Raw genomic sequence first — 136,522 nt, 5'->3', positions numbered from 1 at the left:
ATTTCAAGCCTTCCTGGGTGGTCTCTACTGATATGTTAGTGGGAGTAAGTGAGGAGGCTGGGAGGACCCTTGCCCACCGTCCCGCCTTCTGCTCCGTAAGGTTTTGCAGCAGGAATGCCAGGCCCTTTAGCTCTGGCAGTCTGTCACTGTCAGACAGGGGCTCTTTCTCGCCTTATGTCAGCCTCAATCCGTACCTCAGATGTACTATGTAGATGGATGTCCTTCGTCTCCGGTGGGCGCAACGCTTGGCAACGGCTAAACGGACAGAGGCCCTTCGCCCAGAAACCGTTTGCGTCATCCCCGGCACCTCACCTCGCCAGTCTCTCCCATCTCCGCAGCGAAACCCTTCCAGAAACATGCCAAACCAGGCCGTTTGAACACCGCCACCACCGCCTCTGAACCGACGACACCTCTCACACCATTAGTGTTTGTACTATCGTCCACCACCAACACGAACGACAGGAACACCGATCGCCCATCTTCCCTTGCGGCGGAAAGAAAAAAAAGCAGGGTCCTGCTTCCATAAATAAAACAAGCCCAGTCCAAGTTTCTCGTGATCAACCCGCTACGTACCTCCTGCTCAAGCCTCAAGCGCCCACCGGGGCCACACCATGCAGAAAGGCGTCCGTCTCCACATCGCCACACCGCGACGCCTCTCCCGGCCCACGTCCCGTAAAGGGCCCCCCCGCGGCGTGCCCACAAAGAACGCCCCCTTTAGGGAAATGACCGGCGCGCGATGAGATCAGATGGAGCCAGACGATTGCGGCTCATCGTCACAACCACCGCCCGTTCCCAGTATTCCCACCACCGGAAACTTGTTCATCGCAGAACCTGCCCGTTGCTTGGTCTTTGCTTGTTCACAGTTCTTCTTCCCACACGTAAGCTCACGATACACAGTGACATACAGAGGTATACTGCTGCTTGGCCTGGAACCAAGGTAACCCGGGCAAGACGGCACTTGGTCGCGTGCTTGGCTGGAGATCCCTCCATCACCTCTAGACTCTTGGGCGGCATGTGAATCGTGATGCGACGCCCCCCGGACGGACTTGACGTCTTCTTTGCCTTGCAAACGTAAACCTGTGGGCGGTGGGCGGCGACGCCCTGCTTGCCTTCCCATGATGCTTGGTGATGTCTTGTTGTGTTTTCGATGGAGTAGGATTTGACGTAGCTGAGGAAAACAGGTTGACGACAAGACTTGGGAAAGCTTGATCAAGTATATAACTCTGGACATTGAACCTCTCCAAGCATCCAATTCATCTCACTCATCAGAACAAACCAGCAATAACAACCACCCCATCACCATCACCGTAAACCTCAAACACCCAACCACTCTAAACCCCCATCTCTTATAAACAACACATCCAAAATGCACTCCGGCAGACACGAGAACTACGGCTCCTCCGGCAACTACGGCGGCGGCAACGACTACGACCGTCGTGGAGGCGGCTACGGAGGCGGCCACGAGAGCTACGGCGGCGGCATGGGCGGCCCTCCCCGCGACAGCTACGGCAGCGGCGGCATGGGCGGCGGCCGACGTGATGACTACGGCGGCGGTATGGGCGGCGGTATGGGCGGAGGCATGGGAGGCGGCATGGGCGGCGGCATGGGCGGCGGCCGTCGTGACGACTACGGCGGTGGCTACGGAGGCGGCTCTCGCCGCGACGACTATGGCGGCGGCCGTGACAGCTACGGCAGCGGCGGTGGACGCCGTGACGACTACGGTCCCTCAGACTCCTACGGCGGTGGCCACTCTTCCCACGGACGTGAGTTTTCCCCTTTTTCCAACACATGACACCCTCAGTATATACTGACGAGATAATACGCAGGCCGCAACAGCTACGACGACGACAAGAAGAGCTCCTCCGGCGGCGGCTTCCTCGGCGGCATGCTGGGAGGCGGCGGCAAGGACAAGAAGGACAAGAAGAAGGACGAAGGCTTCACCGACAAGATCATTGACGGTGCTGCCGAGTACGCCAAGAAGAAGTGGTAAACTCTCCGAGGGGTGTGCCTGATGATGTAATGAAAAACAACCTGTAATATTAGCCGGGCTATTGCCTGATATAATAATTTCATGTTCGACAAGAAAAATACGGTTACAAAGCAGTGCGGGTGCGTGAGAGACTGATTTCCAAGGTTATGGCCTAGGCTTGTAGTAAGTATATGAATCCAAGCAGGAATGGCACATCGGTCATGGCAACTTGCGACGTTGTCGCACTTCATTCAGATCGCCAAAAGTTTGGCCTTCAGGTTCTCGCCTGATAGTACTGTGTTACAAGTCCTCAACGCCAAATGCCTCGCCTCTTCACCATGGGTGTCGTAGGGATTTCTCCTTGAACCTCTCAATGCTGTAGTGGACCTAGAAATCCTGGCCGAGTTCTCAGGACTCTGCGGAAAGCCAGCTCTGCAAGCGCAACGAATCAAATGACAAGGCGTATCAACCAAGAACCCCAATCCCTTTCCTGTTCTAAGTCGAACCACCCTAATGCTAATGCAAGTTTTCCTTATCGACGTAGACAAAGGAAAAGAAATGGCACAGTCAGACAGTTCTCAAGCAGCGCAAGATCCGAATACCGAACCATCGCCAACATGGCCTGCCGAGTGAGTCGAGCTAAAAGGAGCAGTCTTCGCTCAGATGCTTTCGCGGTAATGTACAGGTTGAAGCTTGAAAACTTCGTGGCGAAAAATATCATATGTACTAGGCGTTAAGGCGTCGCATGTTGAATGTTCGTAAGCTGCATCGAGCAGGCTGTGCAAGTCGTCAACCATCCAAGTGGTCAACTTGGTGTGGCCGTCTATCCAGACTTCTTGATTTTCTCGGCATCCTCGTCTGCCTTCTTCTGCTCCTCGGCCTTGGCTTTCGCCTTGCCCTCGTTATACTTGGTCCACTTCTCAGACATGTAGCGGATGGAGCGGCCTACGCCTGCGGTGAAGAAGCCCTTGATGGACTGAGCAGTGGCGGGCCAGTTGACCGTCTGCTTGATAACCTTGCGGATGTACTTTTGCAGCTCCTCAGGATCGTCTTGCACGATGCGCTGTTCGAAGCCGCCGCCCTCGCGACGCTTGTAGCTAACGTCATCCTCATTCTTGGAAGCGTCCATCATGGCCTTGAAGTCGGCAGCCGGAACCATGAACTTCTTTTGGTATTGGAAGTATAGACGCGAGCGGAAGGCCTTGGGAAGACGGCGGACCATGTTACCCCGCTTGACGGGGTCCATATCCTGGTGCATGGCACCATCGTACTCAGGGTCCGAGATGTGCTTCGCCTGCTGGTCGGCCCCTTCGCTGTAGTCGATATTCGGCAAGGTGTTCAGGAGAGGGCCGTAGAGCTTGCGGAAGGAGACCATGTTGTTGTCAACAATGTTTGAAATCTTGCTCTTGTTTTCCGTGGGGAGAGCCATGCGCGGGTCGCCAAGGTAGGAGATGCGGGCGATGGTAGAGTAGAGCTCCTTTTCGGTGAACTTAGGGGGGAGAAGAAGGAGAGCAGTGCGTACGGCGGCGAGGAGGTTGGCCTGGTTCGCGAGACGAACTCGAGGATGATCGCGCAGGATTTTAACCGGCTTCTGGAGTCTTCCCGCGAGATACAAGTTGTTCCAGGTGGACAGATCGGTGCAGAGATTGTCGATAGAGGTCACACCGTACTTGATGAGCATGCCATTCTTAGTGACATACGGATTGAAGTAGACTCCAGCACCCCAGCGGTCCTGGAAGGTGGAGACAAGGCCCGAGCCGAAGCTGGCCAAGCCAGAGTAGTGGTTGCGATGCTGACGCATGTTGAGTGAGTGCCAGTGCTGAGTGTGGGTGACTCCGAAGATGAAGTCGATCATCTTAGGGCCGCCCTTCTGGACCTCCATCAAGGAAGACGTCGGCTTGGGGTGAACGGTGCGAAACTCCTCATCAGTGACACTTCTACTAGTCTTGGACTGGGGAAAGACACCAGAGCCGTAGGCCATGGCGTACATGACGGGAGCGCGGAACTCTCGAACAACGTTTGTCAAGACCTTTTTGAACTCGGCGTTGACCTCCATATGCTGGTTGATGCCGAAATCTTTGTAAGGGAGCTGATCAAATTCCTCGATCTTAGCGTCTCCGTGATCCTCCCAGTTGTCCTCGGAAATGGTCGGGCCCTCCTTCTTGCGCGCTTTTTCGGCCTCGCGTGCCCAGTTGAAGTTGATGGCTGACCCATGGTGAGTGTACGCGGGTGGGCTATCCTCCTTCTCCTCTTCTTTGAGTTTGTTCTCCTTCTTGTCGGCTTCCTTAGCGGGGTCCCCTTTCTTGGCGTCTTCGTTCGATGAGTACCAGCGAGCGGACCAGGCGGGTGTCACAGCGATGGTCGACGATGCGACCGACCGGAGAGAGTGATAGGGGACAGCCCGAAGAGGCTGAAGCTATCTCATGTATCAGCAGGCAGTTCCCACCTCTGGTCCATTCAGCTAGGGACAGAGAGAGGGCTTACCATAAGGCGGGACATCGTCATCGTGGCCGCTTAGATGTTGTAGACGTGGCTGTCGATGTGGGGTTGTAGGACGAGAGGACAGGAATAGATGCAGTATCAAAGTGACAGTGGGAGTTCGAGCTTATCCATCCAAAACACACAAGGCAGCCAGGTCACGGCGGGAAAGGCGGGCAGGCAGTGGCCGCAAGGAGAAAGGCAGCAGTCCGGACCGAGTTAACCCAAGCCGTGTCGCAAACAGGCTCAAACTTGCATCCAATATCCAATCGAAGCAGTAATAGCGTCCGTATCGCCGTGGAAGTCTCTCGCAAGTGCTTTGTGAATTCGCGATCGTTCCAAATCGGCTTGGGCGTAGTTCGCGTCGAGAGATCCGGTCCGGGTTCGAGCTCGGCTATTATGGACCAAATTGATGGCTACTGGCAGCTGCCCCTGTCTGTCTGCCCCAATTGGCCGAGCTTCACCTTCGCAAGCGGTGTTTCGCGGTATCGTATCGCTGGGTATCGATGGGCTTGGAAGGGGCTCGGCGTCGTTGTCGGGGTTGCGGAGGGGGAGTTCGGAGGGGGAATTCGGAGGAGCTGAAGCTATCGTTGAAATCTGCTTCTAGCAGTGAGCTCGGGCAAGCACGCACTAGGTAGGAGCAGCCGGGCACGGAACAGCCCGTGACCAATGCAGCAGCCAAGACAGGAACAAGCTTCCAGGCATGTGGGATGTGGGGATCACGTCATGGTGCTGCTGCCCCTGTCCGCCGTTCCGCCCTGCCCTCTCAGCCGGCGCAGTGACAGCCACAGGGTCCAGGGCCGTTGTCTGTCTAGCTGTGTCTTGTTCTTTGATGCTTGAGGCCGTGATAAGAATCTGACAGCTTTTCGAAGCAATTGAAACAGTGAAGGGGCTCAAACAATGCAAAAGAGAACGGAAAACTGGTAATAGCAGAACAGATAATGAGATGACATGACCAACAAGAGGCAAGTGCAGCTTGCTGATTCAAAATAGTCGAAGACTGTATGGGTTCATCCGACAAGGCAAGAGAAGCAGGAGAAACTTCGATTGCCATCAGCTGATTTGTAGTGCAGAAAGTCCATGTCTAGGAAGGTGCAAATAGCGAAGAGACTTTCCATCTCAAAGCTGCAAGTGTGACCCACGGCTTTGACAGGCAGCACCGCCCAGTTCCTACCTGCCGATACCGAGAACAGCTTAAGGTAGGAAATCGGACAGGAACAGTCGCAAACTTGCGTCAACACCTACCCAAGCACGCCAGGTCAGGAATGTCTTGACTTTCTGCATATCTCAGAGGGCGAAACTTTCTTTCCGCAACTTCAACCTTCAAACTCACAGCGCCAGCGGCTCTTCAAAATGGAAGACGATGATGACGAGCAGCTCACGCTTGAGATTGGTCGTTTTTTGACCACGAGAAAGACAACAATGCAACAAGACGCGACAAGCAAATCGGGCCCAGCTGCCTCAGCTGAGATGCAGGCGACACCGCGGGGAACCGACGGGGGCGACAGGGTTGAGCCGCCGGTCCTGGGAGATCGAGCCGGTGCAGAGATCCCTGCTAATGAGCACGTGACACGCTCACCGGCAACCCGGAGCTCCCAGAGCCAAAACACCAAGTCACTCCTCAGACGCGCCGTTAACAACCGGCACAGCATCCACGACATGCGCTCTCACACCCCATCAGGCGATCCTCCAGGCAGGAGAGGTTCTGTAACGAATCGCTTTCGCAATAGCACCGGCGGAAGCGCGTTGCCCCGGCCTCACACGTCCCTTCGAGAATCCAGGGTACGACCCCCCTAAAATAAACAAAAACAAAGACCCCGATCCCCGCAAACGCTGACCGAAAAACTTTCAGTTTCGCGCAACTCAACCGACATACAATCTCTTTACCGGCGGCGATGCGAATAGTCGTCCCGCTTCCCGCCAGAGCTCGGTACGCGCCGCTTCTCGGGAGAGTTCTAAAGAAAACATGGCGCCGCCAGACGCTGCCGAGTATGAATCGCAAAGACAGGTGATTGAGGAGCTCAAGGCGGAGCTGGGCACCCTCAGATACACAATCTCTACATTCGAGCAAGAGAAGGAAATGGCCGAAGCACGGCACAAAGTCGAGCTCGAGGAGGAACGCCGCCGAGCCCAACTCGATTTCACTGCCAAGCAGACTGCCGAGAGCGAGAAGTCGCAAGCACAGCGCCAGTTTGAAAATGTCCAGAAGGAACTCAGTGATTTGCGAGAGGGCGCGTCGGAAGAGAAGTCCAGCTTAGAAAAGCGCGCGCGAAGTGCAGAAGACGAGGCGCGATTGCTACAGGAACAGTTAGAAGACCTTTCAAGCGCGAAAGACGAGGCCGCGAGGATTAACGAGAAGAAAACGATCGACTTAGAGATGCAGCTGCAGGCTGCACAAAAGTCAGTCCAAGAATTGGAGCAGGAATCACAAGCTCGCGAGACTGCCCTCCAACAAGTCCAGTCCCAGCTTGTCGACAAGGACAACGCGATTGGGGACCTTGAAGCGGAGGTACTCAGGCTGAAGGCCCAGACTGGCGATGCTGATACTATGGCTATCATCAAGCGGGAGTTGTCCGAACAAGTAACACATATTCGCAACCTCGAAGCAACCAACCGCGAGCAGCTATCTGAGCTGAAGCACCTGCGCCAGATTCACAGGGCCGTCGAGGTCGTTGAGGAGGAGAAGCGATCCCTTCAACGTAAGCTCGAGGCTGCCCAGTCTCTCGAGACAGAACTGTCCGAAGCCCGCATGCAACGTCAACGTCTTGAGGATGAGCGCATGGCATGGACTGCGTACCTAGCTAGCACTGGCACTGAGGCCGAGTTTGAATCCCCCGAGGATGTTGCTCGCGCTCTGATCCAAGAAAGACTCACGTCAGCCTCCCACGTCGAGAGGATAGGAGCCCTTCAAGCCGAGCTGGCGGCGCAGGAGTCTGCACTCAACTCCCTTCAACAAGAGCACGCCACCCTCAAGTCACAACTCGCAGAGGCAAAGACTGCGGCCACCACCCAAAACGTTGACAAGGCCCGTCTGCGCACCGAGCGCCAGCGTGTCCTTGCTGTGAAGGAGGTTGAATATCTTCGCGCTCAGCTTAAGACCTTTGACGCGGAGGACGAGGCCTTCCAGCCGGAGTCTGTCGATGAAACCAAGTCCCGCCGCATTCAAGAGCTTGAGGACCTGGTCGACAAGTACCGCTCGGAAGTGCAAGCGTTGCACACCGAGATGTCTTCGATCGAGTCAGGCAAGCCTGCACCAACAGTTGCTGGCACGAAACGCCCACGCGACGAGAACGACGAGGCCGCACACGAACAAGTCGGCCTTCTCACTCGCAAGAACCGCAAGCTCCAAGATCAGCTGTCTTCAGTCCAGACGCAACACAGCGTCACTCAGAAGGAGCTGTCTGTCGTGCAGGAACAGCTCAAGACCCTCAAGGCCAGGTCCAAGACGCGCATCCTCTCTCTCCGCTCCAACCCCACCTCGGACTTTGAAGCCATCAAGATGTCCACCCTCACCGCCCTCAAGCAAGAAAACGCAGACCTTCTCGCCCAGCTGCGTTCAGATCCATCTGTCCGCCTCATTCCCATCACCCAGCTGGACGCCGCAAAACGTCTGGTCGAAGAGGCGCGCGCCGAGACGGCATCCGCACAAAAGTCCGCCAAGCGTCTCAAGGAGGTCTGGTCCAAGAAGTCGCTCGAGTTCAAAGAGGCCATCTTCTCGACCCTCGGTTGGACCGTCATGTTCATGCCCAACGGCAAGATGCGTGTCGAGTCCACCTTCTACCCGTCTCAGACAGACGAGTACGAAAACTCCATCGTTTTCGACGGCGAGAAGGGAACGATGAAGGTCGGCGGCGGGCCAAAGAGCGCCTTTGCCCGTCGCATCGGCGACCAGATCGGTTTCTGGGTGCGCGAGAAGGGGTGTATCCCCGGCTTCTTGGCCGCGCTCACGTTGGAGTTTTACGAAGAGCATTCAAGAAACCAGAATTCGGGCGAGTAAATGTATCGTCCGAACGGGGGTAGGAGCGGGATACGATGGGTTTTCTTAACAAAAAGCATGGCTCGTTTAATGTTTCAGGGCCGATGTACTTGTTTGTTTACACGAGATACCTCACCTCGAATCCTGGACTGGGACGAGGCTTACATGCTGCATGATTCTTTTGCTTAATGACAATATGTATTTTTTTCTGTTCAACTACCCTGGATGATTTTACAATGATTCGCCCCAAGACCAAGTGACTGTTCACCATTTCAACATAGATATCACCTTTTGCAATAGCATGTGCTTTGGAGGACTTTTTCTTCATCATATCGGTACAAAAGCTACCTACAATCCAAGCCCTTCTCCATCTTGTTGGGAAAACCAAGAAGACATGTGACAACATGTCCTCGGGGGAATCCAGAAATGAAAAGGAAAAACACAATTTGCCGTCACCAGGCGCAGAAAAAGCTGTCCGCGCGTGTCTTTTTCTTCCCTTTCTCCAGTTGTGCCGTCCACATACCGCATACGCTCGCTATGTAAATGTCCTTCAATCAAAATCTACCGCTTCCAACAAGGGTATGTACACCTCCTGAAACTCCTCCTCATTATAGCTTGGCGCCGATCACTTGGCCTCGTACTTGCCGCTCGTGATCTTCTTCACCAGCTTCACATCCACCCATTGTTGATCAGCTGGCAGGGCCGGCGATGCCGGGTTGTCGTCCGCGAAAGGGTCGGCTTCCTCTTCCTTGCCCTTGCCCTTGATCTCTTCCAGTCTCGAGATGGAGATGCCGCTGCTGAGGGACTCGGGAGTATATTCCCATCTGGCCTCGATGTGGCCCGGCTTGGGCTCGGCGTTTTCGGCGCCAATGATGCGGCACACAATCTTTTGCGTCTCGGCGGTGAGTGTGAGGTCTCCAAGGCGCCAGTACACCAAGTGCTTCTCCTTCAAGTGGGTTCCTGTCGGTTTCGTCTGGGCTCCTGAGGCCTTGGCGCCTTCGTATGTAGCCACGAACACGACGTTTTGCAGCGTGACGGGTGCTGTCAGGCCGCTAGCAGGGTTGAGCGAGTACTGCAGAAGGAGTCCAAGCTTGTCACCCTGAGGCTTCCAAGCTGGTCGAATGAACAAAGGAACATGGGCGGCCAGGCCAGCGTCGCCAGGGTGAACACGATATGTGAACGCTGTTGCAGTCTTGTTGATGTGCGATACATCGAGATTGAACTCATCCGGCTTGTCAGGACTGTTCTGAACAAAGATGCGATTCGGTCCAATGACTTCCAGGCTAGGGAAATTATTGATACGAATCGTCTCACGCTCTGCTGGACGTTAGCACATCAACTTGCGTAAGTATAGCTCAGAAGCTTACCTGGAGAAGCGTCGCCGGCGGGATGATAAGCAAAGGCAATCTCGCCATGAACCTTGGCATTCTTGACCTCCCCTTCTTCGAATGTGGCTGACACTGTCTCGATGATAGAAGCATTGAGACCAGGCTCGTGCATTTCAGGATGCTTAAGGTGAGCAAGGCTCATCAGGGAGTTGGCTGAACGGATCGACTGAGTATCTGATGTAGCAGCGATGCTTGCTTCGGAGGCGAGCGCAGCGACAGTAGTAGGCTTAGAAGACTGGCTAGGCAGTGACGGGGATGTCGGGAAGGGGTTCTCGTTGGTGAGCTCGGGCATGTTTGGCGGCGGCACATAGATGGTATTCCTGACGTCTCTCCGTCCACGCACTGTTCCAAGCTTTCGCGAAGGAGCAGCCATCTGTGTAAGAGTGTTGGCGACGCTGTTCAACGCAGCCTCCTTGGCATCGGCGTCCTCCTCCTGAATCGGCGAGCTCGCAATGTTGAGCTTGAACATTTGTTCATTCTCCTCGGCGGCCTCGCGCTGAGCCTGAGAGATCGGGTCGTCCGCAGGAGGGCGAATCGTAAAGCCCTCGGAGTCCTTCACTTCGGCCTCCTTAACCTGGGACGGTGGCGGTCCCGGGGGAGGGGCCACGTCCTGAACATCCGTATCGTGGGTGCCATTAACAGTACCAGCCGATGAACCAAGACGAGCAGCTTCCGACGATTCCTCACCAAAGCCATTGGTTCCCTCGTGGAACGGCCTGTCGGTTCCAGACGAATGGGGCGGCCTGGGCGAGTCGGGTGTCTCCGCAAGAGCGGACAGTCGGTTGTTGGTTTCGGCCAAGTTGTGGGAAGAGGCTCTTGGCGAGAGGCCACTGGGGCGGACGTGGGTACTGCTATGGCTGCTACTAAGGCCACGGCCGAATGAGGAACCGCCGGTCTTCTGTGGAGAAATCGGACCGAAGCCACCGTGGATGCTCTGTCGGCGCCGGCCGAGCATCGTGCCGATTCGACTCCGCAGCTTCGATTCTGCGATACATGTCAGCCATCTCTGTCAGTTTCGCCATGATCCTCGTGCTCAACATACCGGACTTGCCCTCCATAGCTCCCGAGTGATCGCTCGTATCGTCATCATGGTGGCCTAAGCTGGAAGAAGGTGGCGGGGGTGGAGCCAGAGTTTGGCTTGTAGGCACGTTCGAGGACTGTCGTGATGTCGTAACCCTCTTCTCCATGCGCGGCCTTCCGGAAACAATCTTCTCCTTAAAGCTCGCGATTTCCTGCTCGGTACTTATTTCAAGCATCAAGGCCAGCGTCTCAGCAGCCTTACTCTGGGATCGTTGGGCCTGGTCGCTTTCGTGGGTTTGGTATTGGGTGAGAAGGTCGCGCAGCTGGTTCACGCGCTGTTCGTCGAGAGCCTGGAGGGTTTCGAAGATGAAGGGGGCTTGGGAATCCCATTGCTGGGTGGCCTGCTCGAGCCTAGCGGTGGCATCTGCCATCTTCTGCGCATTCGTCTTGGGACCCTTCCTAGCCAGCGCGTCCATCTTTTTCTGGGCATCTTCGAGGTCTCGGGCCATAGCCGTCAGGTTGGCAGAGATGGTTTGCATGTTCTGCATCTCCTTTCGGGCCTGGAAGTTGCGCAGGGGCGCTTCGACATCTTTCTCGAGCAGGCTGGCGAATTGGTGATGAGAGTGGGCGGTCGCATCGACGGAGAGCACGATCTTGTCCCAGGGTCCAGAAAAGACGCTGGACAGACGATTAGCACGCAAGACGGTGGATAGGCTCCGGAGAGGAAAAGCGACCTACCCGAGCTCGGACTGGCCGTTGGGAACTTTGAAGTTCATAAGCTTCCGCAGACTCTGGACATACTGTTCCTCGACTCGACGGCGCTCCTGGAGATGCTGGTTCAGCTTCGGGTCTTCTCTCCCGAGAGTTGATTGGGTAATCAATTACCTGGAGCCAGTCTGCGACTTCGGTGTTGATCTTGGTTATTCTCTTCACGCGATCGGTCAGGACGTTGACAGCCTGCATGGGCTGGAGGTGTGCCTGGACAAAGGAGGGACCAAGGTTAGCAATCAGGTCGCAAACAATGCGCTTCTGCCATGGCACACGTAGGCAAGGGGAGAGGGGTCGGTGGCAGTGTTGGGCCGTCGGGCTCTGGAGTGGGAAACAGTGACGATGATGGGGAGAGCAAAACATACCAGCATGGCAGGGTATTCGGCCCTTGCAAGATCATCCATTGTGTCTAATTAGTGCGCGCAAAATCATATACGGTGAATGCAGTCAAGGAGAAAAACGGCGCGCATAGCGATGCTGTCTATAATGCTGTTGAGGGTGTCGCCAAGGTGAGGAGCATTCGCATCGTGGGAGGGCGACAGTTGGTGGTGGAGGAAGTTGTAGGAGTGGCAGCAGCAACAACAGCAGTGGTGGTAATGGTGGTGGTGGTGGTGGGTTGCGAAATGGATGGAGGAAATGGAGCGGATTGGATGGATGGAACAAGTTCGGCGCAGCGAAAGACGGACCTGGTGGAAGCAAGGCCAAGCCAGGACGAGGCAAGAGGTCAGAGGCAGGGAAGGCGTTGTTGCTGTCGCTAATACACTACGGTACGCACGCACACTCACACGAGGCAGAGGCAGAGACAGAGGCAGCACCTCACCAGTCACCACCACCGCAGCAAAATGGCAGAATCCCGGGTTGGCAGGAAAGGCCGGGAAAGGTCTCCTGGGCAGCTGGATCCAATGTGACCTGGACCGATGATGGAGAGTGTGGAGTGGACCGGACCGGGGGCAGCACTGGGTGAATGTGGAAGCAGGCGCAGGCAGTGCGAGGCCAGTCCCGTCAGCACCCAAGTTTACGAATGGAAGCCTGTCCGGAGCTGGACCGCGCAAGTGACCTGACGGAAATGGCTTTGGGTCGCCAGGTCCACAGCTGGAGGAGGTAAGGTATCCGAGGTACCTCGACAGGGTAATTGGCCACATTGGACTCTTCTCTCGCCTTGCCTTGCCTTGCCTTGCCTCGTTCGCAGTTGCGCTGCTGAGTGAGTCGGGTACGGAGGAGGTAGCCAGCCACTATTACCGGAATGAAGGCAGTCCTCCATTCTCCAGAGGCAGCTCCCAGCGTCGCGTCTCTGGCTGCTGCTGTTTGACTACTTCTCCACATGTACCTTTCTTACCTCATCCCAATTGTCTCACCATTCCCTCCTCCGACTTTTTTTTTTTCTTGCTAGATGCAATCAATTGGCCCAAGTGCTGCCGAAAAGTTCAGCGCATGTCCGCTGGCAAATTTGAATTCTTTAATTGGGACGGGAAGTTGGCCCGGGAGCGGCGGACACGGACGACCCTACGGAATAGAGGTACACGACGGACTCGATACACGTAGAGTGCAGTACGGATACACAAGAGTCGTCATCGCCAGTTGCTGCACAGCAATTCTGCTTGCTGCACAATGGGCCTCTCTTGAACTCAAGAACCACATGGCCCAGTCATCAACTTACCTCGCCTCGGTTCGACCCTTGTCCGAACATGCAGCCGTCCTGGTGGCCATGACCAGCCTCTCTGCATGTCCCCCGTCCTCGCCGCGGTGGTCTGAAAGTACTTTACTTTCGCCTGACAGGGCTCCTGTACTCGAAACGGGCTAGTTTGGAGGGGACTTCTGCAATACGTCACGCACCTGACGGTCCCGGTTTAGTTTGTTTTCACCTTGTGCCTCTGAGCTTCTTCGAATAACCCGAACCCGCTCCCGCTCCCGCTCCAACACCCAGTTCCAATTCTAACTGCACCGAATGCTAGCTAGCTGACGCCGTGTCCGACGAAGTCTTGTCTGGCTCCGAAATGCTGAACCCGACCGCCCGTGACGCTGATGCTGGAAACAACGGCGGCGCCGACCTGCATAACTAAGGAACGCGTCCCGTCAACTCTAAGAACCTGGCTTTTGCATACTTTACTTATTCAGGGCCTTGTCGCTCACAGGATGTCGCCTCCAGCAAGGTTCAGAAAACGGTGCCTGTATGAGATGACGGGAAGAGCCCTGGCGTCTCGCGCCCGCGCCATGAATCTGGCCCGAATTCAATTAGCACATGGCAAGCAAGCCAGCACACGAGGATTCGCCAGTTGAGCCGCATCATCCTTGCCGCCATTGCCAGCGATGCATGAATTACACTTTCAGCCCTTATTTCCATCGCAAGGATTCGGGTTTTGTGCACGATGCCAACTGCCATGCTCAGGAGAACCCGCTGCCGTGACTTGCAAGTTGCAGGCTTCCAACTGCATGGCAGACGGCGGCCATGCATCGGCATTAACATAAGGACACACAGCAGTCTTGGACATCGTAAGGTAAACAGTGTCAAACCTCTCTGAGCTAGCGGAAGCTAGGCAAAAATAGTGGAATAAGCAAGCCCAATTGACGCCAAAGGAGCGCCTTGGTCAGGTACCCGTGAAATTGCGATGCCCAGCTTTGCCTTATGTAAGCAGCGCCGAATACAGGGGCCCAATGCAAGTCGAATGCAGCCCAAGCCACACTGTACTACGGCGACGGGTCTGCGGGGTGACTGCCGGCTGCCCCGGCCCGGACAGTCATCGAATCTTCTCGCACGGTAAAATTCCGCATCGCTCCCGCGAGTGGAAGGTACACCGCACTGGATGCTTACTACAACAATCCTCGTCCCTTCCTAAGATATTTTGGTGCTCACTAACAACCATTGGAAGGCATTGCCGGACGGGTCACGAGTATTTGCTATCCCCACGTGCAGCTCCCTACGCTCGACTTCAAAGTTCAAAATCAATAGGTTCGCCTCAATGGCTGACGACAACCCGGATTGGAGGTCGCAGCTTCCGGCGTCCGAGCGCTATGAGAACATTCAGAAGATGTAAGTCGGTCTCCTTCACCCGCATCTCGGTCGCCGACTTACACCACCACGCAGCAAGGCAGTCCTAGAGGCTGCAAGCCCAGACGCAACCGCAACATCGCAGACCGAAGCGTTCTCGGTCGAAAACCAGGCTTACAAGGATTCCTCCTCGAGAGTAAGTTTTCGCCATGTTGTATCTAGCGTGAGCCTAACTTACACCCTTCTGAAGGCGCAATATGACGAAATATGTCAGCTAGTCGGGTCAGCAAACCTCGCTCCCCCGGAAAGCACAGCACCGACAAGCGACTCTGGTGACGGCGTTGGAGTCACTATTGGATCTTACAAGAGCTGTGTGCCAGTCGCAACTGGCTTGACATCAGAGGTCTACCGATGCAAGGACCGCGCCTTGAAGGTCATCGTCGAAACACACAACATTGAGCCTCACAATCCGCAACGAGAGGCCAAGATTCTTGCAACTCTGAAGCGTCCTTGCATCCCGCTGTTGGAGACTTTTCGAGACCAAGAACAAAGATTCGTCCTGGTCTTTCCCTACAAGCCGCTGACCCTTGCCGATGTCATCGACAAAGGAACCCTCCCGCTGCCTAGGGTTCGACGCCTTTTCAAGGAGATTCTAGCTGCTCTGAAAGACATACACAGCCAAGGCATCATCCACAGAGACGTCAAACCGGAGGCCATTCTGCTCGACGGCCCCGATGGACCGGCCTACCTTTCAGATTTTGGAACGGCCTGGCATCCGACCATGTCTGTTGTTTCCGAGCCACCCACGGCCAAAATTCTGGATATCGGAACTGGGGCATACCGAGCCCCTGAAGCACTATTCGGCGACAAGGCTTATGGATCCTCTGTCGACATGTGGGCTACCGGCACAATGCTGGCAGAATGTTGTCGCGATCCTCCCAAGCCCCTTTTTGAGTCCAGAGCAGCACACGAAGACGGGAATCAGCTGGGCTTGATCTTGAGCATCTTTAAGACTCTCGGCACGCCTACAAGGGAGACATGGCCCGAAGCTGCAAGCTTCAAGACGCCTCCTTTCGAGATGTACCGCATGTTTGAAGGCAAGTCCTGGGAGGAAATTTTGCCGGAGGTAGATGTGGATGTTCGTGATTTGGTCACGAAGCTGGTCCGCTTTGATTCAAAAAGGTGGACTGCCGAGCAAGTAAGTTTAATGGTTCATAATCACGAATATTTAATCTGACATAGTGCTAGGCTCTGCAGCACAGATGCTTGCAAGACCTCGACGAGACGCCGATTTGAAGGCCTGTAAATCACAATGACCTGTCGCAATGAATAATGACTTGTACTGACATCGTCAAATAATGTCAAAGCCGGTTGGACAATTGCTTTGAAACTTCTTTGACTGTAAATCTCCACAACAACGGAGAGTGCTGTCCTATCGCAAACCAACAAAACATCTACAACAAAGAGCTCAACGAGTCTGAACAAGTATTAAACCAGAAAGCCGGCACGATGTCTCTGAAATCCACAGACATCATTTAAAACACTATCCATCAGGCCCGCAGAACAATCGCAAACCGAACCGCAGCTCCAAGCAGTAGTCCTCGATACCACGTAAGCCAGCCGAACCAGCCCGCCGCCATGTTCAGCCCGTCATATTATCGCGCCGAAAGCTTCGATACCTCCTCGAGTGCATCCGACTTGGACCGTTTCTTTGACGAAAGACGTTGCCATCAAGAGGTTAATGTTGGTCTCGCGTGTAATGCAAACGAGCACCATTGCCACTGCGGCGCACCTGGCGGCGACTATCAGATATGCCTTAAAAAGGGATGCAAGACTATGTGCGGCGACTGCGGCGCCGTGCGGTCCGCCAAAAAAAGCTCCTTCTGTATGAATTGTCACCTTGCAAAGACGAAGGAAACCCGCGATGAGAAGAAGGCCCAGAAGCAGGAGGAAAAGGCTAGCAGGAAGCGGAAGGCGGGAAACGATAGTGGAGGGGAGCAAGCCAACAGTCGCAAGGCGCGCAAGCCCAAGCATACTGCTCAACAGAAAGAAATCCGCCAACAGGTCCAGGCCGCGGCGCACGACGCCAACCAGGTCCATCAGGGCGGCATCGTCAAGATGGCGAAGGTGAGGACGATCCCGACCATGTATGGCTCGACCGGAAAACCGTGTTCTTCTCACTTTATCGAGAAGTTTGATCGGTTCATACGCTCCATTGACCCTGACGCGGTCTTCGCCCGTGACTGGATGGACACGGACGGTGCCTACGATGAGGACGTGGAGATGGCTGACGAGGACGTCATTGAGGATGATGACGAGGATGATGGCATGCGCGATGGGCATCCGTGGAAGGACGACAACCAGTTCATGGAGGACGCGGCGGCGGGCCGCAGACTCCGTCACATTGACAACTTAATTGGCATGGTTGTCCGTCGTCGTTGTCGATACTGAGCCACAGCTCCGTATGCCTCTGCTGGGGATTTCATTTTCCTGTCAATTTGGGCGTCGGTCTTTTGTTTCCATCTGTCGTTGCTTTTCATAGAAATCATGGTTCTGGACTTTTCTTCGTATTCATCTATCCCCAGCTAAAACCCCCAATTGCTTTTTCCATGCCGTCTAGGTATGACCTACATAGAAAAACGAAAAAAACAAAAATACCACCTCTTTTCCTTGACTCATTTCGTCTCTCATTTCCATTCCATCGCTTCGACGTTCCCCACTACCACATAAAAGCCCAACTCAACTTAACCCCTGCGCGCCTTGGTATCGGCACCCAGGTAGTCAATCGGGTTACGGCACAGCGGGCAGGTGTTCTGATTACTGCTCTGGAACCACTTGTACAGACACGTGCGGTGGAAGAGGTTCTTGCACGTGCCGCAGCGCTTGTCGGGCATCTTTTTGTCGGTCGAGATGATGCTGTAGCAGATGGCGCACTCGCTCTGGCCCTTGAGGGCGCCGACGATGTTGCGCTTGAAGGCGGAGAGGCCGTCGATTATGCTGCCGTTCTGTATAGATGGTCAGTAATGTTGATAACGGCAAAGAAGTGCGCAAAAGGGGGGGTAAAGCTTACAGAGAAGGTAATGACGCCCTGCGTCGTCAGCAGCCAGCTCTGCCACTTCTTCTCGCTGACGGCGACGCGGTTCACGCCGACGACGCTGACGCCCTCGATGGGGTAGCTCGCGGGCACCTTGACGGCGATGCTGGCCATGCTCTCGTCAACCTCGTAGCCCGCGGTGATCTCCTTGCCCGTCTTGCTGACCTTGACGACGAGCTCCTTCTCGTCGTCTGCGGCGGACTCGCCCTCCTGCGACGCGGCCCAGGCGGCGACCTCGTCGAGGGCGTCGGAGACGATGATGGGGGAGAAGTAGCGCGTCATCCACCCCTCGACGGCGATGCGGGTCTGCTTGGAGCGGCAGTCGAGGTACCAGGTCTTGAAGAGGCCGGGGGTGTACTTGAGGGTGAGGTAGTAGAGGTGCACGAGCAGCCAGTGCAGGTTGCGCTCGTCGGGCTCGGCGTCGGCGACGGCGAGGTCGTAGGCGGTGATCTCCGCGATGCCGAGGCCCTCGCGCTCGAGGTTGAGCGGGTGCGCGGCGGAGTGGCCGAGCACGTCGAAGGTGAAGTTGAGCAGCGGGGCGATGTAGTTCTCCGTCTTGAGGTGCTCGGTGTAGTCGTTGCGGACCTTGAGGGAGGCGGTGCTGAAGGCGTCGAAGATGAGGTGCCACGAGAGCAGGTAGGAGCGGATGGCGAGGGGGAATTGGGCGAGGAGCTCGTCGGGGTAGCGGTCGAGGGTCGGGGCGTCGAGCAGGAGGGAGAGGAGCTCGTCAGGGAGGCGGGCGTCGGTCTTGTCGAGGAGGACGTTGACGGAGAGCTCTTCCTGCCGGGCGGGGAGCGCGCGGTGCAAGAGGTTGAAGGCGGCGGTTTGGATCGAGCGGGAGTCTGCGGCGATGAGGCCGTACAGGTCGGAGAGGTCGGAGATGTGCTTGAGGGGGATCTTGTCGACTTGTCTGCAGATGATAGCGTCCACGATCTCGAGAGGCTGGGTGCTCTTTGCGCGATCCAGTTTGAGGAGTTCAATCAGAGAGAGGGACTTTGTCTCTGCGAACTCTTTCAGCGCATCTTCGAGATCGTCATTGGGTTCGGAGAGGGTCTCGAGGGCTGACATGAGCTTGAGGGATGTGTGGATGTACGGTAGCGAAGCATCGAGACGATCATCAGAGGCCTTGGCCCAGAGAGCTGTGGAGAACTCAATTGTCTTCTCCCAGTGAGGGCCGTAAACCTCCTTGATGCTTGGGAGAAGTCTTTGCAAGGCGCGGCAAATCTCTGCTGATAGGGCCGGTGTGAGGTTGAGGGTATCCTCCAGCCAAGATGTAATTTGGCGGACGGCAAAGACGATGCGATTGTTTGCCACGGGAACTTCGCCCACCTCGTAGACCTGTAGACAGGCGTTCAGTAGGACGAGAATCATTAGTGCCTTGTCAGCCTTGTCCGGCTCGATGCTTGCGCCGGCAACGTCACTAACGAGGCGGTTGCATAGGTTGTTAATTGCTTTGGAAGACTCAAGGCTTTCGCCAAGACCGGTGAGCACCGCCGTGGCTGAGAGAATCGTAGGGGGCGTGGCTCTCAATGTGGCAAGCTGTGCAATCTTCTCGTCGCCTGCAGCGGGGAAGCCATGCTTCTCGGTGAGGGTTTGAAGGAGTTCGCTCAGGGCTCTGGCGCTGTACAGACCAAGAGCAGTGAGTTCCTTCGTCTCTTGCGTCATGATGGCGATGAGACCGTTGATGAGTTTCGTAGAGCCGGACTCAGAGCCATCTCGCCATCCCTTGGCCTCGTCAGCAATGCCGTTGATGGTTACCCTGGTGGACGACACAAAAGCCTCGGCAGCGTTGAGGGCATCGCCGGTCTCCAGGTTGAGGAACAACTTGTTCTCATCCATCAGCGTAATCTGGTCGGAAACTATCTGGACCGCAACGCACAGGAGGTACAGAATTTCTACCTGGAAGCTCTTGGGTAGGGTAGAAACGGAAATATCAGACGACAGCAGCTTGGAGGTGTACGCCGCCATTCTCGCAGGAACGGAGTAACCGTCGCGATCTCTCAGTACTCTGACGCGTTGCGCTGATTCTGCTGGTGGAACCAGGAAGTGAGCTCCGCCCAGACTGCTCGTGATGGACAGAGACGGGTTGAGAGATCCCTGTAGGAAGTTGGACAGCTGCTGCATCCAGACATTCGTGCTGGGGAATAGATCCTCAATTGCTGAACCAGTTTTGGATGCTTGCAATGCCTGCTGTACCAAGGTGTCGATTCCAAGGGACTGCGGTCCTGCATCCTCCAGGTTCCGCTGGATGATGGTGACCAAGGGCGACGTGCCGTCCACGGGTTGTTCCAAAAGAGCTCTCAAAGAAACAGCGCGGGACGAAACGGCTCTGTCGTTGAGCTCAGCCAGCCCCAGTAGCTCAGCAACGACCGCTGTATGAGTTGACTCGTCTTGTGAAAGAAGTCCCGGCTTGTTGTTGGCAATGATCTCCAGGGCCCTGAGCGCTTGGGCCGAGTGCTGTTTGTCCTGAGAAAGGGAGGAGATACTGCTGTCAACCAGCTTCTTTGCGGTTGATTCCGTGACAGCGTCGTTGCCGAGGCCTGCTTCGAATAGCGACCAAAATTCTGACTCGCCGCGGACGGTGCCGGTGCACTTCGTTTCGATGAAGCTTTGTAGCTGCTCGTGCGATTTAGACAGGTCGGATGCGTGCCGATTCGCGATTAGGCGCTCGATTCCTTTCGCAGCCAGCTTTTCGTCAGACAAACTAAGCAGGGAATCGATCCACGTCTTCCAGATAGATGCATAGGCTGTCTCCTGGCCCTGCAGAGAACCCAAGATAGACACACAGCTCAAGAGATCTGGTGCGGATCGAGAATTCATCAGAACATCCATCCGCTCCCGACCTTGGCTCGAGAGAAACTGCTCCAAGGCTTGAGCAGCTTCGGCATCTTCCCAAACCCGCGGGGCACTCTTGCCGACGTTGTACAAAACCCCAGCTGCACCAAACGGCTTCAAGTTTCGGGTCGCAAGAAGGTTTAGTGAGCAGGTAATGATAGCTTTGGAGGGGCCGATGAGCAGCTTTGTAGGACCTGTTGTGGAGGCTTTGGTTTTGGTTTGGACCTGGCCAACTAGATTGAACCACCGGTCGCCCTCGGCAGCGATGGACTCCTGAGACTTTTCATACCCTGATGATACTTCAGGCAGTGAGTTGGATATCCTAGTGCAGAACTCGGATGACAAATGTTCCATCATGTCGGCAGTTGCTTTTACCAGGTCCGCAGACGAGTCGTCGGCGGCAACCTGGTAGACTTCGCTGAGAACGCCCAACCGTCCGGCACCGCCAATCTCCCAAGCCGCATTTTCAGGGGTTGGGAAGAGGAAGTGCCCCAGCAGGGGAAAGAGGTTTTCCTGCACAAGCTTGGCATGGCCTTCTGAGGGAATCGTCTTCAAGAAATGCTTGGCAACGTGAACGTAACACGTCCATGCTGTGGGTGCGTTAAATCGCGGCTCTTCCCTGTTGGTGATGCCAGTTCGCAATGACTTCAAGGCTGCTGCAGATGCCTCAGCAGCAAAGTGCTTGGCTGGGATGACAACGATGAGTTGTTCGAGGTATTCCCAGTATTTCGCGGAGCTTCCCTGAGATCCCTTCTCTAAGAAGCCATTCAACCTAGTGATCGGAGTCTTCTTATCACTTGAGCTAGACCAGATCTCCGGGAACCTGCTCGTCAACTTGGTAAGAACCCTGACAAACTCTATAGCAGATCCAATTTGGCTGCTCTTCAGGCCCTCTGCAATAAAGATCTTCTTCAGGCGGGAAATCTGCGAGGACGTCGAGTCGGACCTCTTGTCCAAGCAGATCCAGAGCAGCTGGCAGGACGTTTTCCTGACAGAGTTGTCCGCCATAAGCGCGCTCTTCCAGACCTTCTCCTCGGCGAAAAAGGTATCGTATGCCTCCTGTTCTTTTTCAATGTCGACCGGCTCCAACTTTTGCAAGAGACCGAGAACCAAGGAAAGACTGGCCCCCACCACCCTCAAGTACTTAGCCTCGGCATCGTCTGGAGTCGTTGACCTCTCATCGCTCAATGTGTCCTTGGTTTCCTGGATGGCCTCGGTGGCGTAGGTCAAAATCTGGGACTGGCATCTCTTCCAGAACGAAACGACCTTCTCCGGGCTATTCAGGAATGACGATAGGCCGGCATCCGCTGCCCTGGATACCACACGATCCTTGTCATAGAGACCTGCGAGCCAGGTACCAACAATTTTGGGGATATGCTTCTCCATGCGCTTGCGAGCCGACTTCATCAACTCGAACTGCAGGGTATGGGAGAGCTCGCGGACGCGACGGGCGTTGTCTATGGAGATACGAGGATATATTTGTACCTGTTACATACATTACCACATGTTCGTCAAAGTAACTCTCCCGGGGAAAACGCACCCATGCTTCCAAGACTGCCTCCTCTGTTCCACCATCCTTTTCATGTGGGTGAGCCTGCACGTATGCCACGAGTTCCTCCAATGCCTTTGCTTTGGTCGTAGCATCTTTCTTCAGGGCGTTCTTGAAGGAAACGACGACGTTCGCATCGGAAAGGGAGGAAAGGTCTGGCGGCTCGGTAAGGTAAGACAGTCCGTTGTCGTTCGAGGAGGAGAAGCCGCCGAAGCCGCCCCGCGCCGGGGCACCAAAGCCCTTTGCGCCGCCCGAGCGGCCTGCTTTTCCAAAGGCACGCGACATGATCTGGTGGTTAGTGTAGTTTGCGCCTTGTGTGAAGGTGATGTCGTTAACGCTGCGAGCGCGAGGGACCTAGCGCGGCGAAGCGCGGGAGCTCAAAATGACGTTGGCGGGGTAGAGTGCACCGAAGAATCCAGAAGGGTGCTTAGGAATTGGAAATGTGAAAGACGGACGGAGGCGCTCCAAGTCAACAGACTTCCAAGGGCCTATTATTTCAAGGAAATGAGAGCAAAACGACAGTAGGCTGAGAAGAGCAGGATTGGCCTCGTCGCATCGCAGGCTTCAATCGACATGGAATACCAAAGAGAGTGCAGTGCTCTGTTGACTCAGGCCGAATGAGTTTTGGCCGAACCACATCCAGAACCGGCGAATGAAAATGGCCAAGCTGCCCCGCCAAAGCTCCTTCACAGTCTTCCTGTGGACGGAGATGATGCGGTCATAGGTGAGCCCCTCGCACGTGACTTTGGCTGATTGTGGCCTCATTCCGTCCGTGCGCTGTGATGTCCGTGCCTCCCGTCCTTCCATCCCTTGCTTTATCTTGATGCTCCTATTGGCCTTTTCTTATCACTTCTCCAATTCGTGTTACTCCACTCCCAGCTTGAGCATCAGGCGGCGCTTCACCAAACCCAGCAGCGGCATCGATGGAACAAGGGCACCTTGCTGGGCTTTGGGATTGTGTATTCAATACAGGCGTTGCATATCTATGAATAAATAGCCCAGGTGTCTGAATGTTTGCTTACCTGCTTGAATCCCATGGTAAGGCAGGCTATAGAGACAGAAGACGGCGGACGACAGCGGAAGACGGCGACGAGAAGACAGAGACGGCGCCAAGGACGAGGACGACGACGACGCCGATCACGAAAACAGCAGAGACTCGGAGTCGAAATACTTGGGAAAAGAGCATCGGCTCCTATGTAGCTTCCATACAGTCAACGTTCAAAAAGGCCCCCGTTGACCTGGGCGTCGCCGTTCGGGATCGTTCGGCGGTTTCGAAAGGCTACCCCGCAAACTGCACGCTGAAGGCCGCCTCCACGTCCACTGCGCCGAGCCCACTGCGGGAAAGGCGCTAAGGCACTGGGAGCGGAGACTGTGGGCCAGTGACCCCGGGCAGCTAAGTGTACCTACCTCCCCTGCAGTACCTCGCCAGCCTAAGACGGCTATCTGCCCATAACGGTACCAGGCCGTCTCCTCGATCCGTCGCTGAGCTACCTCCCAACCTTCTCGTCCTCATGAAGGTGGCGGTTTTCCACTTCCCTTTTCCTCCTATCGTTCAAAAGCATCGTGACCTTTCAGGCACTTGTTTCTGCAATTCTCTGTCATTGCTCCTCGGTGTAAGTGCCTCCTGTTCATTCACGACTATTCACGTGCGAATAACCAACCGCTGGACGTCACCAGCGACCGCAACCGACGACGGCCAGAGACAACAGCCAGAACGCAGCTACGTGTGCCCTATGCTAACCTACAGCCAGTGCAGGTAGCATGGTAATGGTACAAACATCGCCACCATGCTCTCCAACGTCCCTCGGTCGTCTCGTGCGGGTGGTCTCCAAGTGAGAGCCCTCACCAACCCTGCGAAGGCAAGCCACTACGGCCAGACTCGCGGCTTTCGCTTCCGCGCGTGGTCCACCTACCTAGACCCCGAGTTCCAACGACAACTGCGGCAGCACCAGCGCAAAGTTACCTACAAGTATATGGAGTCAATCAATCGAAAGATATCATGGGATCCAAGCTCGCGTGGCGAGGATTCAAGAATACTCATGAAGAAGATGATGGCGCAGTGCTGGATTAGGCACGGTCACACCCATTCGAAAGGAAGCCGCGACCCGAGTGACAAAGCGAGTGCCGAACCAAGCGTTCGCCCTGGTCAAAACATTGAAGACGTCGAGCGCGGCGCTATCAACGCCTTGTTCTCTTCTAAGCGAACGGGACCCTACGAATATGACTTGTGGCAGTCGCCTCTGCAGAACATTCGCAACTACCTCGGTAGCCAGACTCGCGGCAAGTCGACGACCTCGGCCAGCCGGGGTGCAGAGTCCGAGATCGATCCCATCACGAATCGAAGGGTGTCACCAGATGCGGCCGTTGAAAGTAGTTCCGCCGCGGCCAACGAGCCGTTCTACGAGGACGGCCCACCTCCGCCGGAAGAGCTTAAGCAGTACGGTCAGGTCCCGCTCGATGGTACCCCGTGGGCCGACAGTGGAGATGCGGGGGCCCCGCAGTACTCGGACCTGGACAAGTACAAGCCCGTGATGGACGAGAAGCTCGATGCGGGACAACAGAAACCAGCAGAGTCCGAATACGACGACCTGCATAAGTACACACCAGTAGGGCTGAAGGACTTTATCAAGGACGACGAAGCAGGACAGCCAAAATATGAGGACCTCCATAAGTATTCCAACCCATCCCTCGCTGACGGGCCCCCGGAGGAGCTCTCTCAGCCTGCCTACGAAGACCTCGATAAGTACCGCCCTGTGATGCACAATGAGGACGCAGAAGTCCCCGAAGCACAGGAGAAGTATTCGGATCTGAATAAGTACGGGCCAGTGATGCACAACGAGGACAAGGACGCCAAGGATACGTTGTCCTATGACGACCTACACAAGTATGGTCCAAGTGGTTACAACGAGTCTGAGGGCGGCGCTCGCCCATTGAGTGCTGAGGAGAGATCAAAAGACTACGATGATCTACATAAATACGGCCCTATGGGATACAACGAGTCCGAGGGCGGTGCCCGCCCTTTAAGTGCCGAGGAGAGGTCAAAGGAATACGACGACCTTCATAAATACGGCCCTATGGCTTACAATGAACCTTTCGGCCGGGCCCCCATACACCCTGAAGAAGCCTCCAAGGCTTATACGGACCTAGGAAAGTACGAGCCTGTGGGCTGGAACGAACCGCACGGTAAGCCGCCAGTGCATCCGGAAGAGGCCTCCAAGCAGTACACAGATTTGGGTACCTACGGCCCGGTTTCCTTTACCCGAGGCGGGCAGGCGCCGGAAGGCGTGACTGCCACAGTTGCTCCAGAAGACTTGGCTCGTCACAGGCCTGTTCAGTACGACGAGCCCGAGGGTCAACGTCCCAAGCCAGAGTGGGATCAGACTGCGTTCGATGAGGCGAAGAAGTATGAGTCGTATCGGCACAACGAGCCAGATGGACAGCCGATCGAGGTCATTGACCCTGTATCTAAAGGCCTAAGCGATTTTGACGCGGAAATTGCGGCAAAGGCGTCAAGGACGACGGCGGCGGCGACAGCGGCAGCAACAGCAACAGCAGCAGGGGCGACTACAGGAACGACAGGGGCGAGCAAGCGCCTCCTGACCACCTCCGCGACAGACCAAGAAAGAGCTGACGATTTGGACCTGCTGCGCGCAAGCGATATTCGCGCCAAGATCCCGACCTCTTCTGGCCAGTCTCGTAGGGGTTACAGCACTACTAACCGGCAAATGCTCGAGGCTGACCTACCACGGTACGAAGTGAATTGGGATATTTCAAGCAAGGCAGCTCGCGTGAGTCTGCGCAAGGCTAAAAGCAGGGCGTGGGAGAACATCCAACCCAAGGAAGACTTGACCGGCAACTATGTCAGGGATTTTCCAGAGGATTTCTCCAGATCATGGACCAATATTGTGGCGGAAAGCTCAAAGGCAGAGGACAGCAAGTATCAGAGCCCCCAGGGTGATGATGTCGAAGCTGCTTCCTTCGATGAGAGCTTTCCGAAATTGGAGCCTGCGTTGAACAGAGCCTCTGCTTTCAAGGGGCAACGTGTAGCAGGAAAGCAGGGTCTGCTTGACATGTACTCTACAGAGCCCCAGGGCCTTGAGCTGAGCTACTCTGAGGAGTGTGGTGGCAAGCAAACCTGGCCTTCCTATGTGCGATCATACGGCACAACATCAGACGCCGCCGCAGATGCTGCAGCTTCGGAGAGTGTGTCGACATCGGCCAAGGAGGAGCTCCGTGAGCCTGTTGTTTACAAGATTCTCGCCTACGACCCCACGATGCAAACCATCAACACAGCAGAGACTACTTCAGTAGTCCCTGACAGCGCGACGCCACTGACACCGGCCGAGGTTCTCCTCCGCTTGTCCAACCCGACAAAGTTCTTCCCCTACTTCAGCCCGCTCCAGAAGGAAGGCTACGAAATCGTCTCTGGAAGCGGAGACGTCCTGGTTTTCCGCAAGGTCCGCGAGGCAGAGGTCACCTCTTTCACTCCTACGATCGAAAAGCCGACGACCTACCAGGCTCCAAAGGTGAACCCCATCGACATGATGGGGAGCGACCCCGTGGTACCAAGCGCTTACTCCTCGAGTCCAACAGGCTATCTGAACTATGATTATCCGGGAGCGGAGGCGGAGGACAAACCCCCACCACCCTTTAGCGCAGTGAGAAGACGCAGCACGATTTCGTGTGACCGTCAGGATTTTGAGGCTCCTCGAAGGCCGAAGAAGCGCAGGGCCAGGAAGATTCTTCTTGGCGCTGCTTGGGTTGGCGGGATCTCATACGCTATTGGTGTGGTTGGGGAGTATTTCAAGACAGGAGGCGAGGACGGTCGTGGCCCCAAGGGGCTGTAGGCCTGATTCAGATTTCATCAAGAGAATGGTGGACTATATACTTTTGCGATGAGGGATTCATCACCAGTACTGTTACTCTTTACATGTACCAATAGTACTCTCCACGATGCGATTGGTTTTCATTCAATTCCACTCATCGGGTTTTGTTTTTGTTAGGAACTGGGACGGACGGATGACTAGGGTTATGGGATTCAATGGCGCACACACAATGAAGCTTCAAAACAATTCAATGATGCGCGTTTGGTAGAGTACAAATGCAAGCAGTGTCGTGATCATGCAATTTTGAACGCCTTATTCCCCTTTCCCAATGTTTCCAGCTTGATGCTCTGGGTAGTCAGACGATCTGTGTCGTAACACCCTTCCCCGCGCCCGTCCCTCATTTCTTCTGCACCAAATCATGCTATGACAACACAATCATGCCCTCTCGGTAAACCCAGGCCCGGTCTTGACATCCTCAATGTGGCTCATCTGCAGCTCGCGCTTCTGGTCCTCCTTGTTCCAGCTCTGGCGGCGCTCGAAGGAGGGCTTCCAGCTGTTGGTGCGCTCGATGACGCGGGCGGCCTCGGCGGCTGGGCTGGAGGGGTCGTGGGCGTCGGCGTGGGGGACGTCCTTTTGTGGGGCGACGTTGGCCATGGAGGGTTGGGAGGACATGTTGATGTGTGTTCTTGTTCGGTGGATGGGAGAAGGAGTGGTGGATGTGTGTTAGGTTTGGAGTCTGAAGGTGGTGAGTTGTTGTTTGGATTAGAGGACTGATGTTGATATTTGACTGGAGGTTTGTAGGGCGAGGTGGATGGATTGTTGTAGGGCGAGGTGGATGGATTGTTGTCGATGTTTTGGTTTAGAGGTATGGAATGTAAGTTAAAATTAGAGACAGATGCTGCAGGGAGTCCTGAGAGAAAGCCCCTTAGTCGAGGCGGGAGCTTCCCCCTTCTATATCAAGACGACCCCGGGTAACAGCTTCCCTTAGACGTTCCCCCAAAAATTCCAAGGGTCCAATGTCCTTCAAGCTCCAATCTAACTTTCAACGTGCCTGCTCACCCCCTCCTTCGTCTTCATGCAGCTCAAACCGTCCCCCGTTTCCGTCCCGGGGCTACCTTAGTTAGCAGGCAAGGCAAAGCAAGCTGAGAGTTTCTCATGCACGAGCGATGGGGGACCAGCCAGTAAGTGACTGACATCAGACGACGATCACACCAGCGGACAGAGCTTTTGTCGCCACTGGCGGATGGGGTACGGTTTCTGTTCAACCACACCACCACCACCACTACCACCACATCCAACGACGCACATGCTTTTCTTTGTCTAGCTCGACTCGATGCTGTGAGGTGAGGTAAGGGTATGGAACCATCTACGTAGCTAGCTACCTAGCAAAGCTGTGTGGTAGCCCATCATACGGTGTTGCACCTTTTGATCGACGCCTTCGTCGTTTTTGCTAGGGAGTTCCTTCTGGGCAAGGTGAGTTGCAACGAGAAGGGGGACCACCACCGCGTCATTGCGGGGTAAAGAGGTCGAGGCCCGGTCGCCGGCCTAGCTTTATCGGACGTTATCGGCGTGGGACAGGGGTGTGTTGGGACCCACAGGAGCTCCTTTCAGTGTCGCTGCCGGTGCAACCACATTCCATCCCTCTCGTGATGGCGGATGCGTGATGACATCTGTGGTTGGGTTGCGGATCGCGATCTCAGGTCGTTGTTCGAGGCGCGCGAGAAGATTACTCTCCATTTACCGAAGAATCTATCGTTGCTGGATCACCACGAACCAGCAAGCTTCAAGCCAGCAGGACACAACACAATTAACTTGGTAGGTCTACAACGGCCGGCCCATCGACGGGCCCGGTGGCCAGCCACGGAGACACCCGACCCGACCGTACTCGAGACCCAAACAGTAAAACGAAACAAATCTCTGAAGGAACAAGCATTGTATTTACCAGACCTGATTCAAGCGCAGTCATCGAATTTTACATTTCCACCATCACCTCGTCAATCCGTTTTTACCAATCGTTCGCCCTACCCCTTCCCCTTCCCGTCTCCGTCCCTCGCCAGAATCCGTCCCATCCCAAGTTTTCTTTTTCCTATATTCCTTCCAACGCAGAAAGATGAAACCCGCCGCCGACAATGAAAGAAAAACGGAGAATTTCAGCCTAATAATGCAGCTTTGCTCGCTCCAAATCGTTGAAACTGGACCGGCGTAATGCATGTATCTCATCTAGCGGGGGTTGTGTGTATGGGGAATCGTTGGGAATAAGAATAAGGGGGGAAACCCGAGGTATAGTAGTAGTAGTGTGAGTCGTACAGAGTTCAAGAAAAAAAGGGAACCAAAAACACAAGATAATAAAAACAGTGTAATCCATAAAACGCCTTGCGCTATGCAGCCAGAACACAAGTTTTGCCAAACGGGTGGGTTTAGAGCCAAGGTATGGACAGTTGAAGGGGTAGCCTGAGTGCTGATCATGCGGAGAGTGTGCATGGCATCAGCTCAGCTTTAGCAAGGTTGCTGGGTGCAAGCCAAAAAAGATTTGACATGGGATGAAAGCCAAAGTAGTGATCATTCAAGGGGTTCGCGGGCGCTTCCAGTAATATTGCTAACAAGCCAATCGTGTTAGTTGCCATATCTTTCGACTTCTTTTCGGCTGATCGTACCTTGTGCTGCTTTCTGCAGGCTCTCAGACTGGGCTTCCGAAGGCCGTCCGTGACAGCGAAGCGACGCTGCTCGTCGTCGTCGGCCTCGGGAACGTAGTAGTACTCGCTCTCGAGGGGCTTGCCGGCGGCATCCTTGCCCTGGCGGCGGATGATGCCGATGCACGCCGTGTTCTCCAGTAGGCTTCGCAATTGTTCCTTGAGCAGACCCTTCTTCTGCTCGGAGGGGAGGTTGTTCATGATGGTCGACAGAGGGTTGGACGACAGGCGGGAGAAGGCGAGCTGGTTGACGACGTGGTTGCGCACGGCAGGGTTCTCGTAGGGAGGCTCCTTGACTTCCTCCTCTTCCTCCTTGATGACCGGCGACTTGGGCGGTGCCGAGATGGGGCTGGAGGGGTTGGAGTCATCCCGGATAGGAGGCAGCTGTGAGTGTTTGGAAGACGGGTACTTGGGTGCAGTTGCCAAGACAGAGGCCAGGCGGTTGGAAATGTCAGCTCCAAAGGGACCAAAGGAGTGGACGATGGGGTCGTTTTCCTCATCCGGATCGTTCTCGTCTTCGGGCTCGCTGAGTTCGGACGAGAAAGAGTTGGTCACTTCGGTAGCAAAGCTCTGGCCGACATTGACACCCGAATCAGTAAGCTTGGGGAGCTCAGGCTCGTCCGCGCTGGAGTCCTCGTAGATGTGGACCTCTCCATCATCAGTGGGAAGAAGAGCTTGCAGGCGCTGGGAGCTGGTCATGTGCGCCGGCGTCGGAGAGTCCGGAGACTCGATGCGCGATGTACGGCGCAGGGGACTTGACTGGAGCAGGTTGGCGGCGGCGGCGGCGGCACGGGCATTGGGCCGGGGCGGGGAGTCGTCCCACTGGGACTCGGGGCTTCCCAGCCGGTCACGTTGGTCCCGCTTCGGCCATTGGATCATAACACGCGCATCCTGGACGTCAAGCATAATTTCGGTACCCTCCGTCTCGGACGTGAACGAGTCGCCCTTGAGCAGCTCCCACGTGCGGCCCTGGCAGTGCAGCTTCAGTCCGTTCCAGCCATTGCACAGAATCTCAATCTTATTCGGCTCCAGTGCCGAGGGAGCAGGCACGAACCGCGCCTTGACGTGCACACGGGACACGAGACGGTTGGCGGAGAGTTGGTAATGGGATGAGTTGCTAGAACGGCCCATGAGCAGGGTCTCGCCGTTGTCGTTCAATTCAATGGAGGCGACGGCACCGAGGGGCGTGCGTTCGGAGGCGGAGGAGAGGGCTCGCGAGAGTGCGCCGGGGCGCTGGTGGACGCGGGGTGGGGAAGACGAAAGGATGCCGGTGCTTGAAGTCGGAATTGGCGTGGGATACTTGAGGTAGGCGCTGTTTCCCCCGACGGAACCAGGACGAGCTTGACGCTTGGAAGGTCGAGGAAAGCCCGGAGAGGAAGACAGAGGTTCGAATGCCGGCAGAAGGCTCGGAGCAGGACGCTTGGTACCGGCCATGGGGAGGGTAGGCTCCGGGTTCTTGGATTGAGGCGACGAGTCCATCATTGTTGCGGCGACGACGGCATGCCCTGCCAAAAGTGTGACTGCCCCAAGTTATGTGTGGTCGTGTTTCTTGTTCCTGTGCCTCTTGATGATTTTTTTTTCTCTTCAGTATATTTCTTCCGCGTGGTGAGCAGTCGCGTTTTGGTGGGCGCGGTTTCGGTCCCCAATATCAGACGTGGATTTTGGCGTAGAGTGGAATCGCGTGTAAGTGGTTTCGTGGTGGGGGACAGGGCCGACGGGCTGGTAGGTAGGTTGTGAAGAGTGGAAGTGATAATGGATATACAGGACGAAGGTGAAAAGACGAGAGACGAGTTTTCCACACAAAATAATTCCCTGATGCAAAAACTGTCAAAGTGGTTGCAGGTCTGGTGGAAGGAGGCCCAGAGTGTGAGTGACCAGGAGCGTGGTGGTGTCTGGACGGGGACGGGACCTTTTTGATGGCCCCCTTCCGTTAGCATGGCAGGAGCGAAGCGTGTTCTTGCGCGTTGGCGTTGATCGCGTCCCCCGCGTCCAGACGTTGTGCTGTGCAAGGAATTGTGCTTGCCGGTGGAGCACGCACACCACTGTATCCGTCCCCGACCGCTGTACCGGGCACTCGCTGTCTCCTAGCGGTCCCGATCACTGACATGCCAACAGCTACAGCGCACTTAGCGCACCGGCGGAGCCTCGCAAGCGCTAAAGATGACGCTTGGGGTGTCTTCAGGCCACGACCCCGGCCGACGCGGGCCGCTATCTGAGCTTTAATGGGTGTTTCAATCTTTAATTGTCCCGTTGACGGCAGTCTGCATCTTCAACTCGGGTGCAAGCTGCCTGTTTGCTTGCTTCACTTGCATCTTCACTCTTCGATATTCTGAGTATTCTGGAATCTACTCTATAGACCGCCTTTTGCAAACCAGCCATCTTGTCTGCAAAATATCGCAGCCTCTGACCTCACAATGGACACAATTGCCCCTCATCCACGTCGAGTCTGCCCGTTCCAGCCTCCTCCCGAAGCCGAAGCGCGTCTCCACCAAAGAGGAAAAAAAAAAAAAAACTACGACTCACGTCCACTTCCGGTGCGCGTCTCTGGCCAAGCACCGGGCAGTGGTCAGCAGCACCTCATCCATCCATTCATTTAATCCTCTTACGGGGGCAGCCCAACGGCGCAGAACGCTGAAGAACGTACCTTTGGCACTTTAGCGCCGACAGACACCCACGGCCCCAGCCCACACGTCAACCGTCCCTCCAATGGCTGACACTATGCAACCCTGGCAATCCAAAGCCTGGCCGGACGAGTAAGTACTGCGTAGAGCGTGTCGACACTGATAGAGAGCGAGACTGCGAGAGACACAGGCTTGCAAATTACATGCTATGTAGTTCGTACATTAGCACTGCATAGCTCTGTATTAGAGCACCATGCATTCCCACCTGCCCTCTTCCTTGATATTTCACCATCCCTGTGGCTCCCTCGCTTCCAGCATTTGCGCCGATGCTCCTCCTGTTGGTCACATGGATCGTGGAAACCACGCCAACTCATTGGTTCTCTTTGGCAGCTTCACCTGCCTCCATTTCCCTTTTCTGCCACAAGCATGTGCTGCCCGTCCGTCTTTGTGAGACTTGGCCCGCTCAGAGACTGGGTTGCGCATACACGAGCCTCAAAGTGCCCTCATTCACGGCTCGCATACATAAAATACGCTGGAAGTGAAGGGGTTGAAACGAGGCATCGCGGACGTGTTGGCTCGCGTAAAAGTGGTCTCAACCCAGGTACCCTGTCTATCCAAGTCATGATATACATACCATACCCGTCGCCCGCTCTACTACCACAATGATCCCTTTTCCCCTTATCTCGAAGCCAGCTGTCGTATGCTTTAGCAATGTGTACTTATTTGTTTTAGCTCTGTGCGCGATGAGGGCTGACAGCTGGCTTCGGGAAATGAGCGTCAGGAGGCAGACAGCCGAGCCGTGCTGAGCCCGCCCCCCGAACCGTCAATCATCGCCGCGTCTCGGCGTCCACCCCGCATCGCTAACGCAAGTCGCGCTCCTGCTCACACGACCCGCTGAGGCTTTGACAGGTTTGAAATGATCCCGGCGTTCCCAATTGGACTGAGAAAGCAACCCCCGTTGGCCGCGCGTGTGCAAAGTTCTTGCGTGCCATTACTGCGTCGTAGTCCCACTGCTCTCGTACGCATGCTTCCAGGCAGGCTTTCCAAGGGCCCGTTTTCAGAGTGAGACAGAACCCGTGTATCAAGACCCATTGGCTCTGGACACCCTTCCGTGGACCACGGTAACGTTTAATCGGCAACCGGAGGGGCTTTTGCACGAATTACCAACGCTCTGGGTTATCCGTAGAGGGGCCCCGACTGAATGCGATGCTTGGCCGCTCAGCCCTAAAGTTGAATGGCTATATGCACTCAGGATTCAAGACGCGATGTCAAAAGCCAATAGACGCGTAAAGCTATGGTCAGCTTGCAGATGCACAACGCGGCGCAAAATTCCTCTTCCACAACCACGAATGTGTTCGTGAGGCGTCTTGAAAACTTTTCGATCTCTCTACCTTTGCAACGAAACAAGACATTAGTTGGCCGTCGCATGGAATGGTCGGGTTTCCCCCATTGAGATGTTCACCGGCCCTTCACCTCGGTAACTCGGTGAACGACAACTTTATCGGATCCACTCACTGATAAGCTCAAACTTATCGATAACTGGATCTGGCCCGTGCACATCGGCTCCGGCAGTCCGCATTCGCCGACAATTCATGATCCCTGTCAAAAAAATTTGGACGACCGCGAAAAAACTCCCCGCCAACTCTGCAGTGTAGGCGACGTTCTGCATCCCCATCCTCTCCAGCTAGAACAAACAGACGTTCCACCACAACATCTGTAGTCATGGCCCCCTCAAAGACCTCCAAGGCCGTCGCCGTCGCATCGAAAGATGTCGCGCCCGCAATTGACCCCGAGCAGGTGAGAACTTACACCCCAATGCGCCACTGACAAAGCCCGTTCCGTTCTCTAATCGCAGAAAACAAAACACAGACCCTGAAGGCATCCAAGGCGCTGCTCGCCCACATCAAGAAGGCCGCGGCCTCCAAGACCGAGGAGTCCGGCAAGAAGAACCTCCTCGCCGACCCCGAAGACGACCTCGCCAGCTCCCCCGTCTGGCTGACCCTCACCACGAAGCGCCACATCGCCGACACCAACCGCCTCAAGCCCGGCAAGATCGTCCTCCCGCACCCGCTCAACACGGACGAGGAGTCCACGATATGCCTCATCACCGCCGACCCCCAGCGCGCCTACAAGAACATCATCGCCTCCGACGACTTCCCCGAGGCGCTGCGCAAGCGCATCACCCGCGTCGTCGACGTCGGCAAGCTCAAGGCCAAGTGGAAGCAGTACGAGGCCCAGCGCAAGCTCTACGCCGAGCACGACATCTTCCTCGCCGACGACCGCATCATCAACCGCCTGCCCAAGGCCCTCGGCAAGACCTTCTACAAGAGCACCACTAAGCGCCCCATCCCCGTCGTGCTCTCCCCCAAGCCCACCCGCATCGACGGCAAGCGCCAGAAGCCCGCCGAGAAGACCCAGGGCTCCGTCCGCGCCGGCACGCCCCAGGACATTGCCGCCGAGATCGAGAAGGCCATCGGCTGCGCGCTCGTCAGCCTGACGCCCTCGACCAACACGGCCATCCGCGTGGGCTACGCCGGCTTCACTGCCGCGCAGATCGCCGAGAACGTCGAGGCCGTCGTCAAGGCGCTCGTCGAGAAGTGGGTGCCGCAGAAGTGGGCCAATGTCAAGAGCATTTACGTCAAGGGCCAGGAGACGGCCGCGCTGCCCATCTGGCTGACGGACGAGCTCTGGCTCGAGGAGAAGGACATCGTCGCCGACGGCAGCGAGGAGGCCAAGGCCATTGCGGAGAAGGCCAACATTGGCAAGAAGCGCAAGTCGATCGAGGCCGCCCCCGAGGGAGAGGAGGAGGAGGAGAAGGAGACCAAGCCGACGACCAAGAAGGCCAAGAAGGCCGCCGCGCCCAAGGCCCTGCCCGAGGGCGACGACGCGAAGCTCGACAAGAAGATTGCCGTGGCGCAGAAGGAGAAGTTGAGGAAGCAGAAGGCCAAGGCCAAGGCTGCTCTGGACAACTAAGGACGTGTCGCCATTTACATAAAAACGGAAAAGAGTCCACAAAAGGGGAGGGATTCCTGCGGGATTATACCATGCATGGTTCGAGGCGTACGGCGTTGGTTCAGACAAAATTAACCAGAGAGAACTTGTGTGTCAAGGGATTTATCAATCAGACCTAGTGTACAATTTGCCCCTTTTAACCAATACTCGCGCGCCATTAAACTATCCCATTAATCGTACTGTGTTACCAATTACAACTCCTCAGAGACGAAGCTAGCCTTCTCGGAGCTGAAGCTCTTCTTGAAGGGTCCGAAGAACTCGGAAATGGTCTTGTTCAGGTTCTTCTGCGTCAGCTGCATGTGATCACCGGGCACCTGGCGAAAGCGGAGGGCTCCCTTGCGGTCAAGCTCCCTCAGGCCGATCCAGTCCTCCTTGTAAATCTGGCGGGCGCGCAGCGGCAGGCTCTCCGTGCCGTTGACCTCCTCGAACCAGGCGGTCTCCTTGGGGATGACGGTGGTGTCCTCCTCGAACATGACCATGACGAAGTTGGACAGACCGGCGAGGTTCTTCTTGTACTGGACGTTCTTGAGCTCGCGCTCGTTGTTGATGTCGGCGAGGAAGTTGGACGACTCGAGGTACTTCTCGTACTGGTCGGGGGCCGGGTCACGGTAGTACTGGGCGGGGACGAGGCGGTTCTGCACGAAGCTCGACCAAGTGTTGAAGCGCAAGAGGGCCATAGCGCCCTTGCACAGGAAGTCCGAGTCGCCGCAGGCCTTGAACTCGACGATGCCGTTGTGCTGGCTGCCGTAGGTCACGAGACTGCGGACGGGGGGCTTGTTGCAGCGCTCAACGTAGCCGCGGAGGAACTGACCGCCCTGGCTGAAGCCGATGGCGTCGACGGCCGGGGCGGTGGAGAGGATCGGGTGCGCGGCGAGCTCCTCGCAGACCTGCTCCAGCTGGGTGGTGACGTTGCCGAAGAAGGTGGCGGACCGGTCGCTGCTGGCGTCGGTGCCGACCTTGATGTTGTAGACGAAGGTGCCCGGATTGATTGCCTCCGCGAGCTCGCCGACCTGCTTGATGCCGTCGCCGTCGTAGGAGTCGCCGAGACCGTGCCAGATGATGAGAGGAATGGGGTGGTCAGGGTCGTCGTTATTGTCGTCCGAGAGCGGTCTCTGGACGGCTGCGGAGTATGCGACAGCGGCAAGGGAGCCGGCCGTGAGAAGCCTGGTGATGGAAAGGGACTTCATTTTGATGGCTCTGCTATATGGGAATGTTTGTGATCAGTGCTAGGTTAAGAATCCAACAATCTGGTGTTGGTTGAAGCAATGGTGTTCCAGGTGCCTTTGCCAAAGGGAAGGTTGAACTGTGGCGAGGGAAGCTGACGACACGGCCAAGCAGGTTGCCTGTGACATTGGGGGAGCTCCCTCTGCTCCTCAGTTATCGCCCGGCCTAATCACTGGAGCTTCCCATTGGCCACGGACAGCGCCAAAGGTCTTGGAGATGATCCGAAAGGCCCGTCGCTCTTGGTCCTGCAGAATCTGGCCCGTGCACTGCCCAAGTCACGGGATTTTCTCGCTTAAAAGCGTTAGCGTCTCAGAGCTCCTACCCTAGTACTTCTGGAGCTTTCTTTAGCTGTGCTATCCTCTTCTCTCCTCGACCTCCAGTCAGACATCCGTCAAAGTCTTGGTTCGAATCCTCCGGCCGTGGCGGGATCTTCAAGCGCTGGCCTACTGCGAAGCTAGCCCAGCTCCCGGACGGGTGTTGACGACGAAGCTGACAATGACGGCGACGACTCGAGGGGACTCCATGTTCGACAAGCCCATGCTCCGGCGGGTAGATCCCACGTTGCAGAGGTTCCCTGCCGTCTGAAACGCTTCTCAGGGCACCTCCAAGATGGTCCCCTGTTTCAAACGGCGCTGACGACTGCTGGCACAGCTGGCACACGCCGAGGGTTGCATGACGAGGGAATGCGAGGCGGGCTGTGATGCGCACTCGTGGCTGGACAACTCTCTGACACTGATCGGCCGATCTTTGTGGGAAGGGCTTGGCTCGGACTGCGGACAGCGCATGTTCGGTCGGTTGTCACGGTGTCTTTTTATGGTTGTGGCAGTGGCAGCGGTTCGCCCATAAGTATGGACGAGGCGCCGCTGCCGTGGACGACATGAAACACCACCTCAGTTCGCCATCGAAGTTTTCCATCTCTCTGCAAAGTTGTTAGAAGAGTCTGATCTTCTTGTTTCCATCGTTCCTGCATTTGTTTGTTCTCTGCAGTCGTTTCCCCCCATCTCTCGCACGTTTTTCCTGCAGCCTTCCGACGACAGTCAAAATGCAGTTCTCCAAGGTTCTCTACGTCCTCTTCCCCGTGGCCGTCCTTGCGGCGCCGCTGCAGACGTTCAACATTCCGACCATGGACCCGAACACCGTTGCCCCCGAGGTCCCGGCCATCGGAAAACGCGTCCCTCAGGCGGAGGACACTTGCACCGATGAGTAGAAGGCTTTGGGAATGGGTGCCGGGCAGTGAGTGCGAGCAGTGTCGGAGAGTGATGTTGCCATATGATGGTCTCGAAGATGTTGCTGGTATTGCCTGGTGCTATGGACTTGATTGTCAACATTCAAAAGGTATGTTTGGTTCTTATTTATCTTCCCTTGCCCTCCCTGCCTCATCATGATGACTTGCATCCACTCAACAATGTTTCAAGACGGGATTGAGTATTCACCATGAAACTACGCAACACTCTGAGATGTCCTCTCAATACTTCATTGTCTTTGGACGCTTGTCTTAGCACAATGCTAACTCTACTTACAGATATCTGGTTGACATGACGACATGCCTCGGCCTATGAGAGCTACTGTCTGGACAGAGAGCTCACGTCCCAATCGAGTGAGGCTCAACAGTCTCCGCGTGAAGCCCTCGCCGAGCATTGTCTCATGAGGCAGCGAGGCACCTCTCCCTCTTTGTGGTCTTTAGCGAACAGTTGGATAAGGAAAGAGCAATGGCTGGAATGAAACCTTTGTACCTACTTTCGGAGCCCTCGTTGCTCCCAGGAAAAAAATAGACTCAGACACAAACATCTTCACCTCGATCTTGTTGTTGTTCTTTGCCCTCATCATACAAAACGACTTTCGACTGGTCTATTGTAGACTTGGTCTACTGTGTTCGAATCGTTGCAGTGTTCTCTTGCTTTCGCTTGCTCGACATTTCTTATTCGAATCGACGCGCAGCTCTATCGCGAACTCCTCAGCTGCTTCGCCGACTTGCGATTGCGCCCAGCTCGCCACGCCACGCCTTAGATGACTTGTCAAGATTGCTTCCTCGTCGAGGTGTAGCCAAGGTAAGCTGATCCGAAATGAGCGGGCGCCATTGGATTTTTCTCCTGCCTGTGTTTTACTCCTGATACTCGGTGTCGATGCTGCTGGCGAGAGGTTCTTCGGAGCTTCGCAGAACCCTCGTTTTGGACGCTCGCGATGGCTTCACTTTTTGAGCGGCGCGCAGTCAAGAACTCTCCTCCATTCCCGATCACTGTCCTGTGTTATCAGCGGCGTCCTTCGTTTTCTCTGCTTCGTTATGTGGGCGATTCATGTTACGCGTTCCCCATGTTTCTGCTTGTACTTTTATTCTCTATGATTTTTTTTTTCCTTCAGATCGCTGTCTCGCACGGCATCTACCATTGCCGATTTTCATATGTCGTGATTATCGGCTTTGGCTTTCATTTCCGCCGTTCTTGTATTCATGCTAATACCGACCTACAGATGCCCAGAGGCCTTCTTTCCGCCTGGTTTCAGAGATTCAACAACTATGAAGCACCTCTCGACCTCCTCGGTACTCACAATGCCACCGAGACCCTAGACGCCTGGACCGCATCTGGTGTGGTCAGGGTCTTGGTGGGCGAGGACCGAACGGTGTTCCCGCCCCGTCTCCGTCTCCGGATTGTGGAGCACGAGGACTGGCGCCTGTGGTCCGTGCAGACAAAACGGTTCAACTGGCACGTCGCTGACGCTGGCCCGCCGCCGCCGTTCATCAACCAGACCCTTGCCGCCGAGATTTACACGGGCGCGTTGGAGCACATTCATTACCGAGTCACGGACGCCACTCGGCAGCAGATCTCGCTTCTTCCCACTAACGAGATCCTCGACCTTCCTTTGGACGGTGACGCTGTTTTTCACTGCGACTACTCTTTTCTTGGAGATCCCTACGACGTCGCACCCGTGCGCAGCTTTGCCGAGCTCGAAGAGAGTGAGGAAGACGACGACGACGAGCCTGAGGCCGACGCCGACGCCGACGACTTCGAGAACGAGAGCTCTGACACGAAGAAGGACGACAGCTCCAGCACCAAGCAGGACGAGAGCCAGGCCCAGTTCAGCGAGGGAAAGGGCGGCTACGATAGCGACTACGACATTGGCGACGCTGACGAGAGCGACCTCGACGAGAGCGGCAGTGTCTACGGTGACGAGGGTAGCAGCATTGACGTTGACGAGGACGTCGACCAGGACGAGGCTTGCAAGGACAGCGCTGTCGATCACGAGAGCTACCACGGCGACCGCAACAACGCTTGCACCGACTTCTCCGAGGATCTCATCGAGTTCTCGAGCAGCAGCAACAGCTCCGACGACGACCCGTTCTACCTCGAGCGCCGCTACGCGACTGTCCTGATGGCTCCTTCCGGTCCCAAGGCCCAGCAGCAAGCTGCGGCATCGAACAATGCTTCCACAAACAGCTCGACCCCGGCGCCTGCCGCAGAGCCGCAGGTTCCCAAGGGACCTCACCCTGGCCACATCCAGGTGTCGTGCCAATACACCAGCGAGCAGCGCCTGCGCCGCATGCTGAGAGACAACAAGAGCGATCCGGCTAGGGAGGATAGCTACCGTCTTCAAGGAGTGCAGTTGATCGATAACGTCCGTAACGTGCTCCATGTGTACGTCGTCCTGTTTCTCCGTTTTGCTGGTTCAAGGCTAACCTTTCACAGCCCAGTCAAGACGTTCGATACCGCCTGTGTGTATTATCACTGGTTCCGCCTCTCTTTCCGCGACGCGGAGTACAATTACCAGGATGCCGCTATGGCTTCTCTGTTCCTCGCCTGTAAGGTTGAGGACACCATCAAGAAGTCCAAGGAGATTCTGTGCGCTGCGTACAACATTAAGAATCCGGATCATCCTACGACTCAAGATGACAAGGTACGTTGTGAGCTTTCTACGTTTTCGTAAGACCTGGACTGACACACGGCAGATGTTCGAGCAGCCTTCCAAGATCGTCATCGGCTTAGAGCGCCTGATTCTCGAGACTGTCGGATTCGACTTCCGTTGCCGCTACCCGCAAGCCTCTCTTCAGAAGGTCACCAAGCAGATCATGGGCGCCGACGCCAAGGAAATCTTTGCTATTGCTATGGAGATGAGCATCGACCTCTACAAGACCTTTGCTCCGATCAAGCAGCCTTCCTTCGCGATGGCCCTCGCCCTGCTGGAGCTCACCGCCCGCCTCCTTGGCACCGGCGTCGACAAAATCGAGAAGGTCGACCTCTCCGTCTACCACACTACCCGCCAGAACATCGTCGAGACAATGCTCGACCTCTTGGACCTGTACACGCAGCACTTGAAGTCCACCAAACTGGGCAACCGCTTCGACCTGAACAAGTTCATCGAGGTCAAGATCGTCATTAACAGTGAGGTCGACAACGATGACAAGCTCGTTCGGTACGCGCACTGGTGCAACAACTGCGACGGCGGCGAGGACGAGAACCTGTCCAACGGCGTCTCCGTCCTCAAGAACATCAGCTTCTTTGGTAGCAACTCCGCTAAGCGCAATGGTCGCAATCAGGACGGCACCATGCGCTTCGTCTTCGACCCCGAGCAGGCCCGTTGCGAGCGCCGCGAGGTCGAGCCCTACTTCAAGGACGAGTATGAGGACTACGAGGTCGAGGTCGAGGTGCCCATGGAGCCTGAGGGCAAGAACCATAATCATCGCGACATGAAGCGCGACGGTGGCTGGGGCGGCGGTCGTCGCAATCATCACCACGACCGTCGCAAGGGTCGTGGATACTACTGAGCTTCAATGTTTACATCCTCTCTCATGATTCTACATCAAGCATGACTGGCTTCCGATATTGGCTCAGCCGGCAAACTAGCTACAGCATTTGGTACCATTGTACCAGAAGGAAAAGGACCTGGGAAGGGATTTTTGTCTGAGTTTCTTGGCGTTTACGGAAGATACCCCGTGGGAAAAGATTCGGGAAGAAATTGCTTCATTCAGCGGCCGGGTTGGCCGCATGTACATCTGTTGGATTACAATCATCCACATCGCTTGTGTAAGTAAAAATCGTAAGTAGAAAAACTCATTCTCCCAACGTCATGCCAAAAAGTTACGCAAGTGTGCCCGCTGTCAACGCCTCATCTGAGGCTTTTCTTCCAATATTTCCGAAACTAGACGTGGATGAGTTGCGAAGCTGTCAATTCGCAAGCCGCCTCGTTGTCGTTCCGTCTACCCCCTGGATTGAGGCGCCGGAGCTGGCGGCAGATCGCAAGGCGTCCCGTCCCGCATGCGCTCCAAGTGTCCATTGAGGCGCCGGTGCAGCAGGTGTTTTCAGGGGTTTAACATGTCGTTGGTGGTAAATTTGACGACTGCGCCTGCCGAGGCGCCTATCGCTGTGCCATCGAGGAGGCGCTGCCTGCATTGCTGCGGGTCAGTAAACCAGTTGAGATGGGTCTGCGGTGCTCCATCGGGTGGCCTCAACTCCTGGCCAACTGGCTTTCGACCTGTCCATGTCACTTCAAGTTCCAACACGAATTGTTTTGTTCGATTTCTCAACGTGTCAGCTCATGATGGTTTGGTGGCTAGGCAGCCTCAGGAGGCAACTTCGTCCTCGTCCCAGGTTCTAGCGAACACCTGTCCACGTAGTGTTGCGTACGTAGATTGAACCCGTAGCGGTGTGGCCTCGTCAAAACGCCTGGGAGCCTGATACGCATCATGCGCCGCCTCATGTGGAAGGCCGTCTTAGATAATTCGCTTCGAACCCCCAGGGGAAAAATCATATATATATCCATGACTCCAGGCCATGTCTCCAGGCCTTGAATCTCAGACCTAAACACTCAGACCCAACCAGGAGCATGTCCATCACCCTTCATTCCTTTTAGCTACACAGGATTCGATCATTACAGCAACAAACAATCTCAACCAACACCCACCTCAAAGATCGTGGCTTGCGGTGTGAAGACATCTGCTTGGGTCTGTCTTCGTACAGCGATTCTTGCCAACTTTTGCAGCTATCTGCTAGCAGTCCTTGAACGTGAAAGCGAGGTCATCGTCGTTCCGTCCTACATTATTCAAGTTACGGCGCCGTCATTTTTTATTTTCTTTCAGCGAACGACAACACGGTTCTTTTTCTCGGCCCTCCAGTAACTTGACGGGAAAATATGTTGACGACGTTTCATAGCTTACTCGGTAGGAGCGTACACGGGAGGATCAACGCAGTAGGAGCACTTTCGACCTTACTTCGTTTCAGTGAGGGCATCTCAGTGTACGTAAACTTAATGAAAATATATAAGAACTGGACTCCCCCCCATCCAAAAAGTGTGTGATGCCTCATCTATTCTTCGTCAACTATTAGGTCTGTTACTTTGACACCAGAGGGGAAAGCCCTGTGACTGATTCCGACCACGTGAAGCCAGCACTACCCATGGCTTACCCTTCCTATGCCCAGTACGTCTCTCTCGCGATTCCACGCTTGGTATCTAGACTTTCAGTTTATACCCAGACTTCATATGACATTGTGATGTTTCCCTAACCCCTGCTCTTCTCTTGTTAGACCTCTCCACCCGAATCGGTGTCAGGCACCAGAGACTTCCTGGGTGCCTTTCCAGCTCCCCAATAACTACTACCTAATACAGTCGCACTTTTCTCATGATGCTTCCCATCGTTATGGCTTTGACGCCCTCCCATCCCAATGCCTTCCATCCCAGCCATGGTCTATGGACTCCTCAGACAACGCCGGCCTTGGATCATCACTGCTTCCAAATCATATCAACACACCTCATATGAACGAGGCTAGTCACCTTGCATGGGGAGGCCACTTCTTCAGATGCTGTTATGGCTGCAGCGTGCCCCAAGGAGACGCTTGTCTCACAAGCTCCCTCCTGCATAATTCCACGCACAACGGCGAGCATTTCAACAATGGCATCAACTCAACTCCCGGAGTCCGTCCTCTCGACATCAACCACAACGGCGTCAAAATGTACGGCTTTCCCAACTACAGACAAAGCGCCTCGAGCGCTTATGATCCGAGAGCCATCGATCTCAACAGTAGTATCGATGGCTCTTTGGCGTCTCAGCTTCCTCGTATCTCACAAGTCAACCATGCAGGCAGCGCATCAGGAGAGTACATGTCTAAATACTCCCAAACTGCGAGCTCTCTTCAAAGTGAAGGAGATCAGGCCTTCAATACTCAGCTTTGGGAGACAAAAATTCCCATTGACCCCGCGCTGCAGTATGGCGAAGAGAGTCTCACAACGTCTTCGCACTCCATCCCATCCCCCTTCACCATCGACATCCAAACAGCAACTTCGGCGTCTCGTTCGAACGACTCACTCTATTCGTTTGACACGTTTGAAGCTGGTTATCTCAAAGCTGTAAATCGGAACGGCATCGCAGATGGGTCATTTGAAGATGACAGCGACTCAAGCGTTGAGTCCGCACGACAACAGACGATGAACCGATCTACGTTATCGGTCCTAGGAGATCATACCTGTCCTGTATGCAAAGCCTTTACCGGAGGAGTGAAGCGTCTCAGGCACGTTCCCCCGACTGCTAGTTCAGATATGCTCAAGCGCTAATAGTTTTCAGGGAGCACCTGAGATGTCATGAGCGAGAGCATGCTTGCACCTCATCCGACTGCGAACTGCGTTTCAGCTCCCTGAGAGATCGTGATCGACACTACAAATCTGTTCACCAAAGGGCTGTCCTGAAATGCCCGCTCTGTTCGACAGTCATCAAGGGCGGCCGCGAAGATAATTTGCAAAGGCATGTGAGATCCTTTCACTCGACTCACGCACCTGTTGCCCAAGATCTTGGAGAATAGCATTGTATCGGAGCTGTTGCAGCTTGACGCCCAGAATAGTAACCTTGACATCAGAAGTCATTTCCGGGTGAAAGCAAGGTGGATAGCTGTGGCTTGATATTGAAAAGGTGTCAACGGGTATTGTATTATAGCGTTCTACACTATGTATTTGATTTCAAGTCATTTTAACAGATCCTGGAGCGACATGCAATACCAGTTCTTTGATCCAGGAGGCATACTGATCCGCTGGGCGATAAACCTTTCACACGCCTGAGCTCAATACTAGTTGTGTCTGGGATATCTGCCATATACGTCATTTCCTAGATAGACTAGACTATGAACTACAATCAATATGTGATACTCGCATGGTGACCATCGCGGACAGACAAATGTCTACTATCCAGTGCTGTCCTGAAATGCCCGGATGTGGTTACAGACGGCTACACACTCTATGTCGAGGCCCAAACCCCCCCCCCCGGTGTGTGCGTCGGGCTTCTTCCCAGACTGCCACCAGTCCACACGTTAACCGGTCAGAACTGCAAGCCACATTGCCTCAGTTTGACCCTGGATAGTGTGGTCACATGAGTTGAATTCAGTTTGTGCGACTATTTCGGAACGTCGCCGGGTCCTTCAAAACTCCAAGGAAATCTGTCCCTGAAAAGGTCTACCTAGCATCTGATTAGGTCTCTTTGCCGAAGGTGGTCAGATTATTTCATGGCACATAACGATGGGCGGAGTTTGCGATGCTGTATTCCTTGGCGGAGCCATGACATTCGTGGTCGCCGCACGGAGTTGCGTGTGAGTGTGGCCTCTAGAACGAAAACGTTACACATGCCGGGCACCCACGCCAGACATCGGACCCTTATTCGTCAAAGACCGCAGAATTTCAGCGAACCCCGCATCATAGTATCCATAACATAGTTGCCTTGTGCGGGCGGCATAGCAGTCGCCCCGGGACGCTTTTTTACGGTCATTATAAGAACTGCCATAGCCTGCAATTGCCTGGAATGAATGAGTTTGCCAGTTCGCCATTTTTGTCTGGCAAAAAAACACCGTGGGAAGTCTTGATACCTAGTACATTATAAGCGACTTGAGATGATGTGAAATGTAAGTGTATTGATGCACACCAAAGCTGAAACCTAGCAGCATGTCGAACAATCTAATCACCGTCGACACAGGATATGGTCATCTACCAGCCTTTCCGCAAACCTTTTTCTTTAGCAACGATCAGTACGTCGCCAATGTCTACTACTATTGATTTCCTCCTTATGCCAGGCCAACCTTTACACGCCTTACTAACCCCCATCACTTCAGTACGATCTTCAAGGAAACTCTGGAGGATTCCTCGATTGCTAGCGCGGAAGCTTCGCAAAATCACACCTCAATCGATCTTCGGACGCAACTTGGCAGCGATAAGAGCCCCCTTAAATGGGATAACACGAATTTCGATACTGCGTATGTCCCAATCTTGACCGCAGGGCCATTCGAGTACCACTGGCTTGATACTTGCACTCCCTCATCCAGCAAAAGCAATGATGCCAAGAATACACCTCTGGATCCATCCATTGATGTCCCCTTTAGCAGAGTTGACGTTTGCACGTGGGGGAAGAACTGGAACACCGCTTCCATGAGTTGTCAAGTTTCGGACTCCTCAAATATTGACGACGTACTTGAGAGCATTGGATCTTTCAAATTCGATGTGGATCCGAGCCATGGGACGCCACCTTTCAGAACGGATGAAAGGAGATCCAATTTCGAGCATTTTCTTCTCCCGGTCCAGCCAACCTCAAGGAGCCTCAATTCGGCCAGCCATACGCCTAGTTGCGCTACTCATATCAAGAGCGGACGACAACAACAACAACATTCGTATCCCAGTCTCCTGTCTGCTAATATGCCCAACTCACTGTCGGTCACCCCCAGCATGGATCATCCCACGCTAACCGCCGATGACTTCCTCGACTCGTACCGGCATCCGACTTTGACTTGGAATTTACGAGCCACCTCTCAACCTGCCGATCTCGATAGACCTATAACCCAAGCTCAACATTTGGACGAGTCTGACAGGAAGTCCAAACGGCGCAAGCCTACAGCCGAGTCCAAACAACCATCCGCAGCGGAGACTTTTTCGTGCTCGGTTTGCACTGTTTTCTCTGGTGATGTTCGGAGCTTGATGTTTGTCATCCCCCATGACATGCAGCACCACAGACAGTTAATCACTAGTAGCGAGCACATGCGATGCCATGACAAGTCTCACGCTTGTAAAGTTCTTGGCTGTTCCCAGCGCTTCAGTACGGCTCGAGACCTCACACGTCACGTCAAGTCAGCACACTCGAACACGGCATTGATCTGCTCTATATGTTCAGCGGTCATCAAAGGCAGTCGCCTTGACAATCTAAAAAGGCATATTAGAAACCGGCATGCTACTCAAGCTACAGCGCGGTATGCTTCTTCTGATAAGTCACTGCTGTTCAGTCCAACGGGGTTGGCTTTCGCATGAAAACGCTGGGTTAGTCGCGCCGAAATCTTCGTGAAGGGCAATATGTGAAGTAAGTTCCTCCATGCCTTGCACAATACAGGTTATTGATGTCTTTTCAGCTTCTCAGAGTGAATTAGAAAGTTTGATTTTGTAGTATGTTCTGTATCTAGACTGGTTGTGCCTATCTGATACTGGTGCACAGTCATATGGTTCGTGATGGAAAGCATACTTGGGTTGGGACTTATTTGTACGTTTTGAATAATGAAACGTGATAACCCCAAGGGGCTCTCCTGGTACAGCTTCTCAAAACTTAAACAATACAACTCTTATCAACTTTGCTTCTCAGTGAATCCGAGTCATTGTTGAGTCAGAAAACTTAGATATCACTGGCCTGCATACTGCGGCAAGTGATTCCTGTCGTAATCCTGGCTTTCTTCTTGCGAATACGGCCCTCTTCCTTCTGATATTGATACTGCCTGGCTGGTAGGATGGTTTCAAGTCCCCGTCAACTTTCTTTCGGTCACGAACGATCATCATGGTGCGATCTAACGTGTCGGCAATGGAGGCAAGCTGAAGCATTGCTATTGAGGCCCCGAACGGGCATCACCCCTTAGTGGCCTCAGTAAGTCAACCATGTCAGTCAACAGCTGAGGATCAGGTTGGGACTGATGACAGGGGTGCCAGTCACTAGCTCAATAGCAGTACCTTGCATGGAACGAGAGAGACTCCTATACGAAGACATACTCATCGAGTTTTGGGTGTTTCCTGAGTCGGCCTCTCTAGAACTCCATGCCCCTGGACGACCTTGGCGTGGCCTTGCCATTGCTTTTCGTTGAAGTTCTAGCGAATCCCTACATTTTGGCACGTTGCACGTAGCCGTGGTTGGTTTCATGGAGTCCAACATTCCATGGGTTTAGCCAGTCACGTCGTATGTGCAGATACACTGGTTGTATTAGTGTGTGTCCTTGCTCTCTTGAGTTAGGTAACCACCGCTGTCTTAATCTATAGCTGGGCTCCGACGGCGTGGCCTCAGCTAGTTTGTCTATTTTCTTCAGCCTATGATGAGAAAATGCAAAAGGTTTACAAGGAAAAAACCCGTAGAACTCGCGCTTCCGAGAGAGTCTTCTCACGTCATGTTCACGCTTGGGTATTTAGAACCCCTCGCCTCGAAACACCGTTTTCGCAACTAACATTATTGTTTGTGTGGACTTTGCGCTCTGGTGTTCACGATGAGTGGATTCGCCCGCAGCCTTTTACCTACCCAAGACAATCTCTTAGTTGTTACCAAAGACCAATCTCTCCACGGAGATTGCATAAGATCTTTCTCCAAGTCGCTTGAGAGGGGGGGGCTGGTTTCCATCAAGGTAGTATCGAAATTGATCAGTATTAACTTCGCGATCAACACCGAATGGGGTACATTTGCCCTGGAACTCTCTCTGTTCAAAGGATATTATGTTAACGTACTATCACGACAGTGTCGTTCAAAAATGGCCCACATGCTGCCCTCTGTCGGCATTCATTCCGGTGAGCCGCCAGGTATCGCGTCCGACTGAGATATCAAGCCATTCTTTGTACGTTTTTGGTGTTTGCACTTAGTATGGACAGTCATAATTTGACATCTGACAAATGGCTGGCCTTCTAGCATCGACTGGATTCCAAGTGAGGCATCGCTGCCCACAGCAGAGCTACCTATCTGTTCTTTCTTTGACCAAAACCTGAGGTCTTTCAATGATGTATCCTCCGTTGACTATGATTCAAATGAAGTTGTTGGATATTCCCACGACTCGTACCTTTGTGAAGGGCATGATGTCCACAGCAACCACGGCGGATAGGGGGCATGCGACCAGCTCATGTTATTGGACGAGGACATCTTTTCACGGGGGGATTGATCTACTACATCTTTTGTATGTCGCGTTTTATCCTGGCTCCAACTGCAAGCCAACTACTTTCGATCAAATGACGTTGAGTGCTAGCACAACATTGAGCTTCACATCGCAGACCCCGGTAGTCCATGAGCAGCTTCTCGGGCTAGTCTCCGACAAATTCGGATTATGGAATATGGAATCGGGGATACAAATGACAGAAGTCACTATTCTTGCTATGAACGCGGTAGAGGCACCGTTGCCCACGCCGGCACCCGAGTTTCATACTGGTGGTCTTCAACACCTCCAGCCTCCAATGTCGTGCCACTTGGTAGGGAAGCCTTCGACCAGCAACTTCAACGACTTTTATTTCACATCATATCGACTACAATCCGCTCAGAATAGTCTGGCGTCGAGCGGTTGTTTTGTGAACCAGATCGTCCAGCAATAAGCACTTGCTGCAGAGCATCCGAATTCGGCCGAGAACAAAGATTCCGATCCCTTGACAGTCGGCAAGAAGCACGTCTTCCCAGCATGCAACAAGTTCGAGGGCATAGTGAATAGCCTGAGGTTCGTCGAATCCATCGAATGGACGTAATTAGGCATATTGATCGTCGCTAGGGAACACATGAGATGCCACGAGAAACAATATGTTTGCCACTCCAGAGCTTGCACACATCGTTTCAGCACTCCGAGGGGCCGAGAGCGTTATTATAAGTCTTCCCACCAGAGGGCAGTGTTGATTTGTGGTATCTATTCTGTCCCAGTGAAAGGTAGGCGCCGCAACAACCTGAGAAGACACATCAGGAACTGCCACCCCTCCGACACAGCAAGTACAGTGAGCCTTTTGCCTGTCAGGCAGTAGTGAGATATCTTGCTCCCATTAGGGATGGTAATTTGTCTCTCCGTTGGATATGGCCTGCTCAAGGCGTCTAGAAAGGTATCCTTTGAGGGCGGGCAAGAAGACGAGGGCCGCTGATGTTTGGGTAAATCGTGTGCTGGATATTTGGTTTTGGTATTCTGGTCTTCACTGGGGATGGCCGTTTTGAGGTGATTTGGGTGGGAAAACATATGATAGATGCAAATGGAATCGCATGGTTTTGTCTGGACGTCGTTACGGCAGCCTTCGGATTGCAGCACGCTCGCTTGTCGTCGCCTGCTCCGTGAGGCAGACCTTCCACCCCCAATCCTTAGGCAACCCCGCAACCCCTAGTAGCATCGAAAGAATAGATCTGCCGTCACCGAGATCCGTGGTCTGGCTGGGTTACTATATACTTTCAAGTGCAATTCAAGGGAGGCTGAAGCTAAAATCAAGGTTTCTTTTCATAGATCGGTCACGAGAGAGGCTATGTGCTTTACGGTTGGCCTCGTGGACAAGCTCGATTAGCTTGTTACTCGGTCCCAGACTTAAAACTGTATGACAACATGACGGTTGGAGGAGAACAATGTCCTTGAATCTTTTTTTTAATTCATGACAGAATTCTTCTAGCAGTTCGCGTCAGCGCAGCATACCAATTAATCAAGTTAAAACTGAGGCTCAAGATTGGCTGATTGAATGACTTTTCGCGATACTTTTAATTATTTTAACTAATTTGATTTAATTTAATTTAAATTACTTAAATAGAAAGTTAGTAAAGTTCTTATAATATTCTCAGAGGGTCTAAACTTATATTATATAATAATCTAAGGTTATATAGCCCTCTATTAACCCTTCTATTTAAAATAATAGCTACTAATAGTAATATTACTACCTTAAATCTAATTCTAAAAGCATTAAGTCTTTTTAAATTATAAAAGCTTTATTAATAGCTTCTATAATATTAGAACTAACTTAATAAAACTAAATACCCTCTTATAGTCTATTACTATTACTAAAATAGCAAAAATATTAAAAGTAAGTTTACTAAATATTAGGAAGGTCTATTAATATAAAATCTACTACTAGATAGGGTTATTAATAAGCCTAGTAATTAAGAAGTTAAAATATCGCTCTAGTTTATTAGTTTTATTAATAATAGTATTATAAGCCTTATTATTTAACTATTAATAATATTTAAAGTCTTTAGCCCTTAAAGTAATAATAAGTAATAAAAAAGCAGCTTACTAAAGCCTTAGATAAGGTTAATAATTAACAGAGTTAGATCCCTTAGTATACTATTATTCTTAATACTCTTAAAATCCTTCTTAAGTATTATAAAACTATCTATAAGTCTCTAGTATATTTTAGCGTTTTTTAAGCTATTATAAACCTTAGCTAGAATATAAAATCACTATAGTAGTATAGAGGGGAGACTCTATAAGCTTAATATAATATTTATTAAATACTTATTAGCTATTAATAATTAATAAGTATAAATAGCTATAAGAATTAAAAATACTACACTAAGGGTATTATAAAGGCATATAATCAGACTAAGTATAAGTTAAGATACTATTAATTAATAAGGCTTATAAAGCTACTACTAAGGCTCTTAAAGAGTATTATAATACTTTTATAAGTTAAGATAGTTATTATAACTAACTCTAAGTAAGTTAAGTAGCTATAAGGTTAATTTCCTTATTAATAAAGGTATTATAAAGCTTATACTAATCCTTAAATTAATCTAAGAAGTACTTTATACTTATTAAAACCTCTTAGAGTTAACTATACTTATTACCTTTACTTTAGCTTTTATATCTCTTAGTCTACTTATAGAGCAGCTTAAGTATATTATTTAACTTTATAAAGATCTATTAATCCTTATTAGTAAGAATATCCTTACTAAAAATATAATCTACAGTATACTTAAAGCCTTAAGTATAAAGTATATAACTATTAATCTAACTATATTTAAGTAAGGTATACTTAACTATTATATATATTAAGTTCTATTAAGTAGCGTTATTTAGCATTAAGTTCAGCTCTTATAATAACTCCTCTTATAAAGTAAAAGTCTTATTATTATTATCAGCTTTATTACTAATAAATAAGAAGCTTTTAGATTATTATAGTAATAATCTAATATACTTAATAATATTCTAGAGCTTACTAATAGGGCCTTTTTACCTCTAGTAAGTTAAGTCTTCTTAAGTTTTATTAAGACTAAAAAAGAAGTTAAACTCCTCCTTAAATACCTTATTATTAACACTATAAATAATAATATAACTAATAAGGTTAAAGATATAACTATAGCATTAAATTTAATATTATTTAGTATTAATTTCTATATATATAGGTAAAAGAGAAGAGAAGAAAGCCTTAAAGCAAAAGTTATTATTTATAATATTATTAGAAATAGCTATGCTAACCTTATTAAGTAAGCTTTAATTACTAAGAATAGTATAAATAATAATAGTAATATTCTTACTAGAATAAGTATTAAATTAATAGTAAAAAACTAAGAAGTACTATATCTACTTACTTATCTTATTAATAAAATAGCTAAAAATAGTAATAATTATATATTAATTAAGTAAGGTCTATAGATTAAATAATATATAAACCTTAGTAAGTACCTTCTATATTTCTACTTAAATCTATACTTTCTTAAAGGTATAAAGTTAATTAAGTAGAGCTTTCTAACTTAACTTTAACTAATATACTTAGTTAAAAATATTATAATTAAAAAGGCTAAGTATATACTATATATATTAATTACTAAATATTAAAAAGGAGTTATTAGTATTAATAATAAACCTAAGAGCTAGCTCTTTAATCTATAAGACTTTACTTTAAAGTATAGTAATAAGAATAAAGCGTTAACGCTTAAGTAAGAGCTTATTATTATTAAAATTATCACTAGATATACTCTTAGTATAAGATTAATCTTAGAAGATATAGTAAATAGTTTTAAAATATACCTTAATACTAGATATAGTAGAGGCCTTCTAAGGTATATTAAGATACTTAGCTTTATTATAATATTAGCAAACTTAATAAGTATTACTTAGATATATTATTAATATAGTTAAAAATAGAGAAAATAAGTAGTATACCTTAAGTACTACTTTAAAAGATCTTATAGATAAAGAGGCCTTTATTCTTAATCTAAAAGGTATAACTTTAGCTACCCTTCCTTAAGATATACTTAATATTAATAAAATACTAACCTTTCTATATAATATAAAGTAGAGCTTTAAGACTATTATAAGTAGTAAGGTTAATAGTTAATATAATATTAGTAGTTAATAAGGCGTAAATCTAAGCAGTAATCCTATAAGGAGTTAATATATTATAGCTAATAAAGTGATTAAGGCGTTAATTATAAGCTAGTATAAGTATTATAATAGTAGGTAAGAGGTTAAAAAAGACGCTAAGAGGTATATATAGGCAGGGCTTTAAGGTATAGAGGTAGGCATAGCAGTAGCAGCAGTAGTAGTAGTATTACTAGTAATATTAAAAAAGGGTTATTTTTAAAGGCTAATAAAGAGGTTAAAAATAGGCTTTTTTTAAGCCTTAGCAAGGAGGCTAAAAACGTATTAATTAAGTTAGTATAGTAAAAAGCATATTTCTAGCACTTCTAGCACTTCTTAGTAGTACTAACCCTACTACTAAGAAGTACTTAGCCTTACTTTAGTACTTATTAGCCTAAAGGTATTACTAAACTAATATCTATAACTATTTACCCTTTTTTTTTTAGAGATATATTATAATAAAACTTAATAAGCTAATAATAAGTCTACTATATAGGGAATTATAAAGATATTAGTTTAAAACTAGCTTAAGTTATTAACTATAATATAAAAGCTTAAAAGGTTATAACCTTAGGTAGCTAGAAAAGAATATTTAATTAACTTTTTTATTTTTTTATTAAATCTTTTAAAAATCCTAATTAGTCTAGAGACTAGATTTTCCTTCTTCTAGCTAACTTTAGATTAATTAAAACGTCTAAAACGAGGGTATTATCGTTTTAGCTAATTAACTATAAAAAAAGCCCTCTTTTAATTAGCTGATTAGTTGAATTGATTGAATGGGATTAAATGGGGTGCTGCGCTGGTTCGCGTCGCCTTGTAGAGTCTTGTCCTAGCTGATGTAGGACAATCTATGATTATTATGCATGGCTTCTCTCAGAAACCGCTGGAGTCGTATCTTTTCTGTCCATCTCGGAGCATGATTTGTTGACTGACATCAGCGGAGTCGAAAGTCATGCGGAGGTGGCCTCTGGGGACAGCATGGGCAGCAGAAATGAGCTGTGATTCGATCTACCCTGCATAATCAGGCGTGGCCTCAACAGCCCCATCTTGGCGTGCATATGCTAGGTACTTTGCCGGTTTTGCTACGTGCTGTTCAAATCCATCTTGTTTCCGGTAGCCAGCCTCAGCCTTAGCCTGTTTGCTGCATTGCGAAAAGAAGTATAAAGGGTTCTTCAACCTGTCGCTCTGTTTCACTGCCGATACCCAGTGAACAGCGCGTTGTGTTGTCTCATCGCCTTCGGGACATCCAGTCTCATCTCGAATTAGTTTCAAAAAAGCGTGCAGCGACATATCTTTACTGATCACGGTCATCCTCATTGGTTTTCCCAGCCAACAGCTTCCTCGGCGGGGGCTTCAAAGTCCCCGCTTAGAGCCCCATATCGACACAATGGAATAGTGATCAAGCAGAATACGGCCCAGAGGTCGGAGACTGGTACGATGACCTCTTTGAGCTACCAGGGAGCTTGAATGTCTCGCCAGACTCCGATCCGGGACCGTCTCACGCATTTCACTATGGCGGAGGAATCGGTTTCTTTTGTCCAGGAGTTCATATTGTTTTTTGCAATCTTGGATGTTGTTCTTCTCCTACTCATACCACTTGGTCAGAACTTGAGCCAGCAGCCTCACTTCCTAGTTTCCCGCTCCAAGACCAGCCATGGGATTGGGACCTTTGTATTCACGACCGTCTATATGGTGGTCTCGGGTACGATGGCAATGACCCAATGCCGTACCTCTTGTGCCCGTCCAATGGAGACTCGGCCAATTACTGTGGCTCTATGCCCGATTCCTTGGGCACGGGCGACTTCAGTATCAATACGGCATCTTTCCCCCCAATCTCTGAGTCTCCTGATGCAATTCCTGCTGCGGCTGAGGACGTGTCTGAGAATAAACAGACACGTCCAGAGGCCGACGGGACCCGCTCATTTGATTTCAACGCAATCGAAAAAATGGACTTTGCTCCCGACCCTGACGACCAAGACACAGACTCATTCTCGCCCGATTACGTTGTCCCGAGGCAGAGCTTGGCCGTCCAAAGTCCAACACCAATGGGTTCCACGTTTTATATCTGCTCAACATGCAGTCGACATTGCAAAAGCAGAAGAGACCTAAGGTTTGATAATCCCGAGATGCCGTCATCTTCTGAATGCTCATTATTATTAGGGAGCACAGGCGCTGTCACAATAAGTCTCATCAGTGCCCCGAGATAGGATGTGAGAAGACTTTTGCCACGCTTCGGGATCTTCGACGACATACACGTTCAAAGCATGAGAATGTCGCTCAAATTTGCCCCCACTGTTCTCAGTCTTTCCGAGGCCATCGCCCAGACAACTTGAAAAGACACATTCGATCTCGCCACAAGAACGAGGAATAACGGGGACAGAACCATGGAAGCCAAGAGTCTCTACCAATCACTTGGTGCTTTGAAGGCACGAGTAAAACTACTTCTTGGTCGCAAGCCACCTGCTCGGCGCGCTAGCTACTGCAAGGCAAGAGATTCTCAATAAAAGCATAATACATCAGTGGGTATGAATTGAAGGAGAACAACACATATTTGGTTTGTTTGAGATGTGATGGACTATATCAGAACCACCGGCCTCTGATTAGAAAACGTCGTGCATGATAGCCGTCTGACGACATTTATTCAGTCGGCAGACGGCTATCATGCGCGAGGTTTTCTTCTTCCCTGGATCACGCCGTTTTGAATGTAGCTTATCGCGTACTTAAAAGGCAAAGAAAAAAGAAATAAACAAAGAGTATTACCCATTTAAAAGCTTTCTGAAGTGACTGCTCGCGTACTAAAACATTTGCCCAGTGTTAGCAGTAGAGTAGCTTAAGGCCAACGAACGGTTCCGTAGTGAAACCCTCAGTTGGTATCATTTAAACCTTTGATTGACAGTAGGCATTGGCTGGTAGATACTTATATTCGTCCTCAGGGTAAGAGCATCTGAGCATGCCTCAAACCACAGGCACCTTCCACCCCCGAGTCGCCAAGCAACCGCGCAAACCCTTATGGTCTTCCCAAAAAGGGTCTGCTGTCACCAAGATCCGTGGTATAGCGGGGTTACTAGGCACTTTCAAGTGTGACCAAGACCGAACGTCCCGAGTCACGGGTCGGTGAGTTCGAATCTCTCCGCCGGTTAGAAAATCGCAGCATCGTTACACCTGAGGTTGGTAAGAATCTCCTGCGATTTTCATAGGCTCATTGGAGCTGAACTTTTTGATTTTTTGCCACTTTTGATTTTTGTCCTTGGAAGCAATTTGCTGCTGTCGCTCGCGCCTGAACAGAGTTGGGCAGGCTTGCGAAGCGCGCGTGGTGAGATGTCGTCGAGGGGAGGAAGGAACGAAACCAGGTGACCTTTTCGAGTCGAGGTGAGCTCGGTGAAGGTGGGGCGGCAGTCGCAGACCGAGCGTTAGCGCCAGCCATGTCTCCAATTTAATTTTTTTATCGTTATCGCCCCGCTAAAATTTCACTGCTCGTCCCCCAAAGACTCGATTTCTTTTTGCGCTGCCTTTCAGGGTCTGCTTGGTCTCCGACACCTCAATACCTCGACTTTTTCTTCGACTACCTCATACTCACACGATTGCTTCTGTTTATCTTAAACAGTTTGAATAGTCGTGAAAATTCGCAATGTCAGGCTTCCAGATCCCCGGCCTGGGGTTCGCGAAACCCAACGAGACTCTGCCTCCTCTGCCCCCCGACGTTCTCGCCGCGGCTGCAAGCTTCGAGGACGCCAACATCGAGGAGAACAACAAGCCCGCCGAGACCAAGACGGAGCAGAATGAAGACACAAAGATGGAAGAGACGCCTGCCGAGGCAACGGAACCTACCACAAGTGAACCTCAGCTTCCTCCCCATGTGCAGCGCTCAGAGACAAACGACCCCGAAGCCATGAACATCGACGCCGCCGAGCCCCCTTCCCTCACCGACGCTTTGGAAGCCATGATCAACGGCCTCGACACAACGCCCGCGGTCCAGCCTGCCCCCACAGCTGCCGCCTCAACGGAGCAGCCCAATACCACAACCACATCCGCAGACCAAGAAACCGCCGCTGCCCCCGAGGGCCAAGAAGCCGAGCACCCCGAATGGGAAATCGACTCCTCCCCCTACGAATCCTCCTCCGAGTCCTCCAGCTCCGACTCCTCCTCAGACGACGACTCCGAGTCCGGCGAGGGCTACCAGCTCCTCGGCGTCGAGGAGACGGCGCGCATGCTCATGGAGATGGAGGGCGGCTCCGACGACGAGGGCGGGCCCGACGCCGCCGGTAAGGCCGGCGGCGGCGCGCACCTGCGCACCAAGAACGAGGTCGCGCCCGACGCGGTGCCCAAGCCCGATCTCACGCTCACGGCCGACGACAAGATCGAGGCGCTCGGCGCCGTCGACCAGGTCGTCGACAACATCATGGTCGTGCGCGCCTTCACGCCCGGCGAGTACCAGGTGCTCGACTCCGGGTCGGCGCTGTGCACGGAGGACCGCAAGGTCTTCGGCGCCGTGTGGGAGACCATCGGCAAGGTGCTGCAGCCGATGTACACCGTCATGTTCGGCAGCGCGGAGGAGATCAAGGAGGCCGGGCTGGAGGTCGGCACGAAGGTGTACTACCCCGTGGCGCACGCGACGTTTGTCTTCACCGAGCCGTTGAAGAACCTGAAGGGGTCGGACGCGAGTAACATCCACGACGAGGAGGTGGCGGAGGACGAGATGGAGTTCTCGGACGACGAGAAGGAGGCGGAGCATAAGAGGCAGGCGAAGCAGAAGAAGAAGGACGCGCGGGCGAGGAACGGAGGCGGGGAGAGGCCCGCGAGAGGGGGCGGCGCGAGGGAGCCGCACCCGCTGCGGAACGAGGTCAGCGCCGGGCCGAGCGACGGTGGGCTGAACTACGACGACGAGGACGACGGGCCGTACAAGCCGCTCACGAGGCCGCCTGGGTTCGGGCAGGTGCCGCCCATGCAGCAGACGTTCAGTCAGGAGCCCGAGCCCGGCAGGTTTGGCGGGCGCAGAGGCGGACGGGGAGACTTCAGGGGACGTGGTGATAGGGGCAGAGGTCGTGGACGCGGCGGACGCGGTGGGTTCGGACAGCGCGAGGGCAGAGACGGGTACTCCATGCCGCAGCAACGGCACCAGGAGCAGCAATCACAGGGACAATGGAGCGGTAACAACAACTACCAGCAGCCTCAACAGCCGCAGCAGCAGTCTGCGCCGGCCCCCGCGGCACCGACTTTCAACTTCCCGTTCCCGGGCATGCCTCCTCAACCGGGCGGTCAAGGATTCCCGGCCGTTCCGCCGCCTCCGCCCGGTTGGCCGGCGCAGGGCGGACAGACGGGGCAGAATCCGGCGGCGGGAGCGTACATCAACCCTGCCTTCTTCGCGGCCCTGCTGGGACAGATGCAACAGAACCAGGCGCAGAACGGTCAGCAAGCGCAGCAGCAGCCGCAACAGAACCAGCAGCAACCACCGCAACAGCCACCGCATCAATGGGGCGCGCAGCCTCCTCCGCGATGAATCAGATAAGGAGAGGGAGGTCTAATTTGAGATGGGTGGCTGCATCGCCTCGCAGACGCCGATGCGCGATCTCATGCAGGGTACCCGGCGGTGCTGTTGGTTTAGATGGAAGATAGCAGAACGTGGAAGCAGTCCTATCTTGGTGTGTGACTGACGGTGACGCAGTCACCTGTTGGGACAACTGAAAGGCCGTTATGGCTCGGATTATGGCGAATGAAGCCAGGGGGCATCAAAGTGTCGGGTGGCTTGGGTTAGCTGCCTGCTTGGCCCCTTCTGCTTGTCGGTCTAGACGAAATTCAAGCCAGGACCTTAAAAAAGCAATTGCATGTAATAATTAGACCTGAGACCGCAAACAATGCGAGACGAGACAGATTTCAGCCACGGACTAGAGAGACAAGACACGAGTTATTTAAAGTTAAAGCTCGTCGGGCCTGGTGATCCTGTTACATCTCCGGTGAAGCTGGCAACGGTGCTGAACGCTTGCACCCATCGAGACTGATGCTGCAGAGATATCATGTTCTGGACGATCATGAATGTTCTGGTGCAGGTGCGGGTGCATCTCAACTATCGAACGCCGGCAGCTGATGCAAGGGAGATTCGCTCAGGTCGGTCGGAGATCGTAGACGCGACAAACGGGCCAAGCTGCATACATAGGGCCGACGATCCCGAATTAGCGGTCGATATATCCAAGTAGCCGGGCAGAAACATGATCGTCTGAGAACTGAGACGGCGACCCAGGCTCAAACTTGGTTGGTTGGGAACGTTTCTTTGTTTTCGTCATTTACCCAGAAATGAGTAAGATGAGGGCAGCGCAGATCTACGACGCTGAGCCCCAGGAGCTTGAACTTTGCATTTTGGCAATGTTGACCTTGGTCACGAATGCGACGGTGGCCCCGGTTGGAACGCGTGTTTGACGTGATTGCGGTGTCCACAGGCGCTCCCGCGTAAGGACGGAGGGCTCCATTGGCGAATTTCGTTGTTGACGTTGGTTGCCTGCCAAAACCATGCGCCGATGCGGTGTTTTTCATGCACCCGGGGGACAGGGTACGTCGACTTTAATCTTGCTCGTAGATTTTCTGTTCCCTCCCATTCCGCGTGTCGTGGCATGGATCGCGGGCAAGGCTGGGTTCCATGTGCGGAGGAAGGCCGGAGGAGGCTTCATCTCGGTAGTGGTGGGGAATGGAACGGCTTGGCGGGAATTGGGAGTCTGTTGGCAGATCATGGCCCCCATCGCACAATCTGCGATGAGGGGAACCACTGAACCACGGCTCGGGCGGAGGAGACGGCTGTTTCAGAAGGTTTCCCAGTGCGCTAGACGGCGCCGTTTACTCTTCCCCGGGAGATTTCCCCCGTCGCTTTCTTATTTCCCATCTTGTGTCGTCTCGGACAGCGGGAGTTTTGTGCGCTAGGTTCGGGCGGAAGAAGCAAGCACAACGCCATGAAAATCGAACGGTGAGCGATTATGGTGATTGCTAGACGTGAGATAGGGTATGGATAGTGTCCGAGCATGCTCGAGAGCAGAAACTCAAGTCGGCATAACGTGGCCTGACCTGTCTCGTATGAGAGATAAGCAGGGCGAGGCAAGCAGACGTCCTTGGATGCCCATTTTCGTCGCACTGGCTGCCGGGCACTGACTGAGCCGATAGTCTGGGTGTAGATGCATCTTTGTCAGGCCTCCGACCCGAAGCAAACGCAGGCGGATCGAGAGGAAGAGGAGCTGGCTGCAAAGCACAGAAGATGTCATGCCATTTTGAAGGGCATGATTGCTTCTTGTCTCCTCCCCGGACCCTTTGGAAGGAATGGTGTTTCGGCGGTATTGTCGCTGTCAAGTGAGACATGTGTGTCTGATGACCGACCGGCGGCGGGGAGCTGTGGCTAACTCTCTAGAAGGCTGCGGGCCGAATGTCGAGATGATGATGGGCAGATTGAGCCTCACCAAGAACGCCGGCCTTTCCAAGCTGCGACTGGAGGGAGAATGCGATAATGACCATAGTGATGACCTCGGACCAGGCTATTTTGATGCGATTTTTGGCTTTACTCTTTCAGTCGTAGACGGCCATGAGGTAGTGGCCTGCCTGAAGCTTGAGAAGCATAAGCAGCCTCCCGCTCTTCTCGAAGGAACCCAAAGAGGAGAGGGAGCATGTGGTCGGTTAGGCTAATGTCGCCCATTGGATGCCTGTGAAGCAAGGAAAAGGGGAGTCGGCGGTTGCAGTGAGTAGACGTCGCCGAGTCGTTGGCGACACCATCAAGTGAACCCCTCCAGAGGTCACAGGTGCGTGTGCCTGCATGGCCAGTTGGCCACAGGCAGTGGCACAGCATTTTGCGGACGCAGGTACGGCAGGATTGTGGCCCCTGGGCCCTGGTTGGTGATGACGAGAAGCAGGCGGCAGGAGAGTTGGGATTTGGGATTTGGGGGCTGCGGATTGGAGCTCGGGCCGGCCAAACGGTCTTTCCTGGTTGCGCACCGTGTGACGTGATTGGACCAACATCAGGCGAACCCTGAGCAAACAATTTCGTCTATCCTGTGGGATGCGCAGTGGAACCACACAGAGGCGTGAGGGCCAATCAGACAACACCGGTACCTGACAGGATGGAGCTGGGGACCCCTGGCTAGCGCGGACCGTGCAGGGCGCTGATGAAGATGGGCGCCGGTGTGGATGGTTTTAGGCTTGGAGCAGGGCCGAGTTGCGGGAATTCGACGAGCGAGCGAGTTGTGCAAGTCTCTGGGGACTCGGAGGGGGCAGAGGGCTGATCAGGACCGGCGATGATTGAATGCGACCGTACCGCTGGCATTGAGGGAACCGGCGATGACACAGGGTGCAATGGAAACCATGACACTATCGCGAAATGTTTGGTTTGTGCTTGTGCAGAGTTGTCATGTTCCCTGAAGGCGCAGGGAGATGCCCCAGAAACAGCCCAAAGGTGGAACGCTGACTCGGCGCGTGGCTTCGCGGATCAGATGCATTGTCGAATGGCCGTTGAATGCGCCGTTGCATTTTTTTTTAACCCAGCCGCAGTTGTTTGTTTGTTCCCATTGTTGAATTGTGCAAAATGTGATCCGAGCCCCCTAGCAGAAATCCAAAAGAGTGGCCTCCGTCGCCAAGGGACACCAGCGACGACCACTGCGACCCCCAGAAGCCGCTAACACGGCAAAAACTGCAGGCGACACAAGCCATGCCGTACCGCACGGCCGCGCTTTCCTGCAAGTGCCATCCCATTTCCATCGGTGGGCCAGCGGCAGGAACCAACCTGAGTGCTGAGTGCTGAGTGCTGAGTGCAAGACAGGAAGTCGCAACTGCCTGAAGGTGAGGTGGGCAGAAAAAAAGAGGGAAACAAGTGCCAGGAACGCGGCCAATGGGCGACTCGCTGCGCAGGGATCGTCGTCCAAAGTCACGACCAGTCACACCCGCCAACACCCCCGTCAACACGCACACACGCACTCGCTCCCACTCACATTGGGCTGTCATCCTTGTCTCTCCGTCCAACGTTGCTTGGGTCCTCGTCCACTCGTCCAGGATGCGCATGCACTGACTGCAACCTCGACTTCCCCGTCCCCTTCTTCTCGCGCCCTTTCCCACTTTCGTCCCTCTTCTTTCTGTCCGTCCCATCCCATCCCATCCCGTCCGAACTGCACTCACCGGGACTGTTCTCTCTGCCGCTGCCAGACGCAACCGCCAACAGGGTCGTCTTCTCCTGCAGCTTGCAAAGAGTGACTGGTGCAGATTCATCCGTTCTTTCCCTCCACACGACGTCTTCCGTCTCGTCTGGATGACAACTCATTGTCATTAACACTGACTCTTGTGTGTGTTGTCCATCGCCTGTGAGCTGGTAGCGAGATCTTCAACCTTTCTCCCCTCATCCACCTCTCACATTACTCTCTTTCCCGGCCCAGCGCCGCTTTACATTCGTTCTCAAAAATCGCACACCACACAAAACGGCACCACGTCCTCGAAACCAAAACAACAAAAATCTTCGAGACCAAGACACTCTCTCTCACAACCCGTCCACGACAGATCTGAGCACCGCGACTCCCTGGCTGGACCTGTTTACAGCCCGTTCATTCTTTTGACGATCACGATTCATCTGGCACACGTCGCCTAAGAGCATACCCATCATCAGCCTCTCCCGCCCACGCCAGTATTCCTCAGAGATATTCCAGATACCCCTCTGACCCACGAACCACGACATTGACGATTCGACTACCGAAACATTCATCACCTTCATTCTTATCACGACGACTGCTGGCTGGGCCTATTGAATTACTTGACCTCGATCCGCTCGGCCACGACACGACCTCAGCTTTACACAATGGCTCACCACCACCGTGCTGCTCACAGGCATCTGCCTCGCAATCCCGATTTCTGGAACGATGTTGGAAACAGTTTCAAGAACTTGAACCCTTTCGGTTCCGATGATGACGACAGTGAAAACACTACCAAGAATGGAGGTAATGACAAAATCAAGCGTCAAGACGATGACGATGACACGACTACTACGCGCCGGGCTAACAGGCAAGGTCGTTCAACTGTTGTTCGTACCATCTACCAGACCGTCACCGACGGCGCCGTCGCTGCCTCAAGCACCTCCTCTACGAAGCTCATCGTCGCGCCCTCTGCCCTTCCCACCCGCTCTAAGTCTACTACTACCACAGCCGACTCGGGCACTACTATCCAAAGAGCCGGCGGCGCCATCCTCGTGACCCCCGATGCCTCGTCCTCTACCACCACAAGCGACTCTGCCACGAGCACTCTCCCCTCCGCCATCGAGGAGTCCGTCACCGAGAGCATCCCCTCGACTCTGGCCATTGCGACTGACGCGCCCACTCTTGCCCGCTCGACCAGATCAGCGGCCACCGCCAACGAAATCACTGCCGTGTCCAGTGCTTCTGCAACTTCCACCGCCATCAGCGACAAGTCTGCCAGTGAGCCTAGTGGTGCCGCAAAGGCTGGTATTGCCATTGGTGTTTTGGCTGGTGTTCTGGTTGTCTTCCTCCTCGTCTTCTTCCTTTTCAACCGTCGCAAGAAGCAGTTGGAGCAGCAGCGCCTGGCTGATGAGGATGAGAAGACTGGTGCCTTTGGAACTGCCGCCGCTGTCACTAGCGGCAACAACACCCGCGCTCCCCGCGTCAGCCTCCGACCCGTCACTCAGTTCCTGCCCAACTTGAACCCTGCCGACAAGCGTCAGAGTAATGTCAACGGAAACATGGCTCCCGCCGCTGCTGCTGGTGCTCTCGGCGCCCGCGCTCCTGGCCAGAGTGCTTGGGAGAGACCCGTCACTGGCCAGAACGCAAACCCCGTCAACCCCTTCGGATCTGGGGCGGAGAGAATCAACGGCACCATCAAGGAGGAGTCCGTAAGCAACATGAGCCTCAACGAGAAGCCCCTGCCTTCAGTCGCCGCCGACGTTCCCATTGGTACTGCCGTCAGCGAGCCTCCTTCCCCCACCACTAGTTCTATCAACGGAGCCACGATGGCTGCTGGTGCCGCTGGTGCCGCCGCTGTTGCCGGTGGCGCAGTTGCAGCCGGAGCCCTCACTCGCAAGGCTTCCACCCGCAAGGATGGTCCCAAGGCCCTCGATCTTACCATCCCCGCCCCCGCGCCCCTGTCTACCGTCCCCGCCAGCCCTTCTGGTACCGAGTTCAGCGCCAACTCCGCTGGCCCTGGTCACCAGTCCAGCGGCTCCACTGGATCTGCTGCTATCGCCGCCGCTGGTGGACCTGCCAACACGACTGTTCACCGCATCCAACTTGACTTCAAGCCTACTCTCGAGGATGAGATGGAATTGAGAGCTGGCGGCCTTGTGCGTCTCTTGCACGAGTACGATGATGGATGGGTAAGTTTCAGTACATTCCGCTTTACAAGAATCACACTAACACATTCTCAGGCGCTCTGCATTCGCTTGGATAGATCCCAGCAGGGTGTTGTACCGCGCACCTGCTTGTCTACTCGTCCGGTCAAGCCTAGGCCTCAGGGACCTCCCCGTGGCCCTGGTCCCAATGGCCCCAATGGCCCCAATGGCCCTCCTCGCGGTCCCGGCCCCAACGGTCACCCTCGAGGACCCGGTCCTAACGGTCCTCCTCGCGGCCCTGGTCCTAACTACCCTCCCGGTCAGCGCCCGATGACGCCCCAGGGTGGTCCCCACGGCGGACCCCCTTACCCCCGTCCCGAGTCGCCTGCGCGCCCCAGAACTGCCGGTGGCCGTCCCCAGTCTCCGGCCGGTAACGGCCCAATGGGACCTGGCGGTCGCCCTCAGTCGCCCGGTCCCCGATTCCAAGGACCTCCTGGACAAAGACCTCAGAGCCCGGGAGGACACGCTCGCAAGCAAAGCCCTCCGGGACCTAGCAAGATTCCCCAGCCAAGCCGAATGGGTCCCCCAGGCCCTCCTGGCCCTCCCATGGGCCCTGTCGGCCGCAAGCCCGTCCCTGGCCAAGCCCCTCCTCCCCTTAGCCAGTCCCCTCCCCCTGGCCAAGCCGCCTAAGTGCCACAAAAGCACCGTTCATGTACACTGATTCCCTGCGTATATAACGTCTTTTGGCACAAAGACTGGGGATTCATCTTTCACGTTTGGCGATAGACTGGGGTCTGCTATGCATTCTGGACAGTACGGCGTTTCTGCGAATCAACAAAAAAGAATTTGGGAAGATGCTGTTTTCTTCTTCCCCGACCGGACTCTCACGACGAATCCGACGATGGGAACAAAGACGACACCAACGCGTTGTTTTATACCTTTCGAGTCACTCTCTTACGACACCAACTTTTGATACACCCTTTGCGAGCGCCCAACGACAGGGCCCCGCGACTTCTTTTCTTCTACACTTCTTGTCACTCCTTCAGACACCCGTTTAAAAACTTCTTTCGATTCATATACCGTGCCCGGACTCGATTCAACGCCAGACCGCGAATGCTGGCGAAAACAGAGTGCTGGGAAAAGGAAGCGCCTAGTGCTTAATGTATATTGCGCCACTCTTTGTTGTTGTTTTTTCAAACCTCCTTCTCGTTCTTGATTTTCTTGCAGCTCTGGTGGCTGGTGGTCGTCGCAAGCTGGCGACTGTTAGGGGTGGAATTTTCCATGCGCGGGCTGCGTTGGTCCCCTTCTTTTTTTGGATGCCTTTGTGTAATTTGACACGGGGGCATGGGAGGGGGGCAGGTTGAACGCACCGCGATGCGGGCGGATGGAGGGGGAAATCGTGTTGTTGCATGTTCCCTCCCTCGATTTACTAGGGCTAGAGCTGCTTCTTGTGTCGAGCAAGATAGGTAGACAATGAGATGCCATACTCTGAAATGCTTTGAGTCGCAATGTGACCTTTTGAATCTAATTGTACAAGGCCGAGGATAATTGTAATTACGGGGAGCAGGTTCTTCAAGCTGCGTTCTAGCTTGAGAGCGTACTAGTCAGAGCCGTCGAACAGTGTACATGAACAGAACAAACATGTTGGGTTAACTTGAGACAGTCCTTTTGCGGAGGCCCTGCGCTGTGTCTTCAAAATCACGAGTGAGCTACAATGAGACCGCTTGAGTTGGGTTGAAACCCATACAGGCAAGCACACTTTTTCCACGTGTAGCTATCTATCAAGCCATGCACTCCCTGCGGTCGCCAACGTCGAGGCACTGATGGCCACTGTCGATCTCATCTGCCCGGATAGTAAACCCTCTTGCAAGCACCAGCTTCGAATGCGCCAAGTCACGCACAAAACGGCAAGGAGGTGTCGAGAAGCAGACATGGGATTTCATACACTCAACCTGCAAAGTGCTAATCAACAGACTTCAGCAGTACCGGTTGTTCGCAATGGTGGTCTCCTTCAGGGCATCCTAACGGTACTTTTGCAAAAGTCGCCGTCTCTCACTTAGCCCCGCGAAATAACCTTTTATCCGCTGATGATCAGAGCCTACATTGTTGTGATGTGTAGATCCATCACGGCGTGAACTGTAACGTCGACGGAGGAGGGTACATAGGGGTGAGAGCAAGACTCGTCGTCTAGCAAGTTCTATAGAAGGCCTATGAGCCGGCCCTGAGACCTTGCACAGCTATCGTTGCCTGTGATCATACGTATTTAAAGACTGTTCACAACCGCAGAAACTAATCAGCTCAATTGCAATGATGCAGCTCGTCTGTGGCAACCACAATGGACATTAGGTAGTGTGTTGTCGCGGTTAGCTGAAGGTTTTTGACTCCAGCTGGCTCATGGTTTAGATGTTCCACCAGTAGAAGGTTGATTGGTGGCACACAGGCAGTTCGTTGGATCAAGGATACCACCTACAATTTGCGTGGGAACTAATAAGGAGATTGTCATACACGAGAGCTGTTTATGACCAACATTCTCTTGCCGTGGCTTTAGTGTGTCTTTAATAGTGGTCGCTGACTTTCGACCTCTTACTCATCCAGGTTGTGCCAGATTTGCAGCTCTGCTGATGGGTATACATTACTGACATGTCGATAATGGCCGATTGTGACAGTTCTTCGGACGGCTTTCATAAGGTATCCTCTATCAATCAGAGCAGGCAAATGCTCAACTCAGTGGGCATGGTGTGGCCGATCTGAAACTGTCTTCTATTGTTGCCTTCCAGTTGTCATGAGCTGGTCGAGGACAAGCTCAATCTGGGCATGTGATTGTGGACGCACGCTCTCCAGCAATCTCAAGTGGTCAAACCGTATATTGTCATGGCCTGAAACATCTGATTATCCTTCTACAATAACAGCATCTCGGTCAACGCAATTCGGCCACTGCTATAGGTTAGATTGGGCGTCCATGTCGACGCAGGTCGGCTTCGGCGGAGCACGCTACAGCACAGCCGGAGGCGAAATCGATGTACACGTCCGAAAAAGCCGCGTTGCGCTATTGTCTCCCTTCGTTTTTGCAGATGCGTTTCGTCCGAGAAAAGCTGGCCGGCGGGTCCGTCGATAACACGCAAGGTCTTCCCGTGGCATTGTTCGCAATCGCCGCAATTACACGGCCCTCAATTCGTTGAGTACCATATTTACAAGTACAATTTTCCCCGTCCCATCTCGTTTATGAGTTCTGGATAGCTTGTGACTGCGCCGACTCCTTCTCCTTCTTCGCGGCCTGTTCTCTGTCGTACTCGATCAACTGCTTCGACCAGCTGTGTCACATTCTGTTAGTCCGCAATCCCCAATTCAGAAACTCCTGCTCTTGCGACATGGCCGAAAGACGTACTATCTGCTGGGGAAGAAGCTGTTCTCCCGAGGCATAACGTAGCGCACCTCCTTCTCGGCGCTAATCCTCCAGATGACGGCGACGGTGCCGAGCATGACAGTGCCGATGATGGCGGTGTTCAGCTTCCAGTTCGCGGGCTGCGCGTACCAGCCACCGGCCGGCGACCAGACGTGCTTAGGGTAACTTTTCAAATCGCAACATGTTAGACAAGAGCTTCGACTCGATTTCGATGGGGGGTTCCGGTCGGTCGCGGGTCGTGGGTGGGTTGTGGTTTTCGAGGGGTATAACTCACGGAACTTTGGGGCCGCCTCCCTGTGCAGCAGTTAGCAATTGGCGCGTCAGGATCAATCAGATGAGGGGTCAATCTTACCATCTTGACTGCTTTTCAACGAGAAGAGGTTGGGGGTGGTTCTGGTGATGGCAATCGCTTTCCCGCCTCGACAGGTTTGGTAGCTTTTCGACACAGCCGGGCACTTGACGTTGTAATCTGCGGTACGCTATTCGACCGTTCCTCCACGGTGGAGCTCCCACCGCCCGGAGACGCGGACCCGAGATGTTCCGGGCTCACAACGGGCTGAGGTGAAGGCGACTGCGTGGCTCGTGCACGGTTCACCCTGGCATTGGGGGGGAATAGAGCTCACACGACTCCAGTCAATTAGACGTCTAGAAACTTTTTCGTGACGGGAGACCGGCGCTGCGAACGAAGGGACGTGGAACTTTTACTCTGTGCGGAACCCCCCTCCATCAACACCCAGCAATCCCAATTGCTCGGCCTCCGTATTACCGAGTTCGACATTGATCGAATTACTGCTCGACTTTCCCTTTCTTTTGTCCCGTTAACGACCAGCAAAACTCTTCTCCCCACCAAAAAAGGACTCCCCGATGAAGAGGTTAAGGATATCAAGATGCACCGGGCAGCTGCTCAACGCCCAGGCCAGGACACACGCCTCGCCGTCCTTGACGCCAATCTCCGTTAGAAGCTCACAGCAACTCGTCCACAATGCCCGCAGCAGCACCTGCGGTGCAAGATCACTATTCTCGTGGACACGACCCTCCGCCACGGAAGAAGAAAAAGAAGTAGAAGTCCCCGAGGAAGCGCCCGAGGAAGCGCCCGAACAGGAGCTCAAGCCGCTGTCCTTCCCGTCACCACTCCCCGAGAAGGCCCTCTCCTCGGCCAAGCTCGCCGCTCTCCACGCCCGTCTCTCCCTCCCCGAGAAGGTACCGCTGCAGACCCTCGCCCGCTGCCTCGTCGACCCCTCGGCCGACCCGAGCCCCAACTTCAACAACGTCAACCTCGCCGTCGTCGGCGCCTCCCTCATCAACTACCACACCTCCGAGCGTCTCGTCTGCCAATACCCCCGTCTACCCATGACCATCCTCTTCGAGGCCATGCGCGCCTACGCCGGCTCCGACTCGCTCTACCGCATCGCCCACGGCTGGGGCGTCGAGAACACCATCCACCCGGGCGACGAGGTCGACCCGGGCCTGCTGCAGTGGTCCCAGGAACTCCCCACCGTCGGCATCACGGGCGCCTGGGGTTACGAGCGTAAGGAGGCCCACCACCTTGACAAGTTCAAGTGGCGCCGCGGCGTGTCCTCGCGTGTCGTCCTCGACGACGAGTTCGGCGACACCGTGCACACCAAGCGGGTGGAGGCCCCGAAGGAGCCCAAGTCCAGCAGCCCCGAGGAGTTCCTCGAGGACCCGACCATCGTCCGCGAGCGGTGGATACGCATCCGCAACAACGCGCACGCGGCGTTCGTGCGGGCCGTCACGGGCGCCATCTACGCGCACTGCGGCCGCGACGCCGTGCGCTCCTTCGTCGACGCCCACGTGCTCAGCCGCAAGGTCGACCTCGAGCGGCTCTTCAGCTTCAAGCTGCCGACGCGGGAGCTGGCCATGCTGTGCGCGCGCGAGGGCTTCGAGCCGCCTGTGGCGCGCCTCGAGAGCGAGACGGGCCGTCTGAGCAGGACGCCCGTGTATGTCGTCGGCATCTACAGCGGCCGCGACAAGCTCGGCGAGGGAACGGGCGCCAGCCTGACCAACGCGCGGCTGCAGGCGTCCATGAACGCGCTCAAATCGTGGTACCTGTACAGCCCCGGCAACAACGTGCGGGTGCCGAGTGATATGCTCGTCGAGGGGGCGAAGCCGTGGCAGCCTGTGCATATTGACATGGGTGAGATTATTTAGAGAGAGGAAGAGAGCGTGGGTGTGAGGGGGAGAAGCGGTAGACGAAAAGCATCATGTGTAATTGCCCATGGGACGAGGACGAAGGATGAGAAGGACTGCCTTGGCGGGGCGGATGGGTGATGACCGGGACACCGAATGCCGTCTGGCAGTGTACATTTTTGAACAAGGACATGTGGAAAAAAGGTTACGCATGTCTCTGTAAGATGAATAGATCTGTAAAAACAATGACACACTCCTCGAAGCGGGGCGACTTTTGAGTCAAGACTGCACAGATTGAAGATGTTGAAGAGGTGAACACACTGAATTAGACAAGACGCAAAGAACTGGAAGAGTAGGTGAATCTGATCATTAAGACAGCTGACTATTCTGACAATATTACAAACGACGTACACCCCTTATCACACAAAGCTCCCTCTCTTTCCCCCGGGTATCAACTCTCCCCCTTTACTAAAAACTCCAGTGACGAAGCTGCTCAACTGAACTGATCACCCTCTCCCAACTTGTGCGCCATGCCCCTCTGCACAAGCCTCCTATACCTGTCCTTCTTCGCCTTCTCCTCCCGCTCCAGCCTGAGCTTCCTCTTACGCTCGTAGACCGCCCTTACCGTGCCGCGGATCTGCTCCCGCCCCTCGGCGTAGTTGGCCCTTGCCAACGCGACGACATTGTCGATCTGCTCAGGCGTGTAGACAAAGTTCCACGTGCTGAGGTAGTCCGTCGTGCCCGGGTTGATCCCCGGTACTTTCGGGTTAGCCAGGAACGGCAGGTAGACGATGGCGATGCCGGCGTCGGGCTCCATCAGCTGCCACGAGGAGCGCTCGTCGATGGCCTTGGAGGGCGGCGGCGGCTCCGAGGACCGCTCTTGCGTGGTGCCGACCCAGACGGTGCAGTAGCCCAGCTCGCCGGACTCCTGGTCGCCCGGGGTGAACTTGGCGGCCTGGCCCTTGGCGGTGTCCTCGTCCGGGGTGGGGTGTGGGTGCTCGGCCTGGTGGTCGATCTGGTGCTGCTGGGCGTCGTGGAGCTTGCGGTCCGCCTCTGTGGAGGAGGCAGCCTCGGCCTTCTTGAGCTCGTCGTCGACCTGCTTGGGGGACTCGTCTGCCTTCGGCCAGCCGACGCCGACGGGCCAGCCCTTGATGCCGCGCTGGCGGGCGTAGCCGTCGGCGACGGCGAGCCAGTTGTCCGTCTTGATGTCGGCGGAGGCGTCGAAGGCGACGAGGACGTCGACATCGCGGCCGGGGCGGAGGAGCGGGTAGATGGGGAGGTTGTTGGACATGCCGGCGTCCATGAGCTGGATGTACTCGGTGCCGAAGATGCTCTTGGGCGCGGTCTTGGGCAGCTTGCCCTCCATGCCGTAGGCGAAGTTGGCGACCGTGCCGGGGTCGATGGGGTGGACCTTGCTGAGGTCCTCGTTGTAGCCGTAGATCATCTCGTCGAGGGTGCCGAAACCGGTGAGGCTCTGGACGAGGGGCCTGATCTCGTGGTAGTAGTGGCTGAGGGTCGCGCAGAAGGCGCTGCCGAAGACGCCGAGGAGGAAGGGCATGCGGGTCTCGGGCAGGTGGAAGCCCTCCTCGGGGGGCACGTCGACGCCGTTGTCGAAGCGGCGGCCCATGGCCCAGGTGGGGATGCCGGCGGAGAACTCCTCGCAGAAGAACTCGTAGGGCGTGATCTCGAACCATTGGAACCAGGCCTCCTTTTTCGCGACCTCCTTGGCCGCCTCCGAGGTGGCGGGGGCGCCTACGGCGCCGTCAACTTCGACGTCGGGGATCTCGTGACGGACGGCCGTGTAGATGGGCAGCGGGTTCTGCCCGTACTTGATGTACTCCCTCTGGTTGGAGAGCTTGAAGTCCCGGTCGTTCACTTCGAGGTCGCCCCTGGGGACGAGGTACCTTGCCGCCAACAGCAAGCCGTAAACGTCGACGAGACCAAAGTCAGCGTTAGGGTCGCCCTTTAGCTTCTCGACCATGCCGCTGAGGAGGTATTTGCTCGTCGGCGCAGACAGGAGAGTCTGGAAGGCGACAGGTGGGTAGGCGATGTGTATGCCCGCCCGGGCCTTGAGGTGCTGTAGGACGCGGCCGAGGCTGCCGTGTGAGATGGACGAGTGGTACAGCGTCTGTAGCCAGCATGAGCCGCTGACCCCAGAGGTGTAAGTAACGCAGTCGAAGAGTCCGTCCTCGTCGGCAGCGAGCATGGATCCTGTGCCGGCGACGAGGGCTCTCAACCCGCCGCCTGAGCCGCACATAGCGATAGTGGGGACGTCTTCGGGGTGGACGTCCTTCTCGTCAATGTCGAGATACTTGGCTAGGGCCATTGTCGTGACCCTCTTTCTCCTCGACAGGAACTCCTTTTCCTCATCGCAGAGGTCGTTGGATACTCTCACCCGGGCGCTGTATTGCACCTCGGGATTGATGAAGGGATCATGAGCCTCTTGCCAAATCTCATCAGCCAAAGATCCGGGTGACATGGATAGCTTGGGTACAAATCAGCATTCTTCCCAACTCAAAACCCGGACCGGCTCATCGCCGGCGACTACTCACCTCTCTCTGGAGTTTCCGGATGTAGCCGGGGACCCCCTTGGACCATTCCGGGAGGATGAACCCGACAATCTTGTCGGCGGTCCACTCGACGTCGGTGGCATCGGACAGGTTCTCAAACTTGAGCGCAAAGTTGTACCACGCCGTCTCGTTCGCCTTCTTCTGCTCCGGCGCGCCGCCGCGCGGGGCGGCGCTCTGTTGGTCCGTCGGCGCGATCGATAGGCGCTGAAAGTCGTCAGACGGATACAGCCACCAAACAAAAAGCCCGCCGGTGAGCACGGCGACGGGGAGAGAGGTGGTAGCTGCCTTTTTCTTGCCGTTGTTGCTGTTGCTGTCGGATCCCTCGGGGCCCTTGTCGCTGGCCGTGAAGAAGCCGTGCTGCGACTGTCGCGACTGCAGCGTCGGCCTGCGGCGGGGGAGGAGGCCATGTGTCCTGACGCGGCCGAGGGTAACGTGGTGAAAGCTCCTCATCTTGCCGGTCGCCGACGGCGCTACGGGTGCGCGACGGAGGAGCAGGGCGGCGGCGTGTTGGCGGGAATACGCTGTGAATAACCTCATCTTGGCGATTTTGGGTTCGTCGGGTTGAGGCTGGAGGTCTGGAACATGACTGGCCGGACGGGCCCTGGCGGTCGTGGGTGTTGGTTGGAGATCAGCAATGGTGCGGGGGGTAAAAGATTGGTGTGGTGTTGAGAGTGTCGTGCTGGTTCAATACCAGAGCTGTGGAAATGGGCTCTACGGCTGCGGCGGGATTTTCATGGTTTTCTTCGGTATCAAGAGTTTTTGTTCTTGGAGACTCCCTCGCAATGAGAGAATTATGAAAAAACCCCTTTGGAAAAAGGCGCGCGGCCAGCGACGAGGCGCGAGGCTGTGAACTCAACAACTTCTCTGCTGACCCTGGTCTGCTGTTGACATCATTGAGGCATGATTGAAATCGGTGGATCAGAAGCAAGCAAGGACAGGCAAGGGGGTTTTGAAGGTTGCGGACCTATTGATCGGATGGGATTAAGACGATACCTGTGCCCGCCGGGAGTCCGTCGTGTGCAGCGCAAGTCTCGCGCTATGACAGGGAAATCTCCACCGTCCGTTGAGAATGCTCCGGAAGGCTTGATTCGCCAATTACATTGGTGGACCTGAACGTCCGCTGCGCACCGCTGTGGCCCAGCTTGTGGAGCCTGCGACCTGTCGCCTTCTGCCATGTGACGATGACGGGCCTCAACTGTCATCGTCACGGCGCGCTGCGTGTCTGAGTCTACCATGCAGTAGAAGCACGCAGAATCTGCAGATGACTTTGCAAGTGATCATAGGGGAGAACAAGCGGACTTCTGTTATGTGTGTCAACCAAGGCCTAACCGTGGGCCAAGTCGGGATGTCAAAGAGCTGCCATCTTAGCTGTGGCCCAACTGGCGATTTGCTTCATCGGACGAACCGGACCCAAGCTTCTCACCGGCTCAAAAAGATGAGTCTCGGAATTATAGCTGAATTGTAGAAACCACACTGGATATTCTGAAGCCCATGGCTCTTGTATCGCATTCACGTAGCCTCAAGGCTTCCATTTACAGGTAATGTTGCCGCCGCGGGATTAACTTCTGCGTTTGCAAGTAGCCCGAGCTTAAATATCAATGTCAAGCACAAAATTCCGGCGACCAGAACGAGATGCAGCTAAATGGGGAGAGCGAAGCGTATTGGACATGCCGTGTAACGTTGGAGGCATCAGAACTCAACGACAGCCTTGGATTTCAACCCCGCTCCCAAGTGCTCTCACACCCGAATAGTCAAGCTTCAGCTAGTTGTGGTTACCCATGGGCTGACAGTCCAAATCTGTTCGATTTTTTTGCTCTCGGATTCTGGCGTGTGCAGCCTCACTTCATTGAATTCAGCGACGGGAGTGCCTATCCAGATACCCGGGATGAGCTAGTCTCGGTCGCCGCCCACCGGCTTGCCACAGCGAGTGCTGACGCTTATACTTAAAATCCCCCGACGACGAGTCTTCTTTTATTTTAACGTTGTCGTTCGAACTGCATCCAAATCTGACAGCCACAACATACATCTGTTCCCTAAATCAACCCGTTTGTGGTGACATACCAATCCCACCATGTCCCGAGGAACGGTTGCCGTCATCGGCGCAGGTGCGTGGTCCTCCCCAGCCGGAAAGAAGACTCGTGCCCGGACTGATATCCGAGCCAAACAGGACCAGGAGGTCTTTCTGCGCTGAAAGAGCTTCGCGAGGTCGGCTTCGATGTGACGCTGTTCGAGAAGCGGTCTGATGTGGGCGGCCTGTGGACGTTCTCGGACGACCCGTCCGTCACCTCGGCGATGGCGTGTAAGTGCAGACCACAATTCCAACATGTCAAGGCCGATCAAGCTGACCGTGTCCAGGGACAAAGTCGCAGATTAGCAAATTCATAGTCAGTGCCGAAGAAATAAAACACATCCTGGCATTGACGCGCAGCTAACGAGGGTCTTCAGTCGTACATGTCCGATTTTCCATTTCCTGATCGTAAGTGCATTCGCCTTGGACAGTTCTGCCTCCCGGAAGCTAATGGCGGCGTAGACTATCCTGCACACATCTCGGCGCAAGAGTGGTCTGACTACTACAAGATGTACGCCAAAAACTTTGAGCTTTACGATAACATCGTGTTCAACGCGGATGTAGACTTGATCCGCAGGAACCAGGAGAAAGGCAAGTGGGTGGTGCACGTCAAAGGCGAAGCGACGCCGCGGCCGTTTGACAGAGTTGTGCTTGCTAGTGGGTCGGAGACAACGCCGGTATATCCAGTTATTGAGAATCTGGACCAGTTCGAGGGGAAATTCATGCACTCTCAAGCCTACAAAGGGTAAGTAGACCCGGGTTGAAAGTTTTGGGAAGTGTCTAATATCACGAACAGGCCAGAGGGACTCAAAGACAAGAATGTGGTCGTCATGGGCATTGGAAATACTGCCTGTGACACTGTCGTGGTGAGTGTGCGCGCCGGTCGGCTGATTCTACATCACTTATTTAATGCGATCACCAGGAGCTCGCAGACTACGCCTCGAAAGTATATCTGTCACACAGACGAGGTGCGAAAATAATTCCTCGCATGAATCAAGACGGCCCTCTGGATGCTGTAATGTCGTGGCGTACTTCTCGTTTCGGCCACTGGTTGGAGCACTTCCTCCCGGGTATATTTAGTCTCCTTACCGAGTCTGTCATCAAGAAGAATTCGATGATCCTCGGGGAGCAGGATCCAGGCTGGGGGTTCGAGCCGTCGCCCAGTCTGAAACTCAGCCTCAGCGTCATTGTGGTCAACGATGATCTATTCTCGCGTCTCCGAGAAGGCCGTGCCGAGTCGGTTCGGGGGGTGACGCGCATCGTGGGACCGAAGTCCGTCCAGCTGGACGACGGGAGGATCATCGAGGATGTGGACGTCATCGTCGCGGCTACCGGGTACCGGCCGGATTTCTCACTTCTGCCGGATCTGTCCCACACCCCGGCCCCGGATCCGAAGGCCCCGCCCCTCCCGAATTTGTACCAAAACATCTTTGCCATCGACTACCCGGATTCTCTCGCTTGCGTGAGCTACTGCACTGTCGGCGACAATGCGGCATCATATCGCGAGCTCCAGGCCATGGCTATCGCACAGGTATGGGCGGGCAACTCGTCGTTGCCGTCCACGGGGCAGATGCGCCGCAGCACCGCAGCGTATCAAAAGTGGACTTGGAAAAGGTTTCGAGCCTTTGCCGGAGCGCCCCTCGGGTCTGGCCAGCAGTATCCGTGGTTCAGATTCGTCCACGAGATGGCAGGCACCGGTATGTATGAGTACCTGGGCTGGGGTTGGAAAGGGTGGCAGTTCTGGTGGCAGGACCGGGAGTTCTACCGCCTGGTAGCGTGGGGGGCTTATTCGCCGCATATCTACCGCCTCTTCGAGACGGGCAAGCGGAAGACGTGGCCGGGAGCAAGGGAGGCCATCATCAAAGTCAACGAGGATAGAGACAAGATGTTTCCAAAGAAAGACAAGAAAAAGACGGCTTGATCGAGAGTTGAAAGAACGGCTTGCCAGGGCGAAACAAAATGGCGCGGGATTGATTGGTGTTTGCGAGCGTGCCAACCAACCAAATAGATATCTTGAATTTTTTTTTGGTCGTGTTTGCTTCTTGTCTGTCGGGCAGATTTGCGCCAATGCGGTCGACGGGCTAACGGCAAGGTGTTTGGGCGAGACAGTGAGACCCGAGACACGGCAAAGCGGGCTGCCAGACTTGCATCAGGTTTCTTATCTGGCTTGATCCTGCAGTCTGTCCTGTCGACTTGGGATTGCAGGACCAAATGGACCGATGTACTTGTGTGCTGCGTGAGTACGCAAATCATAGACGAAGCAGCCACTATCGTCTCGAGACGTAGGATCCGCTGGGCCAATGACACGCCATTTGGTGAGATGGAGGAGCATTCCCGTCGCGAGAAACAGGAAACGTCGTCGCCAGCACTACCTCGTACATGCAAGTGTCAACGATTGCAGTTCCTTCGTATGGGCAGCGTGATAGGTGTGTAAGGCCATGATGTGGATGGCTAACAGTGGCTGCGCATCGGTGCACTGGGGAGCCGTTCCGTGCAGCTAGCGGCGGGGATCAGTCTTCGGCAGACGTGGTGTGCTGCGTTGGTATTTTTGGAGGCACGACTGACTGGCAAGTCCCGATGGGAGGAGACCCCCGACGGGAAGCAGAGGCAGGCTTGACTGGGCTGGCTTGTTGGCTGGCTTGGCAGCTGGCGGAAGGGCTTCTGTTGGTGTGGTCGCGATCCAGGGACTGCTCCTGCAGGCACACGGGGGTTTCCTGCAAGTAAAAGTGGCCAAGCAGATGAAGGGGTGTGAAGACCTGACGTGAATGAAGCTTGCAGCATATCAGAGGAGCCAATGGAGCCGGGGTTGAGCTTGCAGGTCGGTGTCAGGAAGTGGCTTGTGCATCGGGACCAACATTTTCCCGTTCCTGCCCAGCTGGAGCCCGGATCCACCGCCGACCGGGAGCCGGCTCTCGCTTAAAGGTACGTCCCGCGATGCCAGAGAGGTCCCCTTCGTGTTGGGGCGGCTGCCTGAGGCGCATTGAGACGACGGGTAATTTGTCAAAAAATTGTGCGAGGAACTTGAAGGCATTGGCGGGCATGGGGTTGACGGTTGACGGGTCGAAAAAGAGCAGAATATCTGCAGATGATGGTGACCTGTGACCGATGGCCGACGTTTTCCATTTCCCGCGTCTCCATTCCACCCGAGCAGAATCTCAATTGCACCGGGCACCTCAGTCCACAGGTGCATCCCGTGTCCACAGTCCACTCTCAGTTGGGTATCCATAATGTGAATCCACGGTGGCCCTGGCGCAGGTGCTGGTGTTGCTGTTTCTTCGTCCCATGGATCATGGTTGAGGAGGCGCTCTATTCGGCACCCCCATATCCCCTATTCGGCACTAACTTAAGCTTTTTTAGGTAAGTTATTACGTTAGTGCTACACTATATATAGCGAAGTGAATCTCTAGCCCTATAAGCTACTAAAAGATTTATTATATATAGTAATATATAGTTTTATAAGATATAGAGCGAAAATTTATATATTAATATATTAATCTAACGCTAAAGCTATTTATACTATTTATACTATTTATACTATTTATACTACTTATACTATTATTTATACTACTACCTTAATTAACTTAAAAACTACTTAAACTACTACTAATTAGAGGGAAATAGTAGAAGTTTAAAATAAAGCTATATAAGTAGTAAAAAAGCTTATAAATATATAAGAAACTAGTTAAACTTAAAAAATATTAGAGTTAGAGCTAATAGTAGTAATAGAAGTAATAAGTATTAGTTTAATATAAAATTCTAGAAAGTTTAAGCTAACTACTAGCTTATTTAGCTAAATTACTAATTAACTATATCCTTTATATACTTCTTACTTTTTTTAGCTTATTTTTTAATAATAGACTTCTTTTTCTTTTTTAGTTATATAAGTAGTAGTAGTAGTAGCTAAATAAGTATAATAAATATATTAATATAAGTTACTTTAAATATAGAGAGTTTATACTTTATAAATATATTATTAGTATAAAGGAAAGATATTAGTATAGTAAATTAATATTATAAAAAGTTAGTAGTAAATATATTATTATTATTAAGTAAAAAGTAATTTTATTAGTAGTTATACTTAAATATAATAACGTTAAAGTTAAGCTTTTATATTACTACTTATAAAGCTATAATCTCTAATTATAAAATATATATTAGAAATATATCTTAGTAAATAGAGAATTAAAGTACTTATTAAGGTTTAGTTAAGCTATTAATAGTAGTTATAATCCTCTTTTTTAATATAGTAATTAGAGTTTACTATTTTAAAATAGTTAAGAATATTATAGTAGTAAAGTAAACCTTATTAGTAAGTAAATAAGCTTATATAAGTATTAAGTTTCTTATTTTAAGAGTTATTAATATATATAGTATTTATAGCTTACTATTATTAATATACTATATTAAGACCTTTAAAGGAGATATTTTAAACTAACTAATATAGTATCTCTTCTTTTATATATACTACTTTATAGTAGTATTTTTTATTACTAATATATATATAAAAGGTATCCTTTTTAATCTTAATTATCTTACTAATTATATTAAAGAAACTAAATAGGTTAGAGAGGTAGTTATAAAAGTAAGATTTTAACTTAGTATAAGTAGACTTAGTATAAGAAGTAGCTTTAAAGCTATAGTTATAATATTTTTTAATAGTAAAGTTAGTAAACTAGAGGTAAAACAGAAAGTAAATAATAGTAAGGTAGTTAATAATTTAAAGCTAAGTCTCCTTAAATATATTTTTAAGCGCTTATTATTATTTTAAAAAAAAAGCTTTAGTTAATATATAGATATACACCTTTTAAGTTTATAAAATACTATTAAAGGACTACTTAATCTTCTTTAAGTTAGAAGTTATTAAAATAATAGGTTTTTAGGTAGTAATTAGAAGGTTAATAATATAAATATTACTATTAAGTAGAGGGAAGTTAGTAATAAGTATAAGATTTTCAGCTTTATAGCTAGTAGCTAAGTTATTAAAATCCTTAGTAATATTAGCTATAAAATTCTAGCTAATAGGATTAACTAAAGTTTCCCTAAACTTATTTATAGTTAAATTAAGCAAATTAAAAGTATTCTTAATATAAGGTATACTAAGATTATTAGTAATTCTAAGTCTAATAGAAAGCTAGTTTTTAGCTTAGTTATCTAGCTCTAACTTAAGTATACTATCCTACTTATTTTTTATATTTAATACTATATTTTTAAATATATACTAAACGTATAACTACTACTATATACTTAGAAATACTATTTTTATTACCTTTTTAAGTACTTTATTAAAATTAGTTATTACTACTTTTAGTAGTATAATTTTTTTAGTAATAATTATAACCTTTAGTTACTTAAATACCTATTTATATACTATACTACTCTTATTTAAGATAAAGCAGAAGGTAGTATTAAAAGTTAAATATACTAAGGTTATATTATTAACCTTAAAAAGCAGTATATTAAAGTAATTAACTTAAATTATTTATAAACCTCTTCCCTCTTTTTATTATATTTAGAACTAACTTTATATATAATATCTATTAATAAAAGCTTAAAGTTTAACCTCTACTAGTTAAAGTATTATATATATATCTAAAACATTATATTAATCTTACTTAACCCCTTATTATAATAAAAACTTAGATATTTAACGTCTTAGTTCTACTTAAGTTTTTATATAAATATCTAAGTAGTTAAGAGAAAGTTATACTTCTCATAATATAGCTACTACTATATATTATATATATTTTTTAACTATATATACTTAATACCTACTTCTTTATTTATCTATATTATAATATCTTATACTATTAATTTATTTAACTTTAAGAGAGCTTCTATATAAATATATTTTACTTCTTTACTACTAGCTACTTTAGTAATAGCTATTTTATAGAAAGCTTAACTTTATAACTTTAACTCCTTAGTAATAAGTAAATAATTATATTAATTATTAAGTATAGTTATTACTTACTTACTAAGAACTAATAAAAATTATACTAACTACTTATAACTAGTTTTATTAATCTTTAAGTTTTACTATATTACTATAGTTTTTTTAAAATATCCTCTATAGTTATAATTAAGCTTTTATTAAACTTTCTTACTATATATATTTAAATATAACTAAGCTTTAATTATGCTATACTTATAGGTTTTTTAGTATTAATAAACTACTTTAATAAGATTATTAAAACTTTATACTTTAAGATTTATAGTTATAATATAGTAGTAATATAAAAATAGATAATTTTAATAATAATATTAATACTATAGTATTTAGATTATATATAGAGAGTTAATTATTAATAAAATAATAAATTCACACGTTCTAAGTAGACTACTAGTATTTATATAACTATTATATAAAATATTTAGTATGTTGAGGAAGTTTTAAGCCTACCTAGTAGGGGTTTTCACAGTAGGGGAAAAAGTAGTAAAAGCACCTCAGTTAGTGCTTAGTCTAGTAGCTTCACAGTATATATACCTAAGGGTCCGGAATAACTGCCCGCGCCGACCCTAACTCGCTAAGCGAAAGTATCTGGGCTAGACGTATATACTATTGTAGCTGTTAGCCTTATTAATAATAGCTTTGTTGCTAGTAAGGTTAATAGCCTCACCTGCGTAACTTATGCTGCGCAGAGATGGCTTCACAAGGTCTTTAGCTACAGAAAAGCTTATCTTAGCTACATACTTAAGACGCTACTCACGCTAAGCCTCAAGCCTATTCCTCACTAAGCAAACTACCTAGATTCCTTCACAATATATTCCATCCTACCTAATCTATAGGATCTTATACCGCAAAGCTTTACCTAAAGCACGCCCTAAAATACTAAGATTAATACTAACCATAAGGCTAAGCTTATAGCAATCAGTAAGATAACACCCTTTAATATATAGAGCCCTAGGGACTAAATAGCTATAGCTAGGTCTTACCTTAAGGTCCTAGAAGCTAACCTTAGTAGTAATAGCGTAGAAGCTACCTGCTTACTTCAGTAAAGCCTCTCGCTTAATAATATAGACGTATTTACTACTAATCTTAGTATTTACGCCTACTTTAATAACATCCTTAGTAGGGCAGCATAGCTAGTAAGTTAACTAAGCTAAATCGCAGGCGTTACTAATAAATATAGAATACAGTATAGGTAGCGGAAAAGACAGCTAAGCTAATAGAGGGTGTACGTGAGGGTCAGTAGATAGGTTAGAAGGCTAGAGAAAGTCTATAGTAATTAAACCTAGTCAAAGTTGTGAAGTTATTATTAAAGTGACGTTAAAGGTGATGAGATTATCTGATGGATAGCGCACCTAAGCGCGTGTAGGGGAAATGGGGCCGAAGCTGGGATCACGTGACCAGTAGGCCGTTAGCTGAAGGGTGAAGTCGGAGGTCGTTGCAGTACAGGTTCCAGGTAAAAGTCACAGTAGCTGGCCAGAGGCCATAAAATATTTAGTATAAGGATAGTTTAAGTAGCTATAAAGTAGTAAGTACTTTCTATAGCTATAATACCTATAAACTACCTAAAAAGGCTTAAGTTAGTGCTAAATAGGGGATATAGGGGTACTGAATAGAGCGCCTCATAGTTGAGACGTGGAAATTGGAGGTCGGTTTGATGCTTTCCTGGCTCTCAATGCGACCAGACGCCACACTCACGAACGCCTAATCAGAGCGCGTCTGCTGCCACACGCCAGCAGAACATGCTACCTGCCTTACTAACATTGAGGCGACTTAACTTCCAGAGGTGGGCAGTGGGATTCAGTAATGGCGGCGGCCAGAGGCATTCGTCAAAGAGTACAGCAGAGTTAGCCAGCAGCTGGGCCGTCTCATTTTCGTCCCATTCCCAAAGCCCGAATACGTAAGTTTGCAGCTTGCTCGCATTGTTGACAGTACCTTAAAGGCAAGGACTTTATGCACATCGGCCACCAATGCACATGGGACACAGCACAGAAGGCGGCTCTGAAAAACTCAACCGGTGCTTGTGGTTTCACCCTGACGGTTCACCTGTCATTGTCGCAAGCCATCACGGACACCTGCGAATTGAATTGTTGGGTATCCTTACGCAAGTGGCAGAGCCCAGAGGGTATCCGTACGTCGTCCGTAGAGGGAGGCTAAAGCCTAGGCTGCCCAAACGCCCCAGATTGTTTCTTCCGTTGGCCCCCATTGCCGGCAAACACTATGAGAGTGGAGCAGACATGCTGGTAAGGCCATGCCGTGTACGAATTCAGAGCAGGATTAGATTATCGCGTAGTCCGCCGCCCAAGCACAGGCATGATAAAGGGGTTCTCAAGGTAAGGTAACTGATGGCTGGCTATGGGAAGAAGGAGCATCTAGAACGACAAGTCGGGTCTTCCGTTGAACAACCGTTGCTTGTGTCCGTCTGCTATGTGATCTGTGAACCATCTGTGAACCACAGGGTCAACCGAGCAAATCTCCCCCGTCCTCATGAAATTCGAGTCTGTCGTCCTCAATCTCCAAGGGCCTCCTTTTGGCGGTTTTTTTTTCCTGATGCTTCATTACGACCTCCACTCCTGAACCAATCAGAGGCTTTCAATGAAGGCAGCCCCGGTCTCTAATTCTCTTTCTCCATCCAATACCCCTGTCACCTACCCCACCCAAACCAAGCTAGCCAGACTGGGATTAGAACAGCTCAACCCCCTTTTGCTCCCAGCGAGAAGGGAACAGCAACGTGCTCGTCAACCACGCAGCGGCCAGCAGCAGGCCACCCTCCCAACCTTTACAGCACATGCTGGTCCCTGTACACAGACGATGCCACTGGAAACAGAAGGGCAGCTCGCTGCAGCATCTGCGCTGCCAGCACCACCTCATGCAGCGAACGGGAGCCGAAGCACAGGTGCAGCCGTCCAAGGTCCCAAGGTCCCTAGGTACCTAGGTAGCGGCGGCAGCAGCAGCACCAGCAGCGTGAACGGGAGGAGGACCGGGGAGGAAAGGGAAGGGACGCTGCACCTGCTCTGCACTGTCTGCCACCGTGGGAGAAACGGGACGGGGTCGCACCGCACAGCCCAAATCTTTCCTGTCCCCGTCGCACCCCAAATTTCCCCTTCCACCTAAAACGTAGTCGTACCTTCGTCGTCCTACCTTACCTGACCGACCTACTCTACCTAACCTCACACCTTTCGCAACCACCACACTCTCTCTCCCTGAGGTTGTGATTCTTCCCTTCCTCTTCGACATCATCGATACTGCTTCGAGCATCGTCAGTATCTCTTCCCTCAGGGCTCGAGAAATTTCCACCCCAATTGTCCTTTGCAGTCCATCGCCATCACCTGACGTTGCTGCCCCCTTTCTCTCGTTAACCTTTTTCCCCTTCTGCGACACTCCTTGACACGCGACTACTCCGTAGACGTCCAGGTACGTACGTGTTTCCTTCACGATTTCTCTGCGAATACCTCTTGCCATGGGACCACGAGGCAGGAGAATATCCCATCCCATCACCCCATCTCTTCTGCTCGCGCCATTCCTTCGACCTTCTGGCTTGATCTTGCTGCCGCGCGGTCTGCTCACGTCCTTCTGCCCCCGATCATCCTCCTCCCTGTCCACCTCACCTCCTTACTCCATCTCTGTTTCCCTCGAGCCTTTTCCATCTTTGCGGCATAGCTAACTCTTTCTTCCGCTCCCCAGACTTTTCTTCTCGATCAATTCCTTCTCAACCTTGACTGCTCCCCGCGTATTCGATATGGGTAAGCCCCCTTCCTTCCCGGAGACGAAGATTGTGAGACTATGGCAAGGCGAGGCAAGAGGATACTGGATCTATCTGCGGCAAGCGACGACCACATGGCCTCGTTGGACTGTTTCTACCTCCCGCTCCGGATCGTTCGAGTTTCAGGATCTCTCAACAACATCACCTCACTTCTCGTTACCCGACCACATTCGTTCCACCATCTACCATTTCTTGGTTTCCCCTTTTTTGGTCCTTTATTGGTAGACCAGAGATATCAACCTGCCCTACTCAGAGTACCCAAACAAAACGACATACACAATGATCTACAACTCGGACCAGCCCTCCAAGGACGGCAAGGGCAAGGGCAAGACCGTCGGGTGGAGAGATACGGACGCCGATTTCACAATGAAAAACAAACAGCAGTCAAACGCAGGATCGTCTCCCACGACACAGGTTCAAATCATTCGGTCCATGCTCGACGTGGGTAAACCCAACAGCGACGGACAGCCCGGTCCGTCGTCCGCTAGTCGGCTTTCACAACCTGGCAAAGAGAACGACGATCCCGCCAGACAAGTCTCTGAACGGCCACCGGGTTAGAGAAGATCCTCTTGCCTATGCCTTGCCAAACATACTTACCACTCGTTACTACGGTACGAGCATGAGCGCTGACGTGATTGCATAAATAGCCTCCGAAGGTTCTCCTGCTACCTCCCCGCCGCCCTCGGCGGCGCCGGCGTCGCCCCCCGCCGGCAAGCTTGTTTCTGCGAACGAGATCGAAGAAGCCATTTCTAACGCGTCCTTAGCTGGCGGTGTTGTGCCCCCTATGGCGGCGCCTTCCAGCGATCTTAGGAACATTGTTCGCCGCAAGCTGACGGGCTATGTCGGCTTCGCTAACCTGCCTAACCAATGGCACCGCAAGAGTGTCCGCAAGGGTTTCAACTTCAACGTCATGGTTGTTGGTAAGTCTCTTCTAGACAGCTTCGTTTCGTCTCGAACACTCCCTTACAAGTGGCGTACAGGTGAATCTGGCCTCGGAAAGTCCACCCTTGTGAACACCCTCTTCAACACTTCCCTCTACCCTCCCAAGGAGCGCAAGGGACCTAGCCTCGACATTATCCCGAAGACTGTTACCATTCAGTCCATCAGCGCCGACATTGAGGAGGCTGGCGTCCGCCTCCGTCTGACCGTCGTCGACACCCCCGGCTTTGGCGACTTCGTCAACAACGACGAGTCGTGGCGCCCGATTGTCGACAACATCGAGCAGCGTTACGACGCATACCTCGACGCCGAGAACAAGGTCAATCGCATGAACATCGTTGACAACCGCATCCATGCCTGTGTCTTCTTCATCCAGCCCACTGGCCACTCCCTGAAGCCTCTCGACATTGAGGTCATGCGTCGCCTTCACACCAAGGTCAACCTGATCCCCGTCATTGCTAAGGCTGACACCCTTACCGACGAGGAGATTGCCAACTTCAAGTCCAGAGTATGTCCCATTCAACCCCCCCCTACAGCTCAAAATCTAACCTCTCCAGATTCTGTCCGACATCAAGTACCACGGTATCCAGATTTTCGAGGGCCCTCGCTACGAGCTCGATGATGAGGAGACCATTGCTGAGAACAACGAAATCATGTCCAAGGTCCCGTTCGCTGTTGTCGGTGCTACCAACGAGATCACCAACGCGGATGGACGCAAGGTTCGCGGCCGTTCATACCCCTGGGGTGTGATTGAGGTCGACAACGAGGAGCACTGCGACTTCGTCAAGCTTCGCCAGATGCTTATCCGCACACACATGGAGGAGCTCAAGGAGCACACCAACAACAGCCTGTACGAGAACTACCGTACCGACAAGCTCATTGGCATGGGCGTGTCCCAGGACCCCAGCGTTTTCAAGGAGGTCAACCCCGCCGTCAAGCAGGAGGAGGAGCGCCACCTGCACGAGCAGAAGCTCGCCAAGATGGAGGCCGAGATGAAGATGGTCTTCCAGCAGAAGGTCGCCGAAAAGGAGAGCAAGCTGAAGCAGAGCGAAGAGGAGCTCTACTCACGCCACAGGGAGATGAAGGAGCAGCTCGAGCGCCAACGCATGGAGCTCGAGGAGAAGAAGCAAAGGGTCGAAAGCGGCCGGCCCATCGAGAAGGAAGGCAAGCGGAAGGGTTTCTCGCTCCGCTAAGACTTCTTTGCCGGTCTCTTGACGCCACTTGTTCGCATTCTTCTTTCTACGACCCATGTCTAAGTACCCATGATGCCCATACAATACCAGCACAACGCGCCTCTTTGTCGGTTCTCTTCTTGTTCTTTCTTATCACCCCTTTTTCTCTCGACCTCTTTTAATCACAACCCTCATCTAATCACTTACGGAAACCCAACATCACCAAAAAGTCTTTGCGAAGCAGTCGTGCAAGGGGTTTTGATGCCGACTATGGAGGGAAAGACGCGAAAGCAAACACGAGGAGTCATTGCTTCTGCGAGGCTTGATTCTGGCGATGAGGCGTTCTCGGGAACAGTAGTCCTACTTGCCGCATCCTATCATACTGTGGCGGACATGGGAGAGGAGGACCTCGGGGAGAAACATGGGGTCGGTTGGGCGAACACATTTGCGCTAGCAGAGTATCCTCGTGGTTTCATTTCTTTCGCAAAGACTTGCCACTCGGAATAGGGTTTTCTTATAATCTATGACGCCACGCTCAATACTCTTGCCGCCTTCTGGTGTCGAACCAGCTAATATCTCTCGCTGTGGACGCACAATGTGGTGAGCGGGTAGAGGCACACGCTGGATGGAGGAGCCCACTTATGTCTAGCAAATTACCCCTTGATGTTGTATTTTACTCGGATGAGGTCACGGAGAGGGAGGGGTAGGAGACGGTCTGGCATGACAGGCGTCTTCACTTACTTGGCATTTGATTTCCTTGACGTCTACTCTCTTTGTTAGCTTAGTTCCTGTGTGGTTCGAAAAGGGTTGTTTCCCAGAATTTGTCTATCTTGCCGTCTCTATCGTCGTGATTCCTAAACCCTTCCAGGTCAATCAGCTATACTTGAGGTTAGTATTGTCAAGACGCTTTCCTCGTGTCCTTGCCTGTGCCTGACTGATGTCTCGTAGTTGACGCTCGTTGCCTTCCAATCCGCCTAAGAAAACCGAAGACCCTGAGTGCGATGAACATCTAGGGCAAAAACATTTAGCTGGGCGGAGCGTTTTTCAACTACCATGGCGCCTGTATTCCCGGTGTCTCTACTCTCGTCCCTATCCTCGTGACCTCTTCTATCGTCGTGTCTGCCATCGCTGTCTTTCTACCATTTTTTTACTACTTGACGTCTGAAAACTTCTCGTCGTAGGACATGAAAGTTTCCGGCAAAATGGGCGGTGTCTATGCTAGAAACGAACAGGAGATTTCCGTCCTCTGCAGAGTATGTCGATGACGACCAATAAATATCGAGTAGCACATGATCAACAACATAGGGACAATAGATTCGAGGGTGAGCTGAAAGCAACGTGGAGAAGGGCAGAGTCTTTCATTTCCTCTACCAAAGATGATGTACATATAAGACTACGTCTAAGCCTTGACATTCGGGTCGTAGAAGCTCGGGGTCTATATCCTGTTGTACAATGCCGCCTGGACCCTTCCTCAGGGGCGATGCCACCGCCACGTCCTTCATCCACCAACCAAACATCATTAACAAAGCGTCTACCGCCTCCTCAAGTACCAGTTAAAGGCAAGCTGGTTTATCTCGTAAGAGAAGGGCGTGGGCACCTCGGCGAAACCACGACGGGCGACGGGGTGGCGGAGGTAGACGGCGGCGCAGATGTTCTGGTTCACCTCGAGGTAGCGAGGGATGAAGGCGAAGGGGGTCATGTAGCGGCGGGGTTCCCAGGGGGTCCAGTACGGCTTGGACTCGTCGATGGGGTTCTCGGCGTTGGTGCGGAGCAGGCTTGCGAGAGCCGTCTGCTCGGCCAGGGACAGGCCCTTGACAGCCTCGCGCACCTCGTCGCTGGTGATGAGCTCCTTGATGGTGTCCCTGGTCTCTTGTTTCTTGGCGCTGACCTTTTGCTCCGCCTTCTCTGACTCTTGCTGCTCCTGCTGCTGCTGCTCCTGCTCAGGGGAAGTGATGGCCTCGACCTGGTTGCCCTCCAGCTTGAAGTCCTTGAGCATGGAGGAGAGGTGGTCAATGACGTTGTCGGGGCTGATGGTGGCGCTCTCGGCGGTGCGGCCGGCCTGGGAGAGGGCGCGCTTGACCTCGCTCGTGAAGGCGCGGAGCTGGCGCTTCTTGCGAGGGTTGAGGCCGTTGCCGTCGTAGAGGAGTGCCTTGGCGGAGCTGATGAGGCCCTTGAGCTGCTTCTTCTGCTGCGCGGCGCGCTGCTCCTCGGTGAGCTCCTCTGTGGCCTTGGCTACCTCGCCCTCGCCCTCACCCTCTGCTTCCTCGCCCTCGGCCTTGGCTGCAGACTCAGCCTCGACTTTCTCTTCGGAGGCCTCGGCTTCGGCCTCAGCCGGGGCTTCAGCAGCTGCTTCTGAGCTGTCGTTCTTGTTACGGTATTCCTCCCTCTTTGCAGCCCGGAGAGTTTCATAGTCTTCGCCGGCGAGCCACTTTGCGTGTAAGGGGGTCTTGGGTCGGCCAGTGGCATAGAGAACGGAGTCTACGTCGACTTGGAACATGTCGCCTGGGTTCAGGAGGTAGGCACCATAGCGCATCTGAAAAGAGGGGCGGTGTTAGTCGTCGTCAAGGCCGAGTCGAGTGTGTGCAACGCGACTGGGAAAGCTTACCGTCTTGCCGTTGACCTTGACGGCGCCGTGTGTGCAGAATTGCTTCGCCTGGAGGGTACTGCTGGCGAACATGGCACGGAAGATGGCCACGTCTAGTCTCCTCTCGAGCGGCGCAAACGCCATTTGCATGTAGGGCGTCATATGCCTAACGGGTCTGCCTAGGAGTTCTGCGAAGTCGTCCCTCCTGGCCTGGACGGGATGGACCCAAGGAAGACTGTCCTCTTTGTCTGAGATGATGCGCTGTTTGCGCTCCTTCTCGGAGCGGGAGAACGAGCCGGCGTTGACATCCAGGTCTCTGCGGCCGGAACCGCGGCCGCCAGCCTGTTCGGAGCCGTCGTACTTGGCGAGGTAGGCCGGGGGCATGTCAACGGCAGAGTAAAGGCGGCGAGAGAACATGCGAGACCAGTCGGACTCCTTGATGTTGGCGCCGTGGTAGCCTCGGGTGAGTGACTTGGCCGCCCATTTTTGCTGGAAATGAGTTTGCTTAAAGCGAAAAGGTTTGAGCCTTGTCATCAGCATGTTGTATAGATTATATTTGTTCCATGACTGGCGGACTTTCTGGCGGTAGAATAGTGGTCAGCGGTTTTTGTTTACAGCCAGGGTGTTGTGTGCGGCGTGGTATAGATAGAAGCATCGCATGAGGTAGAGGTCGAGGAGGGCGGCCTCGCAAGTTGTGTGTGCTTCAATTGACGCTCCTGCGAGGGGGAATATGGTTTGTTCGGGGTCATACCATGGCCTGAAGGCTGTACCACCTCGGCTTTCTTGCTCTCATCTTGGGCTAGTTGTGGTGTCGACGGGGACGTGATCGCACTCGTAGGGCCGGAGGGATGGCGACAGCTTCAGGAGCACGAGACGTCGAGACCGAATTTTTGGTGATGGAACGGCATCTCCCGCACACAAGAATTCGGTACGTACCGCACATCCCACAACGCGCGCTTGAGGGGTGGAAAGCTCTCGTTGGCTTACCTAAGGCAGCAGCAAAGTCTTGGGCTTGTGTTTGGAGCAAGAGTCCCTGGATGGGGTGGTCCTGGTACGTACCGGCGCCTCTCGCGATTCACCTTTCACCTGCCACCCGTGTGGTCAATTTTTTCAGTCTCCCCACCTTACCAAGTGGGACTTGCTGCGGGCGGTGTGCATCGAATGCGCGCAACCTGCTGCGGCAGAAACTGGAGCTGTTGCTCGTGCATGCGAATTCTCGTCGCAAAATCCTCGCTGGGGAAACGGCCTGCTCTCTGCTTTCTCGCGCTGCCAAATAAAATCCACACGAGAAACGAAGCAACTTTTCTTCAGCAACACAGCCTTGTTTCTCTCCCTCACCCACGTCTCGAACCACGGTCGCCGAATCGCATTGGTCCGATTGTTAAACTGTAAGCTTTCTTTTTTTCCTGTCTCCGAATTACTCACGTTACCCTGCTGTCTGACTCTTTGGGGTCGAGGACCGTACCCCGCCACATAATATTCTTCCTCCTTTCCCAGCCTCAATTCACCTTTCGCCGTGTTACTCATCCAGTCATACGCGACGGAGTCATTGTTTCCCGACCGAGTACTTCTTTTTTGAGGAATTTCATCGTTAATTGTCCCTCGTGCAGACTACTTTTTTCCAACTTGAATCTCGACTCGCCACACAATGAGCGCCGCCGAGGAAACCAAGCCCATCGAGGCTGTCGCCGCTGAGGCGCCCGCCCAGGCTGAGGAGACCGCGAAGGTCGAGGAACCTGCGAAGACCGAGGAGCCTGCTAAGACCGAGGCCGAGGCCAAGCCTGAAGAGAGCGAGGCGAAGCCCGAGGAGAAGAAGGAGGAGCCTGAGGTCCTCAAGACGACTGCAAAGATCGACGATAAGAACCACTCGAACAACGTCAAGTTTGATGCTTCGCTCCTCAAGGAAACAGATGACCCGGCGGAGATCCGCAAGCAGGTAAGGCGCTCTCTGCAAGGATGCCTGTCGTTGACAAACGAGCTAACGTTTTGGCGAAAAGGTCGAGTTCTACCTGTCAGATAGCAACTTGCCCCATGACAAGTACCTGTGGGAGCTCACTGGTGGCTTCGAAAACAAGGCCATTCCCCTCAAGACCATCACCTCCTTCAAGCGCATGCGCCGCTTCCAGCCTTACTCCGCCGTTGTCGCTGCTCTTAAGGAGAGTCCCGCCCTCGTGATTGCTGGCGAGGAGGGAGAGGAGACGATCCAGCGCAAGCAGCCTTACACCCCTGGTAACGATAGGTTCAACGCTCGCTGCGTCTACGTCAAGGGCTTCGGCGACGAGGAGCCCTCTACTCAGTTCGACCTTGAGGCCTTCTTCACCAAGTTCGGCCCCATCAACTCTGTCCGTCTCCGCCGTACCCAGGAGAAGCTCTTCAAGGGCTCCGTGTTCGTCGAGTTCCCCGATGAGGAGGCCGCTCAGAAGTTCCTCGCCCTCGACCCCAAGCCCCAGTGGAAGGAGCACGACCTGAAGATCATGCCCAAGACCGAGTACGTCAAGGAGAAGAGCGCCCTCATCCACGCTGGCAAGCTCGAGCCCAACACGTCGCGCCGCTTCTTTGAGGGCAAGGACGGCAAGGATGGCAACCGCAGGGGTGGCCGTGGCGGCAACAACAACAAGGACAACTGGAGGGAGCGCCGCGACAACGACCAGAAGAACGGCTTCAGGGGAGGCCGTGGAGGTCGCGGTGGCCGTGGAGGCCGTGGCAGAGGCCGTGGCGGTGATCGCCGGGGCGGACGTGACAACGAGAACCGCAGGGATCCCAATGAGCGCGGCAACGACCGCAACGCGTATGTCTTCACCCCAAACTTGGCCGTTGACTATCTTACTAACCTCCATTACAGCGGCAAGCCTACTATCCAGGCCACCAACGACAAGGGCGAGCCCGTCGCGGAAGACAAGAACAACAACGGCAAGCGCGCCCGTGAAGATGACGGAGCCGCTGCTCAGCCCGAGGCGAAGAAGGTCGACACCAAGACTGAGGTCGCCGCATAGGTTATGTGAGAAGAATGGAAACAACCTCGCGAACGGCACACTCTATCTGAAAAAAGAACGAGATACCACTTACAAAAGCACTCTATCGGGAATCGATTTATTTTGGCTTCACCTGCCCGTTCGACAAAAATGAAGGGCAAACGGTCTATGGCGTTCACGGAACTTGGCTTTAGGTAGCTGGCTTAGAGGTCTGGTTGTTATGAAATAGCATGAGCATGTGGCCTTACTTCAATAACGCCTCACTGTGTGCCCTGTCTGGAGTCGCAAGTGCAAGAATGCCAGCTGCTCTGCTAAGTAGACTTGCGGCTCTTTTGCGGTGTCATCATAGTCAATCAAGATATTTGTACCACTTATACGCTGCTTGCCTCCTGTCAGGATCCACGCTTGATGATTGCGGAAATCAGCCAACTCCTTTTAGTTAGTGCATCCTTATTGATACTCGAGTTACGACAACGATGAGAGGATCCTCAGCCAGCGGCAAATTGACTCCTCTTTCTCAGCCGCTCCCCAAACACCCACAATAGAATAGGGCCAGGCAAACCAATACCGACGGCAATCAATGCCAGCAGCGTGTTCCCCCATCCATAGTCCAGCCTATGGTACAAAGCCGGTGCAAATAACGGAAACCCAAACCCAGCAACGCTTCTCAGCACCATGACCGAGCCGATGGCAGACGCGGCATACCTCGTGTACGTATCGACCAAGAACGCCTGAATGCCCTGGAACCCTACAATGACGCCCGCGCTGAACAGCACCGCGCCAAGGTTGGGTAGGATCCAATGGGCCTTGTACTGCGCAGACCATCCGTACATCAGCAACCCAACAGGCACGAGAACCGCCCCAGGAACCATCATCGGCACGCGAAACTCTGGCTTCCCAGGGCCGCCATCGGGGACATAGCGCTTCTTGAGAGCGATGTAGACGCGGTCCTGGAACCTGGCGCATGTCTGAGCCCCGAGGAAGAAGCCGAGGCCAAGCGAGATGTAGTTCAGCCCGCTGATGCCGGTCGACTCTCCATACCTTGTCGTCCAGAGGGCCGAGAAGGTGGAGAGGACGAGGTACATAATGCCGTAGAGGTACATCATGTACACGGCCAACGCCTGGATGATGACCTGTGTGCCGAAGAGGCGGAAGGGGCGTGTGAGAGCACCAGCGAGGGCGCGAATGACGGTGCGTTCCGGGTTGTCGAACTCGGTGTGCAGGGCGGTGTTGCCCGTCTCCTTGACGAGACGGTTCTTAATGCGGACCAGAAGGACCGGGGCGCAAGTCTCCTGGAGCACGAACAAGCCGATCCCCTGGACGAGGCCCGCGAAGATGGTGGTGCTGTAGAAGATCCAGCGCCAGGTGGTCTCCTGCGTGATGAAGCCGCCCGCGATGGGGCCGATGGCCGGGCCCAGCAGGGGCGCGAGCGAGTAGATCGATATAGCCCGCCCGCGCTCCTCGGCGTTGAAGAGGTCTGCAAAGACGGCGCCGCCAACGGCCATGGGCGCCGAGCCGCCGAAGCCTGCGAGGAAGCGGAAGGCGATGAGTTGGGCTTTTGTGGTGGCGAGGCCGCAGCCGAGATTGAAAGCCATGTAGAGCAGAGTTGTGAGCTGGAGGATGATGATGCGACCGTACAGCTCGGAGAGAGGGCCCCAGATGAGGGGCCCAAGGGCGTAGGCGAGGACGAAGATAGAGAGGACGAGGATCTGTTCAAAGGCGGAAGGAATGGTGAGGTCGTGGGCTATTGCTTCCAGGGCGGGCGCGACCATGGATGAGGACACTGGCGAGAGGAGGGTGTAGAATGAGACTGTTGACGGTGATTTGTGAGTACATGGACGGTCATGTCCTGAGTTCAAGCCAACTTACCACAGAATACTGCTGCCCATTTCTTTTTTGAAGGCCAATTCTTGGGGCTGCGGGGGTCGTTCGGCCCATCCCATGTGATGAGAATGGGCTCTCGTTTGTCTTCAGCAGCGACTGAGTCTTCTCCAGTCGAGTGCCTGTCGAGCTCAGGAGGAGCAGAGAAGACCTCAACTGAGGAGCGCGCATGCTCTACCACAGCTTCGTTTCCTTCTTGCTTCATTGATGCGTGTGGTGTTTCTTCAGGCTTCAACTGCTCTGGGTCTTCTGGGGGTTCTTGTCCCAACACAATAGGTATGCAGCATTTGATAGAAACAAACTGGCGAAGTGTTTCTGTCCGAATGACTCCAGCGTTGGTGGACGCATAAATGCAACAACATCAGAGGTGCATTGGAGGGAGACTTTTCACCAGCGTAGAAACAGACCATGAGACAAGACTTTCAATTATTGCCCAAAAGTGATCAAACATGCGGCCATGATCCTTCGTGAAGGTACCCTGGACATATCTCATCCTGTTGACACCCTTCGGCGGGCAACCCCATCCATCCCTATACACGTTTCGGCCGAATCGTCAATGCTTATCTTTTCCACTCTTTTAGCTCTAGGGCTGAAGGTATTCCGAAACCTATTATCAAGCTGATATAACGCTGACACAGCAACCCTTGTTTTTGCCGCGAGTCGTCTGCTCACGCTTCCTCATGGAAGCTGCCCAGATGTCAAGGGATGCCGAATTAAGCGAGCGGCTCTTAATACTAGACGATTTTCCACTTGTCAAGGAAAGTTTCTGAGTTTGGACTGAAGTGGGCGATTGCCGAGAAGCAAAAGTTGCGAAAGGGCCGGTGGGAGGTCGTTGCGATTCATTCTGAACCGTGCACAGGAAACTTCAGGGACTAAGCTCGTAGACCGATCCTTTGTCTGATTCATTAATCTCTACCCCGTATTAACCACATAGAGCGTTTTGTGCAGGAATGTGAGCTTTGTAGTGAGAGGAAGCATATCTTCCTCGTCATCAGTGTCGTCGCTGTCGTCACCATCGTCTTTACAGAACCCGAAACAACGAGAGTTCAAGTCAAAGCCGTGGATACTGAATACTGAATTGCCGTAAACTCGGCTACTATCTCTTGATAAGTTCTAGCTTTACAGATGACGGCTCATACATGTGAACAGTCATGACAGCATACGTGTTGTTGACCACTCGAAGCGTTCGTTTACGCGCGTCATCCATGCTTTCCCCAGCATCAGGAACAACTTCAATCCTATGCTTGAGCAAGATTGCCGCAAGCGCTGCCACAAAGCCCACCTGAGAGAACCTTTTCCCGGGGCAGATACGCTTGCCGTCACTCCACGGCAGAAATGCGCCCTCAGGGGGAGCCCGGAGCTGCTCGTTTTCCAGCCCTGCAAGTGATTGTGATGAAGTGATCCAACGGCTTGGTCTGAATGATGTCGCATCCGGGCCCCAAACTGGCTTGTGTATTTGAATGCTGGGCATGTTAACGTAGACATTGACACTTGGCGGGATATGTCGATCGCTCCCGCTGACGGGAAGTGTCGTGGACTCTGAACCGGTGCATTTCGGCAGCACAGTGACCGATGGAAAGAGCCGCAAGGTTTCATTCTGGAATCACCCTGTGAGTCCAAGTCAAACATGAAGGCTCTATTGTGGCACTCACCATCACAGCTTGGCATCTCTTCAAGCGAGGGAACACTTCCATGAATGATTCTTCAGATTGCCAATCTGTCTTTTGGCCAAGGACTGACGTGGTCTCTGCTGCCAGCCACTCTTGCTCTTCTGGAAGAGCTGCAAGGAGATAGAGCGCGAAAGTCAAGGTATGAGCGGACGACTCGTGCCCACCGAGTGAGTAAGTGAAGAGATTTCCACGGATCTCTGACTCTGTAAGACAGTTCCGCTTCAAACTCGCCTCGGAACTCGCGTTCTTGGCCTCAATCTCGCCATTACTCTTAACCATGAAGCTTAGAAGATTATCCGTCTGAGTCCGTCTTCTTATCCCCTTTTCTTCCAGCTCCTCTTTACTAGAAGCAATCATCTCGTCGAGATATTGGCGCATTTCACGCGCGGAATCGCGAAAGTTGCTAATCCTGTGTGGCAAGACGGGCAGATCCAAGATCCACTTTGGCACCAGCCGGAGAATGAGCAAGTCCTTGAGACTGGTGTGAAGACAGTCCTTGTAGCTGCGTGAATGACCTTCCGGTATGTACTTTTCTGCGGCTTGGCGGAAGTCGTACTTGACACCGAAGCAAACACCTGTGAAAACGTGGAGATACACCTCTCGAACGTCTTCTACGGGGTCAATGATGCGACCACTCGAGGCTGAGAAATAGTGCTGAATCATCTGCTGCGTCTGCCTGACGGTTTCGGTCCAGACAAGTCGATTATTCCTGTCGCTCAGTGTAGAGACGGTGGCTTTGCGATGGCGAACCCAGTCCTCGCCATCTGACGAGACAAGACTCGTTCCAAGAAAATCGAGCACCTCTGTGACGATGGTTGTCAGCAAACATCTCTTCGAGGAAACTTTGGGAAAGTTTGGGTGTAGCTTGCTGGCATAGTGGCTTATTTTGGGGAACTCATTGGCACGTTTCCGTAACACCTCGTCAGCGACAGCAGGATCGCGTGTGTGTATTTCGATCTCCCTTGGAGTGGCATGAGCGAAGGTATCGCCGAGCTTCTCATGGACTTGTGAGTCTCGGTGAACGCGGTCTACCCAGGTCCAGTCTAGCGCATTGTGCTGAGTCCAGTTTCCCAGGCTGAGAGGGAGACGTTGGATAATCGGGGACAGCCGTTTATTGAAGATGATCCAAAACGGGTTGAATGGGCTGATGGGGCTCCATACCACTGGGATGCCAATGGTTTTGGCGATTCGAATGTTTCGAATCAAGCACAGCAGTGAGTATAGAGCATAACTAGCGCAAAGAAATACAATAACAAGAGTGGAAGACATTGGTGATGTGGTAAGAAGCGAAAGGGAGAATGGTTGCTCCTGACTGCCTCTAGATGCGTTCCAGCGCGCCCAGCGTAAAGCTCTTTTGAAGCTGTGATCGTGCTTGTTTCGGTCGACAATGCGAGCTAGAGCTGGTCCCTTGTCCCATAGCTCTGATCCTGGTATGGGACCCGAGTCAACTTCTGTTTCCGAAAGTTGCGGGATGTCAAGCACGAGTTGCAGATGCGCAGGGGCCAAGCGGAACAAGGAACATACTTTCCAAATCTGCCGACTTGAAGTAAGTGCGTTGTGGGATGCGACGCCCTTGGTTTATAATGCTGGCAAACTCTACTCAACGTCACAATTCTGATCAGTCATATCATTTTGATCCACTTCCCGTTCAAAAGACGCAATTGCCAGGTTTCGAGACCGCCCCTCAAAGTATAATAAATTCAGGTGATGTTGGCGGACTTATCAGCCTTGGAATAAGGTTTGGGAAATTCCGAGGAAACGAAGATGGTCGCCGATGCCAGAAGCGAGGTCCTTTGACCAAGTCCATCCTGTACTGCTGCTTGTTTACCACAGCTGATTGAGCTTGCTGTTTAGATCGGTCACACAGTGCCAGCACAAGCATATTGTCTAGATTCTTTGTCACATTGTTATCTGAACCTCTGAAGACACAGAGATCATGGAAAGCAAAGTGTTTTCAAATGGTATGTCCATGTCTTATACAGCGTGGCTCATAGTTGGCGCTTTGAGTGCTATCCTAATGAGACATGTTGCCCTTGCCATACGGGGAGAGAGGATCATCGGAAAATTGGGTGGACATGCCCAAAAGTTCCAATCTTATACGCCTATCGGTAAGTAGATTTCATTTCTCACATAATCAGGTCCGGTATTTGGCGACATATGGCTAATGCTCACCAGAATGGTTGTCTGGAATTCACTTCCTCTTGTCGATCACATCATACGCTTTGAAAGATCAAAATCTCAAATTCATGCACAACACCTTCCGTATTTCTGGAAGAGGAAAAAAGAATCCTTACACTTTCGAGGTCAACATGCTTGGCTCACGCACGCTGTTTACTTCTGATCCCGAGAACATTCGAGCCATGTTAGCAACGCAATTCAATGACTTTGGGAAAGGCGAAAGGTTCAGAAAAGACTGGTTCGATCTTATGGGGAACGGAATCTTCAACGTGGACGGAAGCGCCTGGCATGAGTCTCGCCAACGACTTCGTTCGCTCTTCACCCGCCAACGGGTCAGTGACCTCGCTTGTTTCGAGCGCCATGTTCAAGACATGATTCCCATGTTGGGCGGAGGCCGCACCGTCGATGTGAAGGACATCTTGAGCAGATTTGCACTTGATGTATCGGCGGACTTTTCCTTGGGACGACAGGTCAATTCGCTGACAAGTCACCAAAATGACGAGTTTTTCGACGCTTTCGAACGTATCCGCCACATTCAATCCTTGATAGAACGATTGGGCCCTCTGAACTTTCTCGTCCCTCGACGCCAGTTTCGCCAGGACCTGGAGACTCTAAATGATTTTATGAAACCAACAATTGAAAAGGCAGTTTCTATGACTGCAGAAGAGCTCGAGGAGATGGATAAGACAGATCATGGCTGGACGCTTCTTCATGCATGCGCCTCTGTCTCCCGAGACAAACGCTGGCTTCGAGACGAAATGGTTGCTATTCTCATAGCGGGTCGTGACACGACTGCTACAACCATGGCTTGGGCCTTTTATGAGCTAGCCAGGAACCCCGACGTCCTAGCTGATCTTCGGCGTGAAATTGAACTTACGGTTGGCGTTGGCGACTCAGCTCGGGAGCCAACTTACAAAGACCTGAAGAGCATGACTTTCGCCACTCATGTACTCAACGAGACTCTGAGGTTGTACCCTAATGCACCTTTCAACATCAGAGCAGCCGTAAAAGACACAAACTTGCCACGCGGCGGGGGTCCAGATGGGAACAGCCCAGTTGGCGTTCGCGCTGGCACTCAGGTCATCTATTCCACCCATGTTTTGCAGCTTCGAGAAGACCTCAATGCGTATGACTTCGCACCGATTGATGAGTTCTGCCCTCGCCGTTGGGATTCGTGGACCCCGAAACCGTGGACGTACATTCCGTTCAATGGCGGTCCTCGGATCTGTGTTGGACAACAGCTAGCTCTGACCGAGATGGCATATGTGTTAGTACGTGTATTCCAACGATACAAGAATGTGCAGTTAGGAGTCTCGCCGGGTCAAGTCCAATCAAATGAGTCGGGTTGGACAAGAAAAGGGTCAGAGCCTGAAGGGATAGAAAGATTTGTCGGCACACGACTGCGCATGGCGAGTGAAATTACTCTCTCTCCTAGAGGAAGTGTTGATTTGAGATTTATTGAGTGATGTTCAAAGACCATTGTCCATTTTCGCTTTTTGTTTTTCTTTTTCTTTTTAGCAACCTCGAAATAACAGTTCCCGGAAGGCTTCTCTCGCCCCTCCGCATTTCTTTTATTATTTTGTCTTCCTCTAAGATGGTCCCTATCATTAGCAATATTATTATCTTGTCTGTTCTCGTCTGTAATCACTATCTGCCTGACTAACAAAATTCTTGTCAGAATTGCACTAATGGTATTGATGAGCGTTTAAAAGGTTCAGATTCACAGCCTGTGACTTATACGAACGAACACATCAAGAATGATAGCAGTGCAGCAGCTGAAGTGATACGAGGCAATAAATATCAAATGGGCTTTATATAAGATCTAGAAGTTATAAGCTACACCGGGAGTTCTCGGTGACTTTGCCTCGAAGAGCAATGTAGTTCCGACCACTCGAAATTCCACACTCTCAAAAGCCGCTTCAAGAGGCCGAATGATGTCACCCGTACAGTCTCCTTCATTATGAAAGACACCCGAGAAATTATAAAGAGACATTAGCAGCCTTCCGAAAGTATTGTGCTTTACTCCAGAGCCGAGGACAGTCGCGCCAACAACGGCGCCGCCAGGTTTCAACAGTCGGCACAGGCGCGCGACTGCTTCTCCTTTACGGCGCCCTTCTCCTGGGAGGCAATGAAGAAGCAACATGCAGGAAATGACGTCGAAACTCCCATTCCCTCCTGCATCAGACAAACGAACTGATGATGATGTTTTGTCGTCACCAAGTTCAAAGACATCTGCTAGGACCACATCAACATCCACATCTTTGTGTGTGCGTTTGATGCGTCCTCGAGCCTCGGCGAGGGGGTTTTCGTTGATATCGGCTAGGATCACTGTTGTGCCCGATGCCAGAGGGGCATGTTCAATAAAGTGGCCTGTGCCAACGCCAATGTCAAGCAGGCGGGGACGGGGGACGCCAGAAAGGAAGCTGACGTGTTTGCTGTAGTGTCCCTGAAGAACATCCTCGGGACATCCCCAGGCGCGGGGGCAGATGAACCCAAGGACGAGGGTGTCGTAAAACCACTGGAGAAACAGTGGGAAGTAAATTGCGTTGCCGAACTCAGCTCTGCCCATGACGACGTTATGAGGAAAAATGATATTCTGTCAAGTCAAGGAACCGAACCGATTCTGTCAGAAGCTGCCTCGCAGTTATGTCGGAAACAAGTCCAATGGTGTTTGTGATGTGTTGTAGTCAGTCAGGTCGGATCCAAGTCGTGATGTGGTATAAAGTTTCGCCTGATACGAAACCGAGGCTCCGCTGCTGTCAATGCTGTCTTGTGAACAAGGAGCTATGATCCATGTAACCCTCATAGTTCTGGAAGCCCACTTACTAGGTTAGGTATCTTTGCCGCGGAACTTACCAACTTGGAAGGAAGCTGAAGTTTAAATCCAGATGTTGTCTGATGTTGAAGACTGACGTCCCGGAAAGTGGGTGGGTATTATCAGACTCAAGAAGCTCAGTCACAAACACTATTGCGCGAGTTTCAAACCTGACTGGACAACACTCGATTCTGGACGGTCGCAAAAGGGTAATGACTCGGTCCGACTTGCATTAGTTCGCGGATAGCGGAACACCAATCCACTCATAACAGTCAGTATAACGAAATCCGAAACTTCGTGAACGGCTCCAAGAAAGTGTCAAACCTTGCAAAGCGGCTGTAATATGCAATGGGACCGCGGCACTTGTGTCCGGCAGGCTATTCGGTTACGTTCGCCGACGACGTCGGCGTTTGTGATCGACGAAGCTGTCACAATTAACAACTCGTCATGAATATATATGATATCGGCGATGAATGAATCAGGCCGGCATGGCGTTGTCGGCACTTGATCTAGGCGCCCTCAAGCTCAGAAAGGACAACATCAATTTTGACTTACATTCAGTAGTGCCTAGGTGAAGTATACTTTACTGTCCGTCTCTTCACTAGAGCAGATGCAGATCTTTGAACCAAACTGTCGGAGATTTTGAGTGAACCCAAGTCTAAACATGAACCCCAACATGGACTTCCCCAAATCGGAGCACACCCAACCCATAGCCATCATTGGCTTGAACCTCAAATTTCCTGGAGATGCTACGTCACCGGAGGCATTTTGGGACATGCTACAGAATGCACGAAATGCTTCAACAAAAGTGCCGACATCACGCTTCAATGTCGATGCATTCTACCATTCAGATCCAGCTCGTCTGGACAGTGTAAGTCTGCTCGGTGCCTATTTCCTCGTACCCCAAGCTGATGGCTGTGATAGATGCGCGTTCCAAAAGCTCACTTCATGAACGAAGATCCTCGAGCTTTCGATGCTGCTTTTTTCAACATGTCTCCCGCGGAGGCGTCCATTCTGGATCCCCAACAACGCGGACTTCTCGAGGGGACATATCACACTTTTGAAAATGGTAAGTCACATCAGATACCGTCTTGGATCGCACCCAAATCTGGAAATGTTGTCCAAGTCGACCAGTTACAGGCTCCATGAGGCTAAAATTGCGCAGCCGGGTTAGCCATTGAACGTGTAGCCGGGTCTCGCACCTCCGTTTTCTGTGCCTCCTTTGGTCGGGACAGCGACGCCATCGTAGCTCGTGATCCCGAGTTTCAGTCCAGATACCAGGCAACGTCGTCGGGCTCATCGATGTTGTCAAACCGCATCAGTCACTTTTTTGACCTTCGTGGGCCCTCGCTGACAGTTGACACGGCGTGCTCAAGCGGACTGTACGCTCTGCACTTGGCTTGCCAGAGCATCTTGACTGGAGAGTCCGATATGGGTCTTGTCTGCGGCTCGAACACCTATCTCACACCCGAATGCATGAGCTTTCCACTCAGCAACGCCGGTTTCCTGTCACCTGATGGACGTTCGTATAGTTTCGATCGCAAGGCCAACGGCTATGCCCGCGGCGAGGGGTACGCCTTTGTGCTTCTCAAGCCTCTGAAATCAGCACTCCATGACGGAGATACCATTCGTGCCGTAATTCGGGCCACAGGCGTCAACCAAGACGGGCGAACGCCAAGCATCACCCAGCCCAGCGCTGCTGCTCAGGTCGAGCTTATCAAGAAGACGTACGAGGCAGCCGGCCTGAGTCTTTCTGAGACCGAATATGTGGAGGCTCATGGCACGGGCACATCAGTTGGAGATCCCATTGAGGCTTCTGCAATTGGTCAGGTCTTCCGGTCTCACCGGAATCGTCCCGTGTGGATCGGCTCTGTCAAAAGCAACATCGGGCATCTTGAAGGCGCGAGCGGGCTGGCAGGGTTGCTGAAGGCAGTATTCGCACTCGAAAAGAGTGTGATACCGCCCATTGCAGACTTCGAAGAAGCGAATCCAGCAATTGACGTCGACGAGTTGGGTATTCGCTTCCCGACGAAGCCAACACCTTGGCCAGTAACAGAGTCGGGGATCCGTCGGGCCTCGATCAGCTCCTTTGGGTATGGAGGATCGAATGCGCATGCTGTTCTTGATGATGCTTACAACTACTTACGGACTCATGGCTTAAGTGGCCACCATCGCTCTGTGGACTGGCCTCGGAAGATCACCAACGGTACCTTAGCAAATGGAGCTCACACCAACAGCACCGACCCCAATGGAAGCAAGGTTAACGAAAAATCCCAGAATGGAAATAGCCAAGATGGTGGCATTTCTACCAATTCCTGTGGCCTCTTGACATTCTCTGCCGCAGATGAAGATGGGACACACAGACAAGTCTCGACACTAGAAAATCACTTCGCTCAGCACCCTGTAAGCTCAGAAGATGTCCTTGCGGACTTGGCACACACTCTTTCACGTCGCAGTCTCTTGCGTTGGCGCGCTTTCGCTGTCGTCGAGTCGTCAGATGACCTCAAGTCTACACTCGGAAAATCCCTTTCACCAGTCGTCTTCGCTCTGCCGTCGAAAACCCCTGTGCTAGGCTTCGTTTTCACGGGGCAAGGTGCCCAATACTCCCGCATGGGTCTTGGCCTTCTACAGTATCGAGTTTTCCGCCAAAGCCTGCTCGACTGCAACGACTACTTACGATCCCTCGGATGCGAGTGGTCGGTTCTGGAAGAAATGCAACGACCAGCAGATTCCTCAACGATTCACAAGCCGGCGCTTTCCCAGCCACTTTGCACAGCTCTTCAAGTCGCCATCGTTGATCTTCTTCGATCATGGGACGTCGTTCCCCAGTCCGTGTGCGGACATTCATCGGGCGAGATTGCGGCAGCATATTGTGCTGGTGCCATTGATCGTCTTTCTGCATGGAAGATTGCCTACTTCCGAGGAGTCTTAGCCGAAAGGCTGTTATCTGACGCATCGAGGGCCAAGACAACCATGATGTCCGTTGGCCTAAGCCAAGAAGATGTTCACCCTTACCTTCAAGATGGGCTTTCGATTGCCTGCGTCAACAGTCCTGTTAACGTGACTCTATCCGGACCAGTTGATGCCATCGAGAAGCTCCTGAGCAAACTGGATAGCGAGGAAATCTTTGCCAGAAAGCTCTCGGTTGAAGTTGGATACCATTCAAAAACGATGGAGGCAGTCGCTGCGGAGTACCGACAAAAGATTCAAGATATTCATGCTCCGCCACAAGATGGCATCAAGGCTTCTCAAAAGCTTTCGTCAATCGCACTGTACTCATCCACAACGGGAGAGCTCGTGCCACATCTCATGGTGATTGACCCGGCATACTGGGTACGCAACTTGGTGTCGCCTGTTATCTTTTCCAATGCCATCTCATCTATGGGCGGAACCAAGCAAGGTGCACGTCAGTTCTTGGTGGAGATCGGGCCACAGTCCGCTCTGCGGCGCCCAGTTCAAGACACACTGGATCGCGTCATTGGAAAGACCTCCTCAGACAAATGGCGATATTCCTGCGTTCTGAAGAAGGATGGAAACGATGTCAAGTCCCTGTTGGAAACCATCGGATCCATGTGGACAGCAGGCATCCCATTCAACTCGACTAAATTGAATGCGGATTCAATCCAGCCCAGTCGTAAACCACGGCTGATGGTCGACCTTCCTGGATATCCGTTCAACCGCTCACGAGAACTTTGGGAGGAAAGCCGACTAAGCCGGAACTATGCAAATCGACCCTACCGCCGCCACGCTCTACTTGGTGTTCGAGATCGAGATTGGAATCCCGAGGAACCAAGCTGGAGACACTTCATACGATCGCAAGAGAATCCATGGATCTTGGACCACGCCTTGAATGGGTCTCCTCTTTATCCCGGCGCGGGAATGCTTGTCATGGCCATAGAGGCCGCACGACAACTCGCAGCTGCTGTGGAGTCTCGCATCCTTGGGTATCAACTAGACAACGTGCGTTTTCTCCGCGCCATCAACGTCAGCGACTCAGAACGAGGAACCGAGGCGAAGGTCGTGTTGCGGCGGCGGAGGCAAGCTACCAACACCAGCGGCCAGATGCTCTGTTACGACTGGCGTGTCTTTGGCACGAACGGCGACAACTGGGACGAGTGTGCCTACGGCAGTATCAAAGTCGAGTTGGAGCCCGAGAAGGGTGTGACCCCTGAGCAGGCGGCTCTCTGTGAATCTCGCCGTGCTCGCTTCGCTAGCACCATCTCCAACGAACTGCAGTCAGACGCGGAACAATGCCGTTTGAGTGTTCACCACAGCCAGCTTTACAAGAACATGTCGAGACGTTCTGGCTTTGACTACGGGCCATACTTCCAGCTTCTCAGGAATATCGGGTACGACAGAGATGGCCATGCTACTGCTACTCTATCCCTGAGAGACTACACCAAGACGATGCCATTCGCCGGAGAAGATCCATGCGTTGTGCATCCAAGTACTCTGGACGCGATTTGCCATCTCCAGATGGTGGCGCTATCACAGGGTGGATGGAATGCCGTTCCCACTATGATGTTCTCTCACCTTCGAAAGCTTTGGGTGTCGCATAAGCTTTTCCGTGCCCAGGACAACCCTCAGCTCAAGGTCGCAACTCATGAGACTATGAGAGCTTTTAGAGAGGCGGAATGTCGAACGACAGCCATGCTTGCTGAGACCTCCGAGCCCGTCATCATCTTGGACGGTCAGCGCGGCACCGCTATCTCAAGTTTGTCAAAGACGAACGCGGATATTGGCTCTGGCAAGGACTCCAAACAGTTGTTCTACAGTCTTGATTACAAGCCAGATCTGTCGCTTTTGACTGAAGCTGAAAAGAGCAAGTACCTCACCAACGCCTTCGAGCAAGATCCTCGGTGCAAGGCCCCGGATAAAGGAATAATTGACCGCGCCGACGCCATTGCACTTCATTTCATCGAAGCCGCTCTGAGCGAGATTGATCAAGATGACCAGACCACCAAGTACGATGGTCATCTGGAGCGTTATGTGGCATGGATGCGCCGAGTTCGTCAGAGCCGAGAGAAGTGGACGCTAGAGTCTCGAGGACTCGGCGGCTTGGATATCCAGGATATTCTGGAGAAAGCTGACTCTGAGCCTACGCAGAAGCTTACCAAGAAAGTTGGCGAGCATCTGTACCGCATCTTGAGAGGGGAAGAGAACGCCCTACAAATCATATTTGAAGGCAATCTGGCAGATGGTAAGCACTTCACAATGAGCAACCTTGACCCCTGGGTGCGCTGACCGACACACCACAGAGTTCTACCATTCAAACATTTTTTCAACCAACAACAGCAAGATGGGTGCCTACATGAGCATCCTGTCTCACGCGCAACCCAATATTCGTGTATTAGAGGTTGGTGCTGGCACGGGGAGCTCGACTGGTCGGATCCTCCCATACTTATCGGTGGATGGGGAAGAATGGGGTCCTTCCAAACCTGTTCGGTAGGTTATCAACCTTTGATACACCTTAATGTGTATTTCGAAGTATTCTCGGAGCTTTACTCACACAGCCAATAGCTTTGGTGAGTACGTCTACACGGACGTATCAGCCGGCTTCTTCGAAAAAGCCCGCGAGCGTTTCTCCTACGCCGCAGACCATATGACATTTCGAAAGCTCGATCTCGAGCAAAACCCATTCTCTCAAGGCTTCGACAAGGCAAGTTACGATGTTGTTGTTGCGGGTAATGTTCTCCACGCGACAAGCGATTTGATCCAGACCCTTCGGTACGTTCGAAGCCTCCTGCGCCCTGGCGGTGTCCTCATCCTCGGAGAGACGGTGAACCTCGATAACGTCCGCGACGGCCTCATCTTTGGTCTCTTGCCTGGCTGGTGGTTGCGAGACGGGCAGTGGTGGTCTAAGAATGACGAGTACCAAGATCAAGGCCCTCTGTTGACCGAAAAGCAGTGGGATGTCGTCCTACGTGAAGCTGGGTTCCCCGGAGTCCAGATGACGTTCAGGGATCATGAAGAAAAGCCGCATCATCGTGTGTCGGTCATGATGACTTCAAGGACTGAAGATGAAACCACGAGCGAAGATTACGTCAATGTTGCACCTGATCAGCCATGCGGAAACTCAGGCTATGGCATCGTTATTGATACATCGTCGGACATCCAGAAGGGTGTTGCTGAGACGCTTCAGGAGACTCTTACAAAGGAATTGGAACTGCAAAAGCCAGAAGTCATCAACATGAACGATATTCTATCAAACACCACCCAGCTTCAAGACAGGATCATCGTCAACCTTCTCGAGCTCGAAGGCTCCATCCTCAAAGACATTTCCGAGACTACCTTTACCGCCACCAAGACGATCTGTCTCGACACCAAATCAACCCTCTGGGTGACCCGTGGCGCCAGCCTCAACGCTTCAGTTCCCGCGGCAGACATAACTACAGGCTTTGGGCGAAGCGTCTGCTCCGAAAGAGGCGACCAAAACTTCACGACCTTGTCCTTGTCCACGAGTCCCACGGCCATCTCCATCCCGTCTATTGTCAACCACATCACCCGCGTCCTCAAGCATCACCGTCCAGGTCTTGACAACGAATCCGAGTTCTCAGAAACAGCAGAAGGCATCCTCTGCATCCCACGCCTCACCCCAACCTCTCACCTCGAGCAAACCCTCTCCCAACGCCACAAGATGCCAGAACCCAAGACTTACACCACCATGACGCCCACACCAGCCAAACCTCACATTTCGGCAAGTATCGAAACGCCAGGCCTTCTTGACACGCTATTCTACGCCGAATCTTCCCAAGATTTTGGCGATCTAGCCGACGGCGAAGTCGAGATCGAGATCAAAGCAACCTCTCTCAACTTCAAAGACGTCATGATCGCCCTCGGCCAGATCCCCGGGCGCGCTTTCGGGTTCGACGGTGCAGGCATAATCTCCCGCACCGCCCGAAACAGTGTCCTCCGCCCCGGCGACGCTGTTCTCTTCTGCTCGTCCAAGGGCGGTGGCTTCGGCACATTCGTGCGCTGCCCGGAGCTCCAGACGGAGAAGATCCCGCAGGGGATGAGCTTCCATGTCGCGGCGGCGATCCCGGCTGTCTGGTCGACGGCGGTGTACTCGCTAGATCATATCGCAAGACTGCAGAAGGGGGAGACGGTGCTGATTCACTCCGCCGCGGGTGGTGTGGGACAGGCTGCCGTGCAGCTTGCGTTGCTGAGGGGCGCCGAGGTATTCGCGACGGTGGGAAACGAGGCCAAGCGGCGGCTCGTGAGGGATCTGTTTGGGCTGCACGATGACCACATTTTCAACAGCCGCGACGACACCTTCGCCGAGGACGTTCTTCACGCTACAAAGAACCGCGGCGTGGATGTTGTCCTCAACTCGCTTGGCGGCGAGCTGCTCAGGCAGTCGTGGGAATGCATCGCGCCCTTTGGACGGTTCATTGACATTGGCAAGGCGGACATCATCGCGAACAACACGCTCCCCATGGGCCCGTTCAACAAGAATGTCACATTTTCCGCAGTGGACCTTGTGGTTGTCCACGAGGAGGCGAAGCCGCTGATGAAGAGGATCTTACAAGATGTCGTGCGTCTCTTTGAGGAGCATCCAGGGCTGGCTGAGCCTAAGCCGCTGCACGTATTCTCCCCGTCGAAACTTGAAGATGCGATGAGGTTTCTTCAGGGGGGCAAGAACACTGGTAAGGTTGTGATTGATTTTGATGCCTCTGATGAGCTAGTGTATCGGCCTTCGCCGCAATCTGGTCTGGAGTTTAGGGGTGATGCGACGTATATTGTCAGTGGTGGGCTGGGTGGTTTGGGTCAGGAAATTGTGAGGTGGATGGTCAGCCGAGGAGCGAAAAATCTGCTGCTGCTATCATCTCGCGGAGCCCAGGGGCGAGCGGACGCGATGAAGTTCATCGAGGAGCTCGAAGGCACCCACGAAGTCAAGATCCTCGCGCCAGCATGCGACATAACCAACCGGACCCTCCTCGCCGAGACTCTTCGCCAGGCCAGAGAGACCCTCCCCCCAGTCAGAGGCTGCATCCAAGCAGCGATGCTCCTGCGGGACGACATGCTCGCCAACATGTCCGCCGCCACCTTCCACGCCGCCCTCGACCCGAAATACCTCGGCTCCCAGAACCTGCACGAGCTACTCCCCTCCGACCTGGACTTCTTCATCATGCTGTCCTCCTTCTGCGGGATCATGGGCAACCGCGGCCAGAGCAACTACGCCGCCGGCAACGCCTTCGAGGACGCCCTCGCGCGGCACCGCGTCGCGCGCGGCCTCAAGGGCGTGGCCGTCGACCTGATGCTGGTCGCCGAGGCCGGGTGGGCCAACGTCAATTACGAGTCCGTCACGCAGAGCCTGCGGGCCGGCCACGGCGGCCTGACGCAGGCGCAGCTCATGGCTTTGCTGGAGATGCTGTGCGACCCGGCGTACGACTGCTCGCGGCCCGGGGCGACGCAGGTTGTGAATATGGTCGACAGCCCTGCGGAGCTGGCGCGGATGACGGGGTTGGGGCTGTTGGACTGGATGCAGAAGCCGATTTTCAACAATCTATTGCGCATGGGCGAGACGGACGACAGTGACGCGGCCGGTGGGCGCGGGGCAGCTGGGGACGATAAAGGTGATGAGGTTGATTATCTTGGTCTTGTCAAGACGGCGGCGGACTTGACTGCGGCCGGAGAGGTTGTCACACAGGGCCTGGTGCAGAAGCTGGGAAAGAGCTTATCTGTCCCGGCCGAGACGCTTGATGTTGGGAAGCCTGCATATGTTGTTGGCGTGGACTCGCTGATTGCGGTCGAGGTGAGATACTGGTTCATGAAGCGGCTGAATGTTGAGGTGCCCGTGTTTGAAATCTTGAAGAACCAGAGTATCACGGAATTGTGCCAGCAGGTTGCGTCAAAGGTTCTTCAGGGGACAGCTAAATAGGAGTCGATATCTACAATGCGTCCTAGGACAAGTTTTCTTTATTTCGATATACGCTAGAAAAGACGGAAACATTCGTAGAAAGAGATAGACTAGATTACAGTCCTATTGTTATTACAAGACGTTCTCGGAAATATTCGCTCTTCTCTTGATGCTCTAAAAAAGTCTCACCAAGTCTAAGCTTCGTAGTTCAACAAGCGTCAAGTTGAAAGAGTTGGAATATGCATCTCTGCTATTGAAAGGCCCCTAGAAGGAATCGCTGTCGTTTCTGTCGTGCCCTGGCGTAATGTAAGAGTCTACCACCAGATCCCCCGTTTGCAAACCTAATCCGTCCGCAGCCTGCAGCAGATACCCAACCCCTCTCTCAGGTCATTACATTGCCTACACCGAGCTTTCGCATTCCCAAAACAAGCGTCGAGCCAGCCGATCCTTCTCGATTCAGAATATTCCTCCCCGGCCAACGACGATTATCCATCCTCAGGGCACATCACTCCTCCCAAGACGGGCGAACCAGCACAGCACACGCCCCGAAGTCGTCGAAAGGGGTGTATCAGCGCTCCAATATCACCACGGAAGAACCCGCGCTGACAGCCCCTACTCCCTCTGGAAACTAGACGGCGCGTTTCGCCCGTGGAGGCGGGCTGCTGTCGGCAGGGTGCCTACAGCGGGGTGTGTCATTGACCCAGACTTTACACGTCTTTGGGAGGAGCCTAGCCAGACAGCTTCGGGTCGGGAGGGGATGCCGCTTTTTCAGATGAACGTGATCGACGTCAAAGTTTCAGCTTCCTGATGAAATAATATCGGGTGCCTTGGTAGCGACGTTGGGACGCTTGGAGGATCCTCGGAAGGGATCTCCCTCAACGTCGTGGGGGGCGAATGGTATGCTGATATTGAAGGGACTGAGCCAATTCGGGTCTATGGATGGACTGACGGTGTTTGAGAAGCGGGAAGCAAGTGGCAAAGGCTGGAGGAGCCATGCTTGGTCACTGAGAGAGAATCGTTCACGCCTGCTGGTCATGGAGGACGTGGATCCAGGCACGAAACCATTTACATCATGGTGTAAGATCTCAAAGCTCTTACCATTCAAGTTGTATACGAGCTCCGAGAAGCATCCCAAATCTCCCACTGCAAAGTGAGCGCACGGCCAAGTCGCACGTCAGAGTTGGCCAGCTAACTTCCCCGCAAAACCGCAGCCCTAGACATCGGCAGTCTGCTGCAAATGCCGCAGGATGGCCTGTCAAATTGGAACACAAGACGGAGGATGGCCTCAAATAGGACAGCGTCAGATGCTTAAGGGCGCAAGTTTGTGTGTTTTCAACGTTCTGGTAGGGAAGCGCGGCTCGACGTGCCGTGGAAACGGTGGTGTGTGGACTTTGGTGATATGGAAAGCCCTCGTGCCGTGGGCTGTCATTTCTGCACCTATACTGCGTTGATGGGGCTGCGAATTCGGACAAGCCAATGCTTCGAGCCTGTCGCATCCCCCCTCCAGACGGGTTGGTTGATGGCCTTGTAGATGCGGGCAGGGTAGCATACCATCTATGCATATGTGTGTATGTATTGACTCCTGCCGCTGGTTATGTTCCGAGTTGACCGAAAGATCGACCCACACCTTCTGAAAGCAATGCCTTCACTTCCCACGTCCACAGCCTGTATCACGCAGGTGATCCCTCCATACTATATGCAAGCCGTGGGCAAACAGATGCAGGTCCCTAGGCCAAGACGGAGGCCGCAGCCGTGAAGCCTACATTCGACCGTGAAGTCGACCTTGGGGTTGTGTCAGCCCGCTTCACTCACACGATGTGACCGGAGTTGAACAATTTGGCATCGTACGTACACGATCAGTCAGTGATATTGGCGTCATTATGTGACTTGGCGGTGGGTGGCTTCGCTTGCTAGCTTTGGTCCGTAAGTGAAGCTTTTAATAGACACTCGAAATTCGATACCACTTCGGAGTGCAAGAAAGCGAATATTCGTCGTCCAAATAGACCTGGCATGCATAATGACAGCTCCAACAGGGCGTGGCGACAAGCTTTAGCCGGCACTTGGATGTCAACCTAATCTTTTCTCCTATGTTCCGAGTTGACACCCAATTCTGCAGTTCGTAGCGTGCAAGACAATATCGAATGTGTCAGGACGCGTCCACTTTGCGTCCACTGCATGTTTTCTGACGAGTGTATGGATGCTGTCTCTTCTTCTGAGACACGTGACGTTTTTTTTTTCTTTTAGGCCACTAGCCTTGAGTTGTTGACTTGCTACAGTTGCGAAACAAAAGGAGGCCTTCGTGTCGAATAGTCGGCTCAACTGAAAGCCTTCGTTCATTTGCAACTGTCTTATGGGCTCTGTCCTCCGAAAAGAGTAACTCCATTGACGAAGAGCGACATTCCTCATTTCAATCCAACGAATGAGATGTTTGTCAAATAGTCGGCCTCCCTGGCATGACGATGTTCATGGGACTTGTGTTTCCTGATCCTTGACCAGAGAAGTAACGACGTGGCGGACCCTCCAAGATCAGCGTCTTAGCGGGTCACGAGAGGGGCATCCTCCCTCCTCAGCTGTAAGCTTGCTGCATCCCATCCGACATGCATCGGCGGCTAGGAAAACTCCCCGACGATCCACTAAGAAGGAGAGCATCTTGCCGGGCCCGGAAGGTCGGATGGAGGTAGACCTGCGCCGTTGACGGGGGGGGGGGGGGGAACCTGCCCCCACGACAAAAGATTCCAAGCGCATCTGTCATTTGATTTTGATGCTCATTGTGAAAGCATACATCAACATACATGATTGAAATTAATCTCCACGAGACCAGCAGCCTCTCGGCCGTAGTCCGGCGTGGAAGACAGGCGTCTAGCGAGTGAGGACACTGTTGGACAACAGTACGGATTTAGCTTGTCTGGTGGAACGACGGTCCACCTGCCGAAGCCCCCAACGCACCCCAACTCGACCATGTGTTGGTTGAAGGGTCAAGACCAGCCGGTCATAAGACTGCAACTTCGCCGCGAAAAGCAGAGCCAGACGCAGTGCATCCTCTAGACTGCAACCCCGGGCTGGGAACTCGGAGATCCACCTCGACATCCGCCGTCACTTGACCGCAGCTCAACACGGGGAGACCTGGCCGTCAAGCCTTGTCGGGAGCCCAATGAACCACTCCAAAACCAATGTCACGGCGGCTGAGAAGCGTGTCGTCCAATAGGGTGCTCATCCTCTTTTCGTGTCTTGTTGGTTCAGAGGATTGATGCGACGACGATGGTCAAGCCAAGACGGCAGAAGAAGCCAAGAACCAGGATAGGAGGGGCTTCAGCACGCCGTCTCGTATTGATCAACTGAAGGGATCAACTCAAGGCTTCGAGTCTCGACGGGCCGACCTGAAGCAGCTCGCCCTTGCACTGATTTCGTCTGAGAATTGACGCGGGGAGACTGAGATTATTCGGTGAGGCCACAATGACCAATGAACGGTGTAATCGAATGCTCGCCTGAACCCTCGCTACTAGCTGGGTTCTGGATAGCCAAACTGCCTGGGACAGGACTCTTGTCGGCCACGTGGAGCTGATGGGCGGACGGAACGGGACTTGTCCCGCCGAAGCAACGTAGGTACGAAACGAAAAGGAGATGTAGCATCGGCCATTATTTAGACACGGCCGGCAACGCTCTAGACTAAGAGAAGGTGTTGACAGAGTCGAGACCTACTGCAATGTCGTCACATCCAAGCGCCTTTGGCCAGGTGCCGGAGATTGACGACGAGCTTGGATGAACGACGACCTAGAGACCTGGTGCACACTGTTATGGAAGGAGCCTCTCGAGAAGGCTCCCTCAGTGGCTTCATAGCCTTTGAAAAGCAAAGAGATCTGGTTGATGGTGATGAGCACTCTGATCATAAACGTCGATGACTTGCGTGGCAGGATCTGAGCCACTCCGGGGTTGGCATCTACCGCTCGCTGCTGTCTCTGGGTCCATCAGCCCGGGGGTTTGACTGACTGATGAAGTTGGGATTTGGAGCAATTTGAAGATGTGGATGAGTTGGGGTAGAACAGGGGTTGTCGATTGGTTCGTGGAGTAACGAGCGCGGGAAACCCACGAATGAGAACCGCGTTCACGGTACGCCGTCAGATCTTTCCAAATCTTGGAGTTTCGGACCGACGACCGTTATGGCATGGCGCCACGCGCGACGCCATTTTGCATTTTGCCTAAATACCTCGTGGCACACTGGGCAACCTAATTTGGTGGTGCCATCACCCTCTGGGTGCAGTCAACAAGCCGCTACTGTTTCCTCATTGTCTTCCATGGCAATGTGTATGCAACGGTCGGGTATGACGAATGTTGTTCTAGATGAATAGATGATTCAATCAGGGTCGGGGTTTGCCTCTCGCTCCCAGCCATCAGCTTGCCGGAAAGGGTGGGCGAGAGAAGTTGACCGAGGTTATGTGGTACAGATCACGACCAAGGACGGCTCGGAAAGCTTCGCGAAGGAGCCGTAAAATTCGCAAAAATTATGTGTGCGCTTGTTGGTACCGAGGCACCGCGGTTGGTTTGGTGCACATTGACAAATATGCTGGCCACCGCGGCACAGGACAACGTCGTTGTCGAGGTCGATGGAGGCGGCATGAAGCCATGGCTGCAAAAGTCCTCTAGAAGCCCCACCCGCACTCTGTCACTTAGCTCTTCGTCCTCCCGTTATTCTGAGTGCCCCAGGCCGATGACGGCAAGGAGCGTCGGCCTCAGTTAGGGTGTTGTTGGTACCTGGTAAATAACCCCTCAGAATCGACAGCCATGAGCAAGCAGGGATCTCCTGGTAGCATCTGTGAAGGCGGAATGACCCAGCCTCACGCTCTGAAGTGTTGGAGCAGGCGAGTACTTGTCACAGAGCCTAGAAGCCTGTCTTTCGTAGCACGCATAGGCATGGCGGATTGAAGAGACAAGATGACCGCCGACTGACGACTTGGGCTTGGTATACTATGCTCCTTCGTACGAATCTCGGAAAGGACCGAATGGGACCTTTTGGGGGCGGACTGAGGGATGACTCGACGAGGTGTGGGAGGTGAGGAGGTGAGGAGGCGGAGACATCCTTTGCTCCGCATGTGCGGAGAAGAAAGAGTTGGAGGACGCTGAGTGGGCCGGATCGCAAAGGCGGCTTCTTCACACGCTCGCGGCTCGAAACACGTCAATCGTAGGGTGACTGCGCAAGTGTTTGGTTGGGTCGCAACCGCTGGAACGCCTGCTCAGAGGGTGCGTGCGGATCGAGCAGCGAAGACAGCAGGCAGATGATACCTCCCAGTACATGCTGTCACTTTGGTCTGGCCAGCTGAAGACTCTCAGTACGTAGATTGTCGTCCATTCCTGTTGAACGAGGAAAAGCTTGTCGAAGCTTAAAGTGCGTACGAAGACGCGGTATGTCGGTTTCGATCAAGACTGCTGTAGCCAGTTCATAGTCATCGAGGTGCATCCCGGCCAGCGTCATCAGGCTTCTGGGTAAGAGTATTAGTGCAGGGCTAGGCAGGAAATAGTCGGCAGTACTTGGTCCCTTATTTCGATCTGTGAGCATCTGCCAGGGCGAGATGCCCCTTACAGCTGCTTTTGCTGATATTAAGTCGACACCCTCAGGCTGCCCCCGCCAATTTGGGTTTCTGGGGATGATGGGTTGAAAGTGTGGCTGGTCGCTGGGTGCTGCTGCTGGGTCTCTTGATCTCTGTCGGAGCTCAAGCGAGTAGGGAATCCTGGTGAAGTTGCCGGCATTCGACTGCGGAACCGGAGCTGAAGTTTTGCTTTTTTGGAAATTGCCCGACCTCGTCCTCTCCGGGTCATCATTTAACAGTCGGGCTCCACGTCATTTGCCTTCCGGCGGGCGTCAGCGAGAATCTCAGACTTGAACAGAGACTGGTTGATGCGGTTAAGGGCGTCAGGCTGGGTGATAGTCAGCGTTTAGGCCAGAGTGGTGATGTTGTGTTTGAAGCTCACCTCAGAGATGTCAACTTGGCAGAGGTCTCTGCAAATGGACAGGGAATGCTTTCCGGTCGGGGGTTGTACCTTCCCATTGCGAGTTCCCTCGCTCCTGACAGAGGAAAGCTACGTGTAGGCATCTAAGGTAATTACGTAGGCAACTGGGATGGACGTAGAAGGGGGAAGGAAGCAAGAATGGAGGAAGGAAGGGGGGAGACCCTGATGGCAACCGGTGGTTCCTGCAGTCTGAGTGAAGTGCGTGCACCTCACTTACTTACTACCGTAGACCTAGGCAGGTTGCATGGATCAATCTTCGCAAGTACCTCCCAGAGAATAACGAAGTCATTCGGTCACTAAAAGCAAGCCCGAGCAAATGCTCGTCTTACAGCGCTGGAGATCGCCGTCGCCGCGTATCCTGTATCCTTAGGGGCAATAACCTACGCCCATGCGAGCAAACTCCCTGAAAAACAGCTGCTGCAGAGTCAGGTACCTTAGGTTCGCGTCAGCAATTACGACCACGACCTGGGCTGACTGGAACTTCCACTTCTCCAACCTGACCAGAGCCGTCCCATCTCATGCCCATTCATCGCAGCCCAACCTCGCCATCGGATTCGACATGGCTTCTCTCCGCATTCTCTACCACACCAACCACCACAATCCCTGTCGTCGTTGCTCGTCTACCTACCTACCTACCTACCTAGCTCGCAGAATTTGTACTGGCATGTACCGGCAGACCAACAACCACCTGCAGCGGGCCCCAAGAGAGTGCAGATTACCTGCCTTGGGAGGGCATCAACACCACCGTCTACGGTACATTCGTGGCGCATACTGACGCTCAAATCCCTCGCGCCCACGCCCGCAACGCCGCTTGTGCGTCAGTAAAGCCATCCCGCTAGGCGACGCGCCATCCGCACCTTTCTGACAGGCCCGGTTCTTCCTCTGCGAGTCTGCGAGTCTGCGGCAGACATGGTGCGCCGTACCCGTGCAAGGCGTTCGTTCGTCTCCGCCTGCTTGGCTCTCTTTTGAATTAGGTTCAGTCAATGCAGCCTACCTTGGGCACGCAGTACGAAATCTGGGGTTCTTGCAGGGACGCCCTCACTTCACTCCCCCATATTCTGCTCTTCACACCACCTCAGAACGCCCTCCTCTTCCCACGCCTTCCAGAACAAAATACTCGAGCCGAGAGAAGCTCTTATTGTCTGATCTCCTATGTCAACCGCTCGTCACAGCAGCGCGGTACGGCGCCCGAGCGCAACGCCAATGCAGCTCGAAGCGGCCCACGAGTGTTGAAAAGGAAGCTCGTCTCCGCAACTTCGCCCGCTGTCCGGCGCAGAGAGAGGCACCACAACGGCCACATCGCGCTCCAATGCTCGTCCTTGCTCCACAGCGGCTCGAATCCTGGTCATGCTTGCCGTTTGCGGTAATGGGAAGGAAGCACAAATCCCGGCAAACATTATAACAGACTTCGCTATAGGGCCAACCCGTCGCCGTGTCTGGCGAGCGCTGGTCGGTACCGAGCATTACCTACGACAGAACGAGGCTGCGCCTGAGTGGAAGGACCAACAGTGCCGGACAACGGACGAAGAAGGATGGAGCAGAACTTCAGAAGAACGACGGTCATGTCTGTTCGGCGGTAGTCGAACCGAAAGAGAAGAAGCCAAGAACCCTTCCGCCAAGCCGAATGGTATTATTGGCTGGGATGGCACAGTCCAACGACACCGGGCCTCCCTCCAACCCACTTGGGGCCGGAGCGGGTGGAGTTCTGGAGGTCTGGAGACAAGCCTTGAAGCTGGAGAAGCAGACTCGAAAAGACGATTCCCCATCTCTCGAGATTGGCACCCCCCAGTGTGTGTGCCGCGCCACCCCTACATAGCACCACGCTACCGTCTACTTTCGGCCTCCAACCTGCCTGACCCAAGGAGCAAGTGTCGTGGCTACGGGGGTTGTCCCGAGGCGCGGAGGAGACGACCGAGGCCGTCGGGGAGGAGAGCACGAGAGACAAGAGGAACGGTGGGGAGAAACCCGTCCCGGTGGATGGGAAAAGCTTTGATGACATGACACTAGCCATCCCGTCCGCTACGTCGTCTGTCACCGCCACCTCGATGGCTTCCTTCGCTGCCTTCATCGCTTCTGCAGCTGCATCCCCGTCCGTCACGCTCACCGGCTGAGCCCAGCTTCATCTCGTCTGAGGATCGACCAGAATATGCTGGGCCTGTGCCACACATCTCAGTCGACTAGAGCTCGACAAGATCAGCCTGGGGGTGGAAAACTTTTAGTTCTAGACCGGCACAGCAACTTTGAGCATGTGGCCCTGTCCCTCGCCCAAGATGCCGCTCTTCTCCACCACACACCCGTAAATGGCCGCCTTCGCCAGTTTTCCTGTGGCTGCTGTTCGTTGCTCCTCACCTTACCATCGCCCATCGTGAGCTAGACCCCTGCTCCCCTCACTGCAACCCTGCCCCGTCCCTCACAGCTATTATGTACAAGCGTACCATATAATACCTAAGCCCGAGGATCCTGAATGTGACCTTCTCGCTTCTTCCCCCCTTCGAGAACCAGACGCGCCGTAGAGACGTCTCAATGTAGATGCGTCGCCGAACGTTTTCCTTTCTTTTTCGCTGTCTGTTCTCGCGTGTAGACAGATCTTCTACCTTTCCTAGTCACCCCAGCTCCTCCACCTCTTGCCCTTTCGTCCCGCGTGTTTATTACTTTGCCAATGCGAGGGTCGCACGGGACGATAACCGTGCCGTCTGAACTCGCCCACATCTTCACCTCGGCCTCGAGCGCTTTCTCGTATACATGCCAAGTTTCTATCTACGACCATTCGAAAGAAGACTGGCAATCAGAGAGGCGGAAACGACAAGGGGGGTTCTAGTTGAAACATTCATCGAGTCGGTCGCCTTCTCGCAATCGTACAGCTACAGTCTTCGCAGCAGCTTAGATCATTGCATCGGCAACAGCTCACGACAGAGACCGCATCGTCGCTGTCGCAGTATTCGAACCCGAAGAAGTGGAACGCAAAAGGTTCGACTTACGATTCACCAAAAGTCGTCTTCGTGTCTAAAGCCACCGAAGACGACTCTTCAACGAATCATAGCGGAAGACAACCAAGGTGTAAGGTGAGTTGCGCTTCGATTCGGTCAGAAGTACACCAGGCTTCCCACACTCGCGGTGACTTTTCCACACCCCCCTTCCATCTCTCCCGTCCAGGCAAGTCGGCCTGGCACGCATCAACCCCGCCATGCCAATGTGCTAGCTGTGCCATACTCCAACGGTGGTACTGGTGGTCTCTCTGGTGGTCGTGCCCCTTATTTTGGACCATATTACTTTACTCAATGCCCGCCTGTCTCCTTGATTTGCCCCCTGACGCACTCCCGGCTCGTTTATGTGCCGCTAACTGAGCTGCGTAGAAAGGCTCTCGCTTTTGAGTCTGCCTCTAGATATATGTTACTCGCCATTCCCTAGTCCACCCCAACGACGACGTCCAGCCATCGAAACCTAGACGATTCCTAGACTTGCTTTCAGCCGCTCTCAGCTCGATTTCAACTACGCATGAACAACAGAAACTCAAGCATATCTGAATATCGTTCACGATTCACCCATTACGCAACCATAAGCGGGCTTGGCCCCAGCACAACGAGGACAGAATGCTATCCAACCCACTACACCGTTTCTCGCCATATCATGGCATGCCACCCAACACGCTCTTCTCCAACACCCACGTCCAGAACGGTCATCCCCATACACCCGGGATGGACGCACTCGCCCCAAGTTCGCATTACGCGCTTCAGCAAATACAACAGCATGTAGGAGTACACAATCCGCATCTTGCCCGGGCCGGGCCCCAGCACAAGCATCGTCAATACCCGTATGGACCCGGTGCAAGAACACCAAGTGCCTCTGGACCCATCCGCAGAAGAATCAGTCGAGCATGCGATCAGTGTAACCAGCTTCGGACGAAATGTGACGGGCAGCACCCATGCGCCCATTGCATAGGTAAGGATCGAAAGACTAACTCAGTTCATCTCTCGAGCTCCTCACTAACACCCTTCATAGAGTTTGGCCTGGGGTGTGAATACGTTCGGGAGCGAAAGAAGAGAGGAAAGGCATCGCGGAAGGACCTTGCCGCACAAGCAGCCGCGCAAGCAGCAGCATCAGCCGGCCAAGGGCCAAAGTCGCCATCTGAAGACAACGGGCAATCTTCAGAACAGTCGGAGTCAAATAATTCAAAGACTGGCCAGCCCTCTATTGATGACTTGCAACAACACCATGGCGGCAAGACTCTTGATGACCTCGGCGACGAAGCCATGCAACGGAGTCAACGGACGGGCTCGCTTGATAGTCTCGGCGATATTGCTGGTCATCAAGCTCAATTGACAGGACACCATGGTATGGATAGGGACCACTTGGAAAGCCCTACTACTCTCGATCTCAACGGATACGGAGGCGTGCCTCCGGGATACGATAGACAGAGCCTGGGAACACACATGATGGCGGGCCCCTCACATGCCGCATACGGCCCAAATCAGGGGAACATCTCAGCATATCCTGACATCCCTTACGCCATTCAGACGCACAGTCCGACTGCATACGCCAACGGCGCGCCGTTTCGCATCGCAGCAAGTCCGATTAGTGCCTATCCGCTGGCAGGCGAACCGACGTCTCCCGAATGGATCTCCATGTCCTCGCCGCCAACGCAGTATCCAACTCATATGCCTACAGGCTACACTCAACCTAACCAACAACTACGGTACCCAGTGTTGCAGCCTCTACTGCCACATATTGGGAGTCTTCTCCCGGTCTCCTTGGCATGCGATCTCATTGATCTGTACTTCGCCTCATCATCGTCTGCGCAAATGCACCCGATGTCTCCATACGTGCTGGGATTCGTCTTCCGGAAGCGATCTTTCCTTCACCCCACGAAACCGAGGTTCTGTCAGCCTGCCTTGTTGGCTAGTATGCTCTGGGTTTCTGCTCAGACCAGCGATGCTCCATTCCTCACCAGTGTCCCATCGGCTCGAGGAAAGATCTGCCAGAAGCTATTGGAACTGACAGTGAGCTTGCTCAAGCCACTCATCCACACCCCGTCTGGCGACACCTCACCAGTCACCAGTCCAGTCATTGATGGCGTTGCTCTTGGCGGCCTTGGAGTAGCGCTCCCCGGGTCCATCAGCATGGATGCGCTCACCGGAGAATCGGGTCCGTTCGGCGCTGCAGGGACGCTGGACGATGTCATCACCTACATCCATCTCGCAACGGTAGTATCGGCAAGCGAATACAAGGGCGCGAGTCTTCGCTGGTGGAACGCTGCCTGGTCTCTGGCTCGTGAGCTAAAACTGGGTCGTGAACTACCTCCAACTCCCATGTCTATGAGCCAAAATCACGACATCGACGCAGACGGCGAGGCCGAAGATGGCATCGGCAGCAACGGCCACCCGGGCGTCATCACAGAAGAAGAACGCGAAGAGCGTCGACGTATCTGGTGGCTGACTTACATCGTTGATCGACATCTGGCCCTCTGCTACAACAGGCCATTATTCCTCCTCGATCTCGAATGCGCTGGTCTTCTGCAACCCATGGACGATACTGCCTGGCAAAATGGCGACTTCCGCCAGCTTGACAACACCACCGATCCAAGCCTCGGAGACGCCTCCAGCCAGTCCGGCCGTGTCCGTGGTCCGCATTTCGAATGCACAGGGCATAGCATTTTCGGGTACTTCCTGCCCCTCATGACCATCTTGGGCGAGATTGTCGACCTGCACCACGCCCGCAATCACCCCAGGTTCGGCGTTGGCTTCCGTTCCGCCCGCGAGTGGGACGACCAGGCGAGCGAAATCACACGACACCTAGAGGCCTACGAGCACAGCCTCAAGCGCTTCGAGCAGCAGCACCTCACGCGCCATGTCAACCTGGACGACAAGATTGACCTTGTCAACCCAGAAAATGGCGAGCACGGCTCCATCGCAGACATCGGCACTCCGTCTGTCCACTCAGTCCACACCAATGCCTCGAACCGCATGACCGAGAGCGACATCCAAACGAAGATTGTCATGGCCTACGGCACCCACGTCATGCACGTCCTGCACATCCTCCTGGCTGGCAAATGGGACCCCATCAACCTCATCGACGACAACGACCTCTGGATCTCGTCCCAGGGCTTCATCACCGCAACGGGCCACGCCGTCTCGGCGGCCGAGGCCATCAGCAACATTCTCGAGTTCGACCCCGGCCTGGAGTTCATGCCCTTCTTCTTTGGCATCTACCTGCTGCAAGGGTCCTTCCTCCTGCTCCTCATCGCCGACAAGCTCCAGCTCGAGGCGTCGCCCAGCGTCGTCAAGGCGTGCGAGACGATTGTGCGTGCACATGAGGCTTGCGTCGTGACGCTCAACACGGAGTACCAGGTAAGCAGGCCTTCCTTCTGCGATTTCCTACTTAACAACGTATGTGCTGACCATTTCATCCAGCGCAACTTTAGTAAAGTAATGCGAAGTGCTCTGGCCCAAGTCAGGGGCCGCGTGCCCGAAGACCTCAACGAGCAGCACCAGCGCCGTCGCGAGCTGCTCGCGCTGTACCGCTGGACAGGCGACGGGACCGGCCTCGCTCTTTAGGGCCTTTCATGCTTAGAAGATAGTTCAAGTATGAAAAACGATATATTTGATGCGTGGACGGCAATATCACGAGGGAATACGGGATACGGAAAACGGAAACGGTGCGACATGGGAATTTTGGCCGCGGCGCTGGGGATCGGGTATGGCGGGATATGGGCGGGCCACACAAAAAAAACATCACACACATTGCGATGGAGTACATAAGCTTTGGGGGAAAGGCATAGGACGTTGTCTACTTGTTGGCTTTTTCGATATTTTTTTATTCTTCTTTACAAGTTTATACCAGGGGAGTTGTGCGGGTTGCCGGGGGATGACGGGAGAAATGGGGGCGGGATGGATGAATGCACGAATGTTTGGATTCATGTAAATAGCCTCGTAAATATCGATGACTTGGAGCTGACTTGGGTTGCAATGGCAACATCTTCGCACATGGTTCTCCAAAATCTGATGCTTTCTGTTATGCTTGGAGCGAGCCTGGTCTTCGGATGTGTAATAACGACAGTACTACTTAGACAGAGCATATGCGAACCCATAGGAAATGCAGTCGCTCTAGCACAGAAAACATGGGTGGTCTCCAATAAGGAGGTTTTGTGGATTAACTTGAATGGCCCCCTTTGGCCAGTGCTTCTTCCAGTGAGGTGTTGCAGCATTGTATGCACAAAGGGAAGTATTAAGGATGATTAGGTGCCGGGTACTGAAAACCCGCAGCTGTTCTGATGCAAAAAAAGGGTATCGTGCTTTTGAGTGATGTAATCTACGGCCTATTCGGTTGCCAGAGGTGAGGCACCCTTCATGACTCCACCCACTCAATCCTAAGCTGCTGAGATTCCATCCGACGCCTGGCCGAGTCTTGCTTAAAGCGCTCCCACCTTTCAGACTTTTTGCGCCGTTCAGCCTTGAGCGCGACGGTATGCCATACCTTGTCTGGCCACAGCTCATCGATGAGCTCTACCAACTCGTCCATGTCCCGAGACACGGCCAGACGGCGGCTGGTTTGCCCAATCGTGTCGTAGGCATCCGGGTTTGCACCTGCTCTCAATAGCAACTTGGCGTCTTCGACGTTGCCCTTCCAGACGGCAACGAAGAGCGGTGGCGAGTAGAACCGTCCGCCTTTCTTGTTGACATCGACCTTGTGCTCTGGTTTGAGAAGGAGCTTGAGGATGGACGTCATGCCGTATGAAACAGCGTAGTACAGGGGCTCTGTATTGCGGATAGCGTTCAAATTGGTTGTCTGCATGATGTACTGCACCCAGGATTCGAACGGGCCGCCATTTGAGTGTTTCTTTGTCTCGAAAAAGTCGAGGATGAGACGCTCGTCGGCTTCAGCCATTGCAAATCGTTCCGAGTGGATTGGCCACATGGTCGCTGCGTAGTCGAGAAGAGGATATTTGGCGAAGCGACTGTCCATCTGCCTCTGTTTGTTTGTTGGGCCTGAAGCGAACGGGTTGAAGTTAAGGTATGCAAGGCACTTGCGCATCATTTTGCGGTGGCCCTCCGTGGTGTCGAGCGCAAAGTCTGAAGCGTCGGATGTGCGAATCCAGTCCGATTGCAAGCAAGTTCGTATTGAGTCGTGAGCGAGAGTGACGGTCTTTTTGCTAACGTGGACCAGGTCTTGACATATCTGTGGAATGATGGACGGGTCGTTCAGCCGGCAGTCGTTATCAATGTCGGTGTCGTTTTCTTCGACGACGACGGCTTCCGCAAGCTCTTCGAGGCCCAAAGGACGCTGGGAAAAGCTCAGCCAGGTAAGGGCCTCGCGGGCAATTTCCTTATCTTGTTGTGGGATGCGGTTCAAGATTGCCGCGTAGGTCTCGTTGAGGGTAGAGGGCATGTCTTGGAGTGCTCGCTTCACATCCCGTGGCGTGCGAAGCACACTCAGTCTGTCCATGCAGACTTTTGCCCATCGAAACCTAGAAACTGTCAGCTCATGATATAGAAGTTTGGTGTTCTGTCGCAACATACGTCCCATCAGCGTCTGATACGATCTTGGTCCTTATCTCCTCTTGAATTTCGGGCCTCAGGGTTTGAAGGCTGCGTTCGTTTGATAGCCTGTGTTTCACGTACAGCTCGATATCCGAATGGATGGACTCGGTGTTCATTTGCCTGAGATATATCTTGGGGGATGCATCAACAGGCTCGTGAGTACAAGTAACCAAGACGCGGAGATTGGTATGTTTCTCGCAGAGATCAAGCAAGATCTGGATGATGAGGGCCTCGTAACTAGTCTCGTTCAAGGCGTCAATTGTGAGGTAGAAAATGTCGAACAGCCCCAATGCCTGGTCCATGACCTCATGGATCTGGGTGATGGACAGGTTGTTCTGGGGTATCAAAGTGTTACCCGACTGTCTGAGCGGCCGAACATGATCGAGGATTTCTGGTCTCGCGGCTCCGATCTGAGCCAAGATGGACCCAAACACATTCGGTATCGCTTGAGACGCAGTATCATCCAGCGAGCAACAGTGAAACCCCAGACCAACTTTGCTGGTCGTGTCCAAGGCATCGGAGTCGATCCGCTCTTGAAGCTTCTCGACCAGGTGAGAACTGAAGAGGTGTAAGCGATGGCAAGCTAAACCTTGGCAGCAAGAGACTCACAAAAGAACCGTTTTACCCGAACCCGCTGATTGCATTAGTCGAGGCAGGTTGACAGCAGACGGGGGCTTCGGGGTCGAACTTACACCGGCCGGCAATCCAAAACACAGGCCAGTTGGTCGGACCGCCCTCCTCCCATGCCGAGAACCGGCCGGCATGGATCCATTGCCCGCTCCCCGGCACTCGGTCAGCAGCAGAGTCACGCAGTTTGTCTTTGCTGTTGACGGGCGACAACCACTTGAGCAAGTCGGCAGTTTCCTCGAGCTCTTGGTGGGTCTTCTTGTCGAGGATGTCTTGGCGCACCATGGATGTCAATCGCTGCATCTCCGTCAAGACAGTCGCGGTGGTGTCGACCGAGTCGCGCATCAGGATCATAATGAACCAGGTTTTGGAACGCTCAATGGTTGCCAGATAGTGTTCGACATCATCCGACTTGAAGGGCCAAGTCAGGCTCTGGATGGCTTGGCCCACTTTGGAAGTGCTTGGAGTTCCAAGCTTCTTTTGCATGGCGTCGAGGGTCTCGTTGGTCAAGGCGAGGACAGATTGGACCTGAGTCTGCCATGGCTCAAATGAGTCTGATCTTGTCTGAAGATTAACCTGGTACATGGCTCCTTTGAGAGCAAAGAGCTCCTGGGTAAGTTTACGGATGTCATCTTTGGCGGATCTCACGGCAGAGACGTAGGTGCAGAGACGGTCAACGACTTCGGTGATGAACGCGGCGACCTCTATCACGGTCAGAGCCTCGGCCATTTGGAGCTCGGTGGCGGCGCGGGCGGGCGGGATTAACAGACGAAGCTAATCTAGCGATCGAAACGGGTCAGTGGTTGTCGGCTGGCCATAGCTCGGCCGGTGACGTCGGTCGAGTGGCAGTACGGATGCCATCGCACATTAATTACTGACCGCAAGACTAGAGTAGAGTCATGCGGGAGGCAGCCCGTCTAGTTCCCGAGCAAAGGTACCGTTGGGGGCAGTCGCAGTCGTAGCTGCAGTTGGGGTTGCGGGTATCTGTAGACTGTAGTACCGTAGTTGCGGCGCCACAAACCCGGTCGAGTTGCAAGGTCTCGGGTGCGACAATTCTGGTGGTTTCCGAGGCGGGCGTTGATAGCTTGACGCGGGTGGTTGAGTTAGACGTGGTGGGTTTGAACTCTCTCGGGCAAGGTTGAATGGGTTGAGTTGGATTGGATCAGATGGGATTGGACTGACCTCAAATGCGAAGCGGGGCAGGCTGCAGAACCCTTCACACGTCGCGCGAGAGCGAACACTGAACTTGTCACAGCCATGGATGAAGATTCAGGTCGGCGGTAAATGTGGGGAGAGGTGGACGGGTTGCTGCAACGGTGCAGCACTGCGAGTGGACGTGGAGTGGATGCCTTCAGCGGTTCAGACTTCACAGGCGCAGTGTTCAGTGTTGTTGCTCCACTGGATCCAATGCGCCTGCCGTTTGTGGGGGAGCAGCAACATGAGCCCCTGCCTGCCGTGGTGCAGCTGTGAGGAAGGAACGTGCACTGAAACTTCAACTGGCACTTCAAGGAAGGCAGACAGGATCTTGGATTGACGATGCCTGCCAACTGCTTCATTCTGTATTGGATGCCAAGAAGGAGAACTCCTTTCGTCATGTATGATTCCACATCACAACCCACAACGGATCGCCTTTCCACATGGAATTCCTTACTTTCTGCATGGGATACTCGCATAGACGGGTATCTCAAACTGCATCGTCCAGCATCTGCTGCCCTGTCCTCTGCACGTCGGACGAAGATCGTCGCAGGACAGAAAGGCAGACAGCATTTCAGACGCCGAGTTTCCGAGTTGACGGTCGAGCCAGACAATGACGGAACACAATGGCGGGACAAAGGCACACGAGAGTTTAGCTCTTGCAACGCTGAGATCACTACATGAAGCGCCTGCTGAATGGTAGCTGTTTGGAAATCCGGTGTCTGGCCTCGAGAATCCTGTCCTCACCTGTAAGGACACACATCATCCAGGGATATCCAGCAATTCAACCATTCATCCATTTCTCGAAGCAACAGCCCTGGGCGTTTGGCGATGCTGTAACCAAACGACTCCACCGAGGCCTTCCCGCAGTGCGCCCAGACATGGTTGTTCCCTTCTTGGCGGTTCGCCTCCCCATTCGTGCGTTGACGGGCCGCGGAGATATCAAATCGTCCCAAATATTCTGGAGCAGCCTTGGAGGGCGCCAGTCTGCGGCTTACTACTCACCTACTACTACTACTACTACCTAGTAGGTAACTTCTAAGCAGGACCGTAGTGTACCTAGGTAGGTGGGTTGAGGGCTAAGTGGTGTAATGCACCCCAAGGTTTGTTTACTGATGGAGTCATAGCTGTTGCACTTTTGCACTTGCTAAACCACTCTGCACACTTCCGTCTCCTACCTGACGAATCGTCGGATTCTCTACCAGAGCCAGCTTTGACTCAACACTTACACGCCTCTAACCACGACCTATTGGCAGTCTACCTCTAAGCTGCCGCACTTCCTTCACCTGACGATCCGGGGCGCTCTGCCTGTTATTCTTAGCATCGTCCACCGTCTAGGCCCAAGCCACAGGCAAGCCGACGCTTCCACCCGTTGTCAAAAGAAAGCCTGGACCTGTCAAAGACGATTGATTTCTCATCCCGCTTTGTTGGTTCCCGTCTCTCCTTGCCCCCCTCACTCGACTTTACAACCTGAACCCGGCCCTTGATTTGTCGGTTGCCTTCCGTCCCTCCCTCCCCCATGGTCTATCCGTACCTTACTTACTGTCTTCCATGGACTAGCCACCAGCACGACATCCCCTCCACACTTCTGTGGTACCATCCCACACCAGTTGACACTTCGGCTCAGTACCGCGACTCATTCGTAGTGTACAGCACCGGGGGCCGGCGCAAAACGTTTCGTTCTAGCGACACAGACTTCTTCCCAAGGCAAGCACCAAGGCCTGGTTTTAGGTACGTAATATCTCAATATCCAGTGTTGCTATGCAATTATCCCCCATCTCCTGAGCCCGAACAGCCCGCGAACCAGCCGGGCGGCGCACGAGACACCAAACCCCTCCAGCATCCCAAGGCCTGTCCTCACGCCCTTTTCCTGGTCAGCTTTTTCCCTCATAAGAACATGTTCTGATTCCGTCGTAGACAACTCGAAGAACTCCCTTGTTCTCGTACACTCCAAATCAAAAGTCACTCCTCGAGCAGCTATGATTGAAGAACTTTAAGACCCAGACATATCAACCACCAGCTGCTATTCGGCAAACCGCTGGAGTCACCTTTCTTCAATACCTTCACTCTCTCCGGATATCAGCCGGCCAAGCCACCCCGGTTGCCCTGCCCATCTCTTCGCTTTGCGCATCAGACGCTGCGCTGCGCCAATCCCGCATACCCTGCACGCCCCAATTGCCAGCCAGATTCTTTATCTCGACGACAGGGCAAGGTGTCTATCCTTATCGATATCTTCCTACCTACCTACGTTAGACCACTGCGGCGCCCGCCCGCAGACTCCGCGACCCCTCAGATCCACGCCTGTCGCATTCAGATCCCCAGCCCAGGTCTCGCCCAGTGCATCTTTATCTCTGCGGCACTGCGATTAAGGCACAGCAGCGTCATCTCGCCGCCCTCCCTGATCTGGTGGGGTAATCTGCCCATTATCAGCTCCTCCTGCTGCACCGTCCCCATTCCCCGGGATACCGCCCCCATCACATTCCCACATCTCCGTGCTCCGCGTCTGCACCAGACCCAGCACACTGGGCCATGACCTTGACGTCCTCTGTGCCAGTCGACTAAAGAGGCGAGATGGACAACCAACATCTGTTTCCTCAGGCGTCATCCGCCAACCCTAGCACGAGCTCTCCGGATTCCTCCTCAGCGCCACAGCCCAAGAAGAAGTCCCGCAGGGGCGGCGACGGTCCCCAGAAGCGACGATGTGTGAGCACAGCTTGCGTAGCCTGTCGCAGGAGAAAATCGAAATGTGATGGCGCAATCCCAAGCTGCGCGGCATGCGCCAGCGTCTATGGCACTGAGTGTGTTTATGATCCCAACTCAGATCATCGTCGGAAAGGCGTCTACAGGGAGAAAGCCGACAGTATGAAGGCACAGAACTCCACCCTGCAGATTCTCATCGAAGCTATCCTGAACGCCTCCGAAGACGAGGTGCCAGAAATTGTCCGGAGAATCAGGACTTGTGACAGCCTCGATACTGTTGCCCAACAGATTTTGCGGCGAGAAATAATGTCCCAAGAGACTGCGGAAAACGACGAAGGGGAAGACGAGTATCCTGCTGATCAGCCCATGGAGGGTGAAAGAGAATTGGCCCGCAAAATGGGCGAGCTACGCCTAGAAAACGGCTCAGTGCGCTTCATCGGAGGCACCTCCAACCTCATCTACGTTGACTTGGGTGAAGCCAGCTCCAACGAACCCGAGTCGGACACAAACTCGGCTAACGAAGATCCCGTCACCAGTTGGACAAGGGTGACGAAGGATAAGGAACTCATCGCCCATCTACTGAACATGTACTTCAACTATCACTACACTTACTTTACGACAATGTCCAAAACGTTATTTTACCAGGACCTCTTCAAGGGCAAGCACGGGGTAAACCACTCCAACACTGTTTATTGCTCGCCATTACTTGTCAACGCTATCTTGGCTCTCGGAAGTCACTTCACCAGCGTGCCTGGCGCCTGCGGAACACCGGGCGACAGCCGCACAAAAGGAGACCATTTCTTCGCCGAGGCAAAACGACTTATCGTCGAGAATGACGAGTACGAACGTCCGAAGCTCACCACCGTTCAGGCATTGGCCCTCATGTCCGTTCGGGAAGCCGGGTGCGGGCGAGAGGCCAAGGGATGGGTGTACTCCGGCATGGCCTTCCGAATGGCCCAGGATCTCGGCTTGAACTATGATGATGGCGGCACATCAACGGACAAGAAGAATCTCGGCGAACAAGGGGTGGACGCCAGGAGGGTGACCTTCTGGGGTTGTTTCTTGTTTGACAAGGCATGGTCCAACTATCTTGGGCGGCTGCCACAGATACCCAAAAACTCATACAACGTACCCAAGTACGATGTCTTCCCCAACGAGGACGCTGAACTTTGGTCCCCCTATACGGACGCAGGATCCGACCATACCAACAGGCAGCCATCGAGGACGCGCGCGGTAGGGTTGCAGTTCTCAACACTTTGTGAGATCAGCAGCGACTTGCTATTGTTCTTTTACCACCCTAACCATATTGGCCGGTCAAGCGGCAAGGCTGTGGAGCTGAAGAAGTTGAGCGAGCTGCATCGGAGGCTCGAGGATTGGCGCAAGGAACTGCCTCAAGAGCTGGAGCCAAGGGAAGGGCAAATGCCACACGTGATCCTTCTCCAGTAAGTCTTGCGATGTTATTATCGAGCCGCCGTTCCCTTTTCTAACTGTCAACAGCATGTTCTTCCATCTCCAATATATCCACCTCTTCAGGCCCTTCTTGAAGTATACGCCAGCAGCGTCCCCGCTTCCGTCGCACGTCTCGCCCAGGAGGATATGCACCGCCAACGCTGGCGCCATGTCAAAGCTGATGAGGCTGTACAAGAAGTCATGGAACCTACGCCAGATCTGTAACATTGCCGTTTACATGATCCACAGCGCCTGTACAATCCACCTGCTCAACCTGCCCGAGAAGACCGCCAAAAGAGACATCATCCACGGCGTAAAACACCTCGAGGAGATTGCCGAGGACTGGCCATGCGCCCGGCGGACTTTGAGCATCATCAGCGTTCTAGCGCGCAAGTGGAATGTTGAGCTGCCTGAGGAAGCTTCCGTTGTTCTGCAACGGACCGATGAGAAGTACGGCCACTTCAACACCTCCGATGTGCCAACACCACGATCCAATACCACCGCTTCACCGTCACAGCAACCAGCATCACACGTCCCGACGACCACGGAACCAGAGTCATTCAGCCCAATCACTCAGTATAACCTACCCGCAGTGAGCCAAGCAGACCTTTCTCCCAGCGATATCATTATGGGAAGCGCGTCCTTGGCACAGATTAGCGGCGCGGGGCCTCCAGCAAGGTCACGTCCTGCCGACAACGGGCCCAGCATGAGTATGACTTCAGAGTCTCTCGGTGGTAGTGGGCTTCCGACCGGCCTTGCCCAGTCTATGTACCAGCAGCAACAACCACAACGCTTCCCACCAATGACTAGCGCACAAGGAGGCAGCATGAGTACCTCACAAGCAGGCGGTTCGGCACCAAGAGTCTCGACGGGCCAGGTATTCCAGGGGCTCGACCAAGATTGGTTTCTCAACGACGGCGCCAAGTGGCATCAGAACTTTGAGGCGTGGAATATGCCAGGGTCCATGCCGACAAACGACCAGATGTTTCTGTTCACGGACAGCAACAGTGGGATTCCGCCGCGGCAGTCACCAGAGGACACGACCAACGCTACGAACTTTGATAACCTGAGCTCCTTGACTAGTAACGGTTGGCTTCCTGGCCTGGACTAAATGAGGGTCTTGGGCCGGGACGGAAGGACTGTAAGAGACGAACATGTACGAAACTTTAGCTACGATTTCTGAACATATTTTTCCGGATACACTTGGCCTCAACGATTTATCAAAACGGCCAGATTGAAGCAGCGCGAGGACACATCAGGAATGTTTGCCAGCTCGCCACTCCAAACTAAAGCGCCTTTGAGATGTGTCCATACCTCAGACACATGATGGCTGAAGAAATCAAACTCTAAGATAGCCAAGACTAAGTGAATCACTTGCTGAGGTTGAGGTAACACACGGGAATCGCATGGCGTGACATGGTGGCACTAGGCACGCACCGCCACACCGAAGCCGGTGGAAGGGGAGAGAGCTGGTCCAAAGTGGGGGCCAACATTCAATGCATCTGGTCCGCGGCGGGATTAGTAACCGACCGTGGTAGGTGCGGATGTACCTACCTGGGCATGCTGGCAAGCAGCTCTACCCTGACCACCGCCCGATGAATGATGCATCCCCCACCATAAACGTCACGTCAGAGAGTGGTACCTCGACCCTGCCTTACTTACACTTACCGACCGCCCGTGCCTTCCATTTCCTCTTTGCTCTCAAGAGTAAAGACCAACGGAGGACCAACGCATCAAACGTGAAAGCGACCCTGGTTTTTTTCTCCCTCTTTTTTTTTTCCTTGCTCATTTGCTTCCGTTTGGAACAAACTTCCTACGACTCACCCTCGCCTCCCGAAGCAAAATAGGCGTCTACCACTTCGTCTCGCTCTCGCTCTCTAAATAACCTACAGCTACTCCGCGCTGCGATCATCGCCCTTTGCTGTTGCTTTCTGTTGGAGAAATGCTCCTCTCCAAGCTCCGCTCACTGTACATGGCTTAGCTTAGGTACGTCCCGCCCACCACCCCTACGCCTTACCACCACATCCCAACACACCTCCATTGCGCAAGCCCGTCTTGGAGTAGGGAAGAGGAGATAGATGCCGAAGACGAGCTTCTGGGGCGAATCTTGGTTTCTACCTCATTGGCTGCGCCTCCCGTTTTGAAGCATAAGGCCGACTCTGACATTGCTGCACTCAGGCTCGACATATCCACATTTCCGCCTCCACCGATCCGACCTACAGTTCCGTGCCACCATACTGCCGTCGTGCTCTCCCGCTCTCCGCCGATAACGACCTGAACCTCGATTCGGCTGACGTCGCGAGCCTGTTTCCTACATCACAAGCACAGCGACCTCCTCTCGAAGGCCGTACTTGCTTCGAAATTTGCCTCCCGACATTCATTCACTGGGCTCTCATTTTATCTGATACCACGAGAGCATTCGGCAGTCCTCGCCAATAGCTTACGCGCCCTCCGAAGGAAATACTGCCCCTCCCAACTGCCTTACCCAAACTTCGACCTTCCACATCATCCAGCCTGGCGTTCAGAGCACTCCGAGCCGCCGGCCTCGCTGTGGGCCTTGGACTTACCGCCCTAGCAGCCTACCAGCGCAACCAGGCTGAAATGGATTCGCACGCCACGAGAGGCGGTCACCTGGATGCCACGGCCGGTCGGGAAGCTGTATATTGTCATGCCTGCTCCAACGAGTGGTGGCAAGACGAGCATGGTTTGCAGTGTCCTCGCTGCGACAGCGAGATAACGGAAATTGTACGTGAAATTAAATTACCTACGGTCCCGAGGAGGCAAGATCTAACGAATGCACAGGTTTCGCCGGACAACGACCCCAGACTCATAGAGGATGGCCCTCCGCTCCATGATTCACCCTCTAATCGCCACAGACATCCGTTGGACGACGACTCTGACCCAGAAGAGGCCGACATAGAGGAGCATCTACACCGAGGACCCAGTGGCTTTGTTCTCCATCGCACGATATGGGACAACCAGAGACCTGGACAGGGTGCTTCCCCCAACGCTCGGCAACCGACGGACCCGGCCGATGGCGACCAGATTATCAGGCGCTTCATTGATATGGTCAATGAGTTTGGTATGGGCATGCCTCCTCGCCCGCCGCCAGACGAGACCCGGCCGCCCCCTGGATTTGGCGGTGGTCTATTTGGAGGCCCAGGCAATGTGCGCACCTATTACAGAGAAGGCCGTGGAGGAACTACAAGCTTCACGATCGCTACTGGACCGATCCATATCCATCAAGGCGGCAACCGATCCCCCGTCGGGCCTGGAGCCGACCCCTTCCAATCGTATGTTCGCCAAAATCCCCGTGGCCACCCCACCAATGGACCTCGAGTCACCATGATATCCATCAGATCCAATGCTAATCAGCTTCCCAGTATCTTCAGCAGTGTTCTGGCAGGAGCAGGACCCCCGACCCCGGGCGGACCTCCCAGCCCTGGCCAAGGACAGCGTGCGGCTGGTGGAGCGCCCACACTTCTCCATGAGATTCTCAACATGCTCAACCCGGCGAACGCTAGCCATGGAGATGCTGTGTATACTCAGGAGGCCTTGGATCGGATAATATCCACCTTGATGGAGCAAAACCCTCAGTCGAACGCGGCACCTCCGGCTACCGAGGACGCTCTCAGCAAGCTGGAGCGCAAGAAGGTCGACGAGAAGATGCTGGGACCAGAGGGCAAGGCTGAGTGCACAATCTGCATCGACGACTTCAGCCTCGGTGATGATGCGACAGTTTTGCCCTGCAAGCACTGGTTTCACGATCAGTGCGTCGTGATGTGGTTGAAGGAGCACAACACCTGCCCGATCTGCCGCACGCCCATTGAGGAGTCGAGCAGCAACAATACCAGCGGTAGTGCGAGCAATGCTAATAACAGCGGAAACAACGCTTCCCAGCGCTCTCCTGATGCTGCCCCAGGTTCATCTGGCAGCAACCAGAACCCTGCATACTGGGATGATGCGCCTCCTGGGATCCCCGGCCACTGGGGAGCGCAGTCTTTTGGCAGCCGTCCAGTCTTCTTCGGTGGACTCGGTCCACCTCCAGTACCGGCGGACTCGACGCGTCCGGACCGATCCGCGGCTACCGATTGGGATGTTCCTGCCCCTCTCTATGGCTTTAGCACAGGCCGAGACATCAATCCCCAGCGCCCTCAGGAGACAAGCCGAATGTCTAGCTTCCGGTCTCGCCGGGATTCTCACTCGCCTCCTAGCCTACGTCGGCACCAATCTGACTCATTCAGAGCTAGACACAGAAGCCCGTCGTCAGGAAACTGGGACAGAAATCAAGATAACAACAATCAAGATGGCGGATCCAGTCACGGACCCTTGAACTGGTTGAGAAACACCTTTTCTCGGGGAGGTGGCTCGAGTGGTTCGGGAGACAACTCGAGAGACAGGCGCAGGGCCCAGTGAAGGGAGGCATGGTTGCCACAAGGGTTGGATGAGTGAAAAGTGATAATGGGCATGGACAAAACCATGCCAGGCAGGGTGGACCGGCCGGCGGCAGATTATGAATGACGAAATGGATTGCCGGCGTTTAGCATGGGTCGTTTTCCCCATTTTCTCCTAACGAGGGTCATATTCCGGGGCGACGCTTGATTGTCGCCCTGGACATGTATTGGTAGATCATAGCCCACCACAAAGCAAGGGCATTTGGAATGATCACGGGCTATCTCTTTTCGCATGTGATGGTCATGAGGCTCCGTAGTCACCCTCATCAGTGGGAGAAAATGTGGGTGGCATGTACGGCGTCCTAGCCTTGAGTTTAATTTGCTCATCAAATGCGGCATGGTAGCAAGCCCGTCAGTCTGCTTTACATGTTCCATGAGGTGTTGTCAGAAAGCGTCACAACACCAGATTAGGTCACAGGTAACCCACACGGAAATATTGCAACACCGCCAGCCGGTTCCTCAAAACGGGAAATACATCCCACTACCCCATGACCACTTTCTGAATTTAGCGCGCTTGCTGGTCCGGTCAGCTCCAGAGGCCCTCTTCGGAAGAAGGATCAAGGTATTGGTTCGTATAATATGGGTGGCCGGCTGGCTGGCTTTCTGCTGTTCCACGCCAATTCGATTTTTTGCAAAGTCTTGGCAAATCGGGCGACTGCCACAAAGGCCTTATGCGATTGTATCGGGCATAGCTACAACCCATGGTGACAGCGAGCGAGTACATAGAAGCAAGTCGACGAGGAGTGGTATGTAAGTGGCTCTCTTCAGCATTTTTGTCGCGGTTGTATTCTGGTCTGAGTATCCTATGGACGGTGAAGAGCGGCTGACATGGCGGCGAAGGAGGTACTTTTTGGTGGTGATGTCTGCAAGGTAGCTTTTGCGGGGAATCTAAGCTCACAATGAGAATTGGGAACTCCGCAAGGCTATTCAGAGAGACATATGTGGCATGTGATTTGGTTGGTTCAAATCTAGTGTGAGGCGATGGTGCTTGTTTTATACACGGCAGTGCGCGAACAAGATGCAGGATGGCGGCGTCGGCTCGTTAACGTAGCTTCCCTCTTGCGTCGTAACTCACGTCTCTTGGTGCTCTTCCTTTGAGAGGAGGTCAGATGGTATGATTGCGTGATCGTTGTTCGGCAGAGACGTACGGTACAAGGCGTTATCTCGTAGAATAATGGTGTTGAGGGACAGGCCTACCCTAAGCCCAGACGGCTTGCTCCCGTAGTATTAAACCGGCAGGCTTGAGTGACTTTGCAATCAACTGAGACGCAAATTTGAAATACTCCATCGCAGGGAGAAAGTTGGCGACGTTAAGCAAGCCCATGGGTGAGCTTACGCTCTTCCATCGCGTCTTGTCTATGGTTTGATACGAGGTTTTCTCGCAACACGTCACGGTCTGCTTCCTTCGTGTATTATCTGATGATACCCCAACGACGAGGATGACTGAAGATGGCGTTGGTATTGTGGAGTCGTTATCCACGCTCCAGCGTCATCTCGCCGTTCGTTCATAAGATGATGAAACGGTCTGAGGTTCTTTTTAACATCTCTCAGCTGGTCATGATGGCCTTTGATCAGACTTCGCTGTCAAAATGCTTTATTGTCAATTCCTGAAATGACTGCCTTTGGCTGTCTTATTTATACTCACTCCCTGGGTAGTTTCTTCCGCATGTTCCGAGTCTCCTGGTTTAGTATACATGTATGGCTTGGAGCAGGGAATAGAGATACCCAGACCTGTTGCGTTCTTGTCTGATCTGGAATTAGCAGAAAGGGGAGGCATTGTACCAATATGCGAGATCAAAAGGGGTTGAATTTTTCTCTTACAAACCAGAACCAATGCGTGAGCTTCCGGGAATATGTTTATTGGAAGCAGTCGACTTCAGTCACGGTATTGCTACTCACAGCCTCTCCTGTGGAGACGGTGTACTATGATCTGAGCAAGATGCTGGGAACTGCCTACGGCATTGCGTATTCTTGATACCAATACGAAGCCGGCGATTCTGAACGATAGATAACGTAGATCTGGGTTGATTGTGATGCCCGGCGAGTGCTTTTGATTGAGAACACTAGGGAACTCAAGACATATTTCCAAAATTCAACACGACAATCAGCAAACCTCCTCATTTTCTCGGCCTTCAAGGCCTCCATGCTCACTCTATGAAGACGATGTCGGCATTTATATCTGCTTCAACGAGCGAGGTCGGCCAGTCCTCATTCAGACACCGAATAGGGGGTGATCATGCTTGAACACCGTGAGCGGAACTTTGCCAATCTCATATTGTGTCTTGTTGCATATATAAATGGGTTCTTGGTATTTCTGGATATGTAGAAGAGCCAACAGAGTGTGAATATGACTGTGCGGCGATTCATTGCCTCTGTGCCCGCTGCTTTTTGATATTGTGTGGTATTGACTGGTGGTAGGGGTGATCAGATGACTGCAACTCAAGTAAGCCTTCAACATTTCGTTCTAACCCTTCACTGCCGGCATGTTATTCTTATGAATAAAGTCGAGAAAGAAGTGTTGCCCCGCAGATATTAGTCAAAAGAAGATCATCGGCAGAGCTGAAGAGGTATGTGCGTCGTTCGACCATGGCGTTCTTGAC

The 136,522-nt window shown here is 53.0% G+C and overlaps 31 protein-coding genes across 31 annotated transcripts; 18 read left to right on the top strand and 13 right to left on the bottom strand.

The window, feature by feature from the left end:
• Positions 1-2,792: 2,792 nt before the first annotated feature.
• Positions 2,793-4,474, bottom strand: CGCS363_v008818 (Phosphatidate cytidylyltransferase; the record flags this gene model as incomplete). The annotated part of the gene is made up of 2 exons (XM_036640667.1): positions 2,793-4,385; positions 4,454-4,474. 2 exons carry the CDS (start codon positions 4,472-4,474, stop codon positions 2,793-2,795), a joined length of 1,614 nt encoding a protein of 537 aa, XP_036495062.1.
• A 1,939-nt stretch (positions 4,475-6,413) lies between these two features.
• MAD1 (Spindle assembly checkpoint component MAD1) lies at positions 6,414-8,444 on the top strand (the record flags this gene model as incomplete). Its single annotated transcript, XM_036640666.1, has 1 exon — positions 6,414-8,444. The coding sequence occupies one exon, from the start codon at positions 6,414-6,416 to the stop codon at positions 8,442-8,444; it is 2,031 nt and encodes a 676-aa protein (XP_036494258.1).
• Positions 8,445-9,048: 604 nt separating this feature from the next.
• Positions 9,049-12,003, bottom strand: SYP1 (uncharacterized protein; the record flags this gene model as incomplete). The annotated part of the gene is made up of 6 exons (XM_036640665.1): positions 9,049-9,740; positions 9,791-10,795; positions 10,854-11,509; positions 11,570-11,655; positions 11,717-11,809; positions 11,965-12,003. The coding sequence occupies 6 exons, from the start codon at positions 12,001-12,003 to the stop codon at positions 9,049-9,051; spliced, it is 2,571 nt and encodes an 856-aa protein (XP_036494260.1).
• Positions 12,004-14,556: 2,553 nt separating this feature from the next.
• On the top strand, positions 14,557-15,881 carry csk1 (Serine/threonine-protein kinase csk1; the record flags this gene model as incomplete). Its single annotated transcript, XM_036640664.1, has 4 exons — positions 14,557-14,627; positions 14,682-14,781; positions 14,836-15,783; positions 15,834-15,881. 4 exons carry the CDS (start codon positions 14,557-14,559, stop codon positions 15,879-15,881), a joined length of 1,167 nt encoding a protein of 388 aa, XP_036494256.1.
• A 342-nt stretch (positions 15,882-16,223) lies between these two features.
• CGCS363_v008814 (uncharacterized protein) lies at positions 16,224-17,036 on the top strand (the record flags this gene model as incomplete). Its single annotated transcript, XM_036640663.1, has 1 exon — positions 16,224-17,036. One exon carries the CDS (start codon positions 16,224-16,226, stop codon positions 17,034-17,036), a length of 813 nt encoding a protein of 270 aa, XP_036494257.1.
• Positions 17,037-17,329: 293 nt separating this feature from the next.
• rkr1 (E3 ubiquitin-protein ligase listerin) lies at positions 17,330-22,348 on the bottom strand (the record flags this gene model as incomplete). Its single annotated transcript, XM_036640662.1, has 3 exons — positions 17,330-17,590; positions 17,656-21,999; positions 22,055-22,348. 3 exons carry the CDS (start codon positions 22,346-22,348, stop codon positions 17,330-17,332), a joined length of 4,899 nt encoding a protein of 1,632 aa, XP_036493962.1.
• Positions 22,349-23,850: 1,502 nt separating this feature from the next.
• CGCS363_v008812 (uncharacterized protein) lies at positions 23,851-26,910 on the top strand (the record flags this gene model as incomplete). Its single annotated transcript, XM_036640661.1, has 1 exon — positions 23,851-26,910. The coding sequence occupies one exon, from the start codon at positions 23,851-23,853 to the stop codon at positions 26,908-26,910; it is 3,060 nt and encodes a 1,019-aa protein (XP_036493963.1).
• Positions 26,911-27,324: 414 nt separating this feature from the next.
• Positions 27,325-27,561, bottom strand: CGCS363_v008811 (uncharacterized protein; the record flags this gene model as incomplete). Its single annotated transcript, XM_036640660.1, has 1 exon — positions 27,325-27,561. The coding sequence occupies one exon, from the start codon at positions 27,559-27,561 to the stop codon at positions 27,325-27,327; it is 237 nt and encodes a 78-aa protein (XP_036493960.1).
• A 1,891-nt stretch (positions 27,562-29,452) lies between these two features.
• Positions 29,453-31,061, bottom strand: PLM2 (the record flags this gene model as incomplete). Its single annotated transcript, XM_036640659.1, has 2 exons — positions 29,453-29,485; positions 29,544-31,061. 2 exons carry the CDS (start codon positions 31,059-31,061, stop codon positions 29,453-29,455), a joined length of 1,551 nt encoding a protein of 516 aa, XP_036493961.1.
• A 2,861-nt stretch (positions 31,062-33,922) lies between these two features.
• Positions 33,923-35,173, top strand: CGCS363_v008809 (putative ribosome biogenesis protein; the record flags this gene model as incomplete). The annotated part of the gene is made up of 2 exons (XM_036640658.1): positions 33,923-33,997; positions 34,070-35,173. 2 exons carry the CDS (start codon positions 33,923-33,925, stop codon positions 35,171-35,173), a joined length of 1,179 nt encoding a protein of 392 aa, XP_036494607.1.
• A 230-nt stretch (positions 35,174-35,403) lies between these two features.
• PPT1 (Palmitoyl-protein thioesterase 1) lies at positions 35,404-36,399 on the bottom strand (the record flags this gene model as incomplete). The annotated part of the gene is made up of 1 exon (XM_036640657.1): positions 35,404-36,399. One exon carries the CDS (start codon positions 36,397-36,399, stop codon positions 35,404-35,406), a length of 996 nt encoding a protein of 331 aa, XP_036494606.1.
• Positions 36,400-37,478: 1,079 nt separating this feature from the next.
• On the top strand, positions 37,479-41,192 carry lsc1 (CTD kinase subunit beta; the record flags this gene model as incomplete). The annotated part of the gene is made up of 4 exons (XM_036640656.1): positions 37,479-37,639; positions 38,911-40,065; positions 40,117-40,324; positions 40,377-41,192. 4 exons carry the CDS (start codon positions 37,479-37,481, stop codon positions 41,190-41,192), a joined length of 2,340 nt encoding a protein of 779 aa, XP_036494811.1.
• A 15,143-nt stretch (positions 41,193-56,335) lies between these two features.
• On the top strand, positions 56,336-58,204 carry naf1 (H/ACA ribonucleoprotein complex non-core subunit NAF1; the record flags this gene model as incomplete). The annotated part of the gene is made up of 1 exon (XM_036640655.1): positions 56,336-58,204. The coding sequence occupies one exon, from the start codon at positions 56,336-56,338 to the stop codon at positions 58,202-58,204; it is 1,869 nt and encodes a 622-aa protein (XP_036494794.1).
• A 4,308-nt stretch (positions 58,205-62,512) lies between these two features.
• Positions 62,513-64,681, top strand: CGCS363_v008805 (uncharacterized protein; the record flags this gene model as incomplete). The annotated part of the gene is made up of 2 exons (XM_036640654.1): positions 62,513-64,036; positions 64,088-64,681. The coding sequence occupies 2 exons, from the start codon at positions 62,513-62,515 to the stop codon at positions 64,679-64,681; spliced, it is 2,118 nt and encodes a 705-aa protein (XP_036494871.1).
• Positions 64,682-67,211: 2,530 nt separating this feature from the next.
• On the bottom strand, positions 67,212-67,749 carry CGCS363_v008804 (uncharacterized protein; the record flags this gene model as incomplete). Its single annotated transcript, XM_036640653.1, has 4 exons — positions 67,212-67,302; positions 67,377-67,559; positions 67,669-67,688; positions 67,747-67,749. The coding sequence occupies 4 exons, from the start codon at positions 67,747-67,749 to the stop codon at positions 67,212-67,214; spliced, it is 297 nt and encodes a 98-aa protein (XP_036494870.1).
• A 509-nt stretch (positions 67,750-68,258) lies between these two features.
• Positions 68,259-69,563, top strand: CGCS363_v008803 (54S ribosomal protein L3; the record flags this gene model as incomplete). Its single annotated transcript, XM_036640652.1, has 1 exon — positions 68,259-69,563. The coding sequence occupies one exon, from the start codon at positions 68,259-68,261 to the stop codon at positions 69,561-69,563; it is 1,305 nt and encodes a 434-aa protein (XP_036494838.1).
• Positions 69,564-70,035: 472 nt separating this feature from the next.
• On the bottom strand, positions 70,036-72,649 carry Pla2g4f (Cytosolic phospholipase A2 zeta; the record flags this gene model as incomplete). Its single annotated transcript, XM_036640651.1, has 2 exons — positions 70,036-72,027; positions 72,095-72,649. The coding sequence occupies 2 exons, from the start codon at positions 72,647-72,649 to the stop codon at positions 70,036-70,038; spliced, it is 2,547 nt and encodes an 848-aa protein (XP_036494873.1).
• A 1,534-nt stretch (positions 72,650-74,183) lies between these two features.
• aurF-3 (Monooxygenase aurF) lies at positions 74,184-76,101 on the top strand (the record flags this gene model as incomplete). Its single annotated transcript, XM_036640650.1, has 7 exons — positions 74,184-74,217; positions 74,280-74,411; positions 74,468-74,496; positions 74,558-74,588; positions 74,643-74,925; positions 74,977-75,046; positions 75,103-76,101. 7 exons carry the CDS (start codon positions 74,184-74,186, stop codon positions 76,099-76,101), a joined length of 1,578 nt encoding a protein of 525 aa, XP_036494885.1.
• An 8,068-nt stretch (positions 76,102-84,169) lies between these two features.
• On the top strand, positions 84,170-86,022 carry CDC3 (Cell division control protein 3; the record flags this gene model as incomplete). Its single annotated transcript, XM_036640649.1, has 4 exons — positions 84,170-84,362; positions 84,538-84,810; positions 84,871-85,337; positions 85,387-86,022. The coding sequence occupies 4 exons, from the start codon at positions 84,170-84,172 to the stop codon at positions 86,020-86,022; spliced, it is 1,569 nt and encodes a 522-aa protein (XP_036494875.1).
• Positions 86,023-87,532: 1,510 nt separating this feature from the next.
• CGCS363_v008799 (37S ribosomal protein NAM9) lies at positions 87,533-89,125 on the bottom strand (the record flags this gene model as incomplete). Its single annotated transcript, XM_036640648.1, has 2 exons — positions 87,533-88,534; positions 88,607-89,125. The coding sequence occupies 2 exons, from the start codon at positions 89,123-89,125 to the stop codon at positions 87,533-87,535; spliced, it is 1,521 nt and encodes a 506-aa protein (XP_036494901.1).
• Positions 89,126-89,791: 666 nt separating this feature from the next.
• On the top strand, positions 89,792-89,977 carry CGCS363_v008798 (uncharacterized protein; the record flags this gene model as incomplete). Its single annotated transcript, XM_036640647.1, has 1 exon — positions 89,792-89,977. The coding sequence occupies one exon, from the start codon at positions 89,792-89,794 to the stop codon at positions 89,975-89,977; it is 186 nt and encodes a 61-aa protein (XP_036494899.1).
• A 256-nt stretch (positions 89,978-90,233) lies between these two features.
• CGCS363_v008797 (La protein-like protein) lies at positions 90,234-91,578 on the top strand (the record flags this gene model as incomplete). Its single annotated transcript, XM_036640646.1, has 3 exons — positions 90,234-90,521; positions 90,583-91,373; positions 91,428-91,578. The coding sequence occupies 3 exons, from the start codon at positions 90,234-90,236 to the stop codon at positions 91,576-91,578; spliced, it is 1,230 nt and encodes a 409-aa protein (XP_036495169.1).
• A 467-nt stretch (positions 91,579-92,045) lies between these two features.
• Positions 92,046-93,643, bottom strand: vrtL-1 (Efflux pump vrtL; the record flags this gene model as incomplete). Its single annotated transcript, XM_036640645.1, has 2 exons — positions 92,046-93,367; positions 93,427-93,643. 2 exons carry the CDS (start codon positions 93,641-93,643, stop codon positions 92,046-92,048), a joined length of 1,539 nt encoding a protein of 512 aa, XP_036494225.1.
• Positions 93,644-94,534: 891 nt separating this feature from the next.
• On the bottom strand, positions 94,535-96,377 carry CYP86A2 (Cytochrome P450 86A2; the record flags this gene model as incomplete). The annotated part of the gene is made up of 2 exons (XM_036640644.1): positions 94,535-95,035; positions 95,091-96,377. 2 exons carry the CDS (start codon positions 96,375-96,377, stop codon positions 94,535-94,537), a joined length of 1,788 nt encoding a protein of 595 aa, XP_036495171.1.
• A 1,040-nt stretch (positions 96,378-97,417) lies between these two features.
• Positions 97,418-98,666, top strand: CGCS363_v008794 (Cytochrome P450 52A13; the record flags this gene model as incomplete). The annotated part of the gene is made up of 2 exons (XM_036640643.1): positions 97,418-98,557; positions 98,661-98,666. The coding sequence occupies 2 exons, from the start codon at positions 97,418-97,420 to the stop codon at positions 98,664-98,666; spliced, it is 1,146 nt and encodes a 381-aa protein (XP_036495170.1).
• Positions 98,667-100,777: 2,111 nt separating this feature from the next.
• Positions 100,778-108,982, top strand: alt5-5 (Highly reducing polyketide synthase alt5; the record flags this gene model as incomplete). The annotated part of the gene is made up of 5 exons (XM_036640642.1): positions 100,778-100,972; positions 101,026-101,170; positions 101,267-105,301; positions 105,360-105,546; positions 105,622-108,982. 5 exons carry the CDS (start codon positions 100,778-100,780, stop codon positions 108,980-108,982), a joined length of 7,923 nt encoding a protein of 2,640 aa, XP_036494076.1.
• Positions 108,983-118,554: 9,572 nt separating this feature from the next.
• Positions 118,555-121,515, top strand: CGCS363_v008792 (Xylanolytic transcriptional activator xlnR-like protein; the record flags this gene model as incomplete). Its single annotated transcript, XM_036640641.1, has 3 exons — positions 118,555-118,678; positions 118,964-121,308; positions 121,372-121,515. The coding sequence occupies 3 exons, from the start codon at positions 118,555-118,557 to the stop codon at positions 121,513-121,515; spliced, it is 2,613 nt and encodes an 870-aa protein (XP_036495178.1).
• Positions 121,516-122,305: 790 nt separating this feature from the next.
• On the bottom strand, positions 122,306-124,854 carry CGCS363_v008791 (Vegetative incompatibility protein HET-E-1; the record flags this gene model as incomplete). Its single annotated transcript, XM_036640640.1, has 4 exons — positions 122,306-123,425; positions 123,478-124,056; positions 124,108-124,132; positions 124,191-124,854. 4 exons carry the CDS (start codon positions 124,852-124,854, stop codon positions 122,306-122,308), a joined length of 2,388 nt encoding a protein of 795 aa, XP_036495180.1.
• Positions 124,855-124,904: 50 nt separating this feature from the next.
• CGCS363_v008790 (uncharacterized protein) lies at positions 124,905-125,384 on the bottom strand (the record flags this gene model as incomplete). Its single annotated transcript, XM_036640639.1, has 3 exons — positions 124,905-125,011; positions 125,064-125,209; positions 125,308-125,384. The coding sequence occupies 3 exons, from the start codon at positions 125,382-125,384 to the stop codon at positions 124,905-124,907; spliced, it is 330 nt and encodes a 109-aa protein (XP_036495179.1).
• A 2,797-nt stretch (positions 125,385-128,181) lies between these two features.
• Positions 128,182-130,579, top strand: CGCS363_v008789 (Nitrogen assimilation transcription factor nit-4; the record flags this gene model as incomplete). The annotated part of the gene is made up of 2 exons (XM_036640638.1): positions 128,182-129,461; positions 129,517-130,579. The coding sequence occupies 2 exons, from the start codon at positions 128,182-128,184 to the stop codon at positions 130,577-130,579; spliced, it is 2,343 nt and encodes a 780-aa protein (XP_036494485.1).
• Positions 130,580-132,069: 1,490 nt separating this feature from the next.
• Positions 132,070-133,718, top strand: CGCS363_v008788 (putative RING finger protein; the record flags this gene model as incomplete). Its single annotated transcript, XM_036640637.1, has 4 exons — positions 132,070-132,213; positions 132,271-132,761; positions 132,852-133,640; positions 133,715-133,718. 4 exons carry the CDS (start codon positions 132,070-132,072, stop codon positions 133,716-133,718), a joined length of 1,428 nt encoding a protein of 475 aa, XP_036494487.1.
• Between the last annotated feature and the right edge of the window lie 2,804 nt (positions 133,719-136,522).

The sequence above is a fragment of the Colletotrichum siamense genome (genome assembly GCF_013390195.1).
Source record: "Colletotrichum siamense strain Cg363 chromosome Unknown KSG_Cg363_contig05, whole genome shotgun sequence".
NCBI lineage: Eukaryota > Fungi > Ascomycota > Sordariomycetes > Glomerellales > Glomerellaceae > Colletotrichum > Colletotrichum siamense.
Note: the sequence above shows the minus strand (reverse complement) of the source record. Positions and strands in the feature narration are given on the sequence as shown.